The sequence below is a fragment of the Apodemus sylvaticus genome, chromosome 21 (genome assembly GCF_947179515.1).
Source record: "Apodemus sylvaticus chromosome 21, mApoSyl1.1, whole genome shotgun sequence".
Lineage (NCBI taxonomy): Eukaryota > Metazoa > Chordata > Mammalia > Rodentia > Muridae > Apodemus > Apodemus sylvaticus.
Genome location: NC_067492.1, coordinates 4,609,725 through 4,734,697, shown reverse-complemented (window position 1 = coordinate 4,734,697; position 124,973 = coordinate 4,609,725). Strand labels below are relative to the sequence as shown.

At 50.0% G+C, this 124,973-nt stretch overlaps 4 protein-coding genes across 10 annotated transcripts in view; 1 reads left to right on the top strand and 3 right to left on the bottom strand.

The window, feature by feature from the left end:
• Positions 1 to 15,877: 15,877 nt before the first annotated feature.
• C21H1orf198 (chromosome 21 C1orf198 homolog) lies at positions 15,878 to 41,714 on the bottom strand. Of its 2 annotated transcripts, none has more exons than XM_052166614.1 (4): positions 41,302 to 41,714; positions 30,612 to 30,662; positions 19,177 to 19,701; positions 15,878 to 18,046 (listed from the first exon to the last, which is right to left on the bottom strand). In XM_052166614.1, the coding sequence occupies exons 1-4, from the start codon at positions 41,632 to 41,634 to the stop codon at positions 17,990 to 17,992; spliced, it is 966 nt and encodes a 321-aa protein (XP_052022574.1). In that variant the 5' UTR covers positions 41,635 to 41,714; the 3' UTR covers positions 15,878 to 17,989. The 2 variants fall into 2 exon arrangements, with proteins under 2 accessions (XP_052022574.1, XP_052022575.1); XM_052166615.1 differs by lacking the exon at positions 41,302 to 41,714 and adding an exon at positions 37,899 to 38,000.
• Positions 41,715 to 47,486: 5,772 nt separating this feature from the next.
• Positions 47,487 to 103,827, bottom strand: Ttc13 (tetratricopeptide repeat domain 13). Of its 6 annotated transcripts, none has more exons than XM_052166240.1 (23): positions 103,561 to 103,827; positions 95,317 to 95,411; positions 93,654 to 93,729; positions 89,323 to 89,393; positions 78,601 to 78,666; positions 77,008 to 77,100; positions 74,694 to 74,810; positions 73,857 to 73,967; positions 69,731 to 69,813; positions 66,795 to 66,936; positions 66,455 to 66,629; positions 62,880 to 63,036; positions 60,081 to 60,211; positions 59,542 to 59,674; positions 58,405 to 58,497; positions 56,402 to 56,485; positions 55,494 to 55,578; positions 52,841 to 52,947; positions 51,709 to 51,844; positions 50,479 to 50,558; positions 49,824 to 49,902; positions 49,612 to 49,691; positions 47,487 to 48,353 (listed from the first exon to the last, which is right to left on the bottom strand). In XM_052166240.1, exons 1-23 carry the CDS (start codon positions 103,790 to 103,792, stop codon positions 48,239 to 48,241), a joined length of 2,541 nt encoding a protein of 846 aa, XP_052022200.1. In that variant the 5' UTR covers positions 103,793 to 103,827; the 3' UTR covers positions 47,487 to 48,238. The 6 variants fall into 6 exon arrangements, with proteins under 6 accessions (XP_052022200.1, XP_052022199.1, XP_052022201.1 ...); XM_052166239.1 differs by having other exon boundaries at positions 52,841 to 52,950; positions 103,561 to 103,826; XM_052166241.1 differs by lacking the exons at positions 77,008 to 77,100; positions 78,601 to 78,666 and having other exon boundaries at positions 52,841 to 52,950; positions 103,561 to 103,826.
• Positions 103,828 to 103,991: 164 nt separating this feature from the next.
• Arv1 (ARV1 homolog, fatty acid homeostasis modulator) lies at positions 103,992 to 117,396 on the top strand. The gene is made up of 6 exons (XM_052166844.1): positions 103,992 to 104,172; positions 106,731 to 106,850; positions 110,598 to 110,751; positions 114,024 to 114,248; positions 114,997 to 115,141; positions 117,069 to 117,396. Exons 1-5 carry the CDS (start codon positions 104,014 to 104,016, stop codon positions 115,137 to 115,139), a joined length of 801 nt encoding a protein of 266 aa, XP_052022804.1. The 5' UTR covers positions 103,992 to 104,013; the 3' UTR covers positions 115,140 to 115,141; positions 117,069 to 117,396.
• A 4,983-nt stretch (positions 117,397 to 122,379) lies between these two features.
• Positions 122,380 to 124,973, bottom strand: part of Fam89a (family with sequence similarity 89 member A) — a 12,235-nt gene continuing 9,641 nt past the window's right edge. The window contains exon 2 of the mRNA XM_052166569.1: positions 122,380 to 123,396. Within this exon, the coding sequence (XP_052022529.1) occupies positions 123,136 to 123,396 (261 nt within the window). The 3' untranslated portion in view covers positions 122,380 to 123,135. The remainder of the gene's footprint in view (positions 123,397 to 124,973) is intronic.

The window sequence follows — 124,973 nt, the reverse complement described above, 5'->3', positions numbered from 1 at the left end:
CTCCTGCCTCTGCCTTCCCAGTGTTGGGATTTAAGGCGTGCACCACCAGGCCTCACCAGCAATATTATTCTTAACCCATGAGGCATCTTTCCAACCAGCATTACATTTAAAGAAAGTCTCCAGTTGGAGAAATGATAGAGTGGTTAAGAGCGTGAACTGTTTTGCCAAAGTCTCAGCATGCAGTCACCTGCCAACTTCTTCCCACAGAGTGGTCTCTAGGCTTGACTTTCACCACAGCCCCGTGGTCAGATCTAAAGAACACAAACCTGGGTATAGAAATGGTTTCTATAGGACCTTACAATGAATAACCTTGGTGACTCTGTAGGTCCTTACATTGAACCCCCTGGGTGTTCCTATAGGACCTGTTGTGTTAGAAGGTGGCTTGTGTCTGGACAGATCACACCAGGCCAGCACAGCTCCATGAGAAGAGGGTTACTGGGGGGAAACAGGGGAGAGAAAAGAGCAAAGGGGGAGAAGGAGGAGGAGGAGGAAGAAGGGGTCTCTGCCCTTTATTTGGGCTGTGACATACTCATGCGCATCATCACTCACAGGTGAGGTACACGGGTGAAGCACAGGTGAGGCGTACGCTAAGAATGGGTGGCGGTTGCCATGGCAAAAGGGTCCTTGTGGCCTAGGGATGACTTCATCCCTGGATTCGGAGGCTGTCGAGAGCTTCTGATGCCAACAGGTCCTTACACCAAATCCTCTAGGCTGTCTGGTATAACATCCAGAACCAGCCCCTGGGATTCAAAATTGGAGCTGGCTCCAAACTTCCCCAACCCTGTCACCTCAGCACCTTGTGATCCAATGAAAGGCCAGGGCTTCAGAAAAACAGGGCATGTGACTCGGGCAAGGGTACCAAGCTCACTGGTGCCAGCCCAATTCAGGGCCCTGAGTCTTTTGTGGAAACAAAGCCTCCTTCTACTGAGAGCCAAGAGTGCCTGCCAACTTCCAGTGGGGAGGCCGCCGCCACCGCCACAGTTGTGAATCAGTAGTAGGCTGTGTTGGCTGCTGGTGCCACGGGGCATGTTCCCAGCCCCTGGGCCTTTCAGAAGGGATAAAAGGAAGGGAAGAAAGAGGTCAAGCGACTCCCATGGTACCTGAACTGCTTTGGAACTCTCCTGGGGACAAAGCCTGGCTTATTGTCTACTGGGCTGTGCCCTGAGGGGAAGTTTTGTTCCTTTCAGTCAGAGGGACCAACCAGGCAGTCACTGGAGCCTCTGGAAGGAAATCCAAGATAGCAGAGACAGCTTTGGGGCGAGTGTGCCTGTGCCCTCTGAGACTTGTAACACGTCTTTATGAAGTCCTCAAGGGCCAAGGCTTGAAGGCCAAGCCAGGTGGCATCAACTAGTCTAATTGAGCCATGGAGATGCTGGGAAGAAGGAGAAGAGAAGGACCCCATTCCCAGATAGCTCAGAGTTCTGACCAGGGAAGATGTGCGAAGAGCTGAGCTGACCACACACAGCCTGGCTTCCAGAAGCTTCCTACTCTTATCCCATCACGGCTCTGGGAACTGCCATCTTAGGAGTTTGCCTCGTCCTGCACACTATGTGGACGTAGCCGGGTCTCTTACCCCACCCCCCAGGGTCTACCTCTTACACTCTGGGATTTGACCCCATGGTCAGTTCTCAGCACACCTCATCAGGGACAGTACCAGCCACTTGAAAAAAAGGGCGTCCGTGGGATTCATGTAAGGTCTGTGACCCCAGCCACCAACCAAGTCCCCTCCGAGACTCTTTTCACGCAGCTGTCCCCTGCCTCCATCCCCTCCCTCTCTATGGTCTCCTTGGCATGTTCACCCTCTGCCCAGGCATACTGAGGTACTTCTGTCAGTCTCTGCATTCCTGGTTAAGGGTCCTGTAGCTTCAGTCCCTATTCTGATGTTCTCCGGTGTGTGGGATTCTGCACACTCCTTGTCTGAACACCACAGAGAGGAGTGTGTCCCCTCACTCTGTGGAGGCACACTGGACACCCCTGCCCTAGCCTCTCCTCTTTAGTTGTTGAAGCACAGTCTCTCACTGAATGTGGAGCTAGGTTGGACGGCCAGTGAACACTCAAAGCCTACTTGGCTCTGCTCCCAAGTGCTGGGATTATAGCTTTGTGTGTGTGTGAGTGCTGGGGATCGAACTTAGGGCCTCGGGCTTGCATAGCAAGCACTTCACCACGGAGCCAACTCTCCAGACCCGCCATCTTCACCTTCTTAATACTTTATAGTAAGGATTAAATTCCACACAGGAAACCTTGGGGACACATTGAAACCGCAGTGCCAATCCAAGGCACTGCTTCTAGATGGTTCTTTGTTCTTTGAATCGGTTAGAGGTGTTGCTCCATTTTCTTATAGTTCACAGCATTTCTGATGAGGTATCTGTTGTAATCCTTACTTGTGTTCCTTGAGAGCAAGGTTGCCGGATGGCAGGACTTCCCAGGACGTCTCCACCTCGTTGCAGTGCGAGAAATATACTCCTCTCTCCTCTGCACCTGCATGCTTCCCCCCCCACCGTTACCTTATGGGTTTTATTAAAATTGGTTGCTTCGTTCAAGCATTTTATTTTTGTTTATCCACTTCTTCTTCTGCTTTGGGCAATTCTGGGCACGCAGACACATAAAAGCATTTGACCAGTTAGCTAGCTTGCATGCGATTTAATTTAATTTAATTTTATTTTATTTTATTTTATTTTATTTTATTTTATTTTATTTTATTTTGTGTTGTGTTGTGTTGTGTTGTGCTGTGTTTGGCCTGAATTGATGGCTGTATACGTGCGATCACTGCCTGCAGAGGTCAGAAGAGGGCATCAGAGCTCCTGGAACTGAAGTCACAGGTGATTGCCAGTGGCCATGTGAATGCTGGGAACTGAAGATGGGTCCTCTGCAGGAATAAGTCCTCGGAACCACTGAGCCATCTCTCCGGCCTCTTTTTTACAAAGCTTCATTTTATTATTTTATGTCTAGGAGTGCTTTGCCTACACATATGTACCACGTGTGTCTGATGCACATGAAAGTCAGAAGGGGATTTACCAATTTCTGGGACTGGAGTTACAGCTACATGGTTGTGAGGCACCATGTAGGTGCTGGGAACTGAACCTGGGTCCTCTGAGAAGACAACAGGTGCCCTTAACAGCTGAGCAAGCCCGATAGCCCTCGCTTGTTTTCTTCAGTGTTCCACTCTGTATCTTTTCTGTGTTTTATTTCATCCATCTCGCCCATCTTCTCTCCTCAGCCCTATGGCTCCCATCTCTCGCCTCAGCCCTGCGGCTCCCAACTCTCCAGGCTCAGCTTAGCTTTTCCCTGTCTCCGTCCCATCTTCCCTCTGGCTTTGTGAGCACATGGGACTCTGTAAAACCCCTTTTTATATTCTTGTCTCTTAATCCATACTTTGGGTCAGTTCAAATGATTGATTTCCCCCTCACTGTGGCCTGTGTTTTCCTGCTTTCTCTGCATGAGTGGGCGTTTTTATTGACTGAATCTTAGCTTGGTTGCTAAATATTTTCCCATTCCTATAAACATTCTCTGGCTCTTCAGGGACACAGGCTACTGGAAACCAGCACAACCACTCTCCATCTTGATTTTAGGTTTTGCCACCTAGGACTGCCACAGTGTCTACTTTTGGGTTCATTTCCTCTTTGCTAAACCCACACAGAAAAATACAGTATAACAGGATAGGGGTAAGGTCTCTAATCTTTTTTAAACATTATCTTTTAAATTCTATGTGAATGGCTGGGCTCCTGAGTGAATGCAGGAGGCCTTGGAGATGAGAAGAGGGTGTTAGATCCCCTACAACCAAAGCTACAGGCATGTATTTATTTATTTATCAAGAATTATTCATTTATGTGAGTACACCATAGCTGTTTTCCAACACACCAGAAGAGGGCATCAAATCTCACTACAGATGGTTGTGAACCACCATGTGGTTACTGGGATTTGAACTCAGGACCTCTGGATGAGCACTCAGTGTTCTTAACTGCTAAGCCATCTCTCCAGCCCCAAATACAGGTATTTATGAGCCACCATGTGGATGCTGGAAACAGAATTCGAGTCTCCTCCAGCCTCCCTCTCTCTTTCTCGAGACAGACTTTTGTAGCCAATCTGGAACTTGCTGCAGAGTTGATAACAACCTTGAAGTTCTGATCCTCTCCCCTCTGCTTCCGAGTTCTAGGATCATGGACCAACATTCCCAAACTTGGGCTCTACGGTGTGGGACTTCGCACACTCCAGTCACGATCCCCCTGCCAACTGAGCTACATGTCTTGCCGTAAAAGTCTGTAATTTTAAATTTCTTTTTCGGGCACTACATTATTTTCGATGTTCTGGGATCAGAGCCTGAAGGCTGTTAGAGACTGCTAGGCCTACTAGATGCTCTGTTTCTCCCAAGTTTATTCCTGTCCCATTCATTAGAAATGCTGCCCCTCACTTGTCCACACTTCCTGCTGCATCAAGACAAATGGAAACTGCCTTTGCTGGGTTCCTGAGTCCAGATCAGTCCTGCCTCTGCTCAGATGCTGCGCTGTCTCACTGTCAGGTCAGAGAAGAGACTTTTCTCTGCTCTTTCGTTTTCTCCCAGGGCTTCTCTCTGATTGGCAGGCCCTCTCGGGGAGCAGGCTGTGGACATACTGTAGTTTATGGTCCTGTGGTGTGTGGGAAGGCGGGTCTCATTGTGATGGCCTCTTCTGCCCTCTGAGGATCTGGAAGTGGAATCAGTGCACAGAGGGCCGCAGCCAGGGATGACCGAAGAGCCCGATGCAGGGCTGGGAAGACCAAGGGCAAGCATGGAGCAAGTTCAAGATGGAGCTGTAGATGCAACTCTCTAAAAGTGATGCCTTTCGTCCGATGATCTGAGGGCTGAGAGGTGCAGGCTAGCCTCTGCTACAGCTGTGGAGGGCTCAACCTGCAGGGAATAGTTCAGGAAGTGTTCGAAAGACCAGCACACAGACAGGAGGTGGGTGGGGGCAGCTGGCAAAGCAAGGATGGGTTTTGTAGAGAACATCTCCAAGGAAACAGAGAGTGTGGAGCGAAGGAAAGGCTGAGAACTGGTTCTTCAGAGTGAGGCCTCTGATAGTCGGCCTCCAGGCTACTTGCTCTATTTGATAACAGGCATATGTGACGACCCCTATTTCAGATCAAGTTCCTCCTCTACTGTGCCCCAGATGACATCTGTTCCTCCAGCCTGCTGGCTCACTTTAGCTAGAATGCCCCTTCCTGCCAAAGTTTCCTCCCAGTAGTTTTCCAAGTCCTGATCATCCACCCCGCTCTACCTCTGGACTGTCAACTCACTTTTCCTTCTTCAAATTTGGAGAAGAGCTCAATGTCCCCTCCAAGGCAACGCCCCACGGCACAGCCCCTACAGCAAAGCCTGGTCCCGGGGTTGTGTGCTAGGCTGTCTTTAACGAGTGCCAAGGACAGACTTCCCTTTATCTTTACCTCCCAGCCGAGCTCCATCCCTCCTGTGCCTTGTTTTTGTGCCCAGAGATTGCTAATGCCAGACTCTACTCAAAGGGGGAGACACAGGACTGTCAGTGCACGCCTCCCTCCTGAACCCTTATTTATAAGATTTTTGTTTTCCAAACTAAAAGTTTTCCTGAGCTAAATCAAACCCAGACACATGTGGCTTGTTGTATTTTTATTACCATTGTGTTGAAAGGAACGTGTAGAGATTTATTGGCGTGCACATGTGACTCGGGATTATCTATATGATCACACGGGGTGAACTCACTCGGAAGGAGTGTCCGTGAAATAATGGAAAATGAAATGTGAATTTTGAGAAAAAGCCTCTCACCAAGACAAATGAGATCGTGTCCTAGAAAGTACTGTACCAGGGCTAGAAGGAGGCCCAGGCTCTTCCTGCCTCTCCATCGGATGCTGTGGGAAAACCCAAAGGTCCCTCACCAAGGGTATAGAGTTGGCACCACTCTCCAACATAAAGAGGAAAGGGCAGGCCTTCATCCCTTGATCTGTCCTGCTTCCTCTCCTCACTGCTTAACTATTTAGACAAGAATGTAGCCAAACAAAAACTAACTAGGGTTTTGTGTCGTCCCTCTGCAAGTCTGGGAACTCTTGAAACAGGAATGTCGTCAGACTAATAACCAGCTGGCTGCCTCAGGAGGGGAGTGCTGTGGGGACAGAGACCGGATCATTCAAAGACCAGCATCCTGGGAAGGTGGATGGATGCACGGTTGATCTCAGAGCTCTATCGTGTGGAGTGTGGGTTTCTAAAGAGTGCACCCCTCCTCACCCCACTTTAGCTGGGACATTACAGCTGGCTTTGGTTTCTTGGGTCTAGTTCTTCGATTTGCCGAAATCCAACATATTGCTTCTTTTAAAAAACACACACACATTTATTTACAGGCCTGGGGAGATGGCTCAGTGGTTAAGAGCACTTGGCACTCTTGTAGAGGATCAGAGTTCAGTTCCCAGTACCCACATGGCATCTCACAACCATCTGTAACTCCAGTTCCAAAGGAGCTGACACCTTCTCAGGGCCATTGTAGGTACCAGGAATACACACGGTAGACAGACATACACATAGGCAAAACACTCGAGTAAGATAAATAAATCTTAAAATCACATTTATTTCCTTGATTTATACATTTAGTCCATGTCTATGGACATGCTTACACCTTGTGTAGAAGTCATAGGACAACTTGTGAGAAGCAGATCTCAATTTCTACCTTGTGGGACCCTGGGATAGAACTCACGTCTTCGGGCTTGGCAACAGGTGTTTTTAACCCACCAGCCCATCCTGTGGCCCTGGGTTACTTTTCTCTAAGTTAAACTTTACTGCAATTTGCAAGTTTTGTGTGAGTTCTAAAAAACTAAATAGTAGAGAGAAGTGTTTGTTACAAAGTGTTTGTTTCAGGATTCTGGGACACTGAAGGATGCTTAGCTGTTCAGGTGGGACAGTTTAGAATGGTGAATGCCTAATGAAATGCATCGAGGAGGGGGCGTCCTTACAGAAGGGTCCAGGAAGCAGAGCGGCTCCGCCAGGGGCACGCTCCCCAGGGGAGGGCCTGGCCTTGCTCGCTGAGGTCTCTACCTTTTGGAGGAAAGAGTTCACAGTGGGCCACACTTAGCTGAAAGAGGAGAGAACAGAGACCAGGGACTGGACAAGGACAGCCGATCCACGGCCATCAGACCGGAGAGATGGTGATGCTCAGGAACTGGGTGAACTGGACAGAGAGCTGGTTCATTACAGAACGTAGTTGTCCAGACAGACGGACATGGGAGTCAAGCAGTTCAGGTAAACCATTGCGAAGCCAAGCTTTCACAGATAGTGAGAGGGAAGTGGGAACTCTGATGGAATGGGGCCTCAAAGAGCCCAGTAACGCTGGGGTGTGTCACGCTGCTAAGCCACAGCCTCCTGGGGGTAGGGGTATTAAGACTCCATCACCCAGTTCTCCTTGTTTAGATTAACCTCGGCACATTCTGCCATGTTTTCCTTCTACCTTCATCAAAAGACCCTCTCTCTCTCTCTCTCTCTCTCTCTCTCTCTCTCTCTCTCTAGTGTGTGTGTGTGTGTGTGTGTGTGTGTGTGTGTGTGCTAGGCATGAACCCTGCCACAGCACTACTTTCAGTTTCCATGTTGAGATGGTTGTCCAGGCTGTCTTGAGCTCATGCTGGCCTTGAACTTTGAATCCTCCTACTCCAGTCTCCTGAGTAGCTGACATCATCAGACCCAGCAGGATGGAGACATTTGATAAATGTGATAAAAAAAAAATTTAATAGTACTGGCTGCTCTTTTAGAAAACCCGGGTTCAGTTCCCAGCACCCACATGATAGCTGTCTCGAACTTCAGTTTCAGAGGATCTAGTGCCCTCTTCTGGCCTTCTTGGGGCACTGCAATGGCATGGTGGACATAAAATGAAAATAAATTAATTTTAAAAATAAAAGTGATGTGGGATTAGATAAAATAAGGAGTTGGTTGAGATGAACAAGAAGGGTCACAGGCCTGTGGCCTGGTTGGAGTGGAGGGAAGACGTTAGAACCCTGGTCTGTTTGAATTCGAGTCCACGAGTTTCCTTCCCAGCTTCCAGAGTAAAACGCAAGCCCACTCTTCCCTACTCTTGAGCTTCAGTCTTCCAATCTCTAGGAAAAGAACTTACCTCAGGCCACAGACAGGGAACTGAATGGTCAGTTGTTCAGGCCCAGAGAGAAGCTAAATAGGATAAAACAAGTGGGCTGGTTGAAAACTATGGCTGGCAGGTACTAAGTGGCTTTGGGAGCTGGAACATGGTGACTGTGATGTGGCAGGTGCTTAATACTAGGGTATGGTAGGGCCCCCTCCCTGGGACCGCTTCTCCCTGGGACTGTGCACACGGTTCCACTCTTCACCTGCCAGTCCCTGGAGCTTTCAGCTATGTTAGAGTAGCCCCGTTTTTGGCTCTGGAACCAGCCAATGGTACCCGAGGAAAGATGGAGGTAGCTTTGCTCTCCTTGGACACTGCCGTGAGAACCTGCTCACCGAGTTGACTCTCCTTCCCCAGGGAACAGGAGCGTACAGCTAGCTAGTCACCGATGTTCTATGCCAGTTGACTGGACACATGAGCTGCTGGGGAGACTCAAAAGAGTCTCGTTGGGATCCTGAGCCCCTGACCCACAGACACTGAGCTCAGTATACTGGCTTGTTTCTAGCTGTGGGATTCTGGCGGTGTTTTGTAAAGTGTTTTAAAGCAATAGAAAGGGATACGTTGTTTGAAGAGAAGATACTTTTGTTTCAGTTTATCTTGGGAGACAAAAAAATGGGAGGGGGTAGGGTTGGGGTGAGAGAAGTTTGGAAGCTTTACAAGCCAGAAAAGGTTGTGTGTGTCAATACTGTATGGAGTTCACGGCCAGCGTGGCAAGTTCTGGACCATCCTAGAGGGTCATCTGACTCACCTGCTCCAGGAAACTGTGGCCTGCAAGACTTTAGATGGTTGCAGAGTATTAACTCAAAGCTTGCCCACAGTGGCAATTCAGGAGGCCAGCCTGTTGGGAGCCGTGGAAGATCCAGGTGGGGTGAGAACCGGATAGCTTCAGTCTAGCAGGGAAACTGCTGTCTAAAGTGACTTGGCCTCAGCCTAGGAAGAGGCTCACTGGCCTGTAGTTTTGGAAATGTCCCACCATGAAGTCTGTGACAGGGATCTCACACTTCCCCCTCCTCCCATCCAATTCCAGACCTCAGTCTTTCTTCATTTGTTAACACATTCTGTGGCTTCGGTCTCCCCTGAACAAGAGGTCTGGAGGGAGTCTGGACTGGTGGCACCAGTCTGTCATTCCAACTACTCAGGAGACCAGTGTGTGTGTGTGGGGGGGGGGGGGAGGTCACTAGCTCAAAGCCAGCCTTGGCAACTTAAAGGAGTAGTGGGTTGGCCTAATGCTGCTTCCATTCTAATACAAACTGTGGGACCCCACATGTAGGCCCTGGGATCTGGCCCCCGAGTTAATTCTGACTGGTGGATAAAGTTGCTGGCAGCTAATAGCTGGGCAGAAGAGACATAGGTGGGGTTAAGGTTTGGCGGGCTTTGGAGAAGCAGAGAGAGGCCATCATGGAAGAACATTCAGGAGAGGAGGAGCGCCAGCACAGGTTAGCTGAGCTGTGAAATCATGGCTGCGTGGGCTGGCCAGCCGGAACTTAGAGCAGCCCAGATGAAGCACACTAAGTAGTAAGTTGGGTTATCGATAGGAAGGCAGAGGCCAACCGTACGGAGTTGTCCAGCTGTTGTGCTGCCTAAGGCATATTTAAAAATATAAAGACTGTGTGTGTGCTTTTTATCCGGGACTCAAGGATCTAAGGCAGGAAGAAATCCCACGTCAGGGTTTTTAATACTTCTTACTACAGACCTTGTATCGAACTTAGAAATGAAAAGAGTTCTGGAAATGCAACTCAGCTGCAGAGCACTTGCCTAGTGCTCCAGTCTAACGCTGGTGCTCAGTGCTGCAGAAACCGAGAAAAAGCTCCCCAGTCTCAAGCTTCACGTCAGGACCCTGGCCGTAGGCTCTCCACTGTGGCCACCAGGAAGAATCTTTCTCTGCTTCTCACTAGTGTGTGGGATATGTGTGTATGGGTGTGGGGAGTGTGTGTGTGTGTCTGTGAATATGTGGCAGTCAGAATAGGGTATGGGGTATCTTCTGTCAATATCTGTTACTATTATCCAACTTGAGGTCACAGTGAGCGCCAGGTTAGGTCTGGCTACCCATCCTCACAGACCAGTTGAAGGAGCCAAAAGTGGGAAGTAGGAAAAAAAGAGTATTGGGATTGGATGTGACCACACTGGGAATCAAAGAGACCCAGCAAGCCACATCCCCCAAGGCCCACTTCATGGTCTTGAAGTGAGATCAAAGTTTAAATAGAGGTCCAAGGACATGCACATCTAATTAGTCCTGCCCACCCCTATCCATCATTGCTTAGATATCAATCTCATTCTGAAAGGCGGTCTGATAATCGGTCTGATAATCATTAGAACTATGTGAAATCTCTTCCTGGGAGATAAGTGCACCTCCAGCCGGTGCCTAGTCTGCCAGGTAAGTTACATAACTGCCTTGAGTCTCGGATCTTCGGGCTGGCAAAGTAAATACTCTTACCCACTAAGTTACCTCTCCAATCCCACTTCTCATTATTTTGCATCTGTTTAATTGATCTATTGAGGAGAGGTGGCCGAGCTGGCCAATTAGGGCACAGATTGATTGACCTTGACAATTCCTATAACATTTTGATCCATGGGCTGGAGAGATGGCTCAGTGGTTAAGAACACCGACTGCTTTTCCAGAGGTCCTGAGTTCAATTCCCAGCAATCACATGGTGGCTCACAACCATATGTAATGGGGTCTGGTGCCCTCTTCTGGTGTGTCGGAAGAAAGCAATGGTGGTGTACTCATGTGCATAAAATAAACAATTTTAAAAAAACATTTTGATCTGTCTCTACAGATGACACCCAGGGCCTTCTCAAGCTCTAGGTCACAGGCCTGCCTGTCTCCTCATGGGCCTTTGACAGAGTTAAGGACAGAGCAGTGTTTGCCCTGCCTGTCCTGCATCACGGCTTAGAGGGACGCAAGCCCAGGAGGGCCAGCTGGGACCCACGTGTTGGCAGAGTGCTGTGTGCTCCCCAAGCCACTGGACCAGACGCGGCAGCCCATTAGAGTCATCTCTGGCTTTGGGGATCTCTGAGCAGAGCCAGCTGGCACACAGCTACAGCCTCCTGTTTCTAGGTGCATCTGGCCTAGTTCTGACACCACTAAGATGTGACTGCTGCCAGGGGCCTGAGGCCTTGTGACTTACCGGGGAGAAAAAGGCCACCAACAGTGTTTTTGTTTTTTTGTTTTTACCCCAGTGACACTGGCTCCAGGACATTTAGGGATGGTTTGTCATTTTCCTACAAAGGCTCCTCTTTCTCTGCTCTTCAGCGCATGGCAGAAATTCAGGAATAGGCTGTTTGAGGCCAGGAAATTCAGCTTCCCATGCCGGGTGAGCTGGCATCTTCCTCTGAGGGTGGAGCCCTTGTACTTATGGGTCCTCTTTACTTAAGCCTGTGACTAGGTTAGCCAAAAAGACAGGATCAGCTACCATCCTCATCCTCGGCTGCCAAGGACACGGGCAAGTCATAATGAAAGGCATCGAAATGTAATCACCGTGGCCACGTTGGAAGAGGAACAAATGAAAGAGTTCCAGTGGCCAGGTCTATCTTTGGAATACTGATGTGAGGTTTAGGGAAGCTAGGGAAGAGCTAAGTCTTCTTGATCAAGGTGTGGTCCAGCTCATCCCTGACCCATCCCTGCCGGTCTCAGCTCCCGTCTCAGCAAGGTGGTCTGGCGGTTTATCAGAACAGTGCGAAGTCTGTCTTAGAGACAAGCTCCAGCTCTGACTGGCAGCAGGCTTCAATCTTTCCCTCTGTTCAGCATCCTACTCTTGGGGTAATTCCAGTTCCTTGACATCCGTTGTTTCAGGTGTCTGATAGACAAAGGGTGATATCAGACACTGTATTCTGTAAAACATCTGCATTCTTGACAGAAGCAATATCTTGCCAGAACTGGGTCCCATCCTCTGGGAACTGTGACAAGCAAGAAATCAGGTCAGCCGGGCAGTGGTGGCACACGCTTTTAATCCCAGTGCTTGGGAGGCAGAGGCAGGAGGATTTCTGAGTTTGAGGCCAGCCTGGTCTACAGCATGAGTTCCAGGACAGCCAGGGCTACACAGAAAAGCCCTGTCTCAAAAACCAAAACAAAACAAAAAACAAAAAACAAAAAAACCCAAAAAACAAACAAGCAAACAAAAACCTTACAGGCCCTTTCAGAGAACTCAGGCTCTCTGGCACCCCTGGTGCCTCTGTCCCTGGAGCTGCGCAGAATGGGCTGAGGTTCATCTGCCGGCCAGGGCCAGCCCTCAGAGCCGGTTCTGAAGAGTCCTTTCTCAGCACACTGCTTCTGTTGCTTGCCTCATGCAGTCTTTGGGTCTGGTGACCTGGTGAGTCTGCCCTACAGGGACCGTGCTCCGCTCTGCGTCTCCCTCTAGGAGCCTCGCCAGGCCTGACCTCACCCTGCGCCCTTCAGGACACACTCCAGCGGGAGGCAGCTCAGGGTCTGCTGAGGCCTGGATGCAGCAGGCGAGCTAGCAGCTGCAGCTCCCTCCGCCATGGAGAACAGCATGCTTCCCCTAGATGGAGAGCCTGCCTCAGACGGCTGACTGGACTCTAGGAGGTTCGAGCATCTTTCAGTTTAAACCGAACCACCAGAGCTGGGTCAGGAGGGGAAGTGAGACTCCGCCCCTCCGAGTGGCGCTCCTATTTCCTAATGCCTTCTCTGGAGTGGTGACTTGCCTCTCTCTCCATCACACACCACATTTCTCTGAGGATCCACAGGGCAAGTGGAGCCCAGGTGCCTCTGGTCTCCTCCTATGGAAGTGGAGAGGCTTCCTCCATGCCCTGCCTGCCTCCTGCTGGGGCCATGGCCCAGTGACTCTACCACACAGGAGGAGGATGGGAACCCCTGAGACAGCCTTCAAAAGCCTGGAACGAGAGGTACCAGGCTGAACACCTTTTGAGACCCTGGCCCAGGGAGCTCACACTCATGTCATAACCAGAGGGCAACCCTGGCATGTAACATGACTCGGTCGTTCTTAACCCAGAACAGGCTCTGCCGCCAGTTGGTTTGGGTTAAAAAATCCAATCTAGAAAAATTCAAAAATAGATGTGTGAGTCACCAGTGATGTTTGGAAGCTGAAAGCCATTTGCTGAGAAGAGACCCAGCTGGCTGGTGACAGGGTCCTGGCAAGTTTTGTCCGGCTGTGTCCTCAACAGCAATCTGTGCTTCTCACTTGTGTTGGCTGAGAAAGGCTTGCCGCGGTGATGCCGTACGTGACTCTGAAGGGTAACAGCATGGAGGTCACAGAGTCCCCAAGGCAAGAAGGGCTCCTGGGATCCTGACATCGGGATGCCTCAACACCAGGCCACTCAGGTTGTTGTGAGTCCTGGTGTGTGCCGCCCCGTGCCTGCCTTTTAGTTTCATGTCTCTGCTTGTTATACCTGTCACATGTCACAGAGCTGCTGTTTCAGACTACAGTAAGGAGCCCAGGGCAGGGAAGCTGAGTGGTGCCCAGGTGTCTTACCGAGGAATAATGCTTAAGACCGAAACTCTTCTATGGGCCACTGAATAAATTGAATGTCACCTGGTAAGGATATATCCCAGGGCCTGAAGAGGGCTTTGGTGAGCACTGAGATGACAGAACGCAGGAGGTTCAGAGGATGGCATATTCTCCCAAATGGCATTGCGAAGTGACAGGGCCAGATCTCAAGAGTCGGGTCAAGGAGAAGAGGAGGCATTCTAGGACACAGACCCATGGAGACCATTGATCATGGAGTGCCCAGTCAGCCCTGGCTGCTTCAGTGCAGAAGAGGCTGGCACTGTGGTTCCCAGAGAGACGGACAGCTCGGCGTGCTTCCAGGCAGCCACGACGCCTCGCTACCTCAGACGTTTGTGGCAAGCAAGAAAGTCAGGCAGAGCTGGGGTTGAGGGGCAGAAGACCACACTCTCCCACGAGGCCCTTCAGCTGCCAGAGGGTCAGGGGGGCTTCTCTACACTGTGCCTGTCCCCCACCTTTATTCTATTGCTTCAAGGCACCAGCAATTCCTTAGGAAGAGCCAGTAGGCTTGGGGGCGGGGTTGAGGGTGGAACCGATATCCCTCTGTAGAGTCCTGGTTTGAGAAGTCAGAGAACAGGATGGCAGGAGAGCCAACCCACTGAAGGAGGCCTGCAGCCAAGGAGGCCTACAAAAGGCATACAGACAATAGGGTCTGAGAGGTACAGCTGACAAGAACTAGAGAGAGGCGGGTGGGGCCTGGAGGTGGAGGTGAGGGCTATCTTACTCCAATTGAGGTAAGAGCTCGGTACCTGGGAGGCAGAGGCAGGTGGATCTCTGAGCTGAAGGCTCTGTAGACCAGCCTGGTCTATAGATCAAGTTCCACAACAGCCAGGACTACACAGAGAAACCTTGTCTCAGAACAAAACAAAACAAAACAAAACAACAACAACAACAAACCAAAAAAAAAAGGCATCTGGAAGTCCTCATCTACACTTGTAAGTTTATCACGTTGCCTCAACTAGCAGGATCAGGCTGATTAACTAAGCTAGATATTGAATTTTTTCCACTCCAAAATGAAAATTCACCTCAACTGTACACACTCGGCAAGGGGGCAGACATGGAGGAATTCAACATTTGCTCTGGGATCACTGCACTCTCTTTGGGAAGTCCTTCTCTAGCTCCTGTCCTCTGAGGGCCCTATGATCCCTCTGCAAGGGCACAGTGACAGACGCGGGACACATTTGTTCTCATATGGTAAGAGGCAATGTGTATCTATACATTGCCAATAGCTCAGCGTGTGCACACAGCTAATGAATAAATGGTTTGCTGCTCTGCGTTGAACCCGAGCACTGCCTTCAGAGCGAAACCCAGTAGCGTTTGCACAGAGACAGTAATTAGGACCAAGTACAGGCAATGCAATGAGAGAAGCTTCCTGCACATGAGCCTCAGAGCCGTGGCTGACCACCTGACCCATTGGGTGAAACTCACTTAAACAATGATGGCCCCCAAATCCTGCTGGCACCCTGCCTTCTCGGATCTCTGGCTCTCTGGACAAAGCTCAGCCTCAAGATTCACCCCTGCGTCTGCCTACAGGGATCTGTGGTGAGGGGCAGCGTGAAGTCTGGTGTTCTGGTTACAGCTCTAGGCCAGTCATCTGTCTGCTAGGCAGGCACACGGGGCCTCCACTCGCTGCAGGGATGGTATGGACTCTGGCGGGCCGTCTCCCACCGGTGTGAATCTCTTTACTGTATGTTGTAGTGGAACCATCTCCTCCAGGCATGACACTCATGTCACAAAGCAGCGTTGCTGTGTGCAGAAGACTGTGACCCTAGAACACAGTGGACACTAGGTATGAGGTCATGTCAAAGGGTCAAACTAAAGTTCCAGTCGCCACTCCCTCCAGGAGGCAGACTCTGCTGCTCCTGACAGGATTGGATCCAGCCCAGGGCTGGGATTCAGGGACAAACCAGACACGTAGAGTCTGGGTTCCTGAGAGCTTCTGTTGGGCACGGCCACTGAGAGCACATGAGCTTGGGTGGAGCTAGAATACAGAGGGAGAGGTTGACCTGGAGACTTTTCAGTGGTGAAGCTCTGAGATGACCCACCGCATTGAGAAGGGGACCTTCTGGTTGTAGGGACCACTTTGGTAAGTCACCCAATAAACTCAGTGGCTCACTAAGTAGAATTGGATGGACTCCTCTCTTTGGTCTGTTAGTGACCTATCTAGGGTGAGCAAATATTTCTTTGCATCTTCTTAGGAAACAGAACTTGGCATTAAACTGCCAACACCCCGATTCTTCTCTTCCTGAACACACCAGAAAATGAAACAGACCTGACTCTCATTTTTAAAATGGCTTTATTAAAGGCTAGAGTATAAAATAGGACCAAATTACAAGCTGTCAGTAAGAGTTTACGTTTTTGAAAGTATGTATCAAAGGTGAGGGCACAGGGAAGAATGGAAGGTCACTCCCATACAGGCTCGGGAGTGCACCTGGCCAGGAGGCAGACTCTGCTGCTCCCGACAGGATTGGGTCCAGCCCAGAGGGCTGGGATTCAGGGACAAACCAGACTCGTAGAATCTGGGTTCCTGAGAGCTTCTGTTGGACACAGCCACTGAGAGCAAGACACGGAGCCCTGGAGCTGCCTCCCAGGCGCTGAGCCCGGGTGTGTGGTAGAGTCCAGCATCGCACACTAGCCTTGCGACGCCAAAGAATGTGCTTCAGAGAGGAATAATGAATGTACTTCCTCATGATTATGGAGAAAGGGAAAATGGTAAATGGAGTTTTGATTTCCTGGTGACTGCCACATATTCCCTGGGGGAGACCAAGAAGCCAGTGTGATAGAGACAATCCCCGGGTCAGCTGGGTCCTTTAGGATCCACCCTTCTGGACTCCCATCTGTGACTTCCCACCTGCTCTTCAGAGGACTCCTTGAGAAGCACCACTGTGAGAGTCACTCAGGGTCAGCCACAGGGGCTGCCTACACATAGCCCAGAGTCTCCTCCTGCTACACCAGTGCTACAGAGCACAGACCTGTGGGGAAGGAAAACATTGTTGCACAGGCCTCTGTTCTTCCTCTATGTCAACTCCCCTACAAAGAGTGTGGAAAGATGACTTGCCAAAAGTTGCTAGAGGAAGGCAAGCCCAGCACCACCAGAGACAGAGGGAGGTTCGAGACACAAGCTAATTGGCAGGTATCGCACCAGTATTGGCTAAGTCCAGCTTTGGCATGTCTTCCTGGGGGAGGGGGAATGGCCAGGGAGTTAGTCGTCTCTTGCTTTACCTTGGAGCTACACAGACTATTCCAGAAGCTACTTCAGACATTAAGGAAGCCACACCTTTTAGTACTGAGACCAGGCGCTCAGAGGAGGGCTCGTGGAGATTAAGGCTTCAGGTGAGGAGAATGCAGTGCTAGCAAGGTAAACCATGCCACCTTGAGCTCACAGGTCTGCTTGGCACCCTGCAGGTGCACAGGGTCCAGGGGCCATGGCAGGGCGGTGAGGGCAGAGGGCATCAAATTCTGGGTGAGGCACACACGCTCCTCACCCAGCCTTGCTGCTGTGAGCTCTTGGGGCTGCAAGGGGAAGCTTCCGGAACCACGGGGAAAGCCTCTTGCACCTGAAATGTGGTCTGCTCTGGGGGAGTGTCCTGCACGGTACAGCTCTACCAGATGGGGTGAAGGATGCTCAATCCTGGGAGCCTCGTGCTAGAAGGTTCTACCTCAGTGAACCCGAAGAGCCCGGGTGCCTAGCACAGCTGTCACCACCCTGACTCCTACAGTGGTCAGGACTGGGACAATAGTGGGACGGCTTTAATAACTTCCCGAAGGGAACTCCTGCAGAGCCAAGGAACCTACTGCAGCTCTATACACAACTACGGGAATCTGATTTAACGGGCAGCTGCTTTTAAATAGGATCAGGGCTCTGAGTAAGTCACCAGGGCAGCTCAGAGGGCACCTGCTACCCGCCTGCAGTCTGTTTCCTATGAGTTTGGGAGGGGAAGGACGCTTCCGGGAAAGGAGAGTGCCACCAGGTGAGCGGAGTGGATGTGTCTTCCACAGTGACAGCCAACAGCCCACATCTATCCAGGAGCCCTCAGCAGGAAGAGAAGAGAAAGAGGCGCTTTTGCGACTTTTTGCGACTTGGTCAGGGAGCCTTGTTGGAGGGAAGGCGGGATGGAGTTGAGAAGAGAAGTTGTATTTACAAAGCTCACTGGATTCCTAGTGTTTAAAAATTCCACGTGTAAAACTTGTTATCAAATCATTGAAAATAGCATATTTATCTATTCGGTTTTACCAAAAACAGGGAAAACCTGGCAACATTTCCTAGTTTCCAAAAGACTAAGAAAAGAGTAGAGAAAACAGGAAGCTACGCAGGCAGTGCTGCCTTCTCCTCTGGACACCACGGCGGGCCACGCTGGGGGCTCCTGGTTGTGTTTCGGGTAGCACCATTTACCAGTTGTCCAGAAAATCAAAGCCTGTCTTCAAGAGGACACTACTGGAGCTGATCTGTAGAGAAACAAGGGAGGCAAAATAAGATGCAGGCCTCTGTTTCAGCCACACACAACCCAAACACAGCACTTCATTTAAAATGACCCAGATGAAAGCAGCTACTTCTGCCTCAGGGGCCCTGACCTCAATTTACCTCAGGGCTAGAAAGTGGCACAAAATCCAGAGCAAGTGACATTGTGTCACGGCTCACACCAGCCCTTCAGAGTCCAGAAAGCTCTGTGTGCCATTTCCAGACGCACACCGGAAGCAAAGAACAACCTGGTTCTCTCCTCGCCCTCCTGCTTCTGAGCAGCATTATGAAGAGAGGAGATACATCTGCCAGCCAGTGTCTGCTTCTCCGTGGCGTAGCCAGGCCCACTGCTCACCGGGCTGGACTTGAGGGCTGGACTTAGCAGGGACAGGGGTGTGCAGGGAGGTCTTGGTGGGTGGTGACTGTGCAGGCAAAGAACACATTCCCGGTAACAGCTTCGGAGAAACTGGTTCAGTTTAATGGGTGGGGGTGGGGTAAAGGGGGATTTATGCCACTGGAGAGGTGGCCAGGGTCTCCAGGGGAAAGGTTCATGGGGCTGTGCACAACTGGCCAGGACAGGGGTGTTGGAAGGTGCTTCACCTACACACTCAGGGGCTGTGGGGGGCGGGGGGGGGGAACCTTATAAGGTCAAACAGGGAGTGAGGCCTGATAGTTGTACATTCCTACTAGGGCAGTACACTCCTCCTAGGGTTGATGGTGGAGGAGCTGACTTTCTGGCACCAGGTTGGGAGGAGGGGAGATAGCCAACTCCCGCCATCCTGTCTTTGAGGTCTCTGAGATTAAAGCTGTCTCAGCCCTTCCTCTGTGTCCCTGAGCCATTCTGGTCCAACACCTATCTTTGTCCTAGAACTAACCAAATAGGCTAAGCTGTCTGGCCAACTAGCACAAGGATCTACCTGTCTCCAGCATCTCAGTATTGGGATTGTAAGCACTGCACTATGCCCAGATTTTTCATCTTAACATGGGCTCTGGAAATTGAACTCAGAAGGAGACCATGGGGACATTGGTGCTGTCCCATCCCGTGGGCTCCTCTTGGTCATCCATGAAAGAACATCCCCAGAAAACCCTCTGACGTGAACTTGGCAACATCACCCACCTGCGAAAGTGCAGGCTCTGAGAACAGAGCATCATCATCTTCCTCCTGCTGGGCGGCAGGAGGCAGTGGCTTCTCTGGGGACTCAGTGGGGGCAGCCTTGGGCAGCAAGCTGGCAGGGGCTTGCACCAACTGGGGCGCCTCTTGCTCTGCGCTCACACTGGGGAGGGTTTGCTGTTCCTGTGGCACAGGCTTGGCCTCCCTGTCTTTTGTGGTGGGCTCCTGGCGATAGCAAGCTGGCAGAACCTTCTCCCCCTTCTCCATGGACTTGATCTGGCTGGGTGTCAGGGACTGGAACTCAGCCTCAGGCCCCTCCCGCGAGCGCTCAGCATTGATCTTCCAGAAGGAGGCTTCCTCCTCTTTTCGAGCCGGTCCCAGGGCATCCAGGCTGGAGGATCTGCTGCTCTGGGCAGGTTTGGAACCCTGTGTGCCCTGAGGAGCCTTGGCCAGAGGCCTGGTATCGCTGGTCAGAGTGGCCATGTTGGGCTCCTGGATGGCTAAGGAGGAGATGCTGAACTCCATCTGACTCTGGAGGGGAGACAGAAAAGAGAGACAAATGAGACCAAGTCTTGGAAGAGCCTGGGGCAGAGGTCTGGTTCACACACATTCTTCCTCACGTATGTTCAGACGCTGAAACACATCAGGAGCTATGAGGCCAGGCCCCATCACCACCAACCCTGAGCAGCTCTAAGACCAGAACCACAGCAATGGCTAAGGACCCCTGTCGACTCTGAGAGCACACGGCTGGGCCCACCACAGTCCTGGCCTTTCCTGAGCGGGTGCTGCAGGCAGGTAAGGAAGAGCATGTGGGGTCCTGAACGCATCAGAGTCCTGCTTCCCTCAGCAAACACTCAGAACAAAGGGGAGCTTGGTGAGTGAAGCCCGTATCTCATATCTGAGCACCTGGGTCGACCACTTTCCTGACCCGCATCCTGCCAACATGGCAGCCTCTGAACCGCTGCTACTGAGTGCTTCTCACAGAAATCATTGGCAAGGATTCTGAGCTTTCCACTAAGGAAGAGGCAACTGCAGGCGATGTATTCCCTGCTCTGGGGAACTCACCATTCGAGATCTCAAAATCAGTCCTGAAAAGTCCACTCCCCATCGCGTCGGCACCATTGTGTACCACTTTCTTGTAAAAGTAAGACAATAAATGATATTGTATAAAGCTGGGAAAGAGTCGAGGAAAGCCCAGAAACATCAATCATAACCCCTTACCCCATAACTGCATTTTTATGCCATATTCTCATACGTGTTAGGTGTGGTCTTGTCAGGTCTGTGATGTGGGTGTCAGTTCTTCAGTGCAGCCTGAGCATCATCCAGGTCTTCACAACCTCCATGTATGTGTGTGTACATGCACATGTGTATATGAGCATGTATGCATGTATATGTGTGTATGCGTATGTGTGCGTGTGCGTGTGTGTGTGTAGAGTCCAGGGGACAACTTCAAGGGTGTCCCTCAGATGCCAGTGTTGTATAGTAAATTCCTCTTGGAAGGAATCTTCTTGAGACTCAGGAAGTAAGCAACTCAATAGCCTTAGGAAATCCCTGAAACTGACCAAATTCACAGTTAGGCTCCTCCCTCACATAAGCAGTGAGGATTGCTGAGACGTGCTTTGGACAAGCAGACATGACTCAGACTAACTGAGCTCCATGGAAGATATGCGCTCCAACCTGCTGAGCTGCCTGCTCAGCTCAGCTGTGTGGTGTGCTCCAAGTTTCCAGCTTTGTGAGCTGTCACCCATGCTGGGGAGGGATTTTGCATCTGTCATTGAGTCATTTCTGCTCCTGTAAGTGACCCCCCAATCCGTATTCCTGCAAATCATCCCCAATAAAACACACTGGTTCACCAAGTTGGACTTTGGTGGTATCCTTCCTTTGGTTTGTGGTTGGTTTCTTATTTGGGTTGAACTGACATTTGTTCACATTTCCCTAAGAATAATATTCTCTTAACGGCTTTCTTGTTTCCTGATACAGGGTCTCTCTCTGGTCAGACACTCACTAAGAGGCTGGCTGGCCTGCAAGCCCCAGGTTTTGTCTGTTTGTACGTCACCAGCACTGGGAAAGCAAGCGCTTGTCACTGTGGCAGGGAGAGACCCTGCCGACAGCCATCTTCCTGGCCCCGACAACATCTCCTACAACCTACCTCACATTCTTCATGAGCAGTTCACACCTGCTGGCCCTCACTCCTGCAGCTGGAGTCCCTGGAACTATCCCCAGTGGGACTGTCCCCAGGCTTCAGAAACAAAATATCGAAGGCAAGGGTTTAAATTCCCCGTGAGTAGTTTCAGACACACGCTGTTCCTGCTGCTTTACACAGCTGCTCTGTGTCTTAAGCTCCAGCTGTACATCGGAGTCATTTCTGGCCAACTGAGTTGGTCATTTCAACCTGTGTGACTCACAAAACCCTGGGACACATATGGTATCATCTGGTAAATGGGCCAGTCTCTTTTTTCTTTCTTTCTTTCTTTCTTTCTTTCTTTCTTTCTTTCTTTCTTTCTTTCTTTCTTTCTTTCTTTCTTTCTTTCTTTCTTTCTTTCTTTTTCTTTTTTTGTGTGAGGGAAACACAAAATAGTAATTCAAAAGAGACCATGACACTGTACAAAAGCACAGAGGAGAAGGAGAAAAAAGATAGCTAGGCCTCCTGTGCCCTAGCCAGTTAGGCGTTGAATAGCAGAACCATAGTGGCCTGAAAGCACCTTGTCTAGCCTCTTAGTGAAGTGGGAAGGGGCAGGGATTGCAAACTAGGAGCTTGAAACTTCCAAGATCGTACTCCAGGAGAGGGTTGGCTCCAACAACGGGGTCAGAGGGCTGGGCAACCCTAGCACAGGTCTTCCTCAGTGAACCTGCCCTAGGCACTGCAAGGCCGGGGAAGCGGGTAGGAATCCTGGAATGTGTCACGAATTTGCATATATTCTTACAAATTATAAGACTACTGTGGTTCCCCTCCCTAGGCAGGGACCTCAGGAGAAAGTGGACCACAACCTTTCTTCCATGTGAGATGCAGGCTCAGGACCTGAGTGTGAAGTCAGCAGCTAGCACCTTTTACTTGGATGATGAGATGAAGAACACAAGTTCAAACCGAATGCCTAGGTCTCCCAGAATTGCGACATCCGGAGAAGCAGTCATACACACCTCTGCTCTGCATGGGAGCATGGCCGTGAGCAAGAGCAGGTGACTGAGGGGCTCTAATGTGGCGAGTGGCACAGACAAGGATGTGGAGGCCAGGCTGGGCATAGTGCTGTACGCTTGGGGCTCCTGGGGAACTCAGCAGGTCAAGGGAGGATTGCCAGTTCTGGCCTGGACTGCCGCCAGCACTCCCCTCAAGGAAACAAAGAAGGAAAACTGGAGAAGCAGAGTTATTAGCTGCCCGGGTCACTAGTCTACTAGGAGACCCTGCCGTTGGGATTTCAGTCGAGAACAAGAGACTCCGAGGCCTCCTTCCAGGGCTGAACCGTCAGAGGCTACCAAGGACAGTGCCCGTAAGGACAGTGCCCGTGGAAATGGCAGTGTCCTGTGCATCACACAGCCCACCTGTATTCATTCATAATCTGCTCTAACTTTATAGGTTTGTGTTTGTTTCTTGTTTTGTTTTTTGAGACAGGGTCTGATAGCCCAAGGTAGCTTCAACCTCTATGCTGTGGAGGCTTCTCTTGAACTCTGGGTCACCCAGCCTCTACCTCTTGAATCATGAGATTACTGCCATGTGCCGACTCACTCGGCCTCGGGTTCATTTCTAGGTATAGCGTTCTGAACACTGCCAGTGCCCAAACTCCCTGGTAGGGCACGAAGACACAGACAAAACAGTTTCTTGAAGTAAGCAACCTGTTAAAAATAGCTTGGAAGTGGTCAGAGACTGGGGATGGGTTGACTTTGATCTGGAAATTGTGGAGGAAGGCACACAACACAAAAATGGTTTGACACACCCAGGCTTTTTTTTTTTGACCCCCTGCTGGGATCTTTGTTTACAAGACTGTGGATTGCAAAGCCAAGCATCCTGGCGTGTGGGTGGCCAGAGACTGAGAAGGGAAGCTAGGACTGGAGTCTGAGGTTGTATCACTGCCTAAATGACAGCTGCTCCTGTCAGCTGGGGGGTTGGAGGACGACCAGGTGCGCTGCAGCTTCCCAGGGCAACTTGGAAGTGGCGAGTTACCAGGAGGAGGCAACTACCCACTTTGGAATTCTGGAGGCAAACACAAGAAAACATGGTGATGTGAGCACTCAGGAGGCAAACAGAGCTCTCTGTGAATTTGAGATCAGCAGCCTGGTCTCTGCATGAGTTCCAAGACAGCCAGAGCTACATAACAGAGACCTTGTCTCCAAAAAAAAAAAAAAAAAAAAAAAAAAAAAGAGAAGGCAGGGTACTGTGGCTGTTGCTTATACTCCTAATTCTCAAGAGGCAGAGACAAAAGGATTGCCCTGGGCTTGACACTGGTCTGGGCTATATAGAAGTTACCAGGTCAACAAGCCACAGCAGCACTCTATACCAGGAAAAAAAAAAAAAAAAAAAAAAAAAAAGCAAGAAGGGGGAGCACTAGAGAAGGAAGAAGGGGAGGAGGGGAAAGAAGCGAGAGGAGGAAGGGGAAGAGGGGGAAGGGAGAGGAACCAGCAGATCCTAACTCATCTGCCCCCCTTCCTTGTGTTCTCTCTCTCTCTCTCTCTCTCTCTCTCTCTCTCTCTCTCTCTCTCTTTAAGATGTATTTATTTTATGTATGTGAGCACACTATTGCTGTCTTCAGACACACCAGAAGAGAGCATCGTATCCCACTACTGATGGTTGTGAGCCACCATGAGGTTTCTGGGAATTGAACTCGGATCCTCCTGAAGAGCAGTCAGTGCGCCTAATCACTGAGCCATCTCTCCAGCCCTCCTTGAGTTCTCTTCATCCTTAACTTTGCACATAAAGTGTGACTAATCTCCTCTAACAAGCCAACCTCCTCCTTGCTGGTGAAGGACCTCTCACTGACCCCCATGAGAAGAGAAAATATTCAAATACCATCCAGCAGCTGGACAGGAGGGGAGAGCTTGGTCTCTGTCCCTGACTATGTTGGCTCAGCCGAGGAACCAAAGAATGGGCCCAAGTTCCCTATTCTGGGGTTTCCTCACGGCTTGCTGGAAACTGACTCTATAGCTGTCTCTCACAGCTACTGATACAACCTGATAATTCCTGTCCCAGGCTGACTACAGCCACTCATACCTCAATCCCTGACACAGAAGTCAGCTGACTTCACACCACAGACTTGGGGAGAACAGTCCAGAAGTCTCAGTTGACGGAGCATGTGTTACGTATGTGGCACCATGGGAAACTCCCCATGGAAATGACATGAAGGGGCATGGACTCAGCTATTCCGTTCTCAACAGAAGAGCTACCATGGCAGCTCACCCGACTTTTCCAGACAGCACTGGTTTTGAAGGCCAGAACAGGCCATTCCCCCCACGCCCCCGGGGCCCACACAGGCCAAGGTGCCAGGAAGACCATACGTGCCAGGGACTTGCTTTTCCAAACACATCTTCTTTAGGAATGGGAAGGAAGTCATGTGGACTTCTTTCAGTGCCCAGGCCGCTGAGCCAGCCCTGCAGAAGGACACTACATAGAAGATAACTGGAAGGGACAGCAGCCACTAGGTCACGGTCATGGCATGGGCTGCAGGAAGAGAGAGTCAGAGCTCAACTGACCACCTTCTCTGATCTTGGAGGCGGAAACAGAAGAGGAAGACAAGAATCTCCTCAGCTCCTGGCAGTACCACACCTGCTCTGCATGCCCAGGGCTCCTGACTTCCCTACAGCCTGGTCAGTCAGCCCATGTGGGGAACCAGGGCTCAGCTGGCTCTATCCATTCTAAAAGCAGCAAGACCACAACAGAGCCCAGCGTCTATTTTTATGCCCCACTCACTGGAGAGGAATGTGTGATATTCAGCACAGCAGGGAGTGCATGCCACTAAAAAGGACTGTTTGGTTTGGCAGCTGCCAGCCAAGCTAAACTCAAGACAAAGGCTGCGGGCACACAGTCAGAGTCTGAAGAACTCCCCAACAGTCTGCCATACGCTAAGCATGTGTTCCTCTCTCCTGCCCTCCAAAGAGAAAGGGGAGGAGAGGGTCTAGAAGGCTTTAAGAATCACAAAATGAGCCAAGGGGCATCTCACAGGAATGAGCCAGCGTGACCACGCAGCTTGGGACACAGCTGGACAGTGCCTGAGTCCATCCACCTCACATCCCAAGGCACTCGCCCAGACCAGAGCAGAAGCACACCTGCCTCTTGTTTAGATGCCCTGAGGTGGGCAAATACTCACCCACCAGTCAGGCTCCAGGGCAGCAACACTCAGTGTCATCGTAAGCCCCAGGTGGCAGGCAGGGAGGAGCCAAGGGGTACGTAGGAGTCAATGTTACAGACAGAAGTCTTAGCCCTCAGACCTGTGACAGGGACACAGACATCTACGAGTCCCTCAAGAGAATGGGCAGTATTATGTTGGGAGTACAACTTAGGCAGAGAACTTCCCTGTTCATCTTCCCTGGCTTTAGCTGCCTCTTTCAAATGGATGGACAGTCAGAGATGCTGTACCCCGTGCCCAGCACAGCCCTGGCATGGGTATGGTTGGGACAGTCAGAAATGGGATATGGTACGCTTCCACTGTGGTAGGGAAGGACAGACAGGGTTGTGGTGAGGGGGTTGACGGCTTCACGGTGTCCCAGGGGCAGCACTGGCACCACTGCACCAAAGGAGTGCACAATAGTCTAACACAAGGAAAACATGGAAGGGGCTAGGGCAGAGGGCCACAAACCAAGGTCTAAGTTTCTAGGGGAGAGGGTGTTAGGACAGGTACGAGGGAAAGAGAGGGGCAGGGGAGGAAGGAGAGAGGCTAAACACCAAGCAGAGAAAGGGGGCTTTGAGAGGAAGAAGCATGGGCCCCAACCATGTAGGAGGAGCTGTGATGGGATTGGGGGCAGCCTATAGGGCCATGCCCCTCAGAAGCTGACTGACACTGAGGGGGTGCATGAGAGGCCATGGCTTAGAACCAAGCAGTCCCTCTGTCCTCCACTGACAGTGCCACCAACGAGCCACAGCCACCAGGAGCTCCTCCGTTCTCCAACCAGATGGCTATCTGACCTACTCACTGAAGGCGGGGGCGGGGCAGGGGACAGGAAGGAGGAGTTGGGATGAGCATGTAAGTCATGGGGAAGGGCCTAGTCTGGAGGGTGGAGGATGTCCTGGTGTGGATGTGGATGTGCTCACTCGGGTGCTTTCTCCTCTGGGGTAAGGGCTGGAAATCAAGAATCTCCCCTCACCCTCCTTGGGACCTCAAACAGGCAGCTAAACATTAGTAAAGACAGAGACAGACGCCAGACAGCTTGGGAGGAGAAGGACCTTGGGGATGGGGTCCCAAGGGCCTTGCCCTGCTTGTCCAGCCTCCCCACACATTCTCCAACTTGTCCGTAGCCCAGGCAGCCTGGGAATGCAAGGAATCTTCTCCATTCCTTCCTCTCTCCTAGTCTGGGGCCTTCTGGGTGCTGGGGTTTTTCCTCTGGAAACAGGATCCTGAGAGAAGAGTGCAGTGATCCCATGGGCACCCCCTTACCCCACTCCCACTCCCCTGCTTGCCTGACAAGCTGACAGAGTGGAAGAGATCTCAGTGGTGACCGTGCCCCTGTGAGGGTGTGCAGGGTGTGTGTGTGTGTGTGTGCTGGTGCTGGAGTTACTGTCAGAGTAGAGGGATGTGTCTTGCATAATGGAAAATTTGGATATGTTCATTTGCCCGATCTAATTACCCTACAATGTATGCAAAGAGCAAAACATCTTGTGCTCCATAGCTTAGATGACAGTAGGGGAGCAGAGGCACGGCCACTCGAGGGTACTAAATGCCACGGAACTGCTCACTCAAAAGTGGCCAACAGGGTGCTGAATGGGTGGCTCGGCGGATAAGTGTGGACTGCTCTTTTCAGAGGTTCCAAGTTCCGACCCCAGGACATGTGTCTGGTGGCTCACAACCCACAGTAACTCCAGCCCCGCAGGGTTCAATACCTCCCAGCTGCTGTAAGCACCTGCTCGCACATGGACTAAATCATACACATGCACACACATGTGCAAACATTTTCTAAAAGGAGTTCATTGTGGCAGGAGGACTCTCTCAATCAGCAAAGTGCTTGCCCCGAGAGCAGAGACCTAAATCTGATCCCAGAACCCATGTTTGAAGAAAGAAAACACTGGAGCTGAAGAGATGTCTCCAAAGCTGAGTAGGAGAGCACACTGCTCTTCTAGGGGACCCAAGATTGGATGCCAGCACCCACACTGGGCAGCCTGTAACCGCCTGTCACTTGGATTCCAGGGGATCTAAGAAGCTCTTCTGGACTCTGTAGGTATCTGCGTTCACACTCACGTGTGTGTACGGACTGAAACACACACACATAATTAGAAATGATATCGAACAACAAAACAGAACGGCGAGTGAGGTGTGTGTTTGCTTTTTACTCTGGTCCCAGGGAAGGAGAGACAGTGGATCCAAAGGGTCACTAGCAAGTTCCAAGCTACCAAGAGACCTTGTCTCAAAACAAAGGTGAGTGGTACCCAAGTACCAAACTTGAGTTGGCCTCTGGGCTCCATATGCACTCATCCTGTACAAGATTCACCTGACAGCACACACACACACACACACACACACACACATCCTCTTGACAGTATATATACACGGGCTCCATATGCATGACCACACACATACACACACATGCATATACACATGCATACACATCCATTTGACAGCACACATACCTACACACACACACACACCAGTCAATGGGCAGGAGGTGCAGCTCAGTGGCAGGACTCAACATGTGTGAACCCCCAGGTTCAATGCCTAATATGCCTCCCCTCTCTGAAAGCTAAGCTAGTAAATTTTACATTATGTGCATTTCATCAGAATCAATAAAAACTAGACTGTGGATACAGCCCAACGGCAAGCTCACCTGGTATTTGTGAGGCTCTAGGTTCAGTCCCTAGTCCTGCAAACACAAACAGGCCAGGAGTTGTGGCCCGGGACCAGGGAGGCTGCAGCAGGAGGGTTGCCGAGTACTCGATGCAGGCACCGAGTACTAGATGCAGTCTATGGCCCCGGGTGGTGCAGCTGTCCCTGCCCTCCAAATCCTTGTGGACCCAAAGACTTGGTCTGGAGGAGAGGCCTTTCAAGGACCCTAGGAGTCCAAGACTAGCCTGAGCCATTTGGAAACTATTCTCAAAAAAGAAAAAAGAAAGACAGACAGGAAGGAAGGAAGGAAGGAAGGAAGGAAGGAAGGAAGGAAGGAAGGAAGGGAGGGAAGGAGGGAGGGAGGGAGGGAGGGAGGAAGGAAGGAAGGAAGGAAGGAAGGAAGGAAGGAAGGAAGGAAGGAAGGAAGGAAGGAAGCGCTGTTGAGAGAACTCAGAGGGAAGAGTGAGTGACCTGCCACCAAGCCCAACACTGAGCTCAGTACCCAGAACTGTGCAGGTCTGTGTAGCTGATCTGCTACTTTCTGGGGTTTTCTTTCTTCCACCCTACTCCACCCCTTTTCTTCCTTTCAACCTCCCAACACTAGATAAGAGAGATAAATGGATAGAAAAGGAAAGGAAAGAGATCCCTGAGTAAACCCAGGGGCCGGTGAGGGGGCAGCGTTATTATTAGACTACTTCCTGCTGATTAGGGGAGTGGGGTTCCTTTGGGCAAGTTTGATCTTCACCATCAGGATGTCTTAATTATTATTATTTCTTCTTCTTCTTCTTCTTCTTCTTCTTCTTCTTCTTCTTCTTCTTCTTCTTCTTCTTCTTCTTCTTCTTCTTCTTCTTCTTTTTCCTCTTCCTCCTCCTCCTCCTCCTCCTCCTCCTCCTCCTCCTCCTCCTCCTCCTCCTCCTCCTCCTCTTCCTTCTCTTCCTCCTCCTTCTGCTTTTTTCTTCTTTGCAAATGACTACTGCAACCACCACTACCATCAATGAACCACCCACCCTGCCCCTCAGGGCTCTAGAATTTATACAACCTCTGAAAAGTCCCCAGAATTCCAAATGTCACACAACCCCAGAATCACACTATCTGCAGCTGGCAAAAATCATACCTCTGCTAGAGCACGAGGCAAATCACAGTCACCTGCTGTGAATAACCTAAACCAGCCCCATATCCCACACCTGGGATTAAAACAAAAGCACTTTCTATTTTTCTGTGTTTTTGAAAGAAACTAAAATTCCAAAATTATCCTACAGATCTGAGTTCTCTGATACTGTACAGCAGGAATTTTAAAAGCCCTACAGGGGCTGGGCACGGAGACACACCTGTGATCCCAGCACTGAGGAAGTGAGGCAGAGGGAGGGATATTAGCTTGAGGCTAGCCCAGGCTGCATGCTGAGTCTCAGTCTCAAAGACCTGTGATACAGAAGTCAACTTCTTTAGGCTATTTATGATCCATAAGGTGGGGTATGGAGGGCTGGAGGATTCCATATTTTCTATGCAAACATGTTTATGTGAATGTTGCCTGTGTCCTCAAACATGAGTACAGCCTCAAATGTCACCACATCAGCGTCAAGACTGCCTCACCCCACTTAGGTCAGGCACCAAGTACTAGATGCGATCTATGGCCCCGGTGGTGCAGGTGTCCTTGCCCTCCAAGTCCTTGTGGACCCAAAGACTTGGTCTGGAGGAGAGGCCTTTCAAGGACCCTAGGACTCCATCGATGTTCCTGACCTTACGCCTCCCTCTCCACCAGTCCCCTGGGTGCCAGGGTCAGCTAAGACAAGGACTAGAGTCAGTAGCAGTAGGGAAGAGTAAAAACCTAAGAAACAAGGCTTTTAAACTATCTGTGTGTGGAAGCTCGTGAAGACACACAGCTGTGTCTTCTGTTGCACCACCAAAACCATTCTGAAAGGTGAAGTTGGAGAACTGCGGCCTTTCACCTCTCCTCGGCTATAGGACACCTGCTACTTTGTGGTTTTGCTGCTTCTCCCGAACAACAGGGGAGATGGGACATGCCCTGAAGAGAACTCGATGCTCTCTGGTGGTGATGGCAACCCATACGTGACTGACTGGAAGACCAGGATCGGGTTCCATGTGTCCAGCTGTCTGTGTATGTGTACATGAACACAAACCAACCAAAGTCACCTCATCAGGGGCTCTGAGCTGCCTCAGGGGCCATCCCATGAGTGCTAAAGTATGGAGAAGGAGAAGTCCCCTGACAGGGCAACTCCAGAGGCTGGCATTCACCAGGGAACCCACGGGCCTCAGAGATACGATGGGACATTGTGGGACTGACAGACCTACATGGAGATTCAGTTCCCCAAAGTCCCTCTTTGCCCTACCAACACAGGCTGTTGACTGTAGCCCGTCATTAAAACAGCACATACCCTTTCACACCCATCAAATGTTGAAAAAAAAGGTACAGATACTCATATATTTTCAAAATAGACACATACATCTAAAGTTAATTCAACTTACTCTTGTCTCCCAGGAGAATGGTGCCGAGTGTTCATCTTGCCAAGTTATGTCCTGAAATAAAAATTCAAGAATAAGACTTGAAGCCCAAATTCCAACAATTCTTATATAGACATCCATCCAGAGCTAGGAGGGACCCCCACACAGGACAACTTGAACTATACAAAAGTTCAAGTGTCAGTGTCTGACAAGGCCAACCCTGGAAACTGTGCAGCCCCAGCTGCTGGTGCCTCCTGCCAAAATGGCGTCTTATTGAATGCCAGGGAGACTTCAGTGGACTCAACCCAGGGGAGGAGCTTCAGGAAATGGAATAGACACCATTCTCTGCAAAGACAGGGTCAAGTCTCAGTCCGACCAGAGCCAACTGTGTGATCTGGGGTGAGGACACAGCCTTCTGAACCTGTTTCCTTGCTTCTGTGAGGAGCTTACATACCCTTTTAAATCTAGCAATCTGTGCTAAGAACGCTTCTCCTGGCCACATGAAAGGCCCAGTAACAGAATCAATGCACAAAGCATCAAGGCAATGAGAGTTGAGACGGAACACTGCTGAGGTTGCTCCTGACTCAGCTCACACAGTGCAGCAGAACTCCTCCGAGCAGTCGCTGGACCCTGACCCTGAGCGTGTAGGTCCTGTTTGCCAGATTGACAAAAGAGTGTGAACCTCCTCCCCACTCCCACAGAGCCTGTCTGTGCCTGGCTGCTACTGCCAGAGAGCACCATGGTCTAAAACATGGGGCATCCTGGGTAATATGGAAAATAGAACAAAATACTTTACCTTCTTATTAATATTTTTTGTTTTTTATTTTAGATAAAGTTTTATATCACAGTCTGGCTTCAAACTCATTATGAGTCCAAAGATGAGCTTGAAACCCTGAGTTTCCTGTTTCTGCTTTCTGAGAACCGGAGATTACAGGCATATACTATGGTGCCTGGTTTCCATACTGTTGGGGAATTAAACTCAGGGCTTTATGCGTCCTAGGCAAGCACTTTACCAACAGGGTTATATCTAAAACCCCCAGTAGAATATGAAAACTGAGAGTAATAATACTACATTCATATTCCACTGTCCCCAAACGACTCCAGGGATTTGTATCATTCCATGGCTATGGAATACCCAATAAATTATGTCCCTTGTCACCTAGCAGCCAGGTGACCTGGCTCCAACACAATTATTATGCTCATAGCTGCTTCTCCTCCTCCTCCTCCTCCTCCTCCTCCTCCTCCTCCTCCTCCTCCTCCTCCTCCTCCTCCTCCTCCTCCTCCTCCAATGCTGACAGAGCCCTGCTCAGAATGGCCTCACAGATAGCAGGGACCCCTGAAGAATGCTTGCAAATGCATCAGGATCTAGGCTGCAGGCCAGCTTTCCCTAGGCGCAGGCCTGCTGAGCTGAGGAATGCTGAGGTCCAATTAAGAACCACAGTAACAAAGGCATGGTGGCTCTGGGCAGTTGACAGCCTGAGCCTAAGAATGGGAGAATGAGGAAGCCAAGCTTCATGAGGCACAGTGACACAGTAAGCCTTTTCCCTTGCCCATCCCCAGAGCCGGAGAAGCCCAAGTCCCACAGCTGTGAGCTCAGAACCTCTGCAGGAGCTAGGTCCTCATATACCCCAAGTCACAAAGCCCCCCCACACCTACTCCAGAACATCCCAGAGTGGGAAGTGGAGCCCTGGGTCTTCTGGGATGGAGGCACCAATTATAAAGCTGCTACAGTGAAAGTCCCTTACACTGGGGGATGAGTAGTTGGTGGCTGTGTAGTATGGGCTATCCCATCTGAGGTTCTTGGGGCTAGGGGCCAGGCACAGCAGTAGGGTCTGCACACTTGTGCTCCGGTGGGTGTGCAGAGTATCTAAGGGCTGCGCACTAACGGCAGCAAAAGCCTGTTCACTTGGATACACGTTATGCCAAGACCACACACAGACAATATCCCCAGACCTGTGTGTGCCGCAGCAGTAAATGGGGCGAGGCATTAAGAGAGCCAAAATGCACCTCAGCTACACAGCTGATACAGTCCACCATAAATAGCCACTGGTCCTGCATAGTGATAATTCACATCTGGCAACATCTGCTGGAGATATTGGCGCCAGAACTAACTTCTGCTGACTTCTGAAAAGATATTTATGTGTATGTGTGTCTATGTATACATACACATGCACATGAGTGCAGGTGCCTGTGAAGGTCAGAAGAGGTGTCACTTTGCCCTGGAGCTGGAGTCACAGACATTGTGAGCCACCCGCACATGGGTGCTGGGACCCAAACTCAGGTCCTCTGCAAGAGTAGTAAGTGTGCTTAACCACTGAGCCGTCTGTCTCTCCAGACCTCTTGGTCTATTTTGCACTACACAGTCGTCAGGAAAAACTTCTAAAAATGAGAACAAGGTCACTACATGCATTCCATTTTGGAACTTCAGTTAAATCCCAGTTACTTCCAGTATCTAAATTCTGCCCCTCCAAAAATGGCCATGGCTATCTGGAGGAATGTGAGTCAATGCGTGGGAGCCACAGCTGCGGCTGGGGCATGTCCGCCTCTCTGGAGGCCTCTGGGGATGAGGATGGTGAGTGAAGTGGCCCCGAAGTCTCAGAGTCCTAGGCTCCTGGGACAGGATGCTGTGCTCTCAGAGGCGGGAAGGCTGAAGTGGGAAGGGAAGCAGGTCAGTGGGGCAGATGCTGTTTATTCTCCATGTGACTGTGGGAGAGGTGAAGGGGATCGTCTGGCTAATACATGTCTCCATTGAGGCGCCAGCCCAAGCCACGTCAGCAGACAGAGGAAGCTGAAACCATTCGTGTGTCGCCCCCCACCCCACTCTTGACTTCTATTGAGCCTGTAAGGTCAGTCCCTTTGAGATAAGTCGAGGCTGGGGCTGCGGGAGGCAACTGCCAGCAGGCCTCCAGGAAGCAAAGGTCAGGCCAGTGCCTGGTGGGGCCAGAGCCCCAGGGGTCGCTCCCTGGAATTCCATGGGGGTCGCAGGCGGTAAGAGGTCACTGAGAGGTCTACATTCTTTTGTTTGCTTCAGTAAGAAACATACGAGGCAGATTCCTTGGATTTTGTACTTCTGAGCTCATAAAAAATAATAAAGCACTTAGCAAAAATAAATCTGCCAAACAAAAATGCGGCAGGGGTGCTATAGTCAGCCGGCAGTGACAACACCTTGGCCATAGACTGTGCTGGCACCAGGGCAGGCTCCCAGGCCGCCACCACAAATGGAAGCAGAATCTCAAAGTAGCAGTTCCTGCTCCCACATACACTCACATGCACACAGAGACACACTCCCATACCGAAATATTCTCACACATTAACACATTCCTATATACATACACACTCCCACACATACACTCTCACACAGACATACACATACACACTCCCACACATAGATACACTCTCACACAGACATACACATACACACTCCCACACATAGATACACTCTCACACAGACATACACATACACACTCCCACACATAGATACACACTCATACACAGACATAGAGACACACATAGACACTCTCATACTATGATCAAGAGATGTCTATGAGAGATGTCTCATACAGAGACACACATTCATATAGACACACCCCTACACACAGACACTCTCATACTCAGACATACACACCTAGACATGCTTAGATACTTAGACACTTGCACACAGATACATCTGCATATAAACACACAAGCATACACATACTCACAGATACATACATACACACAGATACACTCATACAGACACATATATGATCACAGATACACACACATTCATACATATATGGATACCCCCCACACACAAATATACAGTGCTTCTTCTATTTCCATAGTAACCAGGAGGCAACCAAAATATGGCCAGATAGAGGCCTGTGGTAAGGTCATGCACTCTCAATCTGGGGCTGCTCACAAGCCCTTGGCCTGACTCCCAGGCTCCCAGACCTGAAACAGCAAAAGCAACACAGACACACACACACAGACACACACAGAGACACAGACACAGACACACATACACACATACACACACACACACACACACACACACGCACACGCAAGTGTATGTCCCTCAGACGTCAGGACAACCAGGTGGCCTTCACTCTGGCCAACCATTACCCTCATAGTCAGAATCCAGCCTGAAAGGGACAAAGACACTAGAAGTCCAGCTGGCCCTCTGTGGAACACAGCACAAGGCTATGCTTACCACACATCACCAAGTCAGAATAGCCAAAGCAGAGCAGAAGCCATAAGAGACAGACCTATGAAGCCACAGAAACACCTGGAAGGCAGCCATCAGGATGAGGTCTACACAGGACACCCTGCTGGTCCTCAAAGCAGAGGCAAGAGCCAGACACAAGCGCTAAAACTAGCTTTACCACCACCGCCACGGGTGCGGCTGCTCTGCCTGTAAACTCTTGACATATATGCCTTGGAAGGAAAGCAGAATTGCTGCGTGCGCAATACAGATATACATTTCTAAGTGTAATAAGCCAGACACGAGAATAAACACAGCTTTATGGTCCCATCTACATGCAATATGAAATATCACAGTGACAGAAAGAAAGCAGATGCTGGAGGGGGGATGGGCAGTTGTTAAGCTGTAACTGTTTTATTGCTTAATGAATACAAAGTTTCATTTCAAAGTAACACAACTAGCTGGGCAGGACAGTGAGTGGCTGGGGCTGAAGATCTGAATGAATCCTTCCAGGACATGTAAAGGTGGAAGGAAGACAACCAACTCCACAAAGCTTCCCATGACCTCCACATGTGACATGAATGCTCACATACATATATCATGCATAGCCATAATAAAAATTATAAATTAAACAAAACACGGCTGGAGCCAAGCCTTTAATCATAGCACTCAAGAAGCAGAAGTCAGAGGACCAGAGGTACAGGGCTATCCTTAGCTACAGTGAGCTCCAGGATAGCCTGGTAATCATGAGAAACTATCTTTTATTATTTTGTCAGTTTTTTGAGACAGGGTGTCTCGATAAGGTCCTGCCTGTCTTAGAATCTGCTCATAGAGCAAGCTGGCCTTAAACTCAAAGAGTTCCACCAGCCTCTGCTTCCTGAGCGCTGGGATTAAAGGTGTGCATCACCACTACCTTCCCGAGACCCTCTCTTAAAAAAGAAAAAGAACTAGCTGGGACGGCAAGTTCTGCTTATGCATATTGCATTGCAATAAAAAGGTCCTGGAAAGACGGTGCGGAGCTGAGGATGCTAATCACTGACTGGGAGCTGCCAACCTGGCAGATTGCAGTGTGTGATTCCAAGTCTCCTGGGAAACAGATCACAGATAGTGTGAGCAGGTGTGTAAAGCCATCTTGTGTGCAAAGGTCCTGTAGGAACACACCCGGCCTGAAGTGGACTAATTCCATGCTCCTCTCCAAGACAGCTGCGGAGTGCCTCCTTAGCCCTGCAAGGGCTGTCTTTGTTCTTCCTGGCATTTGGAGATTACACACTAACCACTGAAAAACATGTTTAATGTTTCAGAACTTTAGTCCCTACTGCCCACTGTATGCACCCTGACCAGAAAGCAGACCACAATGTATGGCTTAACTCTCACGACCCATAAGGACTGTTTACTTTCCAACACACACACACACACACAATTAATTTAAAAGAAAAGAAACAGGAATGAGGCTGTGGCAGTAAGTGACTCCATGGTAGTTTGCCCGGTGTATACAAGACCCTGCGTTTAATCTCCAGCATCATAAATAAAAGAGTAAAGGGACGAAGGAAGGAGGTGATCATTCTCTCTGCTGTCCACAGTGCTAAGCCCCGTCAGTCCCAGCATGGTGGCACGGGTCTATAATCCCAGCTACTCTGGAGGCTGAGGCAGGAGGATTCTAAATTCAAGCCCTGCCTCGAGTTAACCTGGGCAGCCTAGCAAGACCTTGTCTCAAAACAAACTCAGAAAAGGGAAGGGCTGGGCTGTAGCTGGGCGGCAGAGCACTTGCAGGAAGCTCTGGGTTGACTCTCCAGCACAGGAAAAATAAAGAGGATGGGAGCTTCAAAAGAACCATTAAAATATGCCCTTCAAAAAGCCAACTGCCTATCTGTGGCCACTGCCCACACACTTTTGAGAAATGGCACTGTACGGAGGCTTGCAGTGTACTTATCTCGTAACTGGGAGCTCAGAGCTGCAGTTCCGAAGACAGAAAGCCCTCCCGACTTAGCTTGGGACACACGCCACTAGAGATACAAGTTCAGAAGCATGGGTGTGGTCAGGGCTAGGGCTGTCTTTAACACAGACTAGACTGGAAGGGGGAGGGGGGTCTAAGGACTAGCAGGAACGCCACCAGCTCACTTCTGTTACTTATTTTGATCATTTCATTACATTATTTGAGGAATGGCTACACTCTTCCAGCACTATGGGAACCTCTTAGTTAGGGTGTGATTCCTGTCAATCAAAAGATGACTCTGACCGGCTAAAGTGCTTCTTGCCTTCCCTGAATGGCGCAAACTGATCCTTTCTTCTCTGCAAAACCAGTTTCTAGACTGCCACTGGGTCACCTCCCAGGGAAGCCGGCAATGGAGGCACCTAGGAGGGAGCCAGGTCTGCTGGCTCAGCTCCGGGCACCAGGCCAAGCTATCAGGCTGGGTAGCCATCAATCTGCAAGGGGAGCAGGAGGGACGGGATGGGCCTCCCTCCCCTCACAGCCTGTGCAGCTGCGTCTGGACAGATCTCAGTCCTAGCTTGGCAACCAATCACAGGGCCCAGGCAGAGGAACCCAGGACACCAAATATACCTCGTCCTCATTTCTAAAACACACTGGATATGCTAGACAGGAGGGCGTGGTGATTCGCACATTCCACCTTCCTTAAAAAATCAAGTCCAAAATACTGAGAAATCAACTCTCAAATTGCTATTCCCCACCCCACCCCCCAAAAGGCTCAATTAGGAACATAACTCAGTGGAGAACATTTGCTACAAAAGCGTGAGGCCCCAGCTCACTCCCCAGTACTAGAGTAAAAGCAGGGCATGGTAGTATACGCCTATCATCCCAGCACTGGGGAGACAGAGACAGGGTCCCTGGGGCTCACTGGCCAGCCCTCCAAGCTGAACTGGTGAACCGTCAGCTAGACAGAGACTCACCCCAAAAAGCAAGGTGGATAGGTATAGAAACACCCTAGATTTGGCTTCTGCACAAGTGTGTGCGAGTACACACACACACACACACACACAAAGAGAGAGAGAGAGAGAGAGAGAGAGAGAGAGAGAGAGTAAAAAGAAATAATTTTTTGTTGTTAAGTGAGAGTAGAAAGAAAGCCCTCTCATGTCCCAGACCCATAAGTTAAGCATCTGGCTAAACTTACCCAATAGAAAGGAGAATTCCAGGAGGGGTCTCAAGCAGAGAGGGCTGAAAGCATTGGGAAGGCCTGAGGCTCCTACAGGACATGTGTGTGTGTGTGTGTGTGTGTGTGTGTGTGTGTGTGTGTGAGGCAGCTCATCTCCTCAACTGCTGGTGAGGTTTGGAGCTATCTGGCTCCAGGGTCTTAAAAATCCAGCCTCTAGAATCCAGGTCAAGGGCTGCGGAGCTGGCTGACCCACACCATCTCGGCTGCCCAGCCCCACCCACTTCATGGAGAGGTGGCAGAGGCAAGCAGATACCAAAGAAACAAGACACAGCACCGTAGGAGCTCCCAGCATCTCTCTGCAAGGGTCTGGAAACCCAGAACTCGCCAGTGTACTTGGATCCTTCTGGGTGTGACCAGGAGCTGGGGCTGGGGACAGGAAATAGATGCAACAGAGTCCTGGAAATTCAGATTTCTGAGTTTGTTGGGGTTTTTTCCTGTGTTAACAGCAGAGTACACAGGTGATTCCTTCTCAGTTGAACTTTCCATCTCCTAAAGAAAGCCGTTCCCAGACCTTTACTGCTCGAAGGACACGCCTTTCAGAGAAGGAAGAGGCAGCCAGACTGATAAAAACATCCATACAAAGGGCCTTAAGGCCTCAATGTTCTCAAGAAAATCCACAAGGCAGAGAGGCATCCCAGGGTCCTGGATGCAAAACCATTGATTCCACATTATGCCTCGCCAGAGTAGCACCCTGCTGCTGACAGGGCCAGACTTGAACCTGGGCCCTGGGGTGCCAAGCCCTCTTCTTGGCTGTTGCAGAGCAGAAGTGGAGGATACAGGCAACACTGGAGTCGGGGAAGGAGACTAGCAGCCTTGTCTAAGACCGAGTTCTGTACATCTCCATTAAATCAGCTCATACGGCAGGGAAAGCTAATGGGGGAGAGGAGACACTTACGGACCCTAATCCAGGAAGCCTAGAGAAATAGTTGATTCCCAAAGTAGCTAAAATGTTGACAATCCCTCCTTTGCCATCAATACTAAAAGCAGAGACCACTATCTCTACAGGGGACCAGGTTAAATAATCAAGGCAATGAGGGGATCTGAGTTCTGTCCAAGTCATCCAGTTTTGTGACCAGGGTAAACACACACACACACACACACACACACACACACAGGTGCCATGTTGCTGCATCTGTCCTTATGCACATAGGCAAAGGAACCCCTCACTATACCAAGGGCCACTAAGATCTGTGACATCAGTGTGTAATTAGGACCCTATTTATTCCTGAAAGACCAAAGAATGACTGGATGATATGAAAAAACAATGACAGTAGATGACAGAAAGACTGACTAGATGTTGCCTATGAGGGGCACAAAAGTTTATTCACAACGAAAGGCAGCGTCCTTTGGGGCAGGAGAAAAGCCTGAGGAGCCCTGGCAGCGCATCAGTGGGGATCGAAGGGTGGAGTACCCTACTCAATCAAGTCTCGAGGTTTTCCGCTCAAATCTGGGGTCACCTATTTGGATGTCAAATCACCTAGCTGGGAGTCACACCCCTACACTATACCCCCATGTCAGCCGCTGTGGCTAGACACCGGTCCTCCTACATGAATGACCTCTGGGGTGTAACAATGAGACCACTCCCTGACTTTGATCTGATGCCAACCTCTCCCTAAAACTAGTGGAGTTTGTGGTCCCTGTGTGGTTAAACCTCTCACTACTACAGAAAAAAGCACACACCCCGACTGGTGTCCTACCAGCTCCTAAGACTCAAGGCTGGCTTGACTCTCACCGCCTGGGCTGAAGCAGGTCATAGACTTCAGAGGTGTGCTTTCTGCCCATTTGGCATTGCTGTGACTCAGGTTGGGTGGTCCTGAAAGGCATGAGGATTACCTCCTCACAAAGTTTCATTTGGTGCAAATGTTTATGTGAGTGTAGGTCAGAGGTCAACTTTCGGAATTTTCGCTTACGATGATGTTAACTTTGTTTTGGGGACAGGATCTCTCTCATTGGTCTGGAACTTGATCCCCAGGGATCTGCCTAACCCTACCTCCCAGCACAGGATCACAAGCATGTGACCCCCTCGGCTTCCTGGTTGTTAGAGATCCTCACACACACACACACACACACACACACACACACACACACACACACGCATGGCAAGTCTTTACCGTATTTGCTTTAAACACACCAGTCTGGGAATGCAGAAACAGGGCAGACTGACACCAGATGAGAGATGGGGTGAAAAGAAAACTGGCCACACCTCTCCTTGTCAATGACCCTGGCTCTAATGTGGCTTGGCTTTTTGATATACTCAGGGCCAGTGACATCCAATCTCCAGCATCTGTTAAGTGCGGACAGGGCTGCTTCCTCTTGGATTTATTTACCTAAAACACTGCCAAAGAGAAACTGCCTGCCTGCTCACCACGCAGATCCAAGCACAAACTCCGACCACGTCTTTATAGAGATGCATATTTTCACAATGAAATGTTTCAGCTCCAGGAATATATTTTAAGACTTATATTTTCATCTCCTACCACACCCTTGTTTTTCCTGGCAAAGCCCTCAAGAGTTTCAAATGGGATGGAGAGTAGAAGGAAGCTCTGCCTTCACAGTTCCCTGGCCACAAGCGATCTGTGGTAACAAACATCGCCGGACACCAGGCCTGAAAAATCTGATTGAAATCTCATAACTGGTATTCCCTCCACCTGGCACAACTTCTCCAGAAACAAAACAAACAAACAAAAACCAAAAAAACTCTTCTAGCTTCTCCTCCCTGCCTCCTAGGAAACCGCCCCCACCCAAATGGACTTTCATAACTCTAGCTGCTACTGATTTTGTGTTCCAAAACAAAGTTGAGTCCCTGAGGTACCAAGTCCATACTCTGGTGGCACAAAGGACTACAAGGAAACCACCTCTTAGTAAAACACTAGGTTTCTGAGCAGCGCAGACTCCTGGGCCTCAGTGCCTAAGAGCAGGTCAGCCTGGAGCATTCTAGTAGGTTTTTCTCTTCCCCCAGAGTCTGGAGCCCAGGCTAGATAATCAGGCTTGCTGGAGGCATCTAAACTTACACAGTGTTTGGGTGGGAACCGGGGCTCACACGTCACACCCAAATACACTCTCTCCATTGTGGTCTACCAGAGACATACCCTATGGCGGCGGTGCCTGGCAGTTCTACCTCCCCCACTGAGGTCCTCATACATAACACATGCCAGCCACTGAGTGTCTGATCATCAGGAACTACGGACATTATTCCCGTTTCACACCAGAAAACTGAGGCTCTAAGTCGTAAACTCATCCAGGTTCGCTGGTTTCTTCTCTACTGTTCCCACTTTGCCTTTAAAGATCCCTTCTCCGGGAGATTTCTGAACTCCCCCTCGCCGCCCACTCCGCCCTGGGTGGCCGGTCCCGCCGCACCCACCTCGTCGCCGAAGCGTACTAGCTTCTGGCCCGTGGGCCCGCGCAGACCGGGGAAGCGCTCCGGGTCCCGCAGGTCCCCCGCGTCGGCGGCGGCCGGGGCGCGAGGCCCCACCAGGCAGCGGTCGATGATTTCGTCCTGCTGCGCGGGCGGCAGCCGCGCCCACTCGGGCCCGTACTTCTCCCGGATCTTTTCCTTGTCCTGCATGATCTTCCTGGCCATGGGGCTCAGCGATGAGAAGTAGGTGAAGCGCTTCCGCTCCCGGTCGTCCAGCGGCCGGTTCCCGCTCATGACGGCCGAGCGCGAGGCCGCGATCGCCGCCGCCATCGACGCCATGCCGGGCCCGCGCGTCCGGGCCCTAGCACCGCCCCCCGGTCCGCCCGGGCCCCGCCCCGGGGCTCCGCCTCCGTCTCCTCCCGGAGCGCTGTCCCTACCCCACCCGCTGAGCCCCCCTCCTCCACCCCTGGCTGAGCACCGCCCCGAGTCCTTCCCCGGACACCCTTCCTCCGGACCGCCTACGGCCCATCGGGTACTGGTCCGGACCGCGAATCATCCCTGAGCCTAGTCACCTCCTAAAGCCCCGCCTCCAGCCTGAGTTCCTTTCCCCACCCGGGCCCCGCCCCCACTCGGGCCCCGCCCCCACTGTAGCTCCGCCCCGAGCTCCTCCTGTCACCGCCCTTCAATTTCTCCTCTGTAGAATGGTTTCCGGGACCCTAGGGCAACTCTGGGGCTGTTACGGAGTCCCCCAGTGCAGGCGCCGTGGTTGGAGATGAGTACAGGGGTTAACTCAGGGCGAAGACCGCCATGGCGCCACGTGGCACTGATGACAAAGGAAACTTCTTCCTGCACGTGCCCAACCTGGCTCTCAATCCTCTTCGCTCTTTTGCACTCTTAGGCATTCATTGCATTTTCAGGTTTATGCTCTGTTCACTGAGTTGTCTACCACACTGAGCCGGGGGTGGGGGTGGGGGTGGGGGGATGAAGGGGCAGGCTAGGGCACTGACCCATCAGTTGTCAACCAAGAGGCTGGGCTCGCGCCTCTGGCAGTCTTACAAGAAAACTTCTAAGCCTGGCATGGAAGCAGCAGCTTGTAGTACTAGCACTGGTCTGGCCTAGGCCGGAGACTCGTGACAAATTCTAGGCCAACCTGGGTTATATAGTGAAAGTGTCTCACTACCATTATCCCCACAGAAAGAAAACCCTGTTTTGCACGCAATGTGAGGGAAGTACCCTGAAGCTCCAGAGGTCTTTCCCCTTTCGGAAGAGCTACACACCGAGGCCTTTTCAAACCCTCAAAACCTTTGCTTTCAGATGCTTGCCACTGTGAAGCAGCGCCCCCCACACCCACCAGTGTCAATTAAATCTCAGGACTCTGTCTTTAAACATCACTCACGGTCCTAAGCAGGAATTAAAGGACTCTAGTCAGCAGACATGGTAAAGAGCCTGTATTCCATCAGTTTAAGGGAGGGGACAACCCAAAAGCTTAAACTTCCAAAAATGGCCAAGCCAATCCTGGAATCTCAGAAATCACAAGAACTCCGGGAGGTTTGCTGACTGCAAACAAACTGAAGAGGATGGAAAATTCCCACGGGGAAGCAGATGTATCCCCAAAGGGGTCAGGCTTGCTACTGAGACCACACAATTAAAGTTTAAGACAGGGCTGTGGAGTGTTTGTGGTCCCATCCCACTCCCTGATTTCACAAGACTAACAGGTCTCAGGTAAGCATGAGGTCCGATTCTGAAAATCAACTAAATATGGACCGAGGCTTAGCTGTCTCTACAGCAGCCATTGCCTAACACTAAGGCAAGTGCAGGAATAACTAGAAATCCCTTGATATAAATGGAATGTCACAAATGTGGCAGGCTCTGTAATAAAATATACCACCACTGTCCTAGTTATGGTTTCTGTTGCAACAACAAAACACCATGACTGAAAACAAGTTGCGATGGGTTCCACTTCAGAATATGGGCATCCAGCATCATTGTCAGTGATGTGGTCATGGTACTGGGGAAAGGAACTGACATGACACACATGCCAGAGAAACAAAACTGAATGGATAGCTAATGGATGCAGGATTACAGGTAAGAGACTGCGGTGTGGGGTGAGTGGGACAGACACACAGCCCCTGCAGTGTGCACTGCCCATCCAGGGCCAGGAACAGGCAGGCGAGGCAGGATGACCAGGGCCAGCACAGACAGGCACAGTGCTCATGTGAACCACAGGGTTTCTACCACTGGGAGTTTTACATCACACACTTCATGTCCTTTGTCTGTTAGGGCTTTGAAGATGAAGGTCTTGATATGTAGCTAGAATCCTCCTTCCTTAGCTTCTTGATTGCTAGGATTTCGGGGTTTACCCTCATACCTAGCTTGAATGTCCTTTTTGCCATAGTCTTGTGTAGCCCGCATGGCCTGGGACCTGTGATCATTCTGCCTGAGCCTCCTGAGTGCTGGGATCTAGCTTTTTTTTTTTTTTTTTTTTTTTGGTTTTTCAAGGTTTTTTGTGTGGTCCTGGCTGTCCTGGAACTTACTCTGTAGACCAGACTGGCCTCGAACTCAGAAATCCACCTGCCTCTGCCTCCCAAGTGCTGGGATTACAGGAGTGTGCCACCACGCCCAGCTTGGGATCTATATCTTAACAAGAACCTTAGCTACCAAAGAACTTTCTAGCTTCCATTTATTTACAGCCGGTGGGCCAACACTGCAGCACACGCACATCTTCACCGTTGAGAGGTTCCCAAGTTCGCAATTAGCAGAATTTCACTGTCAACGTGTGATCTCGACCCACCTGGGAATCTCCCATCAGGTTGGTCTTTGGGAAGAACCCAACGCCATCCGAAAGCCCTGCACTGCTGCTGCTGGTCCACTGTCCGAGGACCACACGGAACCATGGTCCTAAAGGCTTCATCACCAGCCCCAAGCCTCCAGCAGCCCGGGAAGACAAATGAGGTGCTGTGGAACAGCTTGCTCCCATGATCCACCTGGGGGACGCTATGAACGGCAGAGCTCATGCTGACAGCTTTCAAGGATAAAGGCAGTTTCTGCACTGCACCTGAGTTGTATCACCAACCCCGCGATCCAAGAACTCAGTTGGTGGCAATGGCACGGGGTACTTCACCTTTCCCATCTAGCCCTCACCCAAGCGGTGAAGGGCCGGACAACCTGCCTCCCGCTGTCTCCCTGAAGCTTCTCCATCATCAAATCAGGCCGTTCTTTCCAGCCTGGACCAAGGCAATGTGCCACGCCAGTGGTACCCATGTGTCCTTCATCCACAGAGAGAGGCAGGGCCTGGAATATTCTCTTTTATCTTGCTGCCCAATGGAAGACGTGGTACCCATGTATAAGGTGATCCCTGAGCCAAGCCTGCATTTCTAGGTGAACACAGTATTCTGCCATCAGGGATGGTTGTGTGTAGGCACAGACCAAAGAGATGGCTTTTTCCTTTGGCATCTGAGACCGGAGTAATTTGCTAATGTGGAGTAGGGCTGCTCTCTAGGCGGCAGGCATCTAAGGCAGCTTGCAGAGGGCCCTGATGCTCTCATCCAAATGCATCTTAGAAGCAAATGTTGGGCCCCTCCTCTCTGGACCAGCTCTTCCTTGGAGAGGAGGTGGCGGAGAAGATCTTCCAGTGGCTACTAGTTCACACTTTCCCTGGGGGGTGGGGCACAGATACTATGTCTGAGTATCTTCAGATTCAGATTCATTTATCTGTCATCTGATGCATGAGTTCCAATCAGCTGTTGGCGTGACAGCTGGGCACTCTGGCCTGTCAACAAAGCAAAATTAAGTGATCAAATCTGACTGGTCCACAGGGCACAGGCCACCCTCCTCAGCGGTATTCAAGCGGACAGTCCTGGGCAGCTGTGGGTCTCTCGGGCTGCTGCCAAGCGACAGCTGGGCAGCCTCTAGGGCTCGGAGAACAGGGAGATGCCTCCCCAGGCCTCAGGGCTAACAAGTCCAAGGGGAGGGGGGTGTCCAGAAGGGACTATGTGCCGGGAGGGGCACCCCTGCCCAGCTGTCTTACTGGCCCACACCACACATCTCCTTTAGAGGGACTGTGTCTTCCTGCATCTACTGGACTTGTAGGTTTCCTCTGGAGGGATCTTTTAAAGTTGAAAAACAAAAACCATGTGTGTATGTGTATGTATACATGCATATATATAATTTTTTTGAGACAGGATCTCCATAGTGTAGCTAAAACTGACCTAGAACTATATATATACAACTCATGTTGTCCCAAACTTGGAGCAAGCTCCTACTTCAACCTCCTGGTGACTAGGACACTAGGCACTAGGCTACTAACCACAACTGGCTTGGAATCCTTCCTTTTCTTTCTTCCTGGAAGGGTTAGATAGTCTACAGTGGCCTTGAACTCACTACAGAGCAGAGAATGGCCTTGAATTCCCTATCTTCTTGCCTCCTGAGATTACTGGTACCCCGTGTTATCCTGACTCCTAAAATAGAAACTTTTTTTTTTACTCCCCTGGTCTATGTGTACTTGTGAGCACACAGGGAGAGCAGAGGAGGATCTCGGGTCTCCTGCTCTGGCTCCACACCTCATACCTGAGACAGCATTTCTCACCAGACCTGGAGCAGTTAGCTTCCCGCTCCATGGCAGCCAGCAGATGCCAGCGATGTTCACCTCCTCGCCCCAAAGGCTGGGTTTAGGGGCAATTACAGCCATGCCTCTTATGTGCACTATGAGGACTTGAGGTCCTTGTGATCATGCAGAACCTGCTTTGCCCATAAAGCTGTCTCTCCAGTCCCTTTGTGTGAAGTTCTGAGAAACAGATTCATGTTGGAGAACTGAAAACTCCACCTTCACAGTGAACAGGACCACTGCTGTGTCACAAGCGTGGATGATTCTAAAGTCGATTTCCCAAGCTGATGAGAGGACCACAGAAACAAATTCCTAGTGTTCTTCTAACGTTCTTCCTAGAACAAGAGCCAGCAAGGACGAGTCTCACCACACCCTAGGATGAAACCTTTGTGGCTACGGAACAGAACTGCCCAAGAGGTTTGCTTGGGCCCTGGGGGAATTTGGCCCATATATTCATGGAGCTTCTGGCTATTCTGTTTCTGTAACATCTAATCACGTCACCTGCGTGGGCAGAAATTGGGGACAGTGACCACAGAAACTGAAGTGCAGTAATTTTGAGCCAATGGACTGGTGAGTGGTCCTCACCTGGCCTCACAGCTTCCATCATGACAGTTTGCTGACAATGGCTGGAAAAGTCTCTGAAGAAACCCGAGGTCTGTGATTCAAGCAAGAAGGAAGTTTAAAAGGCCCACAAGCTGCCTGCCTCCATCTGGGGTTCCCATCCTCGCCTCCTCCACTGTCAGGATGCATCTTCAGGCAGGCACCCCTGTGCTTGAGGTTCCTCAGTACCCAGGGGCAGGATGAGATAGCACACTGCCCAGAGCACACTCTGGGACTGTCTCAGAAAACAGGTTTGAAACCTGGGTGTGGGTCTGTAGCACCCTTGTGCCAGAATCTTTTTCCAGCATCACTGCACAAAGGACCCTGACTTCAGGCCCAGCTTGTGCCCACTGGCTTCAGTGGTTTGTCTAGGCCCCACTTCTGGACCATTTGCCAGAGAAGAGGACCCAAGAGTGTGAAGGAACCCAAGCAACACGTGGAGATACTGTTCACGACTGTGCTAAGCACTGGGTTGAGGCAGCGGGAGCTTGTGAGTCCTCTCCTCAGCTCCCAGGGAGTCCCCTAGTAGAAATCCTCCAGCACCACCCTGTAGCCTGCTGGCCGTAGTAGGGAGTCATAGAGCTCTTAGGGTATGGGCTTCTGCTTGGGAAACAGTGTGGGGTCACCTGTCTCAGTGCAGCCATAGTGAAAAAGACAGACCAGATGTGGACTCTGGCTACAGAATGGGTTCTGCTGACTCCTCAGTCCAACCCCCTCAGGTCACTTTGGGGAAGTCACTGCTCTGGCAACTACAGATGATGGGGGAGGGTCTCGAGGCCCACAGTGATGCACTCGCTCAGAGAGCACAAGGCATACAGTACAGGCTACAAATGTTGATGCTGCCCTGCTCTCACGGGAAGTTGTGGGCAGAAGCTAGGTTTGAGGCCTAGTAGCTCAGTGTTCCACAGGATGCAAGAAGCCTGGGTTCTACCTCCAGCATCTGAAGGGAACATAAATGAACCAGCAACAGCAAAACAACGGAAGTGACCACGGTTTGAAACTGCAGCCTTTAATGGACCTTATTCCTCCGTCTTCCACCCTGTCTGAGGAAACAAGAAACGCTCTAAACGCTCTTACACCTGAGAGCAAGACTAGCTCACACACAAACACAACATAATCCAGTGCCCGAACTTGGCGACTTTTGGAAATCACCTTGGCTTATTTTTTTTCCAACAAAGAAAAGAAAAACATGGTTCAGTGATTGGCAAATACTGTCTGTCGTCTGGCCAGTGCTTCTTGCCACAAGCCATGGAACCGGGGCGGGTGCTGGGGCCCTACCACAGTTCTCAGGGCTGGAGGGCCCACCTGTGGGGGCATGGCAGTAGCAAGGCACCCCACAGAGGTGCACAGGAAGGAGGTCTGAGGATTGCCCTCTGACAGTGAAGACAAGCCCTCTGGTTGTTGGCTTTCTTCATCTTAATTATTAATTTTTGGTTTCTGAAGTAAACATTTTTTGCTATAAGGAAGGAGCAGTATACCTTAACACATGGGAACCAACAGGCTGCCACTAATACACATACTTCCCTTCCTGGTCAAGTAGCTTTTCCCCAAAAAACCCGTTTTCATGATTTCTGTTACGGTTCAGAAAAAGTAAAGAAAATGTTTTCAAGTATTCAATTCCTATCAAAAATTGGTATCAAAAGTAATAAAGGACCTAATTCCATAATAATTCCATGTGTTAAAAAATAACTTAAGAAGCGAGAGGCCTGGCCCTTCACGTGTATAAATTCTCTGATCCGGCTAGAGTTTCTTTAGACACCGTGGGGTGGAATCTGTGTTGAGCACCTCGATCATGGACCTCAGAGTCGGGAACGTCTCTGATACTGATGGCAGGGTCTTGTAGGAAGGGGAAATACTGCAAGAGAAACACAGGGAAACCGTGACTATTAGCAATGCCTTATAGGGAGTCATAGCCTGGGCATATGCAAGCAGAAAGGCAGAAAGGCACAGCAGACCCTTCCTCAGTTAGCGATCTCATGTCCTGCGCTGCTTGGAAGCTCTGCCAGGACTTTGGGGAAAGAAATAATACTGTAACGTGCACAGGGCCTCATGACACACAGCTCATATCCTGCTGTGGCTACCTTGTGGATGATGCTGCTGAGCCTGACTCTAAGGATGCTCTGAGGATGCGGAGCCTAACTTTGAGGATGCTGGCTCGGGCCTAGCCCTGCCCCCTCCTGATTCTGTCACTTGTCTAAGCCTGTTTCCCCATCTGCAGCAATAGATTAAATCCTTAGCTCAGAATTCCCATGATCCTTGAGAAACATTACATACCAGGTTTGCCATGAACCATGACTGTGCAACATGTGGCTGCATGGTTTGTGGAAAGATTTGCTAAAATTACCTGAAGGAAAGGAAGCAGGACCCTCTCTACCTTGTGACCACATCACCAAACCATGTGTAAACCAGTGACCTCAAAATAAGACTCTATGGGACAAGTTAAGCAATGTGGATGACAGACACATATTTCTCAGTTTTAAACACAGCTCAAGTGGCCTGCTAGGTGACAGAGTGGCTGGTGTCATGTAGGCAGGAAAGGGTGTGAAATAAGTCACAGTGTCTTGCTCAAGCTTGTACTCACTCCCCAACATTTCTGAAGGGACAGCTCTAAAGTACTGCGCTGGACCCTGGCACATGGCAACAATGGGGGTGGTGTGTGTGTGTGTGTGTGTGTGTGTGTGTGTGCATTAGCTCTAGGTTGACATTGAGACTCTTCCTTAACTCCTCTGCACTGTACTTACTGCTGAGCTCAGAGCTCACAGATACAGGCTAGCTGAGCTGGCCTCCTTGGTCTTGCGGTCCTGGCTGCACTCTGACCTTGGGGTCCTGGCTGCACTCCGACCTGTGACCTACCACAACCACCCAGCATTTTATTTGTTCTCGGGGGATCTGAACTTGGGTCCTCAAGATGAGCTTTATCCGCTGAGCTCTCTCTCCATCTTCCTCATCACTCAGCTTTACCTGTGGTAAACTGTCTCTACCTTAACACAGAGTACTGAACAACTGTACGGACTAGCCCATGAAATGAGCACATCGCCGGGGCCTCCGCCCAGAGTGGAGTGAGGACCCCATGCCTTCCCCAGCAAGCCCACTCCAACTGTAGCCACAGTTACCTTTTCAAGTTCATCCAGCTTTTTGCTATTTTGCTGAAGGCCTCTGAGCCAGGGGCTGTCATGGCTTCAAAGTCGACTAACTGGAAAAGAGGAGAATTGGGATGTGAGGAAAGGAAGGAAGGAAACGGTGTGGAGTCTAGCTCTCATGCGGTCGGTAACCAGAAGCCCAGAGTGAGGTGCAGCCATGCGCGCGCCTCCGCAGCCCAGCATACCTTCCCCTTGGGGATCTTCCCAGCCACTTCTTTGCCACTGGCCATCAGCGCTCCCACAATGACTGAATACGCGATGACACTGTCAAGACAGGACAGACTTCAGCCAGCCCTGGTCTACAGCTGTCATGCTAACCTCCCTGTGGGTGTCCATCATGAAACAGAATCTTACATAGAAATTCTCTGGACTAAAAACCTTAAACGTTTAGATAACAGAAGAACTTTGTTGTGTTTGTTTTGAAACTATTTCTACTTTCCTACGTAAGAAGCATAAGGAACTTGAGGGTCGCTGTCAACAGGAACATCTGCTTTCCGAAGGAAAACGTTTTCCACCAGGTCATTTCCTGCTTCCTTCTCTGCTTTTGAGAGGAGGACATAAGCCTCTTCTCTTGGCCTTACCTTAATTTCCCTTGATGGTTGGCCACGGATGTGACCTTTCTGTTTTTCATTTTGTTTCTTTGAGACAGGGCCTCACTAGGTGGATCTGGTTGGCATCAAACTCAAAGGGAACCCCCTGCCTGTCCCCTCAGGGTTACCATTAAAGGCACATGCCACTATACCCAAGGAAAATGGGATTTGGGGGCAGTGGGCTCCAGAGCCTGTCCCTATGACACAAACTAACAGTTTCAAATGAAACAGAGGACAGGACATCACTTACCTAGATCCTCGAGACAGGGGCATTAAATTATAAAAGTAGTAAACTAAGGATAAGATTAAGTTGCAGACAGCATCAGCCTCCTAGGAGAAAGGACAGAGATTCATGAACATTAACCCCATATCATAAACTAGTGCTGCAGAAGATTCTGACAGCTGCTTCCTCCCTCCCTCAGGGCTGAAGTGCTTAGTTCACACAGGCCAAGGTGCTCAAACACAGAGTAACTGACTAAATGTCAGGAAGCATAGAGGCTTCTGGGAGCCAGCAGCCTCCACCGTCTGGGAGGAATGCCTTCCTCCTGCTAGGAGCCACTTCTTGTCTGGGCAGGCAAGGGGACAGAAGTCAGAGACCAAAGGACTCCCAGCTTCTGCCTTCTCTCAGTGCAGGGAGCCAGGCCGCGTGCAGCCGCTGGTTGGAAGGAGAGCCTCCTGGAAAGGCGCATGATGTGACTGGTCACCTGTGGCTGCAGGCAGGAGGCAGAGCGCATGGTGGTGCTAAGCTGGCTCTCTTTCCCACTTCTGACTCAGCCCAGGATGACCAGTCCGTGGTGGGAGGGCGCTGCCCACATGCGGGTGGGTCTCCCGTCCTCAGTTAAACCTTTCTAGAAATACTCTCACAGATGCGGCCAGAGGTGACTCTAAATCCCTTCAATGTGGTGGTCACAATCAGTTTCGCAGGAAGCAGCAATTCTAAGGAGGGAACACACAGACTATGCTCACTGTGGCCGACTTGGATGGATCTCTTCTGACCACAAACCTGCACTAATGCAGCGCAGAGCAAACAATATAGACTATACATTCATTACCCCATTGCTGTGGCTGCTAAACCCTGGAAATGTTTTTGCTCCATGTGTTATTAGAAAGGAGGCTGAGACAATTACAGTTGATTTCAGACATAAGACATACAGCCTCAGTGAAACAAGAGAAGTGTGTGTATGTGTGGGGGGGCACTTTTGCCAAAAGAAATTGCAGGACACGGGTGTGGCTCAGCAGTGAAGCATTTGCCTAGCACATGTGGAGTTCTGGGTCCCTTCCTCAGCAACACACATGTACACACGAGTACACTCGCTCACAAACACACTCACACCAGGTTCCATCCTCAGCAATACACATACACACACACACTCACACACACACAAACACACAGATTCATTGGGTTCCATCCTTAGCAACACATACACACACACACACACACACACACCAAGAATAGAAAATGAAGCAAAGCCAAACCTACCCCAAATTCTGCTGAGAGGGTCAGTACTTTGCCCTTTGCTGTCAGGTCTTTATAAAGTGCATCTATTTCAGCGTGATACAGCTGTGTCCTCTCTTCTGTGGTTTGAGTTTCAACAGAAAACAGGATATTGCCGACCCTGGAAACACAAGCAGTGCTGTCAATGGTGTAGATTTAAACAGTCCAAACAGAACCTGGAGAAGTAGTGCGTGTGAGGACGAGTGTGTGAGTGTGTGTGTGATACGTGTGCATGCATGTATGCTCATGGTGGCTGTGCTCTGGGCCCTGTTGTCCCTTTCCCAGCCACTCTGGCCAGTCAGGAACAGGAGGTGTGGGAGGCTCATGAACACTACTACTACCGTGTCTGTGCTGAAGCTTTTGCACACAGCACCACTGCGGCTCTGTGAGGATGAACACACAGCAGGGAATAATCATGATGCCATCTGCAGAACCTCCAGCTGGAGGGAGGGAGAGCTGAGACCAGGCTTGGGGACAGAGAGGGAAGAGGATTTTTAATTTGGAAGACATGGAGGAAAGCTGAAGGTTTCATGGGAGAAGTGGCCTGTGGCATGTGGGCCCATCCCATCTACATTCAGCAGGACACACACAGACATACAGACACACTGATACACACACACACACACACACAAAGTAGAAAGGGGCCTTGCTGGGAAGAAGGGTTTTTCATGGGAATAACTGGGGGAAAAGAAAGACTAAAAGTCATTCCTTTTCCTTGATGTATGAGACTATCAAGGAAAAAAAATGATTTAAAAACCGCTTCTCGAGCAGTGGCTGTGAGAGCAGCGGCAGCGGGGAGCTCGTGGATGGCAGCCAGAGCCTCGGAAGTCCAAACTCTCCATGAAGACACCCTTGGCACCTTGGGAAGGCCCAACCAAATGCATGCACAGCAGCCCTGGGCCCACACAGATCCTTGTCCTCCTGCTGCTGAGCAAGCTCTCCAGAGCCTCTGAGCACCAGGCAGAGATGCTGCGGGAATGCAGATGGGCTGTGTGCACTTGACCAGGAACGATGCCACCCCAGGCCTACACTGAGTGAACACGTGGCCCAGACATGGCTCACGCCAGGACACCCCTCCACTGGCCACCAGCCCCGCGTCACACTGGAGCACACATACTTGTCTCCTGTGATGGTGATGGTGAAGCCGTCATATTCTTTCCCTTGATCTTTGAGGCTGGGGACTTTGGTGTTCACGGTGAACCCGTCCTTTGTTTTGGTATTAAACTGCTTTCGAGGGAAAATGAAAATCCATATTAGTTGCACTTCTCACACTGCAGCATGGCTGTCACCTACAAACACGGTGGCTGCATTATCAGCTCCCCTGGGCTACATATCGCTCGAGTGCTACGGGCTGGGAATGTCTACTTCTAATCCGTCCTGAAGCTTGACTCAGTCCTGTGTTTGTCTCTCGGTAGGCAGTGGCTAAGAACACTCTAGGGCCTCACATCCCACAAGCCTACAGAGTAGTAGAGGCCCCAGCAGAGAGCTCCAGGCGCCCTACAGCCGAGGTCTGACTCAGTGTGGCAGCTGCTCTGGGGTTGATTCTCCTCCCAACACAGCAGGAGGCGGCGGCGGCCTTGCGGGCCAGGAGCAGCAGTGCCAGCTCGGGCAACCTGAGAACGCACTCTGTGCTCCTGCAAGTGCTCCCTAGAGCCACAGGCCTAAGAGGTGCTCAGTGAGTCTTCTCCAGCTGTTTTACATTCAGACTCTAACCTTGCAGAACACAGGTTGTGAGGGGAGCTCCTCAGAGCTGGCCAGGGTGTCGCCTAGGACACAGCTTCAGATGCCAGCTCTGAGTTAAAGCTTGTGATGCTCTGCCTTTACTCTACAACAATGCCCTCCGAGTCTGGCTGGGAGAGGTGGAACTGGAGCAGGCAGGCAGTAGCAAAGGCCTCCTCTGTGCTCTGGCAGGAGGGCCGGGCCAACTGCAGGCCAGAGGCCCAGGGCAGGGTGCAGTCCAGGGCAGGGTGCAGCTGGACAGGGCTGGCTCCCAGCTGTTCTCAAGTGAGAAGCGCCTTTCTTGAGGGAACGGCTCTCAGAAGACAAGTGCGGGTGCTTCCTGTGTGCAGCTGAATCCTTGCCACACACAGACCAGGTATGAACACAGTCACAGTAAAGGAAACAAGCCTGGCCAAGCCCTGGGCCAGGAGGAGGCAGAATGGAGGGGCGCGGCAGGCCTCTGACTCTGGCCCATGCTCCTGGCTAACGCGCTATCTGCTAGGGCCCGAGTGCTTTTCTAAGTCTCCAGTGGCATGCCGTGTTTTTCAGAGGAAGAAGTGAGCTACGTTTCCCATAGGCTTTGAGCGCACACAGACCAACACATCCATAATCCAGCTGAAGCCAGGCTGAAGGAGAACAGGCTCCTACAGACAACACCGCAGGGCAGTGCTGCCACCCGCTGGCTGGGTGTTGTGGACGCACCTCGATACACTTAGCTTTCCTTTCCACTATCTGTGTAAGCAGATCTCGTCTTCCACCTGATACCTTACTAGGTTTTAGTGACTGAAATCCACAGGAAACCAACAGAGGAGCTGAGCCACCACAGTGCCAGCCACACTGGTGATATCAAAGCCATCTGAGATCCTTCTTCTAACAAATCTGTCATTACCATGTCATGCGAGACTTATCACGGCTATTTTCGTCTCCTCCTGTATGATCTTTCCTTTGGTTCTGACTTTGTATGTCAAAGCTGCACCTCAGTTCCATTCTTTCAGAGCACATTTCAGATGAAAACAGATGTCAAAATTCATGCGGCACAGCGCTGGGGATCAAATGTGGGCCAAATACCAGGAGAGTGTTTACCATGACTCCCAGTGAGGCACTCTGGGAGCAAACAGAGCTGAAGGAGCTCAGAGGAGCTGAGCCACCTGCAAGGCCCCAGCTCCATCTCGGCTCAGCAAATCTCAGCTGACAAATGACAGCTCAGCTCACAGCTAACTCTGAGCAATTGTTGTGATGGCACGGGCTTTCACTGCATACATGGCCACAGGCACCACAGGATTTCACTGCAGGCGAGGCCACAGGACATCACAGGCTTTCACTGTAGATGTGGCCATGTGGCCACATGACAAGGACCCCTCCGCCCCTGCCTCAGGTGCCTCCTCTCTTCTGCAGCTGCTGGCCTCCACACACCTGTCAATGAACGATACCCAAAGGCATCTGGGGGAAATGGGGCTCCCCAACTCTTCTTTGAGGAGTCCATCCAACTACAGGTGCTGTGGGTCTTCACATGGGCAAGGGTGACCGAGGAGGACTGGACTGTGGCCACAGGTCCAGTTTGAGTAAATTTATTTTCAAGTCCTTTGTTCCCTGAACTGACTGCTTCTTGAAAGTCGATTCTGGTTGAGTCTGGTTCCAGCCCTGGACTTGATCTGGATGGGTTACTGCACACAGTGTGTTTATGCGGGGATCTCAGATGCTATCCTTTAAGACAGCACAACATTCAAACATGTGCTTTGGTCTTTTTCTTGACGTGTTGCTGGTTTTTTCTTATACAATTCCTCTTGAGATTTATTTTTATTTTTTTTCAAATTTATGTGTAGGCGTGTATTGTCTGCATGTATGTGTGCACCCTACATGCCTGGTGCTTGCATAGAGGTCAGATCCCCTGGCACTGGACTAATAGTTTTGAGTCACCACGTGAGGTCACCATGTGTGTGCTGGGAAATGACCCAGGTCCTTGGGACAATGAAGCCAGTGCTCTTCAGTACCAGCGGCTGCACCTGGGTGCTGTACCAGCAGCCCCCACCTGGGTGCTGACGGCAACTTACCTTCATGATTGGAAGGAGGTCTTCCACCTTATGGACCTTTTCCAGGGCTTCCCTGACTTCCAACAAGCCCTTTGGATTATTTGCTCTTGAAGAGAGGGGAAGAGCAGAGGGAGGAGACAAGGGAGGTTAATGCAGAGTAAGACAAGATGATCGGTTTACATTTTAAAGAACTGCTCCTAAGGTCAAGCAGGTCAATGCTGCAGGCTTCTCACTGACAGGGCCACCCACCCAAATCAATAATACATGTGAGAAAGTCATGTCACAGACTGCTCTGACCCACCTGCTCCGCATCCCCTAAGCAATACCCGGGGTTGGTGTAAAGCACTGGAGGCCCGTGTGTGGGTTCTGTGTAAATGTCATGCCTCTAACACAAAGGACCTGAGCATGAAGACATCTTGGGGATTCGTTGCCAGACACCGAGGATAGACAGTATTCCAAACTGGGCAACAGCACGAGGAGTCAATGCCAGCCAGTAGGGGTGGGGCCGCAGAGGAGCGTGAGGTGAACCAGGAAATGCAGCAGGCCAGTGCACAGGCGCAAGGCAAAACCTTGACTGTCCTGTTCCAACTCTGCACTGGGAAGTATGTGTGGTTTTACTTCTAAAGCTGCTCAGATCCAAGTACCCTGCTGAGGGTCCACATGGTTCCCATGCTCAGCTGGTGATTCTACCACAAAACTGAACTCCCCAGCAGGCGAAGGCTTCAGAGGCAATTGGGAATGTCGCTGGGATGAGGGTCGAAAGCACTGCCATGGCCAATACTCTGTGAAGCCATTACACGAAAGCAGGCTTTAACTAAACTTCTGATCTAGACTGTTTGGTCTGCCAGGGGTTCAAATTTCACAGCTATACCACACACGGAACGCATGGGATCAGTGCTTCACAGCAAAGGGGAGGACCGAAGGCTTACCCGTGATAAACAAGAATTCTATCTTTAATAAAATGAAGTATTTTCTCAAAATATTCCAGATATCTCATATTAATCACCTGACCCCTGGAAGGTAAAAGTGATAAAATTAACCATCATTTTTACAAAGAAGTGTAAACATCAGTTAGTTCCAAAAACAGACGGGGACAAACATGGCCAAGTGTAAGGAAGCTGCTTGCTCTGTCACTGTGGGAGAGGTGAGTCCCATCTCAGCAGAAAGCTTGGCCTGTGGAGTCTGTCCTGGCAGAAAGCGTCCAGAAAACAAGTAACTCCTGACACGCCTCAGAAGAAGGAAAACCCTCAGCTTCAGTGGTGTTCAGACCCGATGGCGACTACTGTGAGTGTACACGCCAGGCTGTGTGCGCCTACATACTGGGTGCGCCTGCATTTTGGACGCGCCTGGCTCTATGTGTGCACCTGTGTATTGGACGTGCCTGGCTCTGTGCGCACCAGGCTCTCTATTTACACACCTGCCTGTCTGAGGGAACCTCTCCTGCTCTTTAGCAGTTTTCCTTCCCTCTACCCACTGGAGACACTATACTCCTCACATACCCACTCCTTGTTTTTGGGTTTTTCTTCTTCCCCTTTAACCTCTCTTGAAGGCATTCATGTCTAGCAACAGTTGAATCTGAGTCCGTCCCTGCTCCCCTCCCCTCCCCAGGAAACACCGCTCCCTGGTTCAGACAGCTCCCTCACATCAAGGTCATGACGCAGGGAGGACTTCTCTCCCTGATAGGGCATTTCAGTTTCCAGCTCCTCACTTTTCCCCCTACTACTCTTAGGCTGACAGGGGACAACTGTGGCCTCAGCTAGAAGCAGAATGGGTGGCTCTGCTTTTCTGTCAGCAACCTCAGAGTGTCTGCAGCTCCCAATGCCCTGAAGGGGTCTCAGGGGTATGCATCTCTACACTTGTTCCCAGCCTGCTGCCCCCTCACAAATCCGTTCAATCATCTGTGGCCACCATGACCTTCCTTGTGTCCACATCTGTCCTTGCTGCCCCTCTGCTCACCACCCACGCACGGCTCACCATTCTGGCTTCTACCTACTCTCTGGCTCAGTTCCCCAGACTTCCTGGAAGTCAGTGGTTGGCAGCTACAATGGATCAGCCCCAGCTTCCTAGTCAGAAGAATTCCCGGTGGGTTGGCACATCGCCCGCTGTCTCTCCGAGACTAGTCGGGTTTGGCTCCTGGATACACCAGGCGCCCCTCCCTTTTCTGCACTCCATCAAATCCTGACACGGGTCTGTGACTCAAGTACCATCCAGCAAGAACATACGCTGGTACTCAGTGGCCTCAGCTACAGGACATGACCAAATCAAGGTAAATCATCCCATGAGGAATTGAATCAGTTACAAAGGGAAAATAAACATGATTTCTAGAAATTAAAAAGGTGAGTCTAAAAAGAAAAGCCTTTTATATTAAAACCTAAATTTAAATGTCACCTGTCAGATGGAGCAACAGTTTCTTGATCTGGTTCCTAGAGCTAGAAATACTCCAGACATGACTCAGTGCCACATCTGCCAACCTGATCTAAAGTCACGTTCACTGAACGGCAGGCAACCACCTGGAGCACCTCAAGGGCTCCGCAGGATGTGCCTGTGCCTGTGGTCAGGGGAGCAAGGCATGAAGGGAACAAGGAGAGGCAAGCATTCGCCCCGTGCCCGCCTGCAGGGCTCAGGGTGACACAGAGCCCCCATGCTGCCTAACTCCCACCAGGGAGCACCCCCACCCCACCTCCAGTGCTCCCATGAGCAAGCTATGGCAAATACAGAATTCCCTGTCTGATCACTTCCTCTGCTGCTTGATGACTTCCTGAGAACTGACACCCTCGTACATCACTGGTGAGTGTGCCCTTCAGCAGGCGGGGCTCTACCTGTGCAGGTGCACGGCAAGCAAGACACTTGTGGGTGCAGGGTTACCCTGGGTGTGTGCCCCTCATACTGCTCCACTCCTATGCAAACAGGAACGAAACACAAAGGCTCCTACCTGATTAAGTTGATGTGGTTGTTGAAACCTCTGCTGAGACTTGGCGCTGGCATCTGATCCAGCCACAGCACAGGCTGGTCCGGGTCAGCGATCCTGTGGAGCAGAACTCATGAGCAGTGCGGCCTGACCCACAGCTTCCAGGATAGCCCAAGCGTGGGTCTCTGCAAAAGTGAGGGAGGAGCCCGCCTGGCTCCGACTTCTGAAAAGAGCACACGGGCCGTCAAACCCCAGTGCAGAGACCGGCCACAGCAGGTGAGAGGCCGGCAAAGGCTGTGAGCTGCACGGTCTAAACTGCCAGCTTGGTGGGAGTTAGACTCAACCGAGGAAGCGCAGACATAACAGTGACTGCGGCGGTAACGTGGGGAAGGCCCATGTTACCCACACGAAATCGGCCCCGTTCAGTGGACTGGGGCATTCCGTGGGCTTGGCCCACACTCAATGAGTGCATTCCGTGGGCTCGGCCCACACTCACTGAGTGAGCTGAGCTGCTAGCAGTTCATCTCTGCTTCCTGACTGGACTTGAGCGGAGCAAACCCTTCTGCTCTTAAAATGCTTTTTGTCACAGCAATGGGAAAAGGGAGGGACTCCCTGGGCAGACACATGCATACTAGAGATCCAGAGTTCGTCTGCACCTGACGGGACAGGCCACAGTAAGAGCGGATACTTCAAGCTGAGTGGTGGTGGCGCACACCTTTAAGCCCAGCTCTCAGGAGGCAGAGGCGGGTGGGTCTCTGAGTCTGAGGCCAGCCTGGTCTACATAGTAGGTTCCAGGACAGCCAGGGCTACCCAAACCCTGTCTTGAAAAATAACAACAACAAAAAAAAATAAATAAATAAATAAATAAAATAAACAAAAAACCAACCAAGAAAAAACCAATAGGAAACACCCAAGGCCTCATCTAAAACACCGTGCTCACACCGGGGCTTAGGAACCTGGCAGTCCTCACTTCTATTTCCTGAGGAGGAGTCCAGTGTGTTCTGAAGAATGAAGGTGACAGTGACTATGGCAAGCTTTAGTGGGAAATAACCCAGTACCCTAACTTACAGGGCTTAACTCTGCAAGCAAAGCAGGGCTGAAAGCTCCCGCTGAGACACAGTCTGAGAGGAGGACCTGCCCTGCTGTGCGCGCACGGGTTACCTTCTCCACTTCACGGCAATGTCGAACATGTCCCTCCACTGCAGCAGCCGCGTCTTTCCGTTCATGCGAACCTTTGAGTTGGTCCAGGTGCGATGCACAGCCTGCATGACTTCCAGCGCCGCCAGGCCCATGGCTAAGGGACATACCAAGACAGAGCTCGTCAGAACCCTTTCCTCTCAAGCCCGGGCGACCACATAAAGAACAGGAAGCAGCCGCGGAGACTGAACTTCTGATGACCTGATTCACAGTAAGGAGGGCCACTGTCCCCGAACACTGCTTCCTACTGAAGCTGGCAAGGCCTCGAGTCCCTCCTCCCTCCAAGGACAGCTGCCTTGGTCCGACTGGCAGTGAGCGATTGCCATGCTCCGTATCTGCACTCGGGAAGAGTCCAGCTGGAAGAACTCACTGAGCTATCCTACGCGGCCCTGCTCTGCTCCTGTGGGAAGCTGAGCGCAGTAAATATCAATTTCTAAAGGAAGTCGACACAGCTGAGAGACCCTGGTCCTGGGCTTCGATTCCATTTCAAGTTTCCAGAATACCTCTGTGTATCCTCTTGTTGGGCAGGAACCCAGGTGTTTCGTACTGCATCAGTGAGCCCAGGCGGTCAGCCACACAGATCAGCTCCTGGACTTCAGGCTTGTAGCCCTCGAAATTCTGATGTAGCACATCCCTGCAGGAACATCAGGAATGAGATAAGGACTTGTGTGGCACACCTGCATGGCCGCACACCTGCATGGCGGCACACCTTCAGGGCAGCACACCTGCATGGCCGCACACCTGCATGGCGGCACACCTGCATGGCAGCACACCTGCATGGCGGCACACCTGCATGGCCGCACACCTTCAGGGCAGCACACCTGCATGGCTGCACACCTGCATGGCGGCACACCTGCATGGCGGCACACCTGCATGCCCTCACACCTACATGGCGGCACACCTGCATGGCGGCACACCTGCATGGCCTCACGCCTACTTGGCGGCACACCTGCATGGTGGCACACCTGCATGGCGGCACACCTGCATGGCGGCACACCTGCACCACTAGAGCTCAACTAAGACACACACACAGGACCAGGCACAGCCAGCTTCACAACCCACCACACAACTGAAAGAAGCAATCTCTCTTTGCAAGGCATCTGCACTGTTTACTACCACATGCAAGTGAGCACACCATTACATAGCATATGTCAGGTCCAGGGCCCTCATTAGCATTTCTTCTCCAGACACACGGTGTGCAGTGCCTGCCTGTGTCTTGTAACTGATGCTGAATCTGCTGGCATTTACTGCGGTTATCAGAGATCTGAACTGAATTCAGTCTGGTTTATTTTTCCTTTCCCCCTCCCTGTGCAGGATGGTTTTATGTCAACTTGACAAAAGCTAAAGTATCTGAGACGAGGAAACTTCAATTATGGAAGAAACCTCCATATATCACACTGTGCGCAAGCCTATAGCTTATTTGGTGACTATAGCTTATTTGGTGACTGATGGGAGAGGGTCCCGCTCATTGTGGGGGGGGGCATCCCTGGGCTGGTGGTCCTGGGTTCTATAAGAAAGCAGGCTGAGCAAGCCATGGGAAGCAAGCCAGTAAGCAGCACTCCTCCATGGCCTCTGTACTAGCTCCGGCCTCCAGGCTCCTGCCCTGACTTCTTTTTTTTTTTTTTTTTTTTTTTTTTTTTTTTTTTTTTTTTTTTTTTTTGGTTTTTTGGAGACAGGGTTTCTCTGTATAGCCCTGGCTGTCCTGGAACTCACTCTGTAGACCAGGCTGGCCTCGAACTCAGAAATCCGCCTGCCTCTGCCTCCCAGAGTGCTGGGATTACAGGCGTGCGCCACCACCGCCCGGCACCTGCCCTGACTTCTTTTAGTGTGTTTTTGGTCACGGTGTTTCATCACAGCAATACTAAGCCAAACTAAGACGTAGCCCAAACACCCGTACACATAAAATGATAAAATCAAGAAACGCAACTGTGGACTGCTCGGATTCATTAGCTTTGGAAGACTCTTGGCCGCAACTCTTTCAGCCACTGCTGCTCATCCACTCTCCTCAGGTTCAGGTGAGCCTGCTCCTCTGGACCAGTGTCCCCTCCCCCTCGTGTCTTCCTCTGGGGCCCAGCATCTCCTCCCTCTCATGTCCTCCTCTGGGGCCCAGTGTCCCCAGAGTCCTGCTCTGCAAAGCCCCTGTCACCTTTCTTTCAGCTGTGCTGTCCCTGGGAAGCCACATCTTGCTGCTGCTTGGCCTATGCCGAAAGTCTTTATTCAGTGATGACACACATCTTCTATCCCTAAAACTTGCCGCTCATTTTAAAGTCTGTCTGGCCCTGTCAGACAGTCTCTTGTCTCTTGTTCATGCTGTCAACACAGTCACAGCCTCTTTAGGCTTTAGAGTTATTTTCTGTAGGTATTCAGCCTCAAAGCCCAAGCTTGCCAATTGCTCCTTTGCTGACTCGTGCCTGTGTGGAATCTTGAGGTTTGGATTTCATTCCCATGGTCTTAGTTTGTGGGACTATGCAAGCCCAGATGGGTGTAGCTTTCCTACCAGGAGTGCACAGCTACATCTGTGGAGGTCCGAAAATGCACCCCGGGGTCACATTAACCCGCAGTCTTCCACTGCAGGGGCCGGCGGGCCCACTCTCCAGGTGCTTCTCTCTCTCTCTCTCTCTCTCTCTCTCTCTCTCTCTCTCTCTCTCTCTCTCTCTCACTCGAGGAGAACAAAAATGCTAAGCTGTAGCGATTTCCCAGTCTGAAGGAGCTGCTGGGCTTCTGGGAGCTAATCTCTGCCCTGAATCTGTTGTGTAGCCTGACTGCTCGTAAGCACAGATGCTTTCGCCTGAGACAGCAATAGCTGTGATTTTAACCTATGTTCCTTGACTGGCTCTGAACGCCTGATCATCCTGCCTCCACCTCCCTAGTGCTGGGCTTATAACTGTGCACTGCCATGCCTGGCTAAACTTTCAGATCACTAAACAGTTTGTTTTTATTAAGCAGCAAACAAAAAATATACTGCTTGTGAGCGGCTGCCCGTCAGCCTCCGTGTATCTGAAGCATAAAGGCTGCCTCACATGCGTGCAGGAGTCACACCGGTAAGAAAGTCTCAAGGTGCCATATGAACCACAAGAAATAGTTGGCGATGCGCCAACTGCAATAGGACCATGGGCAAGAAGTCATTTATTGATCGAGAAATACAAGCACTGGGAGGCTGAAGCCGTGGGATTAGGAGAGTGAGTCTCCTGAGAATGAATGCATACTGAGGCCCAATCACACCACACACATGGAAAAGCAAAGTGAGCATCCAGTTGGGCTGTGGATGGCCACGCCGCCCGCCCACACTGCGCAGCACTTACCTGATGTGGGGTTGCAGGCCAGGCTGCTCTTCATAGCCGTCTATGAGAAAAGGCAGGTTCTTGGCCCAGTGGTCCTTGAAGCTGCCCGGTAGATCGGAGTCAATGTTGTACTCTGTCAGAGGAGTATCCAGGTGCGCGTGCAGATATCGAGAATACTCTGTAGATAGGAAAGGAGCTGCCAAATCCAGACACTGCTAAAGAAGCCCTTGTTAGAGTGGGTTACCACATGGACGCTTTCAACCACACTGTCCTTAACTGCAGGAAATCTGAAAGGCAGCTTCAGGGCTACGGAAGCCTGCTAGTGACAAGAATCAAGTGAAGAGCAGCCAGCTTGATTACATGTTAACCTTTCCATGAATAAAGCCAAAGAGCTTGTCTTTCTGTTTCAGAACCTGAAAGCCAAGGGAGGCATCAGCAGAGAGGCTGGGATCAGGCAGTTCTGACAGAGCAAACCGGTGTGCAAGCTCAACCTGGCCTGACTGACAGGTGTGCTTGTCCCCTCAGGCTGCCATTCCCAGTGCCAGCTCTGCCGAGCCAGAGGAGAGTAAGGGACAAGCTGTCTGGAAGATGGCCTTCTCGGCTGCTGATACTTGACTCAGTTGTTAGGAACTTCAGGATGTTTGGAACAGCACGTGCATACAAGTCTATCTCCAACTATAACGCCGATGAAGTCCAAACTCTGATCAAGACTGGGTAATAAAAGATGAGCACTAAAACTGTACACCCAGGGGTTAAAGACTTAGAGCAAAACATCATGGAGTCAAACATTTTAAAAAAGATTTTCACTACTTTAAAAATGTATGTGTACATGTATGAGTATGTATGTCTGTAAACGTGCATGTATATGCACACATATACATGTGTGTGCATGTGAGTGTGCATGTGTATCTGAATGTGGATAACAGTGTAGGTGCCTTTGGAAGACAGAGCTGTTGGCTCCTCCCGAAGCTGGTGACAGGTGGCTCTAAACTGCTACATGTGGTTGCTGGGAACCACACTCAGGTACTCCAGAAGAGCAGTTTTTCCCTGGACCTAAACTGTATCATTTTTCAGAACAGTCGTGGTGGCTCATGCATGCAGTCTCAGCATTCGAAAGGCCGAAACAGGAGGAGCCTGTATATAGTGAGTTCTAGGCCAGCAGGGGCTACAGGATCCCATGTGATCTAAAAGGACAAAAAAACGAAACAAACAGAAACCCTAACAGTCTCCTATTAATTATATGCTGAATTAAAAATTTAAATTGTTATTAAATTAGGTAAAAACATATTTCTTGAAGATTTATTTATATGTAAGTACACTGTAGATATAGTGTATTTAGATGTAAGGACACTGTAGACTTCAGACACCCCAGAAGAGGACATCAGATCTCATTACAGATGGTTGTGAGTCACCATGTGGTTGCTGGGAATTGAACTCAGAACCTTTGGAAAAGCAGCCGGTGCTCTTCTTTGAACCATCTGAACCATTTCTCCAGCCCCAGTAAGAAATCTTTTTATCAAATTACATAAAATGTACCATTAGAATTAACTCCACCTGCTTGTTTTTACATTTCTTTTAGATTTTTTGTGCCATTTTTCTTATTTGGGAAATTTCATGTGTGTGCCATCGTGTGTGTGTGTGTGTGTGTGTGTGTGTGTGTGTGTGCTTGCGCATGCATATATATGCACGCATACATGCGTGTGTGTGTGTGTGTGTGTGTGTGTGTGTGTGTAAGTCTGAGGACAGACTGTAGGACACAGTTCTTTCTTTCCACCATGTGGGTCCTGGGGAAGGACCTCAGCTGGACAGAGTTGATGGCAGGTGTCTGTTCACTGAGCCATCCTGTGTGTTGTATGCTCTTATCTCTTAATGTGGCTATTCCTGATTTAAAATTGTATGCAAGGCTTGCTTTATTTTTTTCTGTTTTACAATACTCTCAAAGGCTAATGAGAACAAAGGCAAAATATGTGGGTATGCAGACAACAAACCCCCTCCCAAATCAATAGGGAGGATATATGTGTGTGTGTACTGGACACACGCGTGTATGCTAAATACATGTATATACTGGCTTGTCTTTGTCTACATGACGCAAACCTACACACCTTAACTGAGAAAGTATCTCAATAGCATCAGTCTGTAGGCAAGCATATACAGTACTGATTAATGACTCTTGTGGAAGAGCCCCACCCACTGTGGGTGACACCATTCCTGGGACAATGGTCCTGAGGTGTGTCAGCAAGCAGGCTGTGCAAGCCACGAGGAACTAGCCAGGAAACACCATTCTCCACGGCTTCTGCTTCAGTTCCTGCCTCCAGGTTCCTGTCCTGACCTCCTTCAGTGATGGACAAACTGTGATGACAAACTGTGAGCACAATAAATGAACTCTCTCCCCAACAACCTGCTTTCCGTCACAGTACTTTAACACAGCAATAGAGATCCTAAGACAATGTGTATGTATGCTGGCAGAGGTAAGTGTGTGTGTGTGTGTGTGTGCGTGTGTGCATGTGTGTGTGTACATGCATGCGTGTGTGTGTGTGTGTACATGCATGCGTGCATGTATGTGTGTACGTGTGTGTACGTGCGTGTGTGTGTGTGTGTGTGTGTGTGTGAGAGAGAGAGAGAAAGAGAGGGGTGTGTGTGTGTGTATACACTGATGTGTGTGTGTATATACACTGATGTGTGTGCAAACATAGGAAGGTGTATATGTGCGTATACAAGAAGATGTGTGGGGAGGAAGATATGTGTAAAGGAAGATGTGTGTGTGTATGTGTAAAGAGGAATTGTTTGTGTATGCGTGCATAGAAAATATGTGTATGTGTATAGGGAGATATGGTGTGTGTATAGGAAGATGTGTGTGTACATGTGGGTGTGTGTACATAAGATTTATAAACATAAGATGTGTGTGCATAGGAAGGTGTATATATATATATATATATATATATATATATATATATATAGGAAGATGTGTGTGTACATATGAAGAAGAATGTGTATAAAGGAAGATGTGTGTGCACACATAAGGTGTACATGTGTACATATGAAGACATGTGTGTTTGAGTGTGCATATAGGAAGATGTGTGGGGATGCTTTGGACAGTACATATATGTGTACACTTGAAGATGTATATGGAGAAAAAGCAAGTCTGTGACTAATTCAAGAATTGCTTCCTTTCTTACCAGACTGGGTCTTTCTTATACAGGAGGACATGACATAACGGAATGAGGGGCAAGAGATACCAGGTCACTAACTCTAAACAATGAAACCTCCACACACGAGGCCCTTCCCTGTTCTTTGGTGACCGGAGAGGGAGTAAGACATGCTTTCAACATGTGAATCATACATCCAACTAGAAATCTGTTTTTACTCAAGCCAAGCTTCTCTAAGTTTTACAAGACCTGTACATACGGTAGAAAGGACATCAGGCCTGTCTCAGAAGACACCGAGGACCCTGGCCCTGAAAGCTCCAGCAGCAAGGGACGCTGGGGACAGCTGTCAACCTCAACTCCACCATGTCCCAGAAGCAGCAGGACACCACAGCACTGAGCACGGAAGGGGAGCACTCCGGAAGGGGAGCACTCCCACCACTGTCTGCTTACCTCGCAGGTACTTCACCCTCAGGTACTCTGGGCTGGCCTTCTGGCCAGGGAGAGGATCATTCAGCATAACTTTCGTTTGAGCTTTGATTCCTTCGTAAAACTGCCCCATTGCCACATGGCTGAGGCCCTTCATGTACTGGCACACTTCGTTGTACGGTTCCAGTTGCAGGCAGCGCTGTGGTTTAGGACAAAGGCTGAGTTAGCAGCACATGGGTCAGGACGGCTGTTCCCGCTGCCCAGGATCTTCCTTCCGGGTTAGATAGGTAGGAAGTTCCACTGAACTCTCGGAGGACAAGCAAGAATCCAGGGACGGCTCTGCCTGCCTGCTGCTGCGGCTTACCTTGAAGTTCTTGAGGGCCTCCTGCAGGCTGCCGTGATGGTACAACATCACCCCTCGGAGCTGCAGGGTCTGCACGTGGTTCTGGTTGAGCAGCAGGGCCTTCTGGAAGCTCTCAGTGGCTGCTTCGAAGTTGCCCAGTTCTCTGAGGATTGAGCAACCGTGGTGAGTGTGTTGCAGGCAGTGCAGTGCAGTGCTGGGAGCTCATGGGGTGTGAGGGAGAGCGGGTCTCTTGTTACAGAACACCTCACACACTGCTGCACATCACCTCACACACTGCTGCACAACACCTCACACACTGCTGCACATCACCTCACACACTGCTGCGCAACACCTCACACACTGCTGCAGAACACCTCACACACTGCTACAGAACACCTCACACACTGCTACAGAACACCTCACACACTGCTACAGAACACCTCACACACTGCTACAGAACACCTCACACACTGCTACAGAACACCTCACACACTGCTACAGAACACCTCACACACTGCTGCGCAACACCTCACACACTGCTGCGCAACACCTCACACACTGCTGCACAACACCTCACACACTGCTGCAGAACACCTCACACACTGCTACAGAACACCTCACACACTGCTACAGAACACCTCACACACTGCTGCAGAATACCTCACACACTGCTGCAGAACACCTCACACACTGCTACAGAACACCTCACACACTGCTGCACAACACCTCACACACTGCTGCACAACACCTCACACACTGCTGCAGAACACCTCACACACTGCTGCAGAACACCTCACACACTGCTGCACAACACCTCACACACTGCTGCACAACACCTCACACACTGCTGCACAACACCTCACACACTGCTACAGAACACCTCACACACTGCTACAGAACACCTCACACACTGCTGCACAACACCTCACACACTGCTGCACAACACCTCACACACTGCTGCAGAACACCTCACACACTGCTGCACAACACCTCACACACTGCTGCACAACACCTCACACACTGCTGCACAACACCTCACACACTGCTGCAGAACACCTCACACACTGCTACAGAACACCTCACACACTGCTGCACAACACCTCACACACTGCTACAGAACACCTCACACACTGCTGCACAACACCTCACACACTGCTGCACAACACCTCACACACTGCTGCACAACACCTCACACACTGCTGCACAACACCTCACACACTGCTACAGAACACCTCACACACTGCTGCAGAACACCTCACACACTGCTGCACAACACCTCACACACTGCTGCACAACACCTCACACACTGCTGCAGAACACCTCACACACTGCTGCACAACACCTCACACACTGCTGCAGAACACCTCACACACTGCTGCAGAACACCTCACACACTGCTGCACAACACCTCACACACTGCTGCACAACACCTCACACACTGCTGCACAACACCTCACACACTGCTGCAGAACACCTCACACACTGCTGCACAACACCTCACACACTGCTGCACAACACCTCACACACTGCTGCACAACACCTCACACACTGCTGCACAACACCTCACACACTGCTGCAGAACACCTCACACACTGCTGCACAACACCTCACGCACTGCTGCACAACACCTCACTCACTGCTGCACAACACTTCACACACTGCTGCACAACACCTCACACATTGCTGCACAACACCTCACACACTGCTGCACAACACCTCACACACTGCTGCACAACACCTCACACACTGCTGCACAACACCTCACGCACTGCTGCAGCCTTCGCACCACCTAGTAATCTAACACATCACAGGATGTTCATGTGCTTTGATTTCTCTTGGAAAAGTAAACTTACTGATTTTCAAACTCCTGCCCTAGTTCATAACAAGTGTCAACCTCGAGAACGGCACTGGGTGAACACACTCTTCCCATTCTAGGGGAAAAGTGCCTGGATCATAATCACAGAAAATGTCAAATCCATAGAATTAAAATTGTATCCCTTTGGTCTCTGAAGTCACCTCAGTGAACATCTAGTAAGTCATCATGTAATTTCATCATGTAATTTGAAATTTTGAAGGAAAAAAAATGAGTATACTTCAGACATTAAATTCTTCTAGAATGGAAATGATTGCTACCAACCAATTTCCTTTTTACATATTAAGATTTTTCTAAAGGATGGAAACAGTCTGTATACCAACTTACTATAAATGAGAAATAGTTTTTAAAAATGAAATGCTTACGTTCATCAATGTAATCACTTTATATGGTTGCTTCCAACCTACTTTCAATGTATATTCCTGACAACTTTATAGAGCTGGAGGATAAATAAATACCTACCCCTAAATCCCAGACAAGCCCAGGCTAGTCCTCTAAGCTAGTGCAAGAGGAACCTTCACACTCTGTCCCATCGCACGAGCATGTTCTCCACGTGAGGGTGGAATTTCCCTAGTTCTCTAACAGCCTCTCCCCTGCAGTCAAAATGGAGCCTTCACAGGCTAGAAGCCCAGAGAGCCTACCCTGGCACCCTGCAGAGTTCAGCTCTCAAGGGCCCCTGGCTCATGCGTCCCCACTGATGACCATGTCACTGCCTTTCTGGTCAGAGTGAAGCTGCTTTTTAGAGTTGAATGCTCTAATGATGGGGCAATACTCAGAACCAGGAGGTAAGGGTCTAGCCAGAGCTTCTGGAACCGGCTGACTTTCCCATGATGGGAACTCACTGCCACACAGCCTGGCAAGTGGTGAGGGTGTCAATCACCCAGCACCCCTGAGTGCTAGGCACAACACCCTCTGAGAGCTGTGCACACTGACAGGGCTCCTATATGGTGACACAGACCAGAGGTCCTGACACGGGGTTCCCTCACATCCCAAAGCAGAGGCCAGTGGGTATAGCAATGCCTTTAAAACCTAAAGTGGACATCTTTTCTGAGAGATTCTCCTGTCTCAGCCCACTGTCACTCACCTGTAGGCCTGTCCCAGACTTTTATATGCATCGATAAAGTCAACTTTCTGTTTCAGAGCTTCTTTGAAGGCCTCAATGGCTTCCTGTGGAAGGTGTGCAGAAAATGAGCTCATTTGCATGACTCCACCTGCATCACTAAAGGGTTACACACATGCTACATCTGTCTCTGCAAGAATTATCTTAGATAAGACCGAGGAGGCAGGCAGTGAACTGTGGGGGCTCTGACCCTAACAGTAAACAAATGTGTATCTGTAGGACAGCTCAGCTTCCCCTTTCGAATGTGACAGAGCTATTGTCTCGCCTAACTCAGCAGGATATGGAGGGCTAATGATTTTACTCCACGAGAACATCATTTCTTCAATCCATTACAAGAAAACTCAACAGCTTGGTGAGATTATTAAAAATGATAGCTTGCTGCACTTAAAACTGAGTCAACAAGATTAAACTGCACATAGAAAAAGCAAAACAAAGGCTCCTGGGTTGGCGGCGAGTCCTTGGATCTAACAGTGCAAGAAAACAACCCACACAAGGCTGTCGCCCTGGGCACAGCTGGCACAGAGCAGTGGTGACACGTGGCTGAGGCCCTGTGCTGTGGGCTCTGAGAAGAATCTAGGGCACACTGTGCCCACCCAACTCCTTATGTGAGAAGTGCCTCTGGAGGGTACCACTCTGTTCACAGCTAGATACTGCACCTACACATGTGGACCCACGGCACCTGGCTGCAGCTGCACACGTGGACCCACGGCATCTTACAGCAGCTGCAAACATGGGCCCACTGCACCTGACTGTAGCTACACACGTGGACTCAGTACAGCTGCACACATGGAACAACTGCACCTGACTGCACCCGCACACGTGGACCCACTACGCCTACACATGTGGACCCACTGCACTTGACTGCACCTGCACATGTGGACCCACTGCACCTGAACTTTTGCATGGCATCACTGTTACTGTAGTAAAAAGTATAAACACATCACACTTTCCCAAGCACAGGACAAATGGCGCTAAGCAGACACTGCAACTTGAAGAAAAAGACCTGACTTGAAACAACACAGCATCTGCCCCCTAGGTGTTGGTGAGAGAGAGGTACTGCTGCCGCATGCCTTGCACACGGTAGGCACTCAGTAAGTATTTGATGACTTGAAGGCTTTAAAAGGCCACCTGCCTCTGCATCCAGGCTCCATGCAGATGGAGGGGCGGCCTGGCCAGAGAGGCTGGTTTCAGACTCCTCTGAAGCCATGCTGGAGAAGAAGAGCGGAAGGGCTCTGACAATGCTCGAGCGGCCTAGCTGGAGTCTTTACACCTTTTATAATACTTCAAGTCAACAAGCACATATTGAGCGCCGCTGTGTGCTGGAGCCAGTGTGAGATACTGTGGGTGAGAACAAGATGAGCAAGTCCTGGTCTCCAGGTAGAAGAGGAAGCTGATTATGCAGTGGGTTATGTGCATCAATGTCATAAGTTAAAGCAGAGATACGAGTGAGGCTCTGGGACTAAGAAGTGAGAGCCACGTGGTCTAGAGACTGAGCAGCAGTGTGAGGAGACAGTACGGTGCACAGCTAGGAGCCAGGAATGCTGGGAAATCAGAACAACAGCACGCAAGGGTGTGAGTGGAGAGAGACAGAGAACCTAGCTGCTGCCTGCCCAGGCATCCCAGGGCCTTGCGGAAAGGATGGTAACTATGGCTGCGCATTAGTGGGGAGGGGGCTGAGTGGGGAGGCGGGGTCAGGCTGGCTCAGTGGGCATCTGGGCAAGAGATAATGAAGAGTCAGGGTGAGTGTCCCTGAGGAGAGAAAGACCGGTCAGATCCAGAGCCGGGATCTGGGGGCAGTGGGTGAGGAAGGCGAGGCTTCCAGGCTGGAGTCTGGGAGAGGCAAGCATCGTGACCGCCCGGGAAGGACAGGAGGGCAGCAGGGAGGGGGCTGGGGCATGTTAAGCCTGCGGTGTCTGTGGACATCCGGGGGAGATGCCCAGCAGGCACCTGCTGCCCGCTCCACTTACAGCATGCGTGGACGCCACAGCTCTTCAGGGTCTGATTCTCTTCAGCTCTTTCAGGTTCCTGCCTAAGCTCTGCTCAGCTCTCTACCTCACTCTGCCAAAGAGGGACACAGCACAATCAAGATCTTAAGCCATCGGGAACAAGGGACTAGCGTGCTCGCGCGGGGCAACCTCTGAGGACGCAAACTGCTCCAGAACCATTGGCTCGGCCAGTGCCAGCATCCCTACTCCACCATCGCCATCCTCATGGTCACTGGGCACCCATCATTTGGCTGCTCCCAACAGCTCAAGGTGAAGAGCTTCAAATGTATTGAAGATGTGGACTAAATGATGGGAAGTTCTTGCTGTCAGACACCAAGGGCTAGATACCCCAGTGTACAGCTGTGTGACGCGCCTAGCCAGGTGTGGTGGTGCTTGTGGGAAGTCAGCATACGGGAAGCTGAGGCAGGTGAGTCACGCACTGAAGACTGGCTCAAGCTGAAGTCAAGCCTTCTCTTTGACAAACTACATAAATAAAAGGTTATAAGATGTTTAATATCTTTCCATGAAGGCTTCTTGTAAAATGAAGCCACCTGCTTAGTTCATTGCTTAGGACTGCACCTGCGTAGACAGATAAACCACCACAGAGCTCCCTCCACTTGGCCCGCTGGCCCACGCGTGCTGCTCAGCACGGCAGGAGGGATCTGGGAAGACCCACTTACTGAGGGACTTCGAATGCTCAGTCAAAGCAGGGCCCAGGCTCTCGCCGTGGAGATCTGGATAAAGCAAACCAAATCTCACTTGTTGAGCCTGTTTCAGAAGACTGCCCCTGTGCCTATGCCCAGCTCCAGCTCACAAACAAGCGAGCGCACTGGCTGGTGGATGCTGTGCTTTAAGAAGTACTCATACTAGGGACTGGATGGTCTTTTCCATGGGCCCCGGGGCTGCCTCTGTGCAGCATGGTGGCCCAAACCTTTACACTTTCAGAGGCTATGAGAAAAGATACAGAATGGAGGGGAGCCGCCCAGTGAGCGGGTGCAGCCCAGTGAGCGGGCGCCGCCCAGTGAGCAGGCGCAGCCCAGTGAGTGGGCGCAGCCCAGTGAGCGGGCGCAGCCCAGTGAGCGGGTGCAGCCCAGTGGGAGCCCTGTACCCTCACGGGCAGCCCCATGCCTACAGGGAAGGCTTTCTCTCGGACATCTGGGCACTTGCACATAGGATGTGAAGAATATATAGAGAACTGGCAAATTCTTTGTCTTTTGATTTTTCCGCTTTGACGGGAGTTCTTAAAACATAATTTTTTTCCTGATAAAATAATTATAACACTTTTCTCATGAGATGCCACCAAACTCTGGGGGTGGAGTGGGGGAGTACTTTGGAAGGAGATAGAAGGTTGTACCTCCTTTATGAATATGCAAGAGGCTGAGAGAGCTCGGCTCCGTGTCTAGCAGGTGGTTAGGGCTCAGAGCAAGGCTCTTACAAGCTTCTCTGGATGGCCTGAGATAGCTCACACAGGTGGGTGTTACGGGTGCTGTCGCTACATCATGCTGTGTTGGAACTGGTGACAAACCCTGAGCGTTTCGGAGCTGTGCATGGCCAGACACACAGATGAGCAGCTGGTGGACAGAACACGTGTGCACAGGACGGTGCGCACGGCAGAGCTGTCTGGGTGCTGAGGTGCTCATTCCTCTTGTTAAGACAACCCCCATCCTGGGCCCTAACAGTAGTCAGTCTTCCGCCCCGCCTCAAGGTCGCCATCTCTGCACACAGCTTTATCCCACAGTGTGATCTCCAACTAGGAACTGGCTATGCATAACTCTCAGGCCAGCCAACCTTTCACCCTGTGCAGGGCTTAGGTACCAGCAGTACCCGTGGCCTTGCTGGCCCTGTGGCTCAGGCAGGGGAGGTAGCAACTCCGTGATCCCTGGCTCCTGGCACAACCTGTGGCACAGCAGGGTCCCCACAGAGACACAAGGGTATGGAATGGAGTGCCAGGAAGCAGCACACACACACACACACACACACACACACAGTGCAAAGAAACCAGCGACACTGTTGTGAGATGCATTGGATCGATCCCTCTAAGTCCCCCCCCCCCACACACACAGCGAAGCGGGACAGCAGCGCAGGCGCAGGCAGCGCAGCTTCACCTTCAGAAGTCCTCTGTGAAAGAAAGTTAGGCCTTTGTACAGCATGGCTGTGGGCTGGTTTCTGTTCAGCTCCAAGGACTGCTGAAAGTCCTCGTGGGCTGTCGCGTAGTCCTACGGAAAGGAGGAGGAGAGATAAGATTGTGCTTGTTAGAATCTGGAATGCTCTCTGCTGTGGATGGACAGAGGGAAAAACCTCAGTGGTTTTTCCCTGTGCCCTTCTTGGCCTTGAAGGAAATGCACAGCGAGGGTCCAGCCAAACTAGCACTTCTCGCCCTGCTCACAGCTAACTGGTGCTCACAGAGGCGGAATGTTAGGCCTCATCTCAACCTTTCCCAGACCAACCAGACCATCTTTCCACACTGGACACCTCTGAAACAGGCTGTGGTGCGGCCTCACTGTGCAGGAAGCTGAAGCTCTGGTCTATACGTGCACTGTTAAAGTACCGCGAGCTCACAGACACTGGGGGTCTAGGAGCCACTGACACAGAAACTGAGGTTGCTGGATTTGGGCCACCTAAAAAGAAGGGTCTGGAGGCCTGAGAGGTTCAGACTGCAGCTCTCAGACTAAGAACCAGACGAATGCAGGCTGTACCTCCAAGCAGAAGCTACAGACCAGACTGTAACCTCCCCAGCCAGTCTAGAAACTGATGCTGCTGACAGCCCAATGGCGGAGGCACAGCCGGTTCTTAATCTCTGTCGCATTTAATTCCTGCCAAGACCGTGCGCGCATGGCTGCCTTGTAGCGCTGACATTAAACTGAACCCAGTCTAGCAAGGAGCAGCCGCTGAGATGATGACTAGAGAAGTGAGGTGTGGACTAATGTTTATGGGGCAATCACCTCAGATATGAAGTACAAGGTCCCCCGGTGTCGGTACAGCCGTGCTGAGGGCTGAAGCTGAATAGCTTTAGTGAGATCACTTACGGCTTCATTAATTCGTCCCAGAGGAGACAGAATCTAGAAATCCAAAACATGCAATCAGGAAGAGTTCCCAGGACCGGCCCTGCACTGTCAGAGCTTTTATTTCCTCACCCCACCGAGCCGCACGGCACGCACAAAGCTTGCTGTAGCAGGCTGCGAGCCAGGGCTTCATGCACGCAAGCACAGGGGATGCTCAGAAGGGCCACTGTCTCTGTTTAGCGGGGGAGGAGGGGATGTGGATCAAGCAGCGGCCTTGCTGCTGACTCCACCCTAGGCATACCAGATAAGAATAGAGATAAGAACCCTTGGCTTGTGCTACATCCACCTTTTAAGTAAAACACTGGCACATGCACATTCACCCGCTGGCCAGACAGACTAGTCCTTGGCAGTTATAGTCCTTCACCATCTCTAGCTCTTCTCCCTGTGGGAATGAGAGCTGAAGGACACTTCCTAGGATCCCAGTCGCCTTGTCAACCCCAAGTTCATCAACTACGCTCAGCATCATCACAGGGAAATTGTCTGCCTGTTTGAGAAGGCCCCTAGAGCCATCACGGAATCACTGTGGGCCAGGCAGCACGATGATATCGATGTGGGGAGCCCAGCACCCAGAAGGAGAGAGGAGAAAACCCCAGTGGGCCCCTGACGCCGAGCTTCCATCCTTCCAATGGATCCCTGTCCAGCACGCTCTAGGGAAGGGCATGCTTGCCCTGTGTCACTAACTGGCCACCTGCTCTGCAAGAGCTCACTACAGGCTCAGGAGGGCCCACCCCAAACATTAGCAGTTACATCCAAAGCAGAAAGAGACTGACACATGGCCCTGATCTCAGCCCAGGAAGGGGTGGAGCTACCACTTGGAATGAAGAGCAGCCTTCTCTGCTTATTGACTATCACATCTTGGCACAACTGGTAACCCATTAACGCAGTAATGGGTTAATATACTTTCATAAAACACAGATTATTTGTATTATTTGCATTTGTATTTGCAAGAGCAAAATGTCTTTCAAATTAACTCTACGACCGACAAAGGCAGGCTACAATTCAGCGCTGAGGATCACACTGCAGTGATTGCTGTAACTGTCATAAATATTGCTACGTATCATTTAGATAATAGCAAACTACTGTTCTAATCGCTGATCTCATTTTAGATAAGCAATTAGCTTTTTCTTAAATGTGCAAATATTTAAAACCTGTAAGTCTTAGCTGAGTTCCTAGTTGATCAGAATCATTCCAGGCATCCCTAGAGTCCTGAGAGAAACACCAGCAGGCCCACCCAGAGCTGGTGGCACGCAGTGGCCAGCCCAGCCACTATTCAAGAGCTTCTTGCTGTGGGGACAGTACTACAGCCCCCTAGTCCAAGGGAAAGACCCAAGATGGACAGGCGAGGAACTAAATCACTGAGAAAAATAAGGTTAAAACCAAGTCCCTAACACAGCATAAAATTCTTAGAGACCGAGATCTCAAATGCTACAACCTAAGCCTCCAGAAGTAGTCTTGGAGCAACTGAACACTATTTTCCTGTACTTGCTATATTTCCTGGGGGGACGGGGAGAAGTCAACCCCTATCAAACAATCGACTGCATTCAGACCGACCACACGAGTACTTGTAACCCAACAGCCCAGCACTACTGTAAGAACATGGATTTAAAACCACGAAGGGAGTCCTGGCACTCTGCAGCTCCTGCTGTTCCCAAGCCTCAGCCTCACGAGCCTGGCACACTGGCCCAGCTTCTGTGCAGGCCGCCTTACCGGTACGCAGCTACTGGTGTCAGCAGATGCTACAAGCGCTCCCCCAGGCCTGTCTGCACCTTGAGATCTGCAGCAAATCTACCTGCTCTGGGTGTCTGAGGAAGCAGGCACTGCCTAGGCCTGCACACGAGCATGCTCTGTTCATTCACTCTCTCCCTTCCAGACCAGTGGGGCCAGTGCCTCCAAGAGCTGTGTGGCTCAGGTTCTCTGACGGACTAGCCGCTGTTGTGTACGGCATCTCTTTAGTGAGTGTCCACGGAAGAAGCAGACAACACGGGCACGCTTTCACACTGAGCGCCATTCCCGCTCGTTACTCTGGGAGCATCACTCACTCCACGGCTGTCTGGCAATTGCCACCATGCTCACGGGCCTTGGGAACACAGTTCAGCATAAAAGAGCATTCAAACTTATAATGGTGATAACATAACATCAGCTTCTGAATTTTAGCTAACTCAATAAGAGAGGGAAGAAGAAAAACCACACTCACTTCGGCTCGCTGCTCAAATACCTCTGGACGGTCAGGCTCCAAGGCAATGACTCGGCTCAGTTCAAACAAAGCAAGCTCAGCATTCTTAATGTCCTTGAAAAGGTATTAGCTTAGTATGAGACATACTGCTGCTCGGACAGGGACACCATCTTCTGAGACGCCGGCGGTGTGGTCACCAGAGAACCGCTGCTTGGAGATGAACACGCCCTGGGGCCTGCGCCAGTGCTCTGCCAGGTCTGCTCAGGGATTGCTCCCAAGTCTCCCCACCCCACAGGGAGGCAAGCCGAGCCTGGATGCTTTACCACAAGCTCCTAGAGGGCAGGGAGTAGCTAAATGTAACCTAGATCATATCCAGGGGGGCACATGGATGCCAACCTGGGAAACGGCACCCACCACTTTTCTGTCAGAAAGGGACAGAAAAATGCCAAGTGTTGATCAAAACCATGAACCCAGAACCTATGTGACCAGCCTAGCTAAGTTCTCTTCAGCATGCATGGGCTGATTTTATACTTAAAAATATACAGTTAAATCTCCACTAAAGACAAAAACAAGTCACATGCTGAGCTGCAAAATTTAGACAGATAGGGACAGTAAGTACCAAGTTATCTAAGGCGATCTATGACCAAAATGGTCTTGTGCCCTCAACACCATGGTTATCAAGGCTGAGTTCATCTGGCTCCCCTGTGTCTCAGAAGGGTACGATTATAACTATCATATCTAGCGCCAGCTTAGCAGAATTTTTATACTTTAATAAATTTTCATTAAAATATTTAATACAATGTTAAAGACTGGTGTTTTCAATGTAAATGTTACAGATATGATAGCTCTCCCTGAGTACTATCTCATACGACTGTCTTCAGTCGAGGATCACAGAACGGCTTGTGTACAGCACTCTACACATGCTGAGCTGAAGGGCACCACTGACTCACTGAACGATCTTGGGCAAGTGCTCTTACGTACTAATGAACAGGGCTCACGGTCGCCTCCACCGCCTTTCTAGGGGAATAAAAGGACAGACTTAACATGGCTACAGAGATTTTTCCCTATCTGCAAAATGCCTAAAATAAAGCAAATAAAAATAAATGTCACAGCTGGGCTGGGGGCCAGCCTTGGATCCCAGCAGCTTGGGAAGCAGAGGCAGGCAGAGCTCTGTGAGTTCGAGGCCAGCCTGGTCTACAGAGCGAGTTCCGGGACATCCATGGATACACAAAAAACCCCATCTTGACAAAAACCAAAATAAGTAAATAATAATAAATGTCACATAGTTTTAAAAAAATGTCCTTTCATCCCACCTGCTACACTGTTAAAGACCCCAGGCTGTCCCACTGTGACAACATATCCTGGTCTCAGCATGGTTGGGGAATGTCCTGGGAGCACAGATCTCTGGCTTTTCCTGTGGCCAGCTTGTCACTGACATAGAAGACACAGGGGAGCCTGGTCCCCCACCTTCTAGCCATGGCCCCTGGGTGATCAAGCACCCTTCCTTCTCACTGTGTCCTGGCAGAGCTCACGGAATGAGAAGCAGGTCAGACAAAGGCTTGGGTGCGTCAAGCCATGTGGGCGCGGTGGCAAACGTGACTAGTACATACTCACATGTAGTCCCTTCTTTCCATAGGCTATCCCTCGGCCATAAATTGCACTAACCAGATCAGGCTCCTCCTAGTCAGACCAAAACAGAAACACGTCAAAAACTAGAAACAAACAAAACAAGAGTCAGTTTCTGCTTAAAGCTAATTAATACTTCAAGAGACAGCTCTGTATCTTTACACTACTGTGACCCTAGGTGACGCTGCAGCCCCAGATCTGAAACCTGTCACCACAAAAGCTCGCTGAGGAAAACTTAACTGCACTGGGGGGAGAGATGGGAGGCACCTAGCACTGCCGAGCTATCTCACTGCACACACAGCCTCCTCAGCCTCTCTGTGACTGACAGGGCAGCAACCACATCTCGCAGAGGACCTAGGAGCTCAGGAATCAGGGAGGTGTGAGCAGGTGATATCCTCATGTCCAGCCATGCTGCCTTGTACAAACCCATGACTTAACCTGATGAGGCAGAGTCCCCTCAGCCACAGGGAGGGCAGCAATGCCCTCCAGAATGTGCTGGGGAGCCATGGGAATAAGATGTCTGACTCAGTAGCCCACTCTCACGGTCTTCCACAGAGGCTGTGCTGCCACACTAGAGGCAAGATCTCTCCTCTGGATGGGTGGAAGGAGTACCTGCCGAAGCTGAGCCTCTGCCTCAGTCACCTCCTCTCTGGATGCTTAGCTACAAGGTCCTGCTCCAACTTAAAGAGCTGCACAGAACCACCCTGGGCTGGGCCCGTCAGAGGGGAAAATGCTGCTCAGCTTGTGACCCGAGGCCTACGTCTGCCCACACCACCGACAGAGCACGTCCACACCCATGCTGGTAAACGCAGACAGACGAAGGGGAAGCTAGCTACCATGCACTCAATTCTTAGAGCTGCTTACACAGGAGGATGACCTAGGGTCTGGGGCCCAGACAGCAAGCTGACACACTACACAAAAAGTCACAGGAACTCAGCCCCAGTAACTGTCCTGCCTGCTTCTCCTGAGACCAGTAGAGAGACAACAAAGTCGGGCCTGTGGTCTGAGCAGTGGGGAGGACAGGCAGGAGAATAGTGAGTTTGAGGCTAGCCTGGGCTTTATGGTAAGGTCCTACCCCAAAATAATGGCAACCAGAAAGATCTGCAGAGAGAGGCAACAAGGACAGGCCAGACTCCGGTGAACTCCTATAGCAGAAACCTGCTTGGGTCCTTCCTGGTTCCCATGTGACTCTCAACCTGTTGTCTGTAACCACTGTGCACCTGCATCAAGATCTTCTGTGTATCTGCTAAGGAGGAAGAAGGCCAAGTGACAGGGTCACAGGGGAGTGCAGGTTGTGATGACATCTTAGAGCAATCAATGTCCCTAGCAGGTGACTACAGGCATTGTGTGTACAGGAGAAACTCCAGAATAGCAGAGACACTTCTGACAGACATGACCCCATATTCCTGAGAGCATGTGCTCCTTCTGGTTATTTAAAACAAACATCTGTGTAGTCATCCACAAACAGAAAATACATCATAAGCAGGACACACTAAAGGAAACCAAGAAGAACCACGCCTTTCCTGTGAGAAATGAACCCCACGCAAAAACAGGAAGGGAGAGCAGGTGCTGCCAAGTGCATACAGGTGTGGAAGGGAACTGCCGTGGGGCAGGAGTAGGAGAAAGGCCAGAGGAGCAGAAGGAAAACTGCCTGCCTGCTTCAGCAGACATTTCCGTCCCAAGGAAACATGAGGACAGAAGTTTGGACTGGAGAGGGTCTGGACACTGGTCACCTTGGTCTCACAGGCGCCCTGAGCCCTTGCACTTGGGCTCAAACCTAAGACAACATCTCAGTGGACAACAGACTGGGGCTCAGATTCGGTGTGGCTCAAATGTAGCAAACAACAATCAGCTCTTCTGCGATGAACAGTTCACTGCAGGTGACCACAAACTGAATCATAAACAGGTGCAGAACAGTTACCCTGAGGATGTGCCTGGCTTCACCTGATGCTGAAGCTGGCTCTCAGTGACACACCACACATGCTTGCGCGTGCACACATACACACACACACACACACACACACACCCCACCACCACCACCACCACCACCACCACCACCACGCCGCCCTCTGAAGAGACCTAGTCCATTTGGCTCTTTAAGCTTTGCTCACAGGTTTCTACAGCTGCCTCCCCATTCTCTGCATTCTTCTCTGCGCCCAGATGTCTGGGTGTCCCACTCACCTATGCTGTCACCCAACCCCACAATATTGTATTTCACACTGCCGCCAGGATCCACCAGGTATGTAACACAGAGCCCACCACGGTACGAAACTCACCCTCACTGCTCATCCTGTCCCTTCTCCCTTCCACACTCCCACTTCAAGCTCAGAAATTCAAAACTACTTCCCGGTCTTTTCCCAGCCACTAGCCTGGCCGAGAGTGACACAGCATGCTCCAGTCCTCCTGTCCCCAAAGAAGTCTTTCATCCCAAGACCTTTCCTGACTCTCCAGAACCTTGTAACGAAGCCTGATCTCCTTCCCAGCACTACAGTGTGCTGTGAGGGCATCGGGCGCTCAGTTAACTTGGAGCCTGTTCTTGCCCTTCCACCACTACAGTGTGCTGTGAGGGCATCGGGCGCTCAGCTAACTTGGAGCCTGTTCTTGCCCTTCCACCACTACAGTGTGCTGTGAGGGCATCGGGCACTCAGTTAACTTGGAGCCTGTTCTTGCCCTTCCACAACTACAGTGTGCTGTGAGGGCATCGGGCACTCAGTTAACTTGGAGCCTGTTCTTGCCCTTCCACCACTACAGTGTGCTGTGAGGGCATCGGGCGCTCAGTTAACTTGGAGCCTGATTTCCCTTCCACCACTACAGTGTGCTGTGAGGGCATCGGGCGCTCAGCTAACTTGGAGCCTGATTTCCCTTCCACCACTACAGTGTGCTGTGAGGGCATCGGGCGCTCAGCTAACTTGGCGCCTGATTTCCCTTCCACCACTACAGTGTGCTGTGAGGGCATCGGGCGCTCAGCTAACTTGGAGCCTGTTCTTGGTGAGTCAGGTTTCGTGCCAGGAGACCACGCATGGCCACCGTACCCATGCTGTGCATTAGGAAGAGCCAGCAAAGCCAACCCTGAAGGAGGAGTCTAGCCTTTCTGAAACAGCCAAGGGATTGCAGACATAGGAGCAAGAGGAGTGAGCAGGCAGAGGTGTGGACAGACTCCCTATGGAGGAGAGCTGCCTGTCCAGCTGAGGACAGTGGACGAGGTGGGGGTAGGGAAGAGCCCAGATCACCACAGCAGCCTCAGTTCAGGGCTTGGCTGTGGAGGATCAGGTAAGGAAGGGATCACATGGTTCCAGGGTGCAACTGGAATTAATAGCAAAACAAGCCAGAAAACAACCCCACGCGTCCCTGGCAAAGGAGAATCCTCGCGTGTGGCTAGAACAGAGCACATAGGCTGAGGGATCCAGACCTCGGCGCAGCAGAGCTAATAAGGGTGAGAGTAGGAAGCAGGTGTGTGGAGTGTGAACTCATTAAAATGGAAGGGCACGCGGAGCTGGGAGACTGGAGGGGCTCCATGTGACAAAGATGGGGTTCAGAAGAAAGATGTAGATTCTGAATAAGACAGCCTTTTAAATGGAAGTCAGGCATAGTGAGGCACTTGGAGGTGGAGGGAGATGGATCAGGAGTTCAAGGCCCATCTCAGTTACATAACAAATTCAAGGAGAGACTGGAATACTTGTGACCCTGTTGCAAAACGCTGAACTAACAACTAAACACCTAGAAAAGGAAATAAATAAGTAGAAAATGAACCCAGGATGATGGCTTCTGTTTGTATCCCCAGCATGTGGGAGGCTGAGACAGGAGGATTTCTCCAAGCTGGAGACTTGCTTCGTAGGGGGAAAAAAAGATAAGAAAAAATAAAATAAAATAAAATAAAATAAAATAAAATAAAATAAAATAAAGAAAATGAATAAAAGAGAAAGGGGAGGAAAATGGAAAGACGAGGCCAGCGGGTCTGGGAGTGCAGTGAGGAGCAGTGCAGTGAGGAGCAGTGCAGTGAGGAGCAGCGCAGTGAGGAGCAGCGCAGTGAGAGGGAGTGCAGTGAGGGGCAGTGCAGTGAGGGGGAGTGCAGTGAGGGGGAGTGCAGTGAGGGGGGAGTGCAGTGAGGGGGGAGTGCAGTGAGGGGGGAGTGAAGTGAGGGGGGAGTGAAGTGAGGGGGAGTGCAGTGAGGGGGAGTGCAGTGAGGGGGAGTGCAGTGAGGGGGGAGTGCAGTGAGGGGGGAGTGAAGTGAGGGGGAGTGCAGTGAGGGGGAGTGCAGTGAGGGGGAGTGCAGTGAGGGGGAGTGCAGTGAGGGGGAGTGAAGTGAGGGGGAGTGCAGTGAGGAGCAGCGCAGTGAGGAGCAGCGCAGTGAGGGGGAGTGCAGTGAGGGGCAGTGCCCGTCCCTGGCACCTTCCTCCTCTTCAGAACACTAGACGGCCTGAAGTCACAGGAGGACAACACTTCAGTGTTGGTATAGTGAGTGTCACATAACCTGTACATATTAGATTGTAAGTCTAACACATTTCAGCTGGGCATGGAGCTCCAGCCTGAAATCCTGGCACTGAGGCGGCTAAGGCAAGAGGTTTCCACGGCCAACCTGGATTACACAGTGAGAATGTGCCTGGGAAACCGAGCGAGCAGACAGAGGGGTGAAGGGGATCTGGCTTCAGAATTCCATCAGACTTTCCACTTGAATACCTGCACTCAGGGGAACCCAGTGTCTTCATACATATGCACAGAACCTAGTGCACAGCGAGTCTTACTACACGTCAGGTTTATTTAGCAATAAACACAGGGCATGTACTGGACAGCTAGAGAAACCTCAGAGGGGGTGAGAGACATCAGGCTGAGGTTTGCTCTGCTGAGACTTTTTAGCTAGTGTGGAGTGCGGGTGAGGGAGACTGGGGCCAGCTAAGGGTAAACTAAAGCAGACAGAGTTCTGCCCTGGATGCCTCACAAGAAATGGCTCCTGGGAGCTTCCACCTACCACAGCAGAAACATTTTTTAGCAATAAAATACTTTAAACCTTAAAAGAAAATGCTGCTTAAAAGCTTGTGAATGTTGTAGCATTTAAGTGCTAATTAAATAAGAAAAAAAAAGCAAAACAGGAGGCAGAGAAATTGAATATAGCACACATTCAGCTGGCCTCCGGGATGTTAGGTGTGCCTGCATGCGGCCCCCGTTCAGTTCCCTTCATTCCCCACTCCTTGGCTTAATTCTCTCCTAAACACTGCACCCATCCCTAGAAGCATCTGTACAGCACTGAGGGCTCCTCCGGTCCACGGAGCCTGCCTTTTAGAAAATACTTGTAGCAGCACAGAAGAACAGATGATAATTATACTGTTGAATTTGGAGTCTAGTGTGGCAACTCCCAATTTTAAGTACAGATTTTATTAAATTTAAAAAAACTTTAAATATTTATATTATCCATCTTTAGGTTTAAATGCTAATAAGACAAAGCTTTATTTATGTAAAGTAGTAGTAACTTTTCTTTAAAAACAAAGAAGTACAAAAGTTAGGTTAAATTAAAAAAAAACAAAAACAACAAAAACACATTATCTCTAAAAATGAGTTGAGATCAGAGCATCAAAGTTTGAAACTACTGAGCAAATATGACCAGCTTAGTCCTGGTTTTCAACAGGCTCTTCAGCACTTTTGTTTGTTTGTTTGGTTGGTTGGTTGGTTTTTTCAAGACAGGGCTTCTCTGTGTAGCCCAGGCTGTCCTGGAACTCACTCTGTAGACCAGGCTGGCCTCGAACTCAGAAATCCACCTGCCTCTGCCTCCCAAGTACTGGGATTAAAGGCGTGCGCCACCACCGCCCGGCTTTTTTGTTTTGTTTTCCAGCATTTTAAGTGAGCTCAGCGACAACCAAGACAGATGGAGTGACTTTCAGTTTTATGAATGAGGGACTGGAGAGCGGCCCTGAGTTAAGGTCTGTCTGTCTGTCTGTCTGTCTGTCTGTCTCCCCTCCCCTCTCTGGTTGTTCTTACAGAGGACCTAGCTTTGGTTCCTAGCATCTATATGAGGTGGGTTACAGCTATCTTCGACCCTCTTCTGGTCTCCTCTGCACCAGGCACACACTGCACTGGGTGCAGGCATGTGCAAGGACGTCCTCACATGAATACATATAATGAAATAATTCTTTAAAGCAGAGATGTTTCTTTTTTCTACCAGGAGGCTGGCTTCTAGTCCCGAAACTCACTGTGTTCAAAGTGCACAGAGTCAGCCCATGAGAGATGCAGCGTGGGTTAACTCTGCTTATAAAATGGTACAGACACCACGGGGTGTCTTCAGTTCTGCAGATGGAGGGTGAGACGCAAGCTGAGCTAAGAACTCTGGTCCACCACAATCAGATCAGATCCACAGAGGCCACATTACCACACGACACTGTCCTGGTACCTGCCCTGCTAGCCCTCCCAGGGCCTAAGGGGCATAGGAAGTAGGCAAAGGCTCAGCACCTAAGACCCCCACTGCAGGGCACAGCCTCACACGGAAGGGGTGCGGGAGGGGTGCTGGTACACTGATATTCGCTCAGCCTAGCTCAAAGTAAAACCAGCATTTCAGTCCACAGTGGGGGTCCACATAGAATTCCTGTCCTATGGATACAGAGAGGAGGACGGCCACAAGTTCAAGACCAGTGCAGGCTACCAAGGAAGACACTGCCTCAAATGAATGAGCATCCAGATAGATAAACCAGCAATTTGTAATGCAGACTGACATTCACAAAGCCTGCTTACTAAGGTTGGTTGGACATGGTGGCCCACACCTATAATCCCAGTACTCAGGAAGCTGGGGCAGAATGGAGAGTCTAATGCTACTCCAGGCCACATAGTGAGATGTCTTAAGAGAAATAAACAGATGAAAGAAAAGAAAAATGACTGGTAACTGTGTTTAATTAGAGTCACAAGACACAGAGGATACTTTTCCTTAACAAACAATGGGATAAAGATTCAAATGAGGATCATGGGAACGCCTCAGGGTCAGACAAGGGTGGCACAGAGCAGAATAGGAAGGTGGCTTTATAACTATGGAGATGTGAGTAGGTTTACCCCCTTAGACTCCAGTGCTTGAATGCTTGGCCCAGGGGGAGTGGCATCGTTAGGGCGTTGTTTGAGTAGGTATGGCCTTCTTGGAGGAAGTGTGTCACTGTGGGGTGGGCTTTGAGGTCTCAGATGCTCAAGCCAGGCCTACTGTATGTAGTAGTCTTCTGCTGCCTGCCAATCAAGGTGTACAACTCTTAGTTACTCTCCAGCATCACGCCTGTCTGCACACCATGCTTCTCACCACGACAGTAATAGATCAAACCTCTGAACCGGTAAGCCCGGTCCCAATTAAATGCTTTCCTTTATAAGAGTTCCTATAATCGTGGTGTCTCTTCACAGCAGTAAAAACTATAAGACAACAAGCCCTCTGGAACTCAACCTTCACACCATATAGCATCTATTCCATACTTTGCAACATCCCTTGCCACTTCCCATAAGTGGAATCAGATATTGCTGCTCTGGCTGTAGTGCACAGCTGTCTAATAGGTTTGTTGAGTGTTAATGAACTCAGGAAAAGCCCAAATCTATATGAGGAGAGCCATCGAAGTGTGATTTACTTAGGATGGTCACTGGTTTTAAAACAACGGCTGCGCACCTGATTCCATAGGAGGCAGAACTGGTCAGCACCACCATTAACAGGCCCTTAGACACTAAGCCAGCTACAATTTAGAGAGGGCAAAAGAGCACAAGTAGCAACGGAAGTTCTTGAGAAGTTCAAGGTTCTGAAATTCTGGATAGGAAAAAGGATCATGGAATAAAAATCAGTTTCACTACACGGAGAAATCTGACCACTACATTTGCCAATATAAAGAAAGCAAGAGCAAACCGATTTTTTTTTTTTTTTTTTTTTTTTTTTTTTTGAGACAGGGTTTCTCTGTGTAGCCCTGGCTGTCCTGGAACTCACTCTGTAGACCAGGCTGGCCTCGAACTCAGAAATCTGCCTGCCTCTGCCTCCCAAGTTGCTGGGATTATAGGCATGTGCCACTACCGCCCGGCTAAGAGCAAACTGATTTAAAGAGCAAATACACTGTCAACACTCTACCTGAAGAGACTAGTTTATGCAAAAATCCACCCATGTAAGAAAGTTCTGGTTAAGCGGAGTGGGCAGTGAGCTCTACATCTGCTGCTACCTACTTGTCTGCACTGCTGACAGGGCATCAGAAGGAAGCAACAAGGAGCTCTAAAACACAAACCTAACATGGGAAAGATTTGAGAGAAAAGAGGACCGAGGTTTTCATTACATCTTTTGGGTAGATGGTAGCATTTGTTAGTGAATCTTTGAGTTTCCTACTCAGAATAAGCAACCACAGACTAAGAAGAAAAGTAACAAAAACTCACAAGCCTAACCTGGACACTCCGCTCTGTCCCCACCTAAATGTGCACAGATCCTGCATTTCTCACTGCATGGAGAAGGCTGAAAGCATGAGGGAAGTCAGCAAGAGACTGACGGGGGAGGGGGGACGTGGGGGCCTAACACAAAATGCATTATGAAGGACCTCCTGGTCCTCCCTTCCATACTTGAGCTGATTTGCAGTCTACACTGGCTGCATCTTAGCCTAATGGGAACACTGTATCACTACTACAGTATCTCACACTAATGGAAACATTGTATCACTATTCCAATGCTAGTTGTCTCAGACTAATAGAAACATTGTATCACTACTCCAGTATCTTGCTAGCTGTCTCAGACTAAAGGAAACATTGTATCACTACTTCAATGCTAGTTGTCTCAGATTAATTGAAATATTGTATCACTACTTCAGTGTCTCACTAGTTGTCTCGGACTAATGAAAACATTGTATCACTATTTCAATGACTTGCTAGTTGTCGCAAACAAATAGAAACATTGTATCATTATTTCAGTGTCTCACTGACTAACCTCAGACTTATGAAAACAGTGTCCTTGTAGAGAGAAATTCCAATGATGGAACACCAGTGTTCTACATCTCCCTAGACTGGCTAAAACACTAACACAAACTCTGTAGCATGTGCAATCTGATCATAAAACACAAACAGTCATAAAATACAAATAGTAATAGATTTAGGAATTAAATGACTTTAGAGTGATAGAAAGAACATTTTTTATTTTAATGTTTTAGTGCTATCATCAACTACAATAATAATTTTAGAAAGCTGAACTAAATGATTATATATCTGCAGGCTGTTGGTACCGCAAAAGAAATGATTTTGGCTCACATAAATGCCTTAAGTCGCTGGCACAGAAGCGCATGCCTTTAATCCCAGCACTACCCAAGCAGCATAACTGATGATAGGTTATCATTAGAGAAGATGATGTCTTGGTGGCCAGAGTTGGCGTCAAATGTGAAACACACCGCTAGAAAGGAAGAAGTCACAGAGAACAGGCTCAAGAATCTCTCCCTTGGGCTAGAAAGATGGCTCAGTGGTTAAGAGCACTGACTGCTCTTTCAGAGGTCCTGAGTTCAATTCCCAGCAACCACATGGTGGCTCACTACCATCTAAAAGGGGATCTGATGCCCTTTTCTGGCATACAGGTATACATGCAGATAGAACACTCATTAAAAATCAAACAAAACCACTTAAGTAAATATTTTTTTTTCTTTTTTCCTTTTTTTTCTTTTTTGATTTGGTTTTTTCGAGACAGGGTTTCTCTGTATAGCCCTGGCTGTCCTGGAGCTCACTCTGTAGACCGGGCTAGCCTCGAACTCAGAAATCCGCCTGCCTCTGCCTCCCAGAGTGCTGGGATTACAGGCGTGCGCCACCACCGCCCCGGCAGTAAATAAAAAATTTAAAACATGAAGTCTATCTGCTACAGTGTGAGCCACCTGTTGGCCTCTAAGCAACAATGACATCTGAGTGCTGGGCACTCTGTGTACCAGGTATTAGACATGACGTTTCACCTAAACTGAAAGAAAACATATCTCTAGAGTCGGTTACTATGAGTCACACATGCCGGGAGGCTGAAGAACTGGGGAAGCACAGAGCAGGTGTGGACATGGGAGTCTCTAAATGTGGAGTGTAGGCCTTTCTCCTGTAGAGACCCATCAACCACTGACAAATTCCTATAGACGGCACAAATGGACAAGGTTGGCACTCACAGGTGACTTACAGAAGATCCTCTCCTGTCCTTTCTCTCTGTGTGCATGTGTGCGGCTGTACATTTGTAACCAGGGCTGGCCTGGAACTCAATCCTCCTCTCTCAGCCTCAAGTGCTGGGATTACAGGGGTACACCACCACGCAGGCTCTTTTCTCTTAACTAGTCTTCAACTAGAGTCTGCCATTAAGCAGTCCCACAGCTCCCTGCTAAAGGGAGAGGCAGATCCAAAAGCAGGACCCAGGTCACCCTCAAGTTCTATCTTAGCAGTTAGAATTTCACACCCTTAGTGTCCACCTCCCACAGAGGGCCTGTGTCTCAGAGAAGGTCTGTGCTTCATGGAGGGTCTATGTCCCCAAGAAGTTTTGTGGCAGAGGATGTGACCTTGCAGAGGAAGGCCACCTCTGCTACATGATGGTGCAGACGGTGTAGACAGAGACTCAAGCAGCATCTGTTTCGTTTATCCCATATGAAATGGAGTGATGGGTCAATGCTCCCTTCTTCCACTCCCTGCAACCCTACACCACGCTTCACTGCAGCCCCGCAGATAGTGTGTGGGCTCACCTCGTATCACATTAAGCACTCACAATCACACAGCCAAGGAGAACATTACCTGGAGCATTGTTGAAAAGTGTCTGATTGCTTCATCGTAGAGACCGCTGCCGACCAGCACATAAGCAATTGCTGTGAGACGAAACAGAAAAATAATGGAGAAGGGAAGAAAGGCAGGTGGGCTATACAGTCAGCAAGTCCACTCTGCCTGATCTCAAAATGCAGTTCTGAGAAAGAGGTGCCATCAAAGAACTTAGAATAAGCACATACGATGCCATGGGTGCCCCCATCTGCTTTCCAGCGCTGGTGAGGCGGTCTACAGGCAGCATGGAGACCAGAACGCCATCACCAGGGCCTACCTCAGTTCTTCTCAGGCACCAGAAGAGCCCAAGACCTTAAGGAATGGAAGGTTCTTACTCTCCGAGAGGTTGCCTAGAAGACGACGGTAACATTGTTCCATCCGCTTGCAGACGGGGATGAAGTACCCGTGGCTGAAGGGCTGCCTGACAAGAGTGCCACCAAGTGCAGCCCTGAGAGCCATGCTTCCCAGACGGCCACACAAGGCACAAGGCCAGCTTTCTGAACCGAAGATGATAAAGACTGATTGACAGCTAAAGCAGGCTCAGTTCTGCCCTGCTGTTCTGGGATGGAGACCCCAGAAACCTCTCCAAACTCCCTGGCTCTTGCTTAGTAAGCCAGTGGTAATTTTTCTTAAGGATCCCTCTCAGATGCGTTTTTAGAATTCCCTATTTTCCCGTAACTGGTACTATCGGCTCTACAAACAAACGAGTTATAAAACAGAACTGAGGGCTGAGAGGCGGCTCAGAGATTAAGAGCGCTGACTGTTCCTGCATAGGACATGGATGCAGGTCCCAGCACTCACATGACGGCTCACAACTGTCTGTAACTCTAGTTCCAGGAGATCCAACACCCTTTTCTGACTCCAGGGTCACATACACAGCGCATATATATACATGTAGGCAAAAACACTCATTCTCGTAAAAGAAATATATATATTCTTCAGTTCCTTAAAATGTAAAATGGAACAGAACTTCAGGGAAAACCTTGGTTTGGAACATAGATCTGTCTGGGCCATAGCTATCAAATATCCCTCAAAAGAGAACAAATAGGGCCCAATTTTGCCATACCCACCCACGACTTCAAAGAACACTAATCTACATCTCACTCAAACACAAATAGTTAGGGTATAAATTTTACTGTGGAAACTCAGGGATATATATATTTAAAAAACAAAACAAAACAAAAAAACAACAAATCAAAGCAAAAAACCTGGAATAGCTACAATTCCAGCAGAGATCTCTACAGACAACAACTTGTCTCTGAACACTGACTTTGCCAATAGGATTTTTTTTTTCCCCAAGAAAAATCTGTCACACAGAAGAACCTAACTCAGCTCTTCCTGGATTGTTCCTAAGAATGCATAAGGCAGGCTCATACCAAGGTGGTTTTGTTGTTTTGTTTTTAATTTATTGTTATTCTGACTGAATGTGTATATAGCACACACATGCCACGTGCTCGTGGAGGCCAGAAGGTGGCACCAGATCCCCTGGAACTGGTGTTACAGACAGCTATGGGGTGCTGGGAATAGAACCTAGGTCCTCTGGAAGAGCAGCCAGTTCTCTGAGGCGTCTCTCCAGCCCCCACACCAGAGCCTGAGTACCATTTACTAAATAGACATTCAGCTGAAAGAAGTCAAACACTCCGCAAAGACCAGCCTGACTGACGCCTTAAAGGGCAGTTAGTTCTCAGTTACCCCAAAGAAAAGCACAGGGGATGGGGTGGGCTTGCAAAGGTGGCAGTGTTCCGCAGTAACAAAGCTAAGGAGAGGACTCAGCAGAGGAGGACTGAGCTACTGTGATGAGGGAACAGGCGGCCACAAGGATGAGATGACAGTCGGATGCAAGAGGGCTTCACGTGCTTCCTGCAGACACATGCAGGAGCGTGGGTCTGTCTGCTCTGTGTGACTCTGTGCTTGCTGTGGGTCGACTATTCACATGTGAGCTCACTGGGCAGCACACTTGCTGGGAACCACACCTGTTTTAAAACATGTGAGGAATGGCCAAGCCATGAAGCCCTCTGCAGACCTGCGAAAGTCTTTTCTTCCTGCCCGCCCTCCTTCCTTTCCTTTGTTTGAGTCGGGCTTCCTGTGTCCCAGGCTGTCTCCTATTTAGCCATGGAACCTATTTAGCCATGAACTTTTGATCCTCTTCTTTCTACCTCCCAAATGCTGGGATTGCACCACACCTAGTTTACACTGTGCTGAGGGCCGAACTCAGGGCCTCCTACATGTTAGGCAAGCATTCTAACACCCGACACATCCCCAGGCCCCACCCAAATCTTTTGTCCTGATGTACACTACACAGAGCCTCAAGAAGGCCTGGTGAGCCCGACTGGCAGTGCCAGTCTCCTACCTGTCTCTCCCATTCTGTAACAGGTCACGGCTCTGGGCAGGTGTTACAGGGTGCTCCCATGGCTCTGGGCAGGTGTTACAGGGTGCTCCCATGGCTCTGGGCAGGTGTTACAGGGTGCTCCCATGGCTCTAGGCAAGTGTTACAGGGTGCTCCCATGGCTCTGGGCAAGTGTTACAGGGTGCTCCCATGGCTCTGGGCAGGTGTTACAGGGTGCTCCCATGGCTCTGGGCAGGTGTTACAGGGTGCTCCCATGGCTCTAGGCAAGTGTTACAGGGTGCTCCCATGGCTCTGGGCAGGTGTTACACGGTGCTCCCATGGCTCTAGGCAAGTATTACAGGGTGCTCCCATGGCTCTGGGCAGGTGTTACAGGGTGCTCCCATGGCTCTAGGCAAGTGTTACAGGGTGCTCCCATGGCTCTGGGCAGGTGTTACAGGGTGCTCCCATGGCTCTAGGCAAGTGTTACAGGGTGCTCCCATGGCTCTGGGCAGGTGTTACAGGGTGCTCCCATGGCTCTGGGCAAGTGTTACAGGGTGCTCCCATGGCTCTGGGCAGGTGTTACAGGGTGCTCCCATGGCTCTGGGCAAGTGTTACAGGGTGCTCCCATGGCTCTGGGCAGGTGTTACAGGGTGCTCCCATGGCTCTGGGCAGGTGTTACAGGGTGCTCCCATGGCTCTGGGCAGGTGTTACAGAGTGCTCCCATGGCTCTAGGCAAGTGTTACAGGGTGCTCCCATGGCTCTGGGCAAGTGTTACAGGGTGCTCCCATGGCTCTGGGCAGGTGTTACAGGGTGCTCCCATGACTCAGGGCAGGTGTTACAGGGTGCTCCCATGGCTCTGGGCAGGTGTTACAGGGTGCTCCCATGGCTCTAGGCAGGTGTTACAGGGTGCTCCCATGGCTCTGGGCAGGTGTTACAGGGTGCTCCCATGGCTCTAGGCAAGTGTTACAGGGTGCTCCCATGGCTCTGGGCAGGTGTTACAGGGTGCTCCCATGGCTCTAGGCAAGTGTTACAGGGTGCTCCCATGACTCTGGGCGGGTGTTACAGGGTGCTCCCATGGCTCTGGGCGGGTGTTACAGGGTGCTCCCATGGCTCTGGGCAGGTGTTACAGGGTGCTCCCATGGCTCTAGGCAAGTGTTACAGGGTGCTCCCATGGCTCTGGGCAAGTGTTACAGGGTGCTCCCATGACTCTGGGAAGGTGTTACAGGGTGTTCCCATGGCTCTGGGCAGGTGTTACAGGGTGCTCCCATGGCTCTGGGCAAGTGTTACAGGGTGCTCCCATGGCTCTGGGCAAGTGTTACAGGGTGCTCCCATGGCTCTGGGCAGGTGTTACAGGGTGCTCCCATGGCTCTGGGCAAGTGTTACAGGGTGCTCCCATGGCTCTAGGCAAGTGTTACAGGGTGCTCCCATGGCTCTGGGCAAGTGTTACAGGGTGCTCCCATGGCTCTGGGAAGGTGTTACAGGGTGCTCCCATGGCTCTGGGAAGGTGTTACAGGGTGCTCCCATGGCTCTGGGAAGGTGTTACAGGGTGCTCCCATGGCTCTGGGAAGGTGTTACAGGGTGCTCCCATGACTCAGGGCAGGTATTACAATGTTCCCATGGCTTTGGGCAGTTGTTAGGGTACTGCCATGGCTCTGGGCAGATGTTACAGGGTGCTCCCACGAATCTGGGAAGGTGTTATGCGGTGCTCCCATGACTCAGACTAGGTGTTATGGAGTGCTCCTATAGCTCTGGGCAAGTGTACAGTGTACTCCCACAAATCTGGGAAGGTGTTATGGGGTGCTCCCATGACTCAGGGCAGATTATTATGGAGTGCTCCCATGACTCAGGGCCAGTGTTATGAGATGCTCCCATGACTCTGACCAGATGTTACAGGGTGTTCCCATGGTTCTGGGCTGGTGTTACCACAGGGTGCTCCCGTGGCTCTGAGCAGGTGTTATGGGGTGCTCCCGGACTAGATTCTCACCTAATTCTTCATTGGTGCTGTCGTTGTCAGTAGCAAACGGGAATCTCTTCTGCTCTGCAATAGACTTGGCCTGGCTCTAAAAACAAACAAACATCATTAGCTTCTGACAAACGATGCAAGCCCTGCATGAGAAGCCTGTGTGTGGCGATGCTGGAGCTGCATTTGAGCTCTATGGAAGCAGAGCTTATGTGCCACTGTCTGCTGACTGAGCTTCGAGAACATGGTGGTGGGTGAATGCTCAGGTAGGTCCCCTATCACCAGCACTTCTGTTTCCAAGAGCATCTTTGCTCTTCTGTGGGGATTATTCCTTCTGGCTACTCTGGGGCTCCTGAGTTTGTGCAGGTTCTTTTGTGCCCTTAATTATGTTGAGAAGATCAGTTCTCCGGCATGGCTTGAACAGAAAATACCAGGTAAAGCATACACATATTCTAGAATCCATAGCTACAAGATGAAGACAAAATAATCTGGCCAAGAAACAAGGCATGTTACTAAATGCTCCTCCACCCCCACCCCCCACCCCCCACCCCCAATAATGCACACAGCCATGTGGTATGAGGCATAAGCCTGGTCCGAGGCAGACATGGAAACCATGTGTGACTGCAATGTCAGGACAGGGTACAAACTACAGGAAACAGGAAGTAAGCTGCCTCAGAAGCAGGAACTTTCTTAAAGGCAATATCTTGTTATACAGTGCTTGATGACCAGGAGCTCAGGCTAGCCTTGAACTCAAGGCCATATCCTCCCGCCCTCACCATCCAAGTGCTGGGAACACAGCCCTAAACTACCACCCTTGACTGAATACTCTGACAAATATCTTCAGCCACCATACAGACAGCTCTAATGGCTTCTGGAGATAAATCACATTTTGGTATACAAACAGCTGCCACTTCTCCAGAGGCTCTGCTAGCCCGCACCAAATGGTGATACAGGCGGCCTACAGCACCTGCATCAAAACCATGGGGGCTGACAAGATGATCCCGTGGGTAAAGGTGCCAAGGTTGACTTCCTGAGTCCGAGCCACAGAGCACACGAAAAGAGAAAACAATTCCCGCAGGTTGTCCTCTGAGTCCTACACATGCACCCTGGCACACGGGCACATGCTCATGTGCACACACACAGGTAAGTAAGTAAATAAATGTAAAAATGTTATTAAAACAATTGATTCCAGGCTGGAGTTGCCACAGACACAATTCAAACTCCTAGGCACATATGAAGGAAAATGTACGTCAGAAAGGACTAAAGATCCGTTACCCAGGCAAACCTAGAAGATGGGATCTAGAGACAGCTCCAAATCTAGGCTTCTCTTTTCTTATAGCACAGAGCCTGCTGGAACACATAACTAAGTAGGTGAGCGATTCTGTGTGACCAATGAGCCATACCGCCAACCACAGTGAATGGGTCACTGTGTTCAGTATGGTTACAGGACCTTCTTGTCATAAACCACGGTGCTCTGCTTGCCCGAACAGGCAAGAGCCAGCTGACCCAGATCCAAGCACGCACGGCACCGAGGGCACTGCCCCCTGAGGTGGCAATCCCAGCATCATGGAGACACTTCACATTCTGGCTCTTAGTCAAACCTTGGTCACAGAGGAATTCGCAGTAGGAAGTCCGCAGGTGGGGACCATGCCGGTGTTCAGCACGTGCAGAGCAGAGGGACACATACCAGAATCTTTTCAGTGTTGAGAGAAAGCAGCGAGTCACAGGGCGCCGAGCCTCTCAGTTCGCAGTCAGACTCATGGAAGTTCAAAAATGACGACTCTGCGAAGCAAATATTCTGTGTCACCCACTCACTTCAGAGAATTCAAAGGCCAGAAGCTGAGATCTTAAGATGCCCGCAGAACCAAACCGGAGGCAAGTTAAAGTTCAGAGGCTTTCTCAACTCCAGCTGCATGGTGTCCTATAGGATACGGCCCTGCTACCCGTCATAAACAACGGCAGAGCTTGTTGACTGGAGACTAGAGTCAGGAGGAAAATCATGACAATTCTGAAAGTGGGCAAAGCTGACACTGTCTACGCCCCAGACGCCAGTGGCTGTGAAGCGGCTGAGCTACACCTCTCTGCATGGTAGCATCTACCTTAGCTCACATACTGCTCACATGTGTGCACACCCCCCACACACACAAGAACAAACCCTAACCAGGAGATCTAACACCATAAGACCTGCACTAAGGGTCCAGAGTCCAAAATATATAAACGTGTCCTGTAACTCAAAGGGAAAAAGACAATCAGATTACAAAGGAGCAAAGGGCCTTGATGGACAACTTCCTAAAGATATACAAAAGCTACAGACCACAAGAAAGGGCCCCCTTTGTTATTAGAGGAACATAATTGGAAGCACAATAAGGGCCTCTGCCCAATCCGCAGGACAGCTGTGAGAAATTGAAAATTTTGGCCACGGGTGGAAAGACTGTACAGTGATCCAGCCACTGTAGAAAACGTGTTGGCAATTCCTCAAGACACACACAGAACCACCAGTATGAGCCAGCAACTCCATCTGTGAATATATCAAGAACTGAATATGGGAACTCAAACAAGTGCTGTACAAAGGAGAGGTATTCATAATACCCAAAAGGCGGTCAACAGCCCGAGTATTCACAGCAGATAAGCAGACAAGCTAGGATAGATACACATGATGGCCTGATTATCCCTCCACAAAAAAGAGGTGCTCATACACACAACAACACGGAAAAGTGTCTCCTACGCAGGCCTCAGCCACAGAAACAGGCTGGGAAAGGTCACAGAGCACACAACTCCCAAAGGGCCACATGGGTAACTATGGAGACAGAAGGACAAGTGGCTTCTCCAGGACTGAGAGATTGAGTAGATGGGAAATTTCCCCCACCCCAACAGAGGTGCTTAACCTGAGATCAAAACTCCTTTGGGGGTAAAATACCCTTTCACAGGGTCACCTAAGAACTCGGGGGAACACAGAAATACTTGTAACAGTAGCAAAAATTTGTAGTTAAGAAGTATCAACAAGAAAAGTTTATGGATGGGAGTCACCACAACGTGGGGAACTGTATTGAAGGGTCTCAGCGTTAGGAAGGTTGAGGACCACTGGCACATGGGGGAAGGACCGTCCCAGAGGGAGACGCAAGTGTCCGAGGTAGCTGCGGAGAAGGGAAATGTACAACTGCCAGAGCTTCTCCACAACAGTTCACTCCGTGTTTGAGAGCCTCACCCCCAGCAGCTGTCTTAAAAGTGTCACAGTGATTAAAGGGCACCCAGCTTTGCCCCAGGAACCACTGAGGCAAAGAACAGAGGGCCGAGCAGTAGCTAGGTCCCCGAGGGCCACACCCAGAGGACGAAGGCAAGGTTGCCGCTGAAGACAGCAGCAGACCTTGACGCCACTAGACCAAAGTCTGCATTGGATTGTAGCCAACAGCTCACTAGGGGGTAAGGGCACCTGTCACCAAGTCCAGTGACCCGAGTTCAGTCCCTGAAACCCACGTGGTGGAGAGAGAACTGATTCCTGCAAGTTAGCCTTTGACCTCCACACTTGTGCTGTGACACAGGTACACGTGTGTGCGTGTGCACAGGTGCATGCATGCGCACAGAGTGGCAAACAACAAACAGTTAAATAAAAGTAAAAAATGCTTTTTAAAGGAGGCTTGGAAGGCCAGGCATGCCTTAATCCCAGCACTTGGGAGGGAGAGAGAACTCTGTGAGTTCTAGACCAGCCTGAGTCTACATAAGACTCAGTATCAGAGAGTTAAAAACAAACACAGATAAACAGGAGGCTTGGAGTAAGTTGTGAGCCAAGGCTGAGTACCCCATCCCCACCTTGCTGCCTCTGGCCTAGTGGCTGGACCTTGCAGATTCCAACGGCAATAATGCACTTCTCCCAGTCTTAAATGGCCTTGGCCATGGATGTGGCACAATGTGGACAGCACACTGTGGACACTGTCACATCCCTGCTTCTGCACTGGTACAGATAGCATTTTACTAAGCTGTGATCTTATGGCGGGCCATGAGATGAGGCGGCCGTGGAGGACTGGGCAGTCTCACTTACTAAGATCAAGAACTGACACAGGTGATGGGAAAAGACTGAATTTACCTTAAACAGCTACCTGCTTGCTGACAGTCTGCATCTTGCTCTAAATAGTATGTGCCTATTCCAGTGATTTGCAAATCTCACCAAACTCCTTTCTCTAACACCAAATAGCTGTTCTTCGAACCTCTCTTGGGTAGACTCCTGGAAAACTGGCTGAACTTATGGTGTTTTCAGAGAAGGAGGCCTTAAGTTCCATTGCACTAAGCCCCTGACTAACCCCACTGCTTTGGAGGCAGTGTCCTGCTGGCTCAGAGCTCAGGCACCTCAGCGACTGACTGATGCTGAGCACGGCCTTTAGTGCTCTTACCTCTGTGCCCCATACTTCTTTAGGATGGGGAGAGACACAACCAAGAACAGCTAAAAGCACAGCTCGACTCGCAGAAAATATCAGTTCCCTAGCACGCAATGAGTCTTACTTAAAACAAAACAAAAAACCATTTACTGTTGTGTGTACATGGGTTTAAAAAAATATTACATTTACTATTAAGTGGATGGACACACCACATTGTACAAGTGGACGTTTAAGAACAGCTTGTGGGAACCCATTCTCTCCAGTCATGGGTCCCAGGCATCTAACGCACATCATCAGGCTGTGGAAACAGCCTTTACCCACTGAGCCATCCCACTGGCCTGGGCTGCATATCTCTTATCTGAAGTGTTTGGACTAGAAGTCTTTCAGATTGAGCATTTGTTTTTGTTGTTGTTGTTTTTAAAGATTTATGTGTACAAGTGGTTTGCTTGAATTTGCTTATATGCACCACTTGTGTGTCCAGTACCCTCAGAAGTTTGAGGTCATCTTTACCCACTGGGCCATGTCACTGGCTCAATTCTGGGATTATTTATCCCAACAAATTTAACATGTTTAAGGCTATAAGTCATTACTCAGACAGAGTACAACATTCAACATGGATTGTACAAAAGTTACCAAATGGACAGAGGCACCTCACTGAAAACTACCATGAAGACGTCAAGTACAGGACCATCACCTAGAAGCAAATAAGTCTGTCACTTAAAGACTTCACGGAAGGGCTGAAACGTGGCTCTTTGGGTAAAGTCCTTGCACAGCAAGCACTAAACTCCAGCACCTCAATAAAACCAGGTGTGGCAGCACACACCTGTGATCTTAGCATTTCGGGAAGCAGGGGCAGAAGGATCAGAAGCTTGAAGTCATAGTCTGCTGTGCAGAGAGCCGGAGTCCTGCCTGGGATACACGCACGACAGAGCATCTCAAAAGGAACTGAAGCCTCACCTGAGTTCACCCTTCCTCTTACTGCAAAGAAGGAGAAACCAAAGGCATTTTGGAAGTTACTAGAAATGCATGTGACTGGTTACTGAAATGTAGCTTCAGATGTCTATAAAGAACCAGCCAGTGCTTGTTCTGCTTGAATGACACACCATGCAGGTTTGTAGAAAGAGTGGAAAACCTGAATTCTTTAGTCAGTGGGCAAGTTCCAACCGATACAGCCCTTACTTTTGCTAGATCCATTGGAGGGAGGGGTCAGAGATCTATCTGAGATCCATTCAGTTACTCTCTCCGGAGGTCGGCTGTCAGCACAGCGAGTCTTCCCTCACTGCCTTGCACAGCAGCAATGATGTGGGACCCCACTCCCCACAAATGCCCAGTGTCACTCCTCTCGACAGTTATCCTGGGTCTACTTGCCCTACACCAAACTCGGCTCCACGAGAGGGACTCAGTCAGGTCATTAGTGTGTAGTACATTCTTCAATGCCTGGTCCATACACACAGCCTTCCTGTGGCTGCTACACAGTCCAAGCCACTAGGGTCAGTGATGCATTTTAATACATATGTAAAGTCTGAAATCCTAAGTGTTATTTTAAAAATTCAAGTTTTGGGGCTGGTGGCTCAGTGGTTAAGAGTACCGGCTGCTCTTCCAGAGGTCCTGAGTTTAATCCCCAGCAACCAAGTGGTGGCTCACAACCATCTGTAAAAGTGGATCTGATGCCCTCTTTTGGTACACAGGTGTACATGCAGGCAGAGCACTCATATTAAAAAATAAATAGGGGCTGGAGAGATGGCTCAGTGGTTAAGAGCACTGACTGCGCCGGGCAGTGGTGGCGCAAGCCTTTAATCCCAGCACTTGGGAGGCAGAGGCAGGCAGATTTCTGAGTTCGAGGCCATCCTGGTCTACAGAGTGAGTTCCAGGACAGCCAGGGCTACACAGAGAAACCCTGTCTCGAAAAACCAAAAAAAAAAAAAAAAAAAAAAAAAAGAGCACTGACTGCTCTTCTGAAGGTCCCGAGTTCAAATCTCAGCAACCACATGATGGCTCACAACTATCCGTAATGAGATCTGATACCCTCTTCTGGGAATGTCTGAAGACAGCTACAGTGTACTTATAAATAATAAATAAAAATAAATAAATAAAATAATAAATTTTGCTACTATCTATAAAAAAAGGATCTGATGCCCTCTTTTGGCACACAGGTATATACATGTAGACAGAGCACTCTTTAAAAAATAAATAAATAAAATTAATTAATTAAAAATAAATAAATAAGTAAAACTACTTATTTTAAGCCTGTGGTAGTGGCACACACTTTTAGTTCCAGCACTCAGGAGGCAGAGGCAGGTGGATCTCTGAGTTTGAAGACAGCCTGGTCTAGAGTGAATTCTAAGACACCCAGGGATACACAGAGAAACCCTGACTTGAAAACTAAATAAATAAAACCAATCCAAAAAAATAAAGGCTGGGCAGCAGTGGTGCATGCCTTTAATCCCTGTACTTGGGAAGCAGAGGCAGGCAGATTTCTGAGTTCAAGGCCAGCCTACAGAGTGAGTTCCAGGATAGCCAGGGCTATACAGAGAAATCCTGTCTTGAAATAAAACAAAACAGAAGAAAAATTTTAAAAATGAAAAAACAAAAACAAACAAATACAACTTTCAACAAGTTTTAGGTGTAGTAGGACTTATTATATTAATGCTTATTGAAATTATGCCAATATATAAAAAAACTACTGAGAATATAACCCAAAGTCAAATTAATCCCAAATCTGGACTCTTCCTGGGTGACCTTGCTTAGCTTTTGACTTCAGTTTCCTCCTGGGAAAATGGTAATGAACACTAACTAGTTCAGCGTTGACAAAAGGCATAGATTGGTTCATACTGTGTAACGGGACAGGGTTAGAGAATTGGGAAAAGACTCCTCCACTCAGTATTTCCTCCCACAGTTACAAATTAAAAATAGGGCCACAGGAATAAGAAAAAAAACTACTTTTATTTTGAAAATAAATTTCTCGGGTTTTGAGGCACATGTTTATTCTGCACTCAGGAGACTGAGGCAGGAGGACTGTCACAAACTCAAGGGCACGCTGAGCTACATCGTGAGTTCTAGCCCAGGCTAGCTTAAATTAGTGTAAGCCAGTCTCAAACAAAATAAAGCAAAAAAGAAAGAAAAAAGAAAAAAGCAAAAACAAATAACATAGCTGATGGCTTCTTCTCCTTAAAGGGGAGAATCCTGTGCTCAGGTCTGAAGCAGGTCTTAAAGGGGAGGATCATGTGTTCAGGTGTGAAGCAGGTCTTAAAGGGGAGGATCGTGTGCTCAGGTCTGAAGCAGGTCTTAAAGGGGAGGATCGTGTGCTCAGGTCTGAAGCAGGCCCAGTGCTTAAGACCCAAGGTTGGTTCCAAGCACTCAGGATCACCCGTAACTCCAGCTTCAGGTGATCAGATGCCTGCCTTGGCCTCTATGGCCACCCAGGCACACCTACAGCCCTCGGCAAAGACAAAAATAGGAGTAAATAATTTTGTTTAAATACCTAATGGGAAAATAGGATCAAAAACATTATAAATTACTTTCAGTAAGAAACATAAAACTACACTAGAAGACAAACTATCACCATGGGCTGGGGAACACTGGGGCAGAGACACAAGGCATCCTTGCAGATTTGCGGCTTCATGCTGTTCTCTGGGACCAGCCATTGCTGACAGACACCTCCAGCCTGAGCTGCGGCTTGCTCTCCTTGGAACCATTTTCTCTCCACCACAGGGGGTGCTGCAGCGAGAGGGCTCCAGTGAGCAAGTCTAGCCAGCTGCAGAGACCAAGCAGGCATTCAGCCCCTCAGCAACTCGCGCCTGAGAATAACGCTGAGGCTGAGGGACATTTATGGCGCTCTTTGCCCCAAGTCTAGTCTGGTTTGATGTCGGCAGGCAAGAGTGACCATGGTGGTGGTGGGAGGGGCGGGGTAGAGAGACTGCACAGTGGTTAGAGCACTGGTTACTCTTCCAGAGGACCCTGGTTCAATTCCCAGCACCCACATGTTGCCTCACAACCTTTTCTAATTTCAGTTCCAAAGGATCTGACACCCTCTTCTGGTCTCTGTGGACACTGCATACATGTAGTGCACAGAAGATACAAACACGCAAAAATACCCATCACATTAAATAACTAATTATGAAAAAAATAACAAAAGGAAAGAACGTGACCATGGTATTCCAAAGGTGCCCCCATGGTGAGGTCAGACCTATATGATTTGGAAGGCCTGATGGGTTCTGGATACCACTGTGTTGGTGGTATGGGGGCTCTAAATACAGAGGACAATAGTCCCTCAGGCTATATGGCGCACACACACACACACAAAGTCTAGGACAGGTGCCTGAGGAAAGCTTCACAGAATCCGACTTCCATGTGATCGTCCAGGGTTGGGAGAAACAGAAGAGAAGCATTTCCTACTAAGAGCCCTTGGAAGTTAAGACAAAACTTGCAAAGTTGAGCACTTATAATCCCAGCACTTGGGGGCATTAAAGAGAAGGATCATGGTAAATGTAAATTCAAAGCCAGCCTGGGCTCAGGGAGACCCTTTCTCAAAAACAAAGAATGCAAAGCGACTATCGCCTGTTCTCTGTTCTTCCTTCTATAGGTGGGGCTCTGGGAGCTAGCCTTTCCCTTGTGTCTAGGTTTTCCCTTCAGAGACATGGGCGGCCATCCAACAGGGTGGCTACTGCTTTTATGGTAAACTAAACCACCAAACTAACAAGGCTAAGTGAGGAAATAAAGCCTTACATTCAAGTAAACGGAGTCTCCTATTTACAGACAAGTTCACAGACAGGCAACCTCCTGCCCTGAATCAGGAGGTGACATTAACAATGGTCATTCAGTTCCCTAAGGAATGTTGGCCACAGCAACCACACTGTTGGCAGGCAAGGCCAAAGCACAAAATAAGTCCAAAAGCCATTCCAAGAAGCCAGATGGTGCTCAAAGGAAGTCAGATTGCACTAATCTTGAGACTGCATCTCAGCTAAGAAACTAGGTAGTGTCGGGGTAGGCATAAGGTGCTGAACATCAGTGAGAGGTCTTAAAAGGCATCATCAGCCACCTGCTACTAGCTATGGAAGACCCAGGCCTTTCCCACTGCAAGTCAGAGGGTCACCCACTGAGGGGAAGGGGCGGTGGGGAGGGTACTGATGGGTAAAAACGCCCACTGAACAACTCAAAACAGAAAGAGCACGTGCATTCTGAAGAGCGATCTTCCATAACTTTATTCTACAAGCCTACAATGCCTGACTTCAATGAATGAGCCTGAGCTGCTGGAATGCACGCGGGGGAATCAAGCCTGGAGCACTCTCTCTACCGTCGGGGGGTCCGTGCTGATGTCACCCCGCAAATCCAACCTGCTTGCATCTCGCAGAACTGGATTCCTGAGTGGGGACTGAGCAAGTCACCCACGGGAACAAGCAGAAAGAAGTCTGACCTCCTGGCCCTTGCACACCAGCAGGCACCGTCCAGGTGGGTCCTCGTCCCCGCTGCCCGCATGAGCCCGGCCCCGGTGCCCCCACCTCCCAGGTGCTTCCACGCTAGGCAGGAGCGGCCGCAGGGAGAGGGCAGCTCGGCCCACTCACCGCACTCCGGGTACTGGTCCGCCCAGTCCCCCGACTGCGGGCAGCCGCCGCCCGCCGGGGCCTCCTGCTGCTGCCGGTGCTGAAGCTCCTGCTTTAGCAAGGACAGCGGAGAGTAGTGCTCGGTAGCCCGCGCGCAGGCCAGCGCCCCCAGCAGCAGGAGCAGCGGCCGCACCAGCGCGGCACCCAAGCTGCCCGAGCAGCCGCAGCCGCAACCACGGACGGCAGGTGCCATCTTCCCGCACGGCGCAGGCGCGGCCCTGCTCTGCCCGCCGCTGGCAGGTGGGCGCGGCGTGCAACCGAAGGTCCCGCTGGGAGTCGTAGTCCGCACTCTGTTAGCCTCAAGCGTTCCTTCAGCATCAGGACTACAAATCCCAGTAAGCCCTTGGGTGCCCCCTCCAATGCCATTCCAGGCGTCTTCCGCCAGCGGCCGGAAATAGAATCCTTGGAGTAGTAATGGGGACGGGAGGGCGTAGGGGAACGCGGTCCAGGAAAGGCATGGAAGGCGCGGTAACTGCTTCGTCCTCTTGCCTGTATCGCTGTATCGAGTGCAACAGGGAGGCCCAGGAGCTGTACCGGGATTACCGCCACGGCGTGCTCAAGATAACCATCTGCGTGAGCGAGCGGGGTGGGGGTAGGGGGAGGCGGGGCGCGGCTAGGAAGGTGGATCCAAAAGTGCTGTGGTCCGGGTGGAGACCTGGGAGCTTGAGCACGTGGGGGAGGAGTGGTCCTTGTGATGGTGTGAAAGAGAAGGCAAGGATGTGCTTGAAGACTGCCTAGGCCATGGATGTTCTAAGACTTATGGCACCCAGGAGTGCTGGTGCGTTTCTGTGGCAGCACTCCACTCGCATGCCAGGCAGGAGGAGGATCACAAGTTGGACGCCAGCCTCGATTACCTAGAGAGAGACAGTCTCAAACCAATAAACGAGTGATGGAGAGATGGAAATAGGAATTGTAGCAGGAAGCGTGTCCTTCTCTTGTTGAGCCTGAGGAGATGGAAACAATGTTTGAGGTCCGGTGCTGTAGAGATTTCTTAGAAGAAAACTGTTTCTTCTGGGCACTTGTCAGTTAAACTGTAAATAATACAACAATTTAAGCAAAATAGAAAACATCACGGCCAGGGATGTTGCTCTGCTCGTAGGGTGCTTGCCTGACGCGCGGGCAGCCTTAGATTTCGTCTCCAGCACCACGCCTGTAAAATGCCTGCATTTGGGAGATGAAGGCAAGAGGTTCAGAAGAGAAAGAGAGGAAGGGAGAGAATGAATGTCTCTATGTGTGCTTCCTCTTTATACTCAAAGTGAAGGCAGGAGGAAGCAGTGGAGAGAGTTCTGGTGGAAGAGCACCCAGGAGTGATCCATCAGGTCCACTGATGAGAAAGTCAGCGTGCTCCCTCTGTGTTGGGGGCCCTGAAAAGAGCATGCCACCTGGTAGTAGAAGGAGCTTCTTTGGGTCGAGGTCACTGGCATCTCATTGTAACAGTCTTCAGATGGCAAGATGGCATGCTGTCTTAGCCTACTAAATATAAAGTCCCTGAGATTAGAGGGTTGTGGGTGGCTCCAGGTGATTTCTTGGAGCCCATGAAACTCTGGGGAAGGAGAGCTCTTGTTATGTGGTCTCCACAGCACAGGCATCTGGATGACCAGATACAGAAGGACTAGGAGTTCTGTGTTTCCTGATGCTGGTCTTTCCCCTCCTGCTTCCAAATGTGTCTGTCTCCCTGTTCTTACATTTGAGATACTGTCTGAAAGTGGGATTTAGATAGCTTTTGAGAGATAAAGAGAGGGATTTGCCAACTTAACAGTTTCTCTTGGCACTAAATGTGGCATCTCTGGGCTTGAGCCTCATGCCTGAGGGGAAGAGATATAAGCTCCCCATCAGTGCAAAGAAAGGGGGTCTGGGAAGAGCCTCTGTTCTGAGCTTCATATCTGAGTGTGATTGCTCTTAACTCACAGGTAATTGAAAGATGTGAACCTCTATGCCTACCTCTATTTTGACAGAGAGATTGACACTTGAAAGGGTAGCACAGCTGCCAGTTCACCTGGTAACCAGAGAGGCATGGTATTTCTTACAATGGTGTTACTGAAGTGGAGAATCTCTTCCCGGGGACAGTGAATCTGCTCTGTTAATGTTGTCAGTACAGGGTTACAGTTCTCCCATGCACTTGACTCTTTTCTAGATTTGGTGTCACTAAAAGGTGATCTTGGTCTGCCCGTGGTTTCTGTTTCTATGTCATCCCATCAGCCTCTCAGAGTGTTCACTTGGAATCGAAGCCAGTCTTTTTTCGGTGACAGGTAGCATTGGTGCAACTGTTTTGAGTGTCCGTAGGTTGTATGACAACCTGTGATTTGATGTGATTTAACAACCCAGTTCTAACTCTTCTCCTCACAATATAGGAGTATGAGAGGAATCCATTGAAAGCTGAGGGAGTCTTGATTTGGGTGACGTAGACCCAACCTGCGCAGCTTAAGTCTGTGCACACAGCACAGCACTTTGCTGTGTCTGTGGGAGCAGAGAAAGAACATTTTCTTTGCAAGTTCTTGATCTTGTTGGAGAAAATCCCAGACTTAGGACTACTGACACTGTACCCTGATCTCTGACCACCTATAGCTCTCAGAAACCAGAAGATAGGAACTCTCTTGACCTCCAGATCTGGGGCCACAACCTATGCCTCAGCCCGTCAGCCAAAGTGTGTTAGATTAGCTTTTAAGAAATCGTACAAACTGAAAGTGGAATTGAAAGCAGGGTCTTCTGGAACGCTTTTGTGCCTGGAGTGGCACTAAATCAAATTCCTTTAAATCAAGTTCCGGTCTGGCTTCTGTCTGTCTTGCAGTGATTTCAGGCAGGGTCTTCTTAGTCAGCCCCTGCTGGCTCAGCATCCTCTTCCCTGTGTGTCTTAAACGCTGGTCACAGTTATGTGTTACCACATCTAGCTTTCTCTTTACATTCTTGAGAGTAAATTTTAAATATTAGTATTTCTAGTTAGAAGCTTATATTTAGTCATCACGAAGCCACTTCTTACATGGGTGAGCATTTTTAATCAGAGGATTCTAAACAGATGCCTAGACACCTTGTTGCTGGGAAAGTCCAAAACAATTATTAAGTCCTTTAAGATTTCAGAATGTGTTTGCTTTAATATTATGTATTTTAATATTATTTTGTACTTTTTTCCCCAGAAATCCTGCCAGAAACCAGTAGACAAATATATTGAATATGACCCTGTTATTATCTTGATTAATGCCATTTTGTGCAAAACTCAGGCCTATAGACATATTCTTTTCAACACTAAAATAAATGTAAGTTACGGTATTTTAAATTTTTTAAAATTGTGTGTGTATCTGTCTGTCTGTCTGTCTGTCTCTCTGTGTGTGTGTGTGTGTGTGTGTGTGTGTGAGTGTGAGTGTGAGTGTGTGAGTGAGTGAAAGGAGGAAGGATATGTGTACCTTATTGCAGGTGCTCATACATGTGGAGCTGGAGTTCCAGGCAGCTGTATGCCTCCTCTCATGGGTTCTGGGAACACAACTCCTATCTTCTGTAAAAGCAGTATGTCCTCTTAACTGCCAAGCCCTCTTTCCAACCTTGGTTTTAATCTTTTTTTTTAATGTTACCTTGTGCTTTTGCATTTAAAAGAAATAACAGTTGCCGGGCAGTGGTGGCGCACGCCTGTAATCCCAACACTCTAGGAGGCAGAGGCAGGCGGATTTCTGAGTTTGAGGCCAGCCTGGTCTACAGAGTGAGTTCCAGGACAGCCAGGGCTACACAGAGAAACCCTGTCTCGAAAAAACCAAATCCAAAAAACCAAAAGAAAAAAAAGAAGAAGAAGAAAGAAATAACTGTTACAGAATTAGAAAATATATAACAATTCTAACTGGGATTTTTTTTTTTCCTCTCTGTGTCTTCAAGTTTTCTAGAGGAAAGAGATATAAATTTAAAGGAGTGTGCAGCGCTCAGTGACTGCTCGAGAACGTGGTCACAGAGATGCCTGCAGCACCATCTGGATGCCTCTAGTGGATTTCCTCTTAAACTGTTGCCTTTAGCAGAATAAAGCTAACCATGGCTGATTAGCTAGGTGTACGGTGGCTTACCTCACTGCTGTGACCTAATACCTGAGAAGAAGCAGCTTCTGTGTGGCTCACAGTTTGGGTCCATTAGGATGGGAGAGGCATGAGAGGGCAGGGCTGCCCACATCCAGTCTTCCCTCCTAGGCCAGTCCTGTTTGCAAACACCCCTAAGACAAACGCAGATGTGTACATTGTCAGTGCAGCAGGTGGGTTTTTGTTTTGTTTTTCCAACAGCTAGTATTTTATTTAGATAAGCAGTCTCATTACAAGTGGACCAAGAACAGTCAAAGAAGACCCCAAATAAAATCAGACGTTAAAGGTTGATCTTAAAGCATCATGGCCAGTGAACAGTGCCGTGTTTGCCTGTCATCTCTCCGAGATGAAACTACATTCACACACCCCAACACCCACCAAACCATTCAGCATAGCTTCCCTAACTGAGCTTTTTGAAGCTATAAGCTTTAAGACTTTGAATTATTCTTTTCACACCCTGAATAGCTGTAGGGAGTTGAGGGAAACAGCTCTACATGTGGCCAGTCAAGGATTCAAGTAAGCAACGGCATCAGGCACCAGTGTCAGGGCCCTCCGCAGAGCTATGGGCGATCGTGGCTGTGGTCTAAGGTGGAAGGTCTGTCTCTCCAAACCACTAGCAGAATGTCACCCTAGGTGTTTTCTAATCTGATTAATTTGACAATCAAAGTCCAACATAAAATAGGAAACAATTATACCTGGATCTAGGAAGCAAACATTAAAAGAAAACTGCACTATTCTGTTAAGAGAATGCAAGAAATGAATAACAAGTCAGAAAGATACTAACATTTAAGGTTAGATTTTTTTCAAAATTTGCACTTTCATACTGAACCGTAAATGGCTTAATAGTTTGGGTCAAATTGACAGGTAAATGCAAGACATCGGTTAAATTTGGAACTTTGATAAACAGTGAAAAATTTCTAGCATTCAGTCTGTCCCAATACTGCATGGGATATACTTAAAACAAATTATTTGTTGTGAATCTAAAACTCAAAATTTAACTGGGTATATGCTTTTATTTGTTTAATTTGGCCCTCCTAAATTTTGGCAGAACTAGAACTAGTGCAGTGGTCTGCCCCTCACATAATCAGGGCCTTTTATTTGTTTGTTTGTTTTTCTTTTTTATTTTTTTAGTTTTATTTATTTATTATATCTAAGTACACTGTAACTGTCTTCAGACACACTAGAAAAGGGCGTCAGATTTCATTATAGATGGTCGTGAGCCACCATGTAGTTTCTGGGATTTGAACTCAGGACCTTTGGAAAAGCAGTCAGTGCTCCTAACCGCTGAGCCATTTCTCCAGCCCCATTTTTTTCCTTTTTTTTCTTCCTTTTTTTTGGGGGGGGAGGGGGGGTTCGAGACAGGGTTTCTCTGTGTAGCCCTGGAAGTCCTGGAACTCACTCTATAGACTAGGCTGGCCTTGAACTCAGAAATCTACCTGCCTCTGCCTTCCAAGTGCTGGACTTAAAGGTGTGTGCCAACACTGCCCGGCAGGAATACAGTCCTAAAAGAAACATAGATGTGCCATCAATATTTGAAAAACTGTTTAACATCCTTAGCTAACAGGGAGGTACAAATTGAAACTATATTGAGAATCCACTTTATCTCAGCCAGAATGGCTATTACCAAGAAAACAAATGCCTCAGAGGGATGGAGAAAGCACTCAATCAGGGCCTTTTAAAACACCAGAGTTCATTTTCAAGCTTGCTTACACACTGAAATTTTCCTGGGTGGGGAGAGGGAGACCTCCCAAGATCCCCGTTAGTGTCCTTGTGAATGACATTTGGGGACATCCTTCCCAGATGTTTCTAGAGTGCAACCAGAGAGCCCGTGTGCCAGCTGAGGGGCCTCAGAGCCTGAGATTGGAGGTCAGGGTGGGTCGGATTCACAAACATCCCAAACGTACATCCCCCACTGTTCCAGCCCCACTTTAGGTACCTGAGAAAGCTCAGTTTGCAGGAAAGGCAGTCTGACCGGGGAAATTGGTAAATAAAACATTTAGAATCTTAGGCACTTCTGATTATTTTCACTGTTAATAGTTTTTTTCTCTTTCAGCCCTGAGGCTGCTTTTTTTTTTTTTTTTTTTTTTAATTCCTGTTCTGACTAATAGTTTATATGGTGTGTTAAAATCTTCAGATTAGCTGGGTGTGGTGGTACACATCTTTAATTCCAACACTTAAGAGAGAGGCCAGCCTGGTCTACAGAATGAGTTAGTTCCAAGACAGTCAGGGTTACACAGAGAAAAAAACCTTGTCTTGGAAAAACCAAACATGCACACAATGACACAGCGTGTTCTGAAGCAGTTCTGGCTATTTCCACCGTGTAAGTCACATAAACATGACTATTTGGAATTGCTACGGAATATACCTACTCAGGGTTTACTCCAAAAAATCCCACTCTGGACTGGGTTCTCTGATGATCCAAGCTTGGAAATCCACATGGGTTTCCAATAGCCCAATTGATAGCATTGGAAATCTCCCATGGGTTCCCAGTAGCCAATTGATAACATTGGAAATCCACATGGGTTCCCAATAGCCAATTGATAACATTGAATATCCTCCATGCGTTCCCAATAGCCAATTGATAACATTGGAAATCCCCCATGGGTTTCCAATAGCCAATTGATAATGTTGGAAATCCCCCATGGGTTCCCAATAGCCAATTGATAAACGTTGGAAATCCCCCATGGGTTTCCAATAGCCAATTGATAGCATTGAAAATCCACATGGGTCATTCTCAGCACACCTACCGAGTGTAATGTGGTACACATTTAAAGTACTTGGAAGGCTGAGGCAGGAGGCCTATCTGGAGTTCCAGACCAGCCTTGTCTACAAAGCAAGACCTTGTCTCAAAAACAAACAAACAAAATAACCCTTCACCTGCTTAACTTTGACGTGCCTTCAACTCATGGCTTTCTTACCTGATCCAGCGGCACTGTCTTTGGCTGTCAGATCCATGGGAAACTCTGCATGTTCTGTTTGCTTTGTGAAGCATACCTGAGGTGGTGGCAGCTGCAGGACTCAAGCCAAAGCCCAGCCCCCGATGACGTGATCCGGTACGCCAAGGAGTGGGACTTCTACAGGATGTTCGTGATCGCTTCTTTCGGTAAGCAGATGCCGGCCAGCCTGGTTCTGCTAACTGTTGCCTCACTGTTCTGACCAAAGTTAAGACCTGGTGAGACAACTAGTAATGCAGGAGTAGAGACCATATTTCAGCTCTACCACTAACTTGCCCTGTGAGTTTGACTGAATTGCCTGATAGGTTATTTCCCCACCTGTGAAATGAGCCAATTCAAACCCGATTAGATTATATTAAAGGTAGGATTATTGGGAAGCTGCTCTCCAGTGAGTTCACAGGCTCCAAAGGATTGAGGCCAGGGGAGTTGCCATGGAATGGGGGTTTGGGGGGGTGGAAGCAGGGGGAAGAGGAAGAAAGAAAGGTTGCTAGGGCACAGAGAAGAAGAGAGGAGAGCAGCCAAAACGTCTGGATTATATAGGGAGCTGTAAAATGCAAGGTTGGGGCAAGGAATGCTGGGGGAGCTGAAGGCTACCTCTGCTTTGATAGGTAAGATGCACACCTTGTCCTAGGTGTGAAACCAAACATCCCCTGCTTGCTTTGTCTTGTATATGGTAGAGAAATGGTAATGGTACACTTTTCAGATGAGGACGTTTTGTAAAGTACTTTTTAAGTTCTTACTGTCCACCTTGAAGATTTCGTCAGTCCTCTCATGAGAAATGTTAGTAATTGCCTGGTGTTTCCCAGCGCCTTAGGCTGACTGTGGGGCAGATAGCTGTCTGATGGTAAGTTTGCTGCTTGTGGGACTGCAGACAGAGACAGACTACTCCCCAGACTTACCTGTGTTTGGAAGTGCCATTCATTGAAATTAAAATCCACAGCTTTCTCTCTAGGGTCCGAATTGCATTGAATTAATTTCCATGGCAACTTTATTTCTAATTTCCAACCTTTCCTGCTTCAGAAGCATTTGACTCAAGCCAGGCTATGGCATTCACCTGTTCTCGCAGCTACTAAAACCAGTTGAAGTGGGATTGCCGGAACCCAACAAGCTGTGAGGCTAAGCTTAGCAAAGCAGTGAGACTTCACCTCAAAAATAAATTAAAAACAGCCTTTCTATTAATTACATGCACTGTTTCAGGAGTTCTCCAAGTGTGATGCCTTCCACACTATAGTCTGGATCACAGGCTCTCTTGTCCCCTATCTGCCACCATCTCTCCCCTCCCTGGCATCATCCGCCTTCTCAGGACTCCCAAGTGTCCACGTCTGACCCAGACCTTTCTCCTGACCTCCGGACAGCCCCACTGGACAGCTAGTAAGCCGGGCCTTGCTCTGCGTCTGCACACAGTTCGCACTGCAGAGCACTGAGACCAAAGGCCTCGGTGTCCCGCCTGGAGCCCCCAGTTCAGTTAGTGAAAGCCCCGGTCATTCCGTCTTCAGGACAGTTCTGCCCCTGCTCCCACTGCCTCCATGTCCACCTGGGACTTTATACAAGCTAGAGGAATGTGGCTCGGGCTTGGCACTGTTCCCCAAGGTCTCTTCTCCACATATGTTCCCTTCCTGATGAGCCCAGTGCCCACGTGGGTCTTTCTGCACAGTGACAGGGGGCTCTTTGGAGTGTGATGAGCTCCTTCCTTGCCTCCCATGGGTCTCAGTGTACCTCATGCCCCCGCTCTAGCCTACCTTGACCCAGCTGCCTTGGGCACAGTGAGCCTCCAGCTGATGGCCTTAGAAGTGGCTTTCCCTTTACTCTGGTCTTGCCCACTATGGCTCCATATCTGACTTCATGTTCCTGGGGTCTTGGCTTCACTCTCATCTTTGTGACACTTACCCTGACACCACGTCTGCCTTCTCCCCTACAGCCCTACTCTCTGTCTTGCTCTGCCGTGCCTCCCGGGGTGCAGCCATCTCACCTAATACAGTGCTGTGGTTGTTACTGACTTCTTGCCGATCTGCCTTCACCCTCTTGTGTGAAACCCCTGAGGGTTGGGCCCACCAGAGCTGCTCAGTGGGCATTTGCTTGGGTGGCTGAATGAAGGGTTGCACACAGATGGACATACCTTCCACCCTGAGCCTGTCCTGTCGGTCAGAGTAGGACTAGTCATTCACTGTGCAGCAGTGCTGACTTACCTAAAGACTCCACGGTGTTCATGGAATAGACACCAGAGATGCATCAGTGAAAAGAGCCCTGATGGGGCTGGAGAGATGGCTCGGTGGTTAAGAGCACTGACTGTTCTTCCAGAGGTCCTGAGTTCAATTCCCAGCACCCACATGGTGGTTCACAACCATCTGGAATGGGATGTAATGCACTCTTCTGGTGTGTGTCTGAAGACAGCTGCAGTGTACTCATATAAATAAAAATAAATAAATAATATTTAAAAAAAAAAAAAGAAAGAAAGAAAAGAGCCCTGATGTTCTCTCCCTCTGAGAGCCTAGAATGGAGGGGGCTCGATTTATTCACTTGGGCTTATGACTGTTTTAATACATCATATTACATACATCGGACATACATCAGTCCCAGAAGTACAGGATTTATTACCTTATGCATCTTACAGACCCTAATACTAAGAAAATACTCAAGGGGACTGGAGAAATATCTCGGTGGTTCAGAGCATGTTCTGATCTGGCAGTGGACCCGAGTTTGGTTCCCAGCACCCACACCAGGTATCTCAAAACTACCTGTGACTCTACCTCAAAGGATCAGATACCCTCCTCTGGCCCCCACAGACACTGGCTCTTACGTACATGTACCCCCACACAGACAAGTACAGATAACTAAAATTAAAGTAAACATTTAAAAAAATGCTCAGCTAGCTGGTGGTGGCGCACTTCCTTTTGTCCCAGCACTCGGGAGGCAGAGGCAAGCAGATCTGAGTTTGAGGCCAGCCTGGTCTACAGAGTGAGTTCCAGGACAGCCAGGGCTACACAGAGAAACCCTGTCTCAGAAAACTTCAAAACAAAACACCTCAGGCATGTCACCGAACCCAAGAGCTAAAACCTAACTTCAGGCTTTGAAGCAGATGGTTCTCAGGATTGGTAGCTCACATCTATAATCTCAGACTTGATCCCAGAACTTTGAGGTACAGTAAAGTCAGAAGTTGGAGAGCAGCCTAGGCAGCTCCACCCCTGCCCAAAACGAAAAAAGAGAAAAGCCTCTAAAGCCTATTGAAAAGTAATTTTTAAAGCCATGCCAGCAGGGTTTAACATGAAATCCATGGTGTGAATACGCTTGGGTTTAAGAAAAAATGGTATTTGTTAAGGTATTTCTTATGGCCGCTGCTGAGTTCTGTGTTAGAGTTGGGATTCTTATGGTTTTCAGGGTTAGACTGGGTGAGACGTTTGTATTTCTCTCATTTGCTCCATAGAACAAGCTGCCTTTTTTACTGGCATGTTTGCTTTCCTGTGGGTACAGCAACCCACGACAGCAAAAAGAGCACCCGACTTTGTTTTACTGCTGAAAGCGCTGTTGCTGTCCAGCTACGGGAAGCTGCTGCTCATCCCGGCCGTCATCTGGGAGCATGACTACACACCTCTGTGTCTCAGGCTCATTAAGGTGTTTGTCCTGACATCGAATTTCCAGGCAGTCAGAGGTGAGTGTGTGCCTTCTTACTTGGCATGTCGGCCTCCAGCCTTCTGGAAGGCTGACGCCCTGGCCCCAGGACATCAGACCTGGTGACCATGACCCCTCCACAGACCCGTGTTGGCCCTGCGAATGTCAGTGGCACCCTACACACGGCAGATTGTTAGGACTGCTCGGTTGGCCATATGGTGCAGTGAGTCTGCAGAGCTCATGCAGCTGCACCGTCTAGGCAGCACCTTTTGTTACCAGTGCTTCATGAAGGGCTGCGAGGAACAAATGGCCCGTGCAGAGTTACGAGACTGGACAGCTGTCTGGCCAGGAGAAGGTACCAGGTGCCTGCCTCCCACAGGAAAACGGTTTCTGCCTGCCGGATGAGTCCAGTGTTTAGGCACCATGAAAAGCATTGCTGTGAATGGTGGTTCTGAGACAGTCTCCCAGTATAGCCCAGGCTGCCCTTAAATTCATGGCTGTCCTCCTGTGTGAAGCTTCCGAGAGCTGGGGCTACGGCAGAAGCCACCACACCCAGCTTTGTTTTTTTTTTTTTTTTTTTAATTTCGTGGGCTTCCACCTCTTTGCTGGAGAAGAGCTTGATGCTGTATTAGAGCAGAGACTTTGGTCGGGACCGTCAGACTCTGAGAGCAGGGTGGGTTTCCTCTGGTCAGTCCTCACAGCAGTTTCTGGCTCTCTCTCCCACCATGCAGCTCACAGGCCTGCCATATCACGAGAGCTCCTAGTACAGTTGCTGCTTTGTTTTCTAGTGACCCTGAACACCAGCCGGAGGGTCTCCCTGTTGGCTGTGCTGAGCGGCTTCCTGCTGGAGAGCATCATGGTCTTCTTCTTCCAGAGGATGGAGTGGGACGTGGGCAGTGACTGTGCAGTCTACAAGCCTCAGGACTTCTGAAGGTACTGGAGTCGTGTCATCGCCCATCCCATGTGAGGCACCAACAACAGGCCCAGGGAATGACCCCACCCACGACTAGTTCTGCCATGGGAGGACTGTCACAGCTTGGCACCTTGCTGGGCAGCTGTCCCACCAAGGAAAGTCTCCTCAGCATCTGTTAACTGCCTGTGTGTCCTGGGGCGTGTTAGGGCCTTGGGACCTCTCCCTGATACTGAATGTTAGTGGGCCGATCTCCACAGGGGTTATCATGGGAGTTGAGGGCTGTGGCCTTGTCCTGCTGGAGGTCAGCATTCCAGGAGCATCCTGTCACACAGTGTGACGGGGTTGGCGCTGTCCGTGGCCTCACCCCTCACAGCCCCCTCCTTAGGCTTCTGTGCCCAGGAGGACAGGGTGCTGGGCTCCCTGTTCCCTCCATTGCTGCTTCCCACCTGTCCTCGACGTCTAACCTCCGTGGGCCTCGCCTGGCTACAGGATCTGACTACATCCATCCATCCGTCCGTCCGTGGCTGCTGCTCCCTCTCCTTCTGCCTTACCTCTTGTCACCCAGTCTGTTTCCCTCCAGACTCCCTCTGCTTCTCAACCACACACAGACTCTGAAGGAAGCTATGGGGTAGTTCTCTGTCAGGCCTTTGTAATCTGCTTCCTGCCTTCCACCTGCTGTATCTACACAAGATTCTAGACCCTTAAGCAGGCGCTCTCTGCTGGTCATGCCATCTCAGCAGGACTCCGGCCTCTGAGAGCACTTCTGTCTGAGGGCCTGAGCCCTGCTTGCTTCGCAGCCATACTGCCTCCCTGTTCCCAGAGCACACACTGCAGGTTCCTTCAGTCACTCCTGGTGTCCTTCCTTCTCTTGTCTTCTGCTGCGCAGCTCCCTCTCTCTGACCGTGGGCTCCCTTCCTCCACCCGCGGAAGCAGGATCCTGGGATGAAGAAATGCAGGAGGGCCCACAGCAGGAAAGGGAGCCACACTGAGGCTCCTGTCTCCTTCAGGGTGTCACCTCGGCTGTGGGGCACTCCATTCCTCACTACCCTGTGGTGTAGGCCGTTTCCTGCTGGCTCCGAGCCTCCTGGGTCATTGGGGGTGCGGCTGCTGGGCCTGGCCTCCCTCGTCCAAGTACACGTGTAGTTCTGCACTCTGGACTTTCTGTCTGAGCTGCTGCTTTCCCTGCCTTCCCCTTTGCGACCCTCCCTTTCCATGCCCTAGGGCCACAGTGCTAAACTTGACAGAGCTGCTGCAGCTGTGAGCCTCATGGTTTGTTTCTGTCAAAACATTCCAGTTGGTGCTGGAATCCTAGCCCCAACCCCTTCCTTCCTTCCTTCCTTCCTTCCTTCCTTCCTTCCTTCCTTCCTTCCTTCCTTCCTTCCTTCCTTTCTTCTTTCCTTCCTTCCTTCCTTCCTTCTTTCCTTCTTTCCTGTGAAGGGGTGGGTGGGCCTGTTCCACCCAGATCCCTCTACTGGCCAGTGCTGGGTCCTGTCCCCTTCTTGACACTTGGTGTATGCAAGAGTATGGCCCTCCATCTGATATGCTCACTCAACTGCTGCTGGTTCCCTTCTATAGACTGTCACCACAGTCACTCCTGAGGAGGGCATCCCTCCACACTCCACTCTGGCGCTTCTACCCAGTTGGCACCTCACAGCAGCTGCCTTCCAAATTCCTACCACAGGCCACCCAGGGCTGTGTTCCTTCTGTGCTTCTGTGTATCTGACTGTCTGCTGTAATTCATAGGAGGAAAATCAGCTCATGAGTCTTTAGAGCCCACTACAGAGCCAGTGGCCTGCTTTACTTTGTTCTGTCTTCTTAAAATTACACTGAGGAGAGACTCTGCCTTTGGCTCCCCTGTCTTCCATGGCTCCCGACCAGCCTTGGAAGCAGGGCTTCTGTGGTGATCAGAACAGGCCCTACAAAGTAGTCTTGCTCTGCTGTCTACAGCTTTACTCCTCACTCTCTGTGGCGGGACCAGCTACCTCAAAAGAGAACAAGAAGAACCCAGGGTCTCTGCTTTCTGTGAGCAAAGCCAAGACCGAGGATTTCTGAATGTACCCAGACACCCCCAGGAAGATCTGAACCACCTATACGCAAGGCTGAGTGCACCCGGCAGGCACCGCGGTTCCACAGTAAGAAAGGCCTCAGCTCCGTCCCTTTATGTCCTTTAAGTCTAGATATTACTTCTCTAGCTGTCTTTAAACCTGTGTTTTGTGTTTTTCTGACAGAAGCACTTTTAAGTTGTCTTTCAGAATAAATCAAACTTTTTTATACATTTCTGGTTCAGTAACTAAGATTGTTGTCTGAGTTATCTCAGCCAGAAATAACCAAAATAAGCATCGTGTTTATCTCTATAATGGTATGATAGAACACCACAACTAGGTACTATGTAAAAGAAAGAGTAATTCAGCTTATGTTTTTAGAGGGTTAAAGCCCATCCATGGTGGCGGAGAGAGGAAGCAGCGGATAGTTTATCTTTATCCACAAGCAGGGGGCACAGTGAGCACTGGGAACCACAGGAGGGTTTGAACCGAAAGCCCATCCCAGTGAACCCCCCCTTCAACAAGGCCAGGCCTCCTCATCCTGGCCAAACAGTTCTACCAGCTGGGAACCAGCAATTCACATAAATGGGCCTAATACCTGGTGGCTCACCCCTTTAATTCCTTTAAGCACTCTAGTGACAGAAGGATTTCTGTGAGTTCGAGGTCAGCCTGGTCTACAAAGCTAGTTTCAGGACAGCCAGTGCAGAGAAACCCTGTCTTGTAAAACCTATATACATGTATTTCTGTGGGACCCATTCTCAGTCCAGCCACGGAGATCATAAAATCCCTGAATGCCACAACCTAGAGACAGATCACATCCCAGCTGAGCTGCTAGAGATGATACAGCAGTAGCATCTGCTTAGTCCCTGCGCCCGTCAGACACGGTTTCACTATCATCCAAACCCGGCTTCTGAGGAGCCAAGAGTGGTGCTCAAAGAATCTAAACAAGAAATCAGAGCCAGCTGTGATGGTGTGCACTATAATCCTGACTTCTCCAGGCGGAAGCCATCTGCACAACACAGTGGTCAAGGCTGGTCTGCTCAGCTTGTCGGCTGCGATATTGGGTTCTTTACTGACCTCCCTTCGTCAGTCTTACACCCTGCCCCCAACACTAGGTAGGAAAGAAAGGCTAGAGGGGAAAGGAAGGGAAAGTCGACATCCTTAGACGACTTCCTTGGCAGTCAGGACATCTCCGAAGAGCAAACAGCAGCAGCAGCTCTTAAACTATCTTCAGCTGACATAGTCATGCCCCTGCCCGAGCACGAGGCAAGTCAGCCGCTGTGGACAGTCCAAAGCAGCCCTGTGTCCCACACCTGCGATTGAAACAGTTACACAAAATGCTGTGCTTTTAAAGAAACCAAAATTCTCACTAGAGTCCTGTGTGAGATCCAACCTCATCAACAGTGAGAGAGCAGTCTTCTCAGGATTGTCCTATCACATAAGAGTGAAAAATGGTTAGGCCCGCCAGCTACCAGTGAGCAGAGAGGCTTCCCCCCACCCCCACCCCGCGCAGACCCAGAGGCTGGTCTGTGACTCCCCACAGGTCCCAGCATTTTAAATGAAAACCTTGAAAGACAATGTTGCAAATTTCCTAGTGAAAATGCACAATGCAGCCAGGTAGAGGTGGTGGTGGTGGTGGTGGTGGTGCACACCTTTAATCCCAGTACTTGGGAGGCAGAGGCAGGAAGATTTCTGAGTTCGAGACTAACCTGGTCTACACAGTGAGTTCCAGGGTAGCTAGGACTACACAGAGAAACCCTGTCTCAAATAAATAATACAGTTGTTTCATTTCACTCTGACCTTTTGTGTGGTTGGTTTGAATTTGTTGGCTGGTTTTGTGTGTGTGTGTGTGTGTGTGTTTGCAATCCTGAGTTGAGCACAAGGACTTATTTGCACATAGTTTTTAAACATTCGGGGCTGGTGAGATGGCTCAGTGGTTAAGAGCACTGACTGCTCTTCTAAAGGTCCTAAGTTCAAATCCCAGCAACCACATGGTGGCTCACAGCCATCTGTAATGAGATCTGACCCCTCTTCTGGTGTGTCTGAAGACAGCTACAGTGTACTTATTTATAATAATAAATAAATCTTAAAAAAAAAAACACAACAACTTGGGTGAGATGGTTCAGAGGGTAAAGCCGCATACTGGAAGGAGAGAACCAGCTTCTGCAGGTTGTCTCCAGAAATGTACAGGTACTCCAGCCATGGTGGGAAACCTACCTCACGACCACACTGATAAACAGGCTGAAGACAGGTGTTGCACTCCCTGTAATCCTAGCACTCAGGAGGCGAGGCAAGATGGAGAGTTCGAAGTCACCCTGGCCATATAGAATGACCTCAAAGGAAGAAACTTTCAGTGCTGACAGCTGACTGCCTGCACTTGTTTTTAATGCTGCTTCTCAGTGATGCAGACGGCACACTCCTTCTAGTTTAAAGCCAAAGTACCCCTGGCTTCCAACGCACCACCAGAGGAGGAGCACCAAAGCCAGAGCCTGGAATGTGAAATAGGATCAGACCTACCCACCCCCATGTCCTGTCAGATGTGGCTCTCGTGATGAGCTGTCAGAGAAAGCAAGGGAGAGCCTAGCAGTCTACACCAGGTGCCTGCAGCAAGGAGGCTTAGAACAGAACATGCTCAGTCTGCATGGGGAAGGCATGCAGGGAGCCTGAAGGTGGGTTTGTGTGTGCCCAACTCCCCCTGGAAGTGCGTCCCTCCCTACACACTGCTGTAGGAACAGCTGCTGTGCACACCCCCTGGCCTGTCACTAGCCAACATCATCATGGTCTCCATCCAATCAAGTGTCCCTCTCCCCTTCCTTGTGAGGACCACGGATGACATTACCCACCGAGGTAAGCTGTAGTTCCAGTTCAAGGTCACTACTTGGCTCTCCAAGGTCCTCCCTGCACAGGCTTCAGGTTACAAACTCCTGAGGCTTTACCTTTAGACAACGCTGGGGAGCCGTGCCTCTCACCAGGGCGTCCATGCTCATGCTCGCTGCCAATGGGAGGAGGGCCCTCACCCGTGGGTGTAAGGCCGATGCAGGAAGCTCTCTTAAGACCTCAACACTGAGCTACAAAGTGAGTGAGTGAGACCTTGCTCAAAATCCCAAACAAGTAAAGTGAAAATGTTCCGATTGCCACCTGCTCCCTGCACTTTGCAGGAGTCACCCAGTGACGACGCGCTTGGCAGGAAAGAGGCAGGCACCTGCTCTGCGGCCTGCTCGCTGGGCTCTGGTTGGAGTCAAGGTCAGAGCTGCCTGGAGTATCTTAAAACAAACAGGATCTCTTGTCTTCCCCACTGTGGCTGTTTTCCAAAGTCTGGTTTCATTTAATCTGCCCAGCCTTTGTCTTCACTTGTGAACCCAACCACTTTAAAAAAAAAAACTGCACTAAAAAGCTATTTTATTGTGTCATGTGAATTCTTATTAGGCAGCTATTGGGGGAATAAAGGTGCTTATAGATAGTACCAGACCGAGAGAGGTGCATAGTGGGACATGCCCTTGCCAACCTGTACCTCCCTCTGCAAGCACTCTCACCACTCCTGCAGTAGGTTGCATAACTTACTAATAATATCCAGATTTTGGGGGGCCGGAGAGATGGCTCAGCACTTAAGAGCACTGGCTGCTTTTCCAGAGAACGCAGGTTCAATTCCCAGCACCCACACGGCAGCTCACAGCTGTCTGTAACTCCACTTCCAAGGCAGCTGATACCCTCTTTCACACACACTTGTCAGTAAACACCAATGCATAATCCAGATTTGGGGTGAGGCACTTCTGCTGGGGCTTTCCCCGAAGTTCCCCCAAGTGACCTTAATGCAATCAGAGTTAAGAGCAGCAGACCCAGGGTCTATCTCAGTGAAGTAAGGCTCAGCTTTGAAGCAGGGCCCTTCAGCTGACTAGATTTTCTGCTTTCTATTTCTGAGCCATCCTGTCACAGCCAGTGACAAGGCACTGACCCCCTTCCCTTTGAGTACTGAGCAGGGAGCCCCTCCACTGTCTAACCTAGTTCCTCATAGCACAGACATGTTAACACTTGGGCTGTTGTGTAACTGAATGCTGCCTGTCCTAGTCTGCTTTCTGTTGCTGTGATAAAACACTGACCAAAAACAATCTGGAAGAGGAAAGTGTTTATTTCTTCTTACACCGTCCATTCTATCATCGGGAAGCAAGGACCCTGCCTGGTAGATAAACACTGTTCACTGGCTTGATCCCTCTGGCTTAATTGGCTACCTGTGTGTGTGTGGGGGGGGGGGGGTAGCACAGGACAGCTCACAGTAGGCTGGGCCATCCCACACCAACCATCAATCAAGAAGCACCCCAGATATGCCAACAGGTCAGTCTGACGGAGGCAGTTCCTCAACTTGACCAACTAATGCCCTCCCCCAAGAACCATCTCTCCCTCCCCATAAAGCCGTCCCAGCTCCGTGGAGTGCTGTCCCAGCTGCATGGTTTGGAGTAGTGGGGTTGAGGACCTTCATCTATTTGCACAGCCAGGGGAGGTCATCGTCCATCCTGGAGAGGGGCTGTCTGAAGGCGTGGCTGTTTGGGGATCACTCGTACCCCAGGAAGTGGCAGGAATAAGCCTATTGGTTTGCCAGGGTGGACTTCTGGGTAATTGCTCTGTCTGAGTGAGTACATACTAGGATGTCCCTAGGAAAAGTTCAGTTGTAATAGCTAAGTTGTACTTCTGGCATCTGGCTTCAAGAGGGCACTGATGAGCAGACAACTCACTAAAATGGGAGCAACTTGGGAGTGTTCCAAGACACAAGGTGAAATCTTGCTGCAAATGTGGTCTGGTACCAGTGAAATGACTGTCCAACCTTAACCGAGAAATAAATGTTTTAAAATTCATTTAATGGCAAAAAACAAACAAACAAACCCTAGCCTTTCAGTGTGTGTTAGATTGGGTGCATATTCAAGTTCTGAGTTTGTGTGAACTCAGAATAAAATTTTTGTTTTGTTTTAGAAAGGATAGCCCAGGATGGCCCTGAACCCTCTGTGCTGCCAAGGATGACCTTGAGCTTCTGGTCTTCCTGTATCCACCTCAGTCCTTGGGTTACAGGAGTGCATCACGTATGCCCAATCGATATGCTACTAAGGTCAAACCCCAGGCCTCTGACATGCTAAGGACCTACTGGACCCACTGAGCCACACCCCCAGACCTCCGAACAAAATGATACATGCCAAGAGACAGTTCTAACAAGTTTAACCCACAGAGGGTGAGGTTCTCATAAAGTGTTTTAATAAATATATTAAGGCTTCAGGTAAGTACTGCTTGGAAACATTGTTTTCAAGCACTGAAGTTTACAATCAGAGTCTGTAACCACAAGCCACCATCTCAGGGCAAGCGATACAAATACCAGTTTGTCCCAGGATTTGTCCCCCCGCCCCGCCCCCCATTCAATGTATATTCATGTTTTATCTCTCTGCCTATACCTGATGTCAGTTTTGGTAGTTGCAGAAAAACAATTGACCAGTGAGGCAGAATATTTCCTCCTTCTAGAAAGCTCTCAGGAGTCCCCCGGAAAATCAGCGACGCAGCTTTCAGATAAATGAGCGAAGGGGCTAACAGCTAAGTGACGGCAAGGAGAGACACAGACCGCCCTGCAGGTCGGGCGGCAAATGCCGCTCTTCATATTCCACACGCCAGAGTGTCATTCTTCAGCCTAGAGGGCACCACACCTGCCACCTACAGAGAAGCCCGCCAAGAGCAGCCTCACCCTGAGACCCGCGAAGGCCTTCCACACGGAACCCTTCTTCATGGTGTCAAGGCTATTCTGACACGCCTCTAGGTCACCCGTAAGACTCTGTAGCCAACTAAGCAGGCCATCTCACACGTCAGTGAACTCCACACCCACAAGTTAAACAAGTGCCACAGTCCCCATTTGCCCTTGGACCATGAAGAGGCTGAAGCACTTTCTTGCAGGAAGAGAACCAGATGCTGCCAGCCCGCATTGACAGACCCCTCCAGAGGCGCTAGATGGACTCCAGAATCCAGTCACTGCTGGAGAGATGGGTGAGGGGCAACGCCGGGTCCCTGGGAGAGCCTCGCCGCTGCCCGTCTTGGGGAGAGCCCTGCTCCTGGAAGCCCTCCTCATCATCAGAGAAGCCATTGTCCAGCGCGTAGGTGCAGTCCAGGCTGGAGGCTGCCTGGCACGCTCCCTTGTACTCCTGAATGGACTCGTAGAGGCTGTACAGTTGGCACAACAAGGACATGTCCAGCTGTCGGAGGCCGACCTGGAGGGAAGGGAGAGGAGATAGAAACGGAGTCAGCGCTGGGATTTCCTCTCGGTTGAACACCCAACCAGACTTCCACCTAGGCTCGAACACATTCCTTCCCTCAGGAAGGCTTAAGGCGGTATCGACGGGATGCCCTGAAGTTCCAGGCAGACAGATCCTTCCACTATGTCATCCAATACCTCAGACATGAGTGGGTGAGTCCACACCTGCAGGCCAGCGAGCCCAGCCTGGATTTGTTCTGGTGCTTCACAGACACACCCAGTGACGGCACGGCAGTGCATGTTCCGGGCGCCTCAGCTGCATTCATTGTGGATCCCAAGTCCCAAAGACATGGGTGCTCCCCACGTCCAGACTCTGAGAAGACCCCTGGCAACCCTGGTCAGACCCCACATTCTGTCATTCCTAAGAGGCAGATTACCCCTGGCCAGAGACAGGATCTCACAGTGTGGCAGGCTACCCCGCTGTAGCAACCCCATCTGCTCCAGGGTTACCCAGGCATGGCCGAGTTCAGATGCTCTCCCGTCTAGACAAGCCTAATGTGGTCCCTCCCCAAGACAATGAACTATGAAGCAACTGAGGATGCAGCCTCACACCGCCTCTGGAAAGGTCACAAGGGTGTCCGGTGGGGGGAGGGGGGATGTTGTGCATTTGCTGTCCATCTTTACCACCCTCCCTCCCTCCTGCATGACCTATGACAAGAAGCAGCGAAAATGCTGGGCGGGGGTGCACACACGGTTAATCCCAGTACTTGGGAGGCAGAGGCAGGTGGATTTCTGAGTTTGAAGCCAGCCTGGTCTACAGAGTGAGTTCCAGGACAGCCAGGGACATACAGAGAAACCCTGTCTCGAAAAAAAAGCAGCAGCCAGAACTAGAAGAGCATGCGTCCCATCAGTCCCAACAGAAGGGACGATGCGTGGACTCACAGGGGAGCCTGCACACCCGAACTTTTAACAGGCCACGAGTCACACCAAGAGCTTGAGAAAGCACCGCCTGCTTCCTGCACAGCAGTTGCCGAGTATCGTCAGACAAGATGAAAGCTACCACCAAAATTACCCAGGGAAAGAGAAAGACCCCAGTAGGCCCAGACCTGGGGTGCTAACCTGAGGCTCTAGGAGGCCAGTCCGACAATGCTATCTACAGGATTTCAATCAGGGGCAAACTTATTACACAGTCCCAACCCCTCAGTGTCCATCAGCAGAGCCCTTTACACCAGGTATGACTACCCCACAGACCTAATGTCACTCTTTTCTTAGCCATGCTTTAGAGACCTGAAGGCAGCCCACACCTGAGGGCCTAAGAAAGGTGAACAGTCAATGCAGACATGGTGGAGCATGGCTGGCATCTCCCAGTACCTGGGAAGCTGAGGCAGGAGTGAGTTTGAGGCCACCCCGAGCTACAAAGTGATAGCGCCAGAAGACAAAACTGTTTTCATTAGGATGTTCTGGTCCAATCCTTTCCCCTGCATGTCTCCTGTGTTCCCAGATTCTATTGCAGATGTGAGCACGGCCTCCACAACCTGAGATGCTAAGGAATTCCTATGCACCTGCCTGTTCTCAGATTCAACTTTGGTAAAA

What these genes read in the sequence shown, in the direction of transcription:
- C21H1orf198 (XM_052166614.1), bottom strand. Translation starts at nt 41,634, where the DNA reads ATGGCGTCGATGGCGGCGGCGATCGCGGCCTCGCGCTCGGCCGTCATG. An exon ending in TAGTACGCTTCGGCGACGAG is followed by an intron (nt 30,663 to 41,301) that starts GTGGGTGCGGCG and finishes TTTTTATTTCAG; the next exon opens with GACATAACTTGGCAAGATGA. An exon ending in CAGAGCCTGCACTTTCGCAG is followed by an intron (nt 18,047 to 19,176) that starts GTGGGTGATGTT and finishes GTTTCTCTACAG; the next exon opens with ATCAGCTCCAGTAGTGTCCT.
- Ttc13 (XM_052166239.1), bottom strand. Translation starts at nt 103,792, where the DNA reads ATGGCACCTGCCGTCCGTGGTTGCGGCTGCGGCTGCTCGGGCAGCTTG. An exon ending in CAGCACCAATGAAGAATTAG is followed by an intron (nt 89,394 to 93,653) that starts GTGAGAATCTAG and finishes TTCGTCTCACAG; the next exon opens with CAATTGCTTATGTGCTGGTC. An exon ending in AACCACATCAACTTAATCAG is followed by an intron (nt 56,486 to 58,404) that starts GTAGGAGCCTTT and finishes TTTACCTTCCAG; the next exon opens with GGGTCAGGTGATTAATATGA.
- Arv1 (XM_052166844.1), top strand. Translation starts at nt 104,014, where the DNA reads ATGGGGACGGGAGGGCGTAGGGGAACGCGGTCCAGGAAAGGCATGGAA. An exon ending in TTTTCAACACTAAAATAAAT is followed by an intron (nt 106,851 to 110,597) that starts GTAAGTTACGGT and finishes TTTGGCTGTCAG; the next exon opens with ATCCATGGGAAACTCTGCAT. An exon ending in GTTCGTGATCGCTTCTTTCG is followed by an intron (nt 110,752 to 114,023) that starts GTAAGCAGATGC and finishes TTTGCTCCATAG; the next exon opens with AACAAGCTGCCTTTTTTACT.